Source organism: Anomaloglossus baeobatrachus, chromosome 4 (assembly GCF_048569485.1).
Source record: "Anomaloglossus baeobatrachus isolate aAnoBae1 chromosome 4, aAnoBae1.hap1, whole genome shotgun sequence".
NCBI classification, from domain to species: Eukaryota; Metazoa; Chordata; class Amphibia; order Anura; family Aromobatidae; genus Anomaloglossus; species Anomaloglossus baeobatrachus.
In genome coordinates this window covers 302,285,697-302,429,875 of record NC_134356.1, presented here as the reverse complement: position 1 = coordinate 302,429,875, position 144,179 = coordinate 302,285,697, and the positions used below count along the sequence as shown (strand labels likewise).

Sequence of the window (144,179 nt, the reverse complement as noted above, 5' to 3'; positions counted from 1 at the left end):
TTCCTGTTGTCCCACCCCCTGACTCCGAATAGTGTTTAGCGTGTGCTCCAGCATGTAAATGACTGTAATCGTCATGCTGATAATGGCATTGTCAGCGCTAAACATATTCGTCGCCATGTCGAAACTGTGCAGAACGGTGCATAGGTCCTTGATCTGAGATCACTCCATCAGGGTGATCTGCCCCACTTCTGCATCTCGTTGGCCCAGGCTATACATCATGACGTATTGCACCAGGGCTCGCCGGTGCTGCCACAGTCGCTGTAACATGTGGAGAGTTGAATTCCAGCGTGTCGCCACATCGCATTTCAGGCGATGAACCGGCAGGCCGAAAGACTTCTGGAGCGATGCAAGTCGCTCAGCTGCGGCGGTTGAACGGCGGAAGTGAGCACTGCAGACAGTTTACGTGCCCTGGTCAGAAGGCCATCTAGGCCGGGATAGTGTGTTAAAAATTGCTGGACAACAAGGTTCAACACGTGAGCCATACAAGGCACGTGTGTCACCTTGCCCAGGCGAAGGGCCGCACCCAGGTTTGCAGCATTGTCGCACACGGCCTTACCAGGCTGCAGGTTGAGTGGAGACAACCATTTATTAAACTCGGACCGCAGAGCTGACCACAACTCCTCAGCTGTGTGACTCTTATTCCCAAGACATGTCAAGCTAAAGACCGCCTGATGCCGTTGCGCTCTGCTGCCAGCATAGTAATGAGGGGTGCGTGATTCCTTCTGCGCAGTGAGAACGCTGGTGGCCTGACCAGGCAGGCTTGGGGCGGAGGTGGAGGACCCAGATGAGGTGGAGGATGCAGAAGCAGTGGCGGAACTTGGACAGACAGAGGATTGACACACAAGTCGTGGGGACGGCAAGACTTGTGCAGCAGACCCTTCACCATCTATCAACATAGTTACCCAGTGCCCAGTCAGCGACATGTAACGTCCCTGTCCATGCTTACTGGTCCAAGTATCGGTGGTGAAATGCACCCGTTCACACACAGAGTTTCTCAAGGAAGCGGTGATGTTGTGTGCGACATGCTGGTGTAGCGCGGGCACACCTTTCTTAGAGAAGTAGTGGCGACTAGGCATCTGGTACTGGGGCACAGCGACAGACATAAGGTCTCTAAAATCCTGTGTGTCAACTAGGCGGCAAGGCAGCATTTCGGTAGCCAACAGCTTACAGAGGGATAGAGTCAACCTCTTAGCTTTGTCATGGGTCGGAGGAAGTGGCCTTTTATTTGACCACATCTGAGGGACAGAGATCTGGCTGCTGTGTGTAGACGGTGTTGAGTAGGGTGTCCCTGGAAAAATGCAGGTTTGTGAGGAAAGTGCAGGCGGAGACATGATGTTGCCTTCATCCAACGTAGGTGCTATCGATGTCTGAGAGAGCTGTACACACTCACTTGTTTCCCCTTCCAAACCAACTGACGACCTACCAAGCAAACTGCCTGTTGCGGTTACAGTGGTGGAAGTTTTGCGTGGAAAAACAGGTGTGACAGCTGTCCCCACAGTCCTAGAAGATGAAGAGCGCGCGGATGCACTGGAAGGGGCGGGCGGTGGATGGTTCGCTCCGCTAGGCCGCATTGCAGCACAGTGAGCTTCCCACCGGGACCTATGATATTTATTCATGTGACGATTCATGGAAGAAGTTGTCAAACTGCTGAGGTTTTGACCTCTACTAAGAGAATCATGACAAATTTTACATATCACATGATTTGGGCGATCTTTTTCTATGTCAAAAAAGGAACAGGCTAGGCAAGGCTTAGAGGCCATGCGACCTGTTGATGCACCCCGAATAATGCTCATAGGCAGAGTGGTGGCTGAGGATGCAGTTGTAGACGTGCTACCAGTGCTCCGACTCTGTCCAGGAAGGCGCAAGGTAATTTCGTCGTCGGTTGCATCCTCCTCCACCGCCTCTGTTGACCTCCTCGAGTGCCTGACTGGGGGTTGACAGTAGGTGGGATCTAGAACTTCATCATCAATTGTTGTGTTTGCACTCCCCTCCCCCTCAGACCGAGCCTCTTCTTGCCCTGACCGAATATTTAAGTTGTCATCCCAATCGGGTATCTGCGTCTCATCTTCATCAGTATGTTCCTCATTGCCTATAACCACAGTTGTTGGAAAGGCAGCATTTTGGTAGCCAACAGTTTGCATTTTATGAAAGTCAACCTCCAAGCCATGTCATGCCCTTCTAAAAGCATGTATAACACAGCGAGGGGACTCCAACCACAGTCTCCCTCGTTTCCACTCACTGGGCCACACACACCCCACTTGACTGGCATCGGTTGAGCTCCCTTTTGAAAAAGAAAAAGATGCTTTGCATGAAGCACTCTCAAAAATACGCGTGCCTTTCCCATCCCCTGGCTGACCCAGGGGAAGAAAAGTCCTCTGAGAGCCATGACTTGTTCATCTTGGTTCTTTTAGAGACACAGCGAGGGGACTCCAACCACAGTCTCCCTCGTTTCCACTCACTGGGCCACACACACCCCACTTGACTGGCATCGGTTGAGCTCCCTTTTGAAAAAGAAAAAGATGCTTTGCATGAAGCACTCTCAAAAATACGCGTGCCTTTCCCGTCCCCTGGCTGACCCAGGGGAAGAAAAGTCCTCTGAGAGCCATGACTTGTTCATCTTGGTTCTTTTAGAGACACAGCGAGGGGACTCCAACCACAGTCTCCCTCGTTGCCACTCACTGGGCCACACACACCCCACTTGACTGGCATCGGTTGAGCTCCCTTTTGAAAAAGAAAAAGATGCTTTGCATGAAGCACTCTCAAAAATACGCGTGCCTTTCCCGTCCCCTGGCTGACCCAGGGGAAGAAAAGTCCTCTGAGAGCCATGACTTGTTCATCTTGGTTCTTTTAGAGACACAGCGAGGGGACTCCAACCACAGTCTCCCTCGTTTCCACTCACTGGGCCACACACACCCCACTTGACTGGCATCGGTTGAGCTCCCTTTTGAAAAAGAAAAAGATGCTTTGCATGAAGCACTCTCAAAAATACGCGTTCCTTTCCCGTCCCCTGGCTGACCCAGGGGAAGAAAAGTCCTCTGAGAGCCATGACTTGTTCATCTTGGTTCTTTTAGAGACACAGCGAGGGGACTCCAACCACAGTCTCCCTCGTTTCCACTCACTGGGCCACACACACCCCACTTGACTGGCATCGGTTGAGCTCCCTTTTGAAAAAGAAAAAGATGCTTTGCATGAAGCACTCTCAAAAATACGCGTGCCTTTCCCGTCCCCTGGCTGACCCAGGGGAAGAAAAGTCCTCTGAGAGCCATGACTTGTTCATCTTGGTTCTTTTAGAGACACAGCGAGGGGACTCCAACCACAGTCTCCCTCGTTGCCACTCACTGGGCCACACACACCCCACTTGACTGGCATCGGTTGAGCTCCCTTTTGAAAAAGAAAAAGATGCTTTGCATGAAGCACTCTCAAAAATACGCGTGCCTTTCCCGTCCCCTGGCTGACCCAGGGGAAGAAAAGTCCTCTGAGAGCCATGACTTGTTCATCTTGGTTCTTTTAGAGACACAGCGAGGGGACTCCAACCACAGTCTCCCTCGTTTCCACTCACTGGGCCACACACACCCCACTTGACTGGCATCGGTTGAGCCCCCTTTTGAAAAAGAAAAAGATGCTTTGCATGAAGCACTCTCAAAAATACGCGTGCCTTTCCCGTCCCCTGGCTGACCCAGGGGAAGAAAAGTCCTCTGAGAGCCATGACTTGTTCATCTTGGTTCTTTTAGAGACACAGCGAGGGGACTCCAACCACAGTCTCCCTCGTTTCCACTCACTGGGCCACACACACCCCACTTGACTGGCATCGGTTGAGCTCCCTTTTGAAAAAGAAAAAGATGCTTTGCATGAAGCACTCTCAAAAATACGCGTGCCTTTCCCGTCCCCTGGCTGACCCAGGGGAAGAAAAGTCCTCTGAGAGCCATGACTTGTTCATCTTGGTTCTTTTAGAGACACAGCGAGGGGACTCCAACCACAGTCTCCCTCGTTGCCACTCACTGGGCCACACACACCCCACTTGACTGGCATCGGTTGAGCTCCCTTTTGAAAAAGAAAAAGATGCTTTGCATGAAGCACTCTCAAAAATACGCGTGCCTTTCCCGTCCCCTGGCTGACCCAGGGGAAGAAAAGTCCTCTGAGAGCCATGTCCACATTGTCAGTGGACAGACACGTGTGCTTATCTGCCAGCAGACCCACAGCAGCACTGAAGACAGGTTCCGAGAGAACGCTGGCTGCAGGACACGACAAGATCCCCAAGACGTACGTGGCGAGCTCAGGCAATTTATCAAGATTGGAAGCCAAGAATGAGCAGGGCTCAAGTTGCACATTAATGGAATCGATGTTTCCTTGCATATACTCATATATCTGTGTGTCCTCCTCTTTTTCCTTGTCCAGCTCTTTTGTTTTCGCATGAGTATATGTCCTTGTCACTTTCCCATGTGTTGTGAGTTGTTTGTGACCTTTTGGACACCTTTGAGGGTGTTTTCTAGGTGTTTTTCTGTGTTTGTGATTGCCTGCCATTGTTTCCTATGCAGTTCGAGTTCGGTTCGTCGAACGTTCGACGAACCGAACTCGAACGGGAGGTCCGTTCGGCGAACCAACCTCGAGCCGAACCGCGACCGGTTCGCTCATCTCTACTTGCCACTTTCCTTCCTCTCACTTTCTCCTCCCAAACTGATCTGTTCTGTCTACTTTTCCCGCCTCCAGGACTGTGAACTCCTCGGTGGGCGGGGCCAACCGCCTGGCCCACCCCCTGGTGTGGACATCAGCCCCTGGAGGAAGGCAACAAGGGTTTTGTCTGACTTAGGTGTGCCTGACCGGGAGTGTGGTGGGTGTGTGTTGGTGTTGTTCTCTGTGGCCCCTGGCTTGTCCAGGGCGCCACATCTTCTTCTGGGATATTCTTGTAGAGGCCCTTGAAGTAGCTGTGCCAGATGTTGCCATTTTGAATGTGGAGGGTGCTTTGCTTGGGATTTGTACCGATATGGCTCCATGTCTCCCAGAATGAGTTGTCCTGGAGGGAGTCTTCGAGCTGCTGCAGTTTGTGGGAGATGTGCTTTTGTTTTTTCTCCTTGAGGGTTCGCTTGTATTGCCTCTGTAGGGTGTCATGGACCACTCTTAGCTCCTTGTTTGTCCGGGTCTCTGTGTTTTTGATTTGAGGCTATCCTTAGGGAGTTGCGCAGTGCCTTGCATTCTTTGTCAAACCATTTTTGGCCTTGTTTATTTGTAGGTCTCTTGGAGTTGGTCCTTCTAAGGTCTGCTAGCTCTGCCATGGTATATAGGATGTTATTGAAGTTGTTTACTGCCAGGTTGACCCCTTGCTGGTTTGATGTATAGGATTTTATGTGAAAGTTTACAAGCAGCTCTTTAATCTCTGTTCTGTTGGTCATGTTGGTGTATTCAATGGCTAACTGGGCCACTTGAAGGATGGTGGCAAGTTGTGGAGACAGCTCGAGTGGGACTTTTGTGTGGGTGACTTGTCCGTGGATCTCAAGTACAGCAGTGTCTAGTTGTGGTCTGACATGTGGGTGTCGGGGGTGACAATGAAGGCATTTATGTTTGCTGGGTCTATGTCTGTTATGGCATAGTCCACTACACTGCTGCCCATGTGGGAGTTTAGTGTAAATCTCCCTAATGAATCCCCCCTGGTGCGCCCGTTCATTATATGCAGCCCCAAGCTCCGGCACAGGTTCAGCAGTGTTCTGCCGCTTTTATTCACCACTCTACCATAGCTGTTTCTTGTTGTCTGTACTGAGTCTTTGTAGAAGGGCTCATCTCCCAGGACGTATGTGTTTCCGTCAGGTGACAGGTAGTCCTTCTCTGTACCTGTCCTGGCCTCCACAGATGAGCACCTTACCTTTGGACTGGAATTGGGCAGCCTCCCTCTGAAGTTCCTCGTAGATGTCCAACTTAAAGTATGGGGATTCTGATGGAGGGATGTAGGCTGCGCAGAGGTAGATGTCCTGCTGAGAGGTAAGGATGGAGCTACTTATCCTCATCCAGATATGGCTTTCTCCTCTTTTTATTACCTTGATATGTTCTTGGATCTCCTCCTTGTACCATATTAGTATGCCCCCTGAGCAGCGGCCCTGTTTGGTGTTCTTGTTTTTCTGGGCGAAGACAGAAAATTCCTTGTATCCCATGGGTGTGAGAGAATCCTCCTCTGCCCGAGCCCATGTCTCCAGGAGGATCTGGATGTCAATGTTCTTTAGCCTTTGTTTGAAGTCTGGGTCATTTGTCTTGGACCCAAAAGCTGAGGCATTCAATCCTTGAATGTTCCAGCTGCTGATAACTAAGGATGTCATATTTAGTTGAAACACCTTATAATGAGGAAGGATAGATTTTCATAGGACATAACCGAATTTAGTGGTGGGTTTGGGTGTCATATTTTAGTAGTGTCCCAAGAGTTTGCTGCACAATGTGTTGAGCAATGTCCTTATTTCTGCCATGTTGTTGCCCTCTGTTGCTTTGTATTGCCATTGTGGGGCATGTGGTCTTGTGTATTTCTGCCATCTCTGTGGACTCTCTCCGGGGGTCTCTGTGGGCTGCCATCTGTTTGGTGGGTGTCTTTCTTGTGGTCTTGGAGGTCTGTTTAGAACCATGTCCTTTAGCTCTTTTGCTAGATGTCTGACTCCTTGTTTATTGAGGTGTTTGTCATCATAGAGGTGATGGAGCGTTATTTCAGGGTGTCTTGCCAGCTGTATGTTTGGTGCTGAGGTAATACTGGCGGCCAGCTCTGAGTTGATTTGCTGGGTTATTTGTTGGTGTATATCTTTCCTTGGAAGCAGGGCAGATAGGATTATTTTGGTTCTGGGGAATTTTTTCTGGGCTGCTATTGCGAGTTTTGATAGGTCCTTTGTGACTGTCTCTTGGTGGATATCATTTGTGCCAGTGTGTAGTATGAGGTGTGTGGGCTCTGTGAAATATAGATTACTGATCACCTCCTCTGCTTGTGGGATCGTTGAGCAGTGAACTTTTTTGGCCCGAGCCCTCGGAAACAGTCTCTGAGTGTCCAGGTATTTCCCGTTTGAGTCTATTATTAGGACTATATCAGGATCCAGTGTTTTATTTGGGCCATTTGTTTTCTGTGTGTTGGGTCTTTGCATGTTGGTTGGCCCTTGTTTGTTGTGATGATGCATTTTCATTGCTGGGGTTGATGGTAGGGGTTTCCTTTGTGTTGTTGGGTCCAGAGGTGTTGGACACCCTGATTTGCTGTGCTGGTGGGGCTGTATTGTTATTGCTGGGGTTATGTGTAGAGTCTGTCTGGCTGAGGTTGTCGCAGGTCTGTGATATATCTGGCACAAGGGTAGTTGGCGCAGGCATTTGTTTTGGGGGAGTGCTTATACTTTGAGGTGCCCTCTCTAGTTTTTGTTGTAGGATTGAGGATTTTAGCTGGCATATTTCTTCTTTGAGGTATGCGTTTTCTTTTTGCAGCCCTTGAAGTGACCTTTGCAATTCCCACAGGTCTGTTTTCACCCTTGATATTTCTCCCCTCAGTTGGTCATTTGCATTTTTCTCACCTTGACTTCTTTGAAATTCTTCTTTGAATTGAATAAACTTGCTTTCTAATTGGGACACGCAGTCTCTGAGTATATCCCTGGGGGGTTGTGATGATTGGGATGTAGATGGGGCTGGGGGGTGGATGGAGATTCTGTCTGCTATGGTCTGGTCACTTGTGAATATGCTTCCTTCCTTCATTAGGGTTTTCACTTGGTTTTTAATGTGCTGGAATTGTTGATGAAATTCCTCCATTTTTGGTTCCGTTCCTTGGACCATAATAGTTCCATTGCTATAAATATTTATGAAGAGATTAAAGGTCTCAGGGTCCTCCTCATCCAGTACTCTAATTTGTTTGCTCCTGCTAATGCCCCGTTTTTTGATGTTCTTGTAATGTTTGCTGAGAGTCTGGTCCCAGGCTTCATGTTGCCTTGAGTAGAATAACAGATTTGTTTTTTCCCCCTGTTCATTAAAGTCTATTAGTAGTGTCTCTGGGTTTTTCTTGATAGTGTCCCGTTTTATGGCTTTCCTAGCTTCCTTGGATCTGGCATTCTAAGGGCTGGTTCACACTAAGCGACAGCGACAACGAGGTCGCTGTTACGTCACCATTTTCTGTGACGTAACAGCGACCTTGTAAGTCGCTGTTATGATCGCTGCTTAGCTGTCAAACACAGCAGCCGAAGCAGCGATCATAACCGCGAGAGCAGGGAGCCGCGCACACTGCTTTGCGCTGGCTCCTTGCTTTCCTAGCTACAGTACACATCGGGTTAATTAACCCGATGTGTACTGCAGCTACATGTGCAGAGAGCAGGGAGCCGCACACACTGCTTAGCGCTGGCTCCTTGCTCTCCTAGCTACAGTACACATCGGGTTAATTAACAACCTTGGTTACCCAATGTTTACCCTGGTTACAGCTTACCGCAGGCTGCCAGATGCCGGCTCCTGCTCCCTGCTCGCTTCATTTTGTCACTCTCTCGCTGTCACATACAGCGATCTGTGTGTCACAGCGGGAGAGCGCCTTTGAAGAAAACGAACCAGGGCTGTGTGTAACGAGCAGCGATCTCGCAGCAGGGGCCAGATCGCTGCTCAGTGTCACACACAGCGAGATCGCTAATGAGGTCACTCTTGCGTCACCAAAACCGTGCCGTAGCAGCGATTTCGGTAGCGATCTTGCTGTGTGTGAAGCACCCCTAAGGGAAGGTTATCACTAATGTGTCAGACCCCCTGCTAGCTCCAGTTGTCTTCTCCAGGTCTCCTGCATTGACTACAGTGCAATCCCCATGTTGTTTCATTTTAAAGGTCTTTCTTTTATATTTTCTAATGCGTAATATATGATCAATTCTTATTTTAGCAGTGTATTGGCATGGAGCCCTTACCTTGGGGATGCGCTGTGCTGGTAGGGTTTGATGGAGGTCTGTTTGCTGGGTTTCCACTGGGCAATCTTGTCCTGCTTTTCCATCTGTGTATTAATTTTTCTTGTGATTTTTCTTGTCATTGCTTAAAATCCTTAAAATGTTTGTCCGGTGTGCTTAGTATTCCGTCATATCTGTAGATTTCCGTATTATGTCCTCCAATCTGCTCATTATAAGGTATAAACTCTGGTTGAATCAGGAGCTCATCTTACAGTGACCTGCTCCTTCAGTGTCCAGTGTCTCTCTCTTTCTCTCTCTCTCTCTCTCTTTTTTTCTCTCTCTCTCTATTTTTCTCTCTCTCTCTTTTTCTCTCTCCCTCTTATTCTCTCCTTTTCTCTTTCTCTCTTTCTCAGTTTCTCTTCCCCCCCTCTCTCTTTCTTTCTCTTTTTCTCTCTTTCTCTCTCTCTTTTTCTCAGTCTCTCTTTTTCTCTCCCCCCTCTCTTCTCTCTCTCTCCCTCTCTCTCTCTCTTTCTCTCTCTCTTTTTCTCTCTCTCTTTTTCCCTCTTTCTCTCTCTCTTTTTCTTTCTCTCTTTTCCTCAGTCTCTCTTTTTCTCTTTCCCCCTCTCTCTCTCTTCTCTCTCTCTTATTCTCTCTCTTTCTCTCTCTCTCTTTCTCTCTCTCTCCTCTCTCTCCCCCCTCTCTCTCTCCTCTCTCTCTTTTTCTCTCTCTCCTCTCTTCCTCTCCCTCCTCTCTCTCTCTTTTTCTCTTTCGCTCTCTCTTTTTCTCTCTCTCTTTTTTCTCTCTGTTTCTCAGTCTCTTTTTCTCTTTTTCGCGCTCTCTCTTTCTCTCTTCTCTCTCTCCCTCTCTCTTTTTCTCTCTCTCTTACTCTCTCTCTTTTTCTCTGTCTTTTTTTCTCTCTCTCTTTTCTCTCTTTTTCTCAGTCTCTCTTTTTCCCCTCTCTCTCTCTATCTCTCTCTCCGCTCTCTTCTCTTTCTCTCTCTGTCCCTCTTTTTTTCTCTCTTCCTCTCTCTTTCTTTCTCTCTTTCTCTCTCTCTCCTTCTCTCTTTCTCTCTCTCTCCCTCTCTCTTTCCTCTCTTTTTCTCTCTTTCCTCTCTCTCTTTTTCTCTCTTTCTTTTTCTCAGTATCTCTTTTTCCCTTTCTCTCTCTTTCTCTCTCTTCTCTCTCTCTCTCTCTCGCTCTCCTTCTCTCTCTCTCTCTTTTTCTCTCTCTCTCAAATTCAAATTCAAATATGCTTTATTGGCAGGACCAAAATACAATTAGTGTTGCCAAAGCAAGAGAAATACAGTAAGTGTGGTTGGAGGGGATCAGGGTTATGGGGAGTTGGGGCACAATTTGGGCTCTGAAAGTCCATTTAGGGGCCTTATGTTCCCCTCAGCTTATGACACGTGGTGACATATTGGGCGGCGATCTCCACCATTGAGTCCTCTTCCCCCAGTAGGAAGCGGAATTTCATGTCCTTGTCCATGGATGGAAAGTCCGGGATATGGGTGGTAAATTTCTGGAAGTGGGAGGCCCTCACTGCTATATGTCACAGTGCAGCAGGAAGTGCGCCTCGTCCTCTCCAGAGCCCCCTGCTGGCAGTGCTGGCACAGTCTGTTCTCTCGCGGCTTGTATGTCTGTCGGTGCCGCCCTGTTTCCACCTCTAGGCTGTGGGCACTCAGTCTGTACAGGCTCAGGGTCCGCCTGTCTTTGGGGTGGCGTAGCCTCTCGAGATATGGGGCCAGAGTGTAGTCCCTCCGCAGTGACCGGTAGATGGTGAGTTTCTGGGAGTTCTCTAATTCACTCTTCCAGTTTTTTCTATGTATTGCATCTTGCGGCTCTCTGAGATCTCTTTTATTTGGGCTTTTGTCAGGGTGTGTTGCTGACTTTGGCTGGAATGGCTGCCGCAGTTCCTGGCTTGCTCTGGCTCAGCAGGGCTTTATGATGGTAGGAGCTGGGTTTGCTGTTCTGTATGTGCGCCTGGTGTGATAGCGCCCTCTTGTGTATACTGAACCATAAGGGGGATCGGCCCAGCTCTGCCCGACAGGCTATGTTTGAAGTGCTGCGATGGACTTGGAGGAGATATTTACAGAACTCCATGTGGAAGACTTCGGTTGGGCTGAAGTCCCACTTTGTGTGGTCTGGGTAGGTCACTGGGCCCCATACCTCGCTGCCATATAGCAGTATAGGGGTGATGACGCTGTCAAATATCTTGAGCCAGACTCTCACAGGTGGTTTGAGGTGGTACAGTTGTCTTCTGATGGCGTAGAAGGTTCTGCATGCTTTTCCTTTCAGGGCTTCTGCTGCTTGCTTGAGGCTCCCGTTATTGCTTAGCTCCAGACCGAGGTAAGTATAGCTGCTGGTTTTCTCCAGTGTGGTGCCATTTAATGTGAAGGAGGGAGAGTTTATTTTATTCTGGTTCCTCTTCTGAAACACCATGACTTTGGTCTCTCTCTTTTTCTCTCTCTCTCTTTTGCTCAGTCTCTCTCTCTCTGTCTCTTCTCTCTCTTCTCTCTCTCTCCTCTCTCTCTTCTCTCTGTTCTGTCTCTCCTCTCTCTCTTCTCTCTCTCCTCTCTCCCTTCTCTCTCCCCCCTCTCTCCCCCTCGCTCTCTTCTCTTTTCTCTATCTTCTCTCTCTTCTTTTTCTCTCTCTCTCTCAGACCTGGTGATTATCAGCTGATGCGGTCACCTGACAAGATCAGCTGACACTAGAAGTCGAGTGGTGAGGTCGTTTTTTTACCGCCCTCACCGCTTTTTACTATCAGCTGATGCTGTCGGACAGGAGTCTGCACAGAAGTGTGTAGTTTTTTTTTTTTCGCATTAGCTGATTGTATAGAAACCATTTATACAATCAGCTGCTGTGTCATGTGATTCAGGCCCTTGAACCTGACACATCATCTGATTGCTTTGCCTTCCAGCAAACCGGTCGGATGATATTGGATCTGGATTGGATGGCGCGGGACCCTTGACCCAGGATTACTGCGGAGGGGGGTTCTTTATTTCAATAACGATAGAGTCACTAATTGTGTTGTGTTTTATTTCTAATAAAAATATTTTTCTGTGTTGTGTTTTTTTTTATCTGTACTAGAAATTCATGATCGCCATGTCTAATATTGGCGTGACATCATGAATTTCGGGCTTAGGGCCAGTTGAATATATACAGCTAGCCCTAACCCCATTATTACACAGCGAGCCACCCGTCACCAGGGCAGCTGGAAGAGTTGGATACTGCGCTAGAAGATGGCGCTTCTATGAAAGTGCCATTTTGTAGGGCGGCTGCGGACTGCAATTCGCAGTGGGGGTGCCCAGAAAGCTTGGGCACCCTGAGCTGTGGATTCCAATCCCCAGCTGCCTAGTTGTACCTGGCTGGACACAAAAATGGGGTGAAGCCCACATCATTTTTTTTTTTTTTAATTATTTCATGAAATTCATGAAATGATTTAAAAAAAAAAAAGGGCTTCCCTATATTTTTGGTTCCCAGCCGGGTACAAATAGGCAGCTGGGGGTTGGGGGCAGCCCGTAGCTGCCTGCTGTACCTGGCTAGTATACAAAAACATGGCGAAGCCCACATAATTTTTTGGGGGCAAAAAACTCCTGCATACAGTCCTGGATGGAGTATGCTGAGCCTTGTAGTTCTGCAGCTGCTGTCTGTCTGTATGGAGGAGAGCAGACAGCAGCTGCAGAACTACGAGGCTCAGCATGCTCCATTCACTAGTGTATGCAGGAGAGCAGACAGCAGCTGCAGAACTACAAGGCTCAGCATACTCCTTCCAGGACTGTATGCAGGAGTTTTTTGCCCCCAAAAAAATTGTGGGCTTCGCCTTCGCTGCGTTTTTGCTCGATGCGTTTTTTATCAGTGAACATTGCCATTAAAGATTGTTGAAAAAAAAAAAAAGAAAAAAGGGCTGATGTCATTTTCTTTCTTCAATATGTTCTTCATTCTCCACTAGTGTATGCAGGAGAGCAGACAGCTGCAGAACTACAAGGCTCAGCATACTCCATCCACTAGTGGATGCAGGAGAGCAGACAGCAGCTGCAGAACTACAAGATTCAGCATCCTCCTTCCAGGACTGTATGCAGGAGTTTTTTGCCCCCCCACCCCCCAAAAAAAATGACATGGGCTTCACCATATTTTTGTTTGCTAGCCAGGTACAGCAGGCAGGTACGGCTGCCCCCAACCCCCCCAGCTGCCTATTTAGTTCCCGCCTGGGAACTAAAAAAATAGGGAAGCCTTTTTTTTAATTATTTCATGAAATAAATAAAAAAAAAAAAACCGACATAGGCTTAGCCCCATTTTTGTGTCCAGCCAGGTACAACTAGGCAGCTGGGGACTGTAATCCGCAGCACAGGTTGGCCCGAGCTTTCTGGGCCCCTCTGCTGCGAATTGCAGTCTGCAGCCGCCCCAGAAAATGGCGCTTTCATAGAAGCGCCATCATCTGGCGCTGTATCCAACTCTTCAGCTGTCCTGGTGACGGGTGGGTCGCTGGGTAATAATGGGTTAATACTAGCTTTGTTTTACTAGCTAATATTATGCCAGAGATTCTTAATGTCAGGCAAGTTTGACCCGGCCATTAAGAATCTCCAATAAAGGGTTAGAAAAAAAAGACACCACACAGAGAAAAAATACTTTAATAGAATTAAATACACAGACACACTTAGAGACTCCATGTTTATTACTCCCTGTCAGCCCTCCACGATCCTGCTCTTCTTTCTCCTTCAACCCATGCAGCTCTGGTACATCAGACAGCACTGCATGGTAGGAATACGCTGCTGCTCCCGGGCAGTCTAATCACTCAGTGAGTGAGCAGAGGCTGCGAGCTGTAACTGGTGACGTCACCGCTGCCACCGTTACTATATCAATGGAGCTCCGATCACGTGATTCCCGATGCCGCTATTTACCGGCTGTGACAGCGAGTCCCTGCATGTGGGCTGACTCTGTAAAAAGCGCCCACATGCATGGCCGACCATGTGCCAGAGCATTTTGCCGGTACATTGAGATGCTGGAACGATCACCGTGTACCGGAGAGATGCACTGACAGGACCTAGCATGACATCTAGCCATGTGACCAGTCTGTAGCCAATGAGATAATAGACACGTGACTGGTCACATGCTTTTTTTTTTTGACGTCACTGAAGGTCCTATCATCAGTGCTGGTTACCGTGAAGACGCAGCGATTATCGGAAGGAAAAGCGACAGGAGATAGAGTGCAGGACGCAACGCGGGGACCTGTAAGTGTAATGGCAATGTTTATTAACTGTATGTGTACATGTATAATGTGTTTTAATGTTTGTCTCCCATTGCTTTCAATGGGGTTCGAATGGTTTGTCGAACGGAGCCTCCGTTCGACGAACCGAACCAAACTCGAACGCTAGGGGGGTGGCTCATCTCTAGTCACCATGTCCCCTCCCTTACCTCCAGCCATGCTCCCTTCTGCCCCCCTAAGGCTGCTTTCACACTACGTCTTTTTAACATGCGTGCTTTACGTTTTTTTAACGCAAAAACGGATCCAGTGCAAATATGTTTTCATTTCAATGCATTTGCAATGGACTCGCGTTAACATGCGTTCACCTGCGTTTGCGTGCGTTATAGTGAGGATCCAGCGAGTTGCAGTTTTTTAACATCTTTCAAAAACGCTACTTGTAGCGTTTTTGAGCTGCGTCCAAATACTGCAAATTGCTGGACCCTGACTATACTGCGCGCAAGCGCAGGTGAACGCTGGCATGCTGATAGACAGGATCCTGCTTGCTCTACTGAGCATGCCCAGAAACCAGCCCCATGATCAGTCTGTCTCTCTCCTCCCTCTCTGTCTCTCTCCTCCCTCTCCCCCTCCCTCTCTCTCTCCGCCTCTCACCCACCCTCTCCTCCACCTGAGAGCTGTGGACACTCGTAACCAAGGTAAATATCGGGTAACCACTTATCTTAGTTACCCGATGTTTACGTTGGCAACGTGTGCAGGGAGCCCGGCCCCTAGCAGCTGCAGACGCCTGTAACCAAAGTAAATATCGGGTATCCAAGCAAGTATACCCGATGTTTACCTTGGTTACGAACCTCCGCAGTTGTAAGAAGCCGGCTCCCAGTCTGGCACGTGTAGTTCCCATCACTCCCGATCACATGACTCCAATGCCCACCCCTAAACATCCAGTGACAGGATCCTGCAAAGTAACACATGCGTTTGCATGCGTTTTTTTTGCTGTAAAAGCAGGATCCGCTTTTGCAGCAAAAAAACGTTCAGGACGCATGTTAAAAAGACGTAGTGTGAAAGCAGCCTTAGGCTGCTTTCACACTACGTCTTTTTATCATGCGTCCTGAACGTTTTTTTAACGCAGAAACGGATCCAGTGCAAATGCGTTTTCATTTCAATGCATTTGCAATGGACTCGCGTTAACATGCGTTCACCTGCGTTTGCGTGCGTTATAGTGAGGATCCAGCGACTTGCAGTTTTTTAACATCTTTCAAAAACGCTACTTGTAGCGTTTTTGAGCTGCGTCCAACTTCTGCAAATTGCTGGATCCTGACTAAACAGCACGCAAACGCATGTGAACGCTGGCTGGTTGGACTCTAAGGTGGTCGGCACGTCACGCATGGCCAGTGCGTCTTTGACGAACCCTGCCAGACCCTCCCAGAACACAGGGACCAGGACTTTATCTGGCCAGTCCAGCTCTGCGTCGAGTGTCCTGAATTGTACTGCAAAGTCCCCGACTGAAGTGGACCTTTGCCGAAGGCGTAGGAGCCGCAGCGCGGAGTCGTGGGTGACTTGAGGCCCGAGGAACACCTTTCTCATGGCCTCAAGATAAACTGAAAGGTGATTCACCACCCGATCTCCGCGCTCCCACAACGGGGTGGACCATTTTAGCGCTTTCCCTGTGAGCAGGGACTGTACGAAGGCTACCTTCACCTTCTCAGTAGCGTAATCAGTCGCGGACAACTCCAAGTAGGTGGTAACCTGGTTTATGAAACCACGGCACTCAGAGCTGTCCCCGCTGAAGCGCTCTGGGAGCGCAAGGCGAGGCGACCTTCCGCACAATTCCACAGCCTGAGTAGCCGCCTGGGTGGCGACTGTTGCTAGAACAGCCTTATCGGGGGAAGACCGCTCCACTGCTGCCAATCGTGACTCCAACTGCTGCACATAACGCAGCAACTGCTGCTGCTCTTCCGCCATAGCCAGACCTTTGGCGCGACCGTAATGTTACGAGGGGGACCCGGGGAAGCGTGCCAAGATGGGAAATGGACAGCTTCTGCCGGACAAGGTCCACTGTGCGGTGTAAGGGACCGCTGCTATGGTCAGGAAAGAGTGAGCGGGTTGCTGCTAGTGATCGTCTGGAACGTCACAGACGATCTATGTACACCGGTCCGCCCTAACCCGTGAGGGTTGTATGGCTCGGGGCTTCTCGTACGGTGTACCTGTTGCACGGGGACGCACAGAGGTGCCTACACACGTGTGCCAGCGGGAGTCACAGGAATATGGCACGGGGGTAGCACAGAGGTGCCCACGCACATGTGCTTCAGAAACCAAGTGAGTCCGACAGAGACTCGAGGAGCTCACCTGGGACAGGAACACAGCCTGCTAATCGGGATACTGCCGGAGAAGCAAGGCAGGGGCAAGACCTGCAAACTAGGTGCTGCCTGAGCAGCAAGGGCAAAGCCCACAAAAGACAATAGTGCCTGAGCAGTGGCGTGGCAGCACGCTGCCAGACATCCAAACATAGAAGGACGGTCGCACACCGCCATGATGGCAGGGGGAGCTTTTAAGGAGGTGTAACTCCACCCAAGGGCGGGCGCGAGACGGGCGTGACCCAATCAGGATTCATGACGTCCTGGCCCAGCCAGTCAGGATTCAGCACATCACCAGCCTCGTCCTCGGGCCGTGTGATATCAGTGAGCGAATCAGAAGACGTCACGTGGAGCACATGCTCATCTTCCTGCCTCTGGGTCATAAAGGCAGGATCCCCGGTTTCACAATGTGCAGAGACATGGGAAGTCTTGCTGCTTCCCTGAGCATCTATTCTTTGCACACTGCGCAACCTCCCAGAGCCTCTGTGATGCTGAGCAGGAGAGCTTGTGGCAGGCAAGGGATGGGAGACCGCTCCATTCCTTGCAAGGGGAGAACCACTAGGTGTCACCCTTCTGCTGTGTCTCTGAGAAGGCAACTACTGCAGTCTCCCAGACCTTTGGCGCTGCTGAGCAGGAGGGCTCGTGGCAGACAAGGAATGGGGGACCACCTCATTCCTTGCAATAAGAGAGCCACGACGTGTAACACAAACGCATGTGTTACTTTGCAGGATCCTGTCACTGGAAGTTTAGGGGCGGGCATTGGAGTCATGTGATCGGGAGTGAGGGGAACTAAACGTGCCAGACTGTGAGCCGGCATCTGACAGCTGCGAGGCTCGTAACCAAGGTAAACCTTGGGTATACTTGCTTGGATACCCGATATTTACTTTGGTTACAAGCGTCTGCAGCTGCTAGGGGCCGGGCTCCCTGCACACGTTACCAACGTAAACATCGGGTAACTAAGATAAGTGGTTACCCGATGTTTACCTTGGTTACGAGTGTCTGCAGCTCTCAGGTGGGAGAGAGGGAGGAGAGAGAGGGACTGATCACGGAGGCTGGCTTCTGGGCATGCTCAGTAGAGCAAGCAGGATCCTGCCTATCAGCACGACTGCGTTCACATGCGTTTGCGTACTGTTTAGTCAGGATCCAGCAATTTGCAGAAGTTGGACGCAGCTCAAAAACGCTACAAGTAGCGTTTTTGAAAGATGTTAAAAAACTGCAAGTCGCTGGATCCTTACTATAATGCACGCAAACGCAGGTAAACGCATGTTAACGCGAGTCCATTGCAAATGCATTGAAATGAAAACGCATTTGCACTGGATCCATTTCTGCGTTAAAAAACGTTCAGGACGCATGTTAAAAAGACGTAGTGTGAAAGCAGCCATTTGAGTCAGCAGCCAGAGCAGACACGACCTCACCCAGCAGCAGAGCCTGTGTGTGCTCGGTTCTGGCTGCTTTCTCCGAGTCCCTATGGGCCTGCTTCTCACTGCGCTGCCTTCCCAGAGGAGGAGACCCAGGCGCTGGTTCGCCACTCGTCTCCTCTTTTGTGGACACACAGCACGTAGCCAGTAATAATGCAGATAGAAGCATCAGGCAATAGCTAGTGATCACATGATCATGAGCCTGGCAGAGCAGAGGTGCTGAGTCCGCTGCACATTCACCGTTCAGCTCTGTTAGTGACTTTTCCCTGTAACTGCAGCTGCTAGCAGGGTCGGACATAACATTGGGACAACGTGAGCGGTCGCAGAGGTGCTTATGAGGTAAGGAGGCACGTCTACCTCCAAAGCAGGGGGAGTTGTGCACTATAAAGAGGTGATGGCTGCAAAGTGACCTTATATTACGATGCTGAAGTTGGTTTCTTATTCGTCCAGTTTCTTATTCGGGGCTGAAGTTGGTTTCTTATTCGTCCAGTTTCTTATTCGGGGCTGAAGTTGGTTTCCTATTCGTCAGTTTCTTATTCGGCAATTTAGTTTTTTCAGTTTTTTATGCATTTAACAACAAAAATAACACATGACAATAATAAAATACAATGCACTGATGTGCCCTAATATAAATACACTCAAAATCAGCTGCAAAAATTATAAAACTGGCAAAAAAATGGGCATCAAAGTGGGCACCAAAGAATGTTAGTGAAAGGGTTAAATGGCTTTGGGCCACTGATCTAACACCAGAATTGCATATCTAGTGATGCCTCTAATCAAACTGAAGTAACTCCCGCCTGGCCCAAAGGGGTTCTGGGCATCAGAACTGGCATCAAAGTGGGCACACAGCCAATTTTCACAGATTTGAATAAGTAACTGGTGTTTTTGAGGGGTTAAATGGCTTTGGGCCACTGATCTCACACTACATTTACATACCTAGTGATGCCACACATCAAATTCAGATCACTACAGCCTGACCCAAACAGGTTCTGGGCATCAGAACTGGCATCAAATTGGGCAAAAACCCAGTTTTACAGATTTGAATAAGTAACTGGTGTTTTTGAGGGGTTCAATGGCTTTGGGCCACTGATCTCACACCACATTTACATACCTAGTGATGCCACACATCAAATTCAGATCACTCCAGCCTGGCCCAAACAGGTTCTGGGCATCAGAACTGGCATCAAAGTGGGCAAAACCAAAGTTTTACAGATTTGAATAAGTAACTGGTGTTTTTGAGGGGTTAAATGGCTTTGGGCCACTGATCTCACACCACATTTACATACCTAGTGATGCCACACATCAAATTCAGATCACTGCAGCCTGGCCCAAACAGGTTCTGGGCATCAGAACTGGCATCAAAGTGGGTAAAACCCCAGTTTTCACAGATTTGAGTAAGTAACTGGTGTTTTTTACAGGATTACATTACCTTTTGCCACTGGTCTTATCGCACTAGCACAGTCAAGATACAACACATAGGTGCAGGGAAATGACAGCCACCATCATCCCATTCAGGGAGAACACCGCAGCCGGCTGCGGGCCCCGTCCATCCAGCCGTTTGGTTTACCAGAGACTCTGTCAATCTGAGTGAGTACACCAGTGCCATCCGGCACCCCACCGCACTGCACCGCAACACTGCACCCTGCAAACACCTGCTACGGAACTCTCCCTCTCTCTCCCTCTCTCACCGGGCCCCGGGACCCACCGCCCCTACCCACGGAGGGGTTAACACCTAGCTGCTCCCCGCCATCGCTCCCGGGAGACCCGTCACCTGCAGCGGTGGTGCCCACCATCACCACAACCCGTGGGTGGCGTCACGAAGTCTATACACATCCACCCCACAAACCAAACTCCCCTTTTCACTCGTTGGCGAGGAGCGCTGCTCGGGTCCGGCCCGCTCAAGCCACCGAGGAGAAGACACTGGATCCGAGCGCGATCTCCCCGAGCAGCCCCCATGACGGGGAACCACCCCCCGCCCCCGACACAACATATCAATTATTTCTGCATTTTTGCCAGTGTTTTTCACCCATGCAATGCATTAAAAAAAAGCAGGAACAAAATCGCTGCAAAAAACGCATGTGTTTTTTTTACCACGGGAGCGTTTTTAGTGGCCAAAATTGCACAAACATCAGTTACTTATTCAAATCTGTGAAAATTGGCTGTGTGCCCACTTTGATGCCAGTTCTGATGCCCAGAACCTGTTTGGGCCAGGCTGGAGTGATCTGAATTTGATGTGTGGCATCACTAGGTATGTAAATGTGGTGTGAGATCAGTGGCCCAAAGCCATTTAACCCCTCAAAAACACCAGTTACTTATTCAAATCTGTAAAACTGGGGTTTTGCACACTTTGATGCCAGTTCTGATGCCCAGAACCTGTTTGGGCCAGGCTGGAGTGATCTGAATTTGATGCGTGGCATCACTAGGTATGTAAGTGTGGTGTGAGATCAGTGGCCCAAAGCCATTTAACCCCTCAAAAACACCAGTTACTTATTCAAATCTGTGAAAATTGGCTGTGTGCCCACTTTGATGCCAGTTCTGATGCCCAGAACCTGTTTGGGCCAGGCTGGAGTGATCTGAATTTGATGTATGGCATCACTAGGTATGTAAATGTGGTGTGAGATTAGTGGCCCAAAGCCATTTAACCCCTCAAAAACACCAGTTACTTATTCAAATCTGTAAAACTGGGGTTTTGCACACTTTGATGCCAGTTCTGATGCCCAGAACCTGTTTGGGCCAGGCTGGAGTGATCTGAATTTGATGTTTGTCATCACTAGGTATGTAAATGTGGTGTGAGATCAGTGGCCCAAAGCCAATTAACCCCTTCAAAAACACCAGTTACTTATTCAAATCTGTGCAAATTGGCTGTGTGCCCACTTTGATGCCAGTTCTGATGCCCAGAACCTGTTTGGGCCAGGCTGCAGTGATCTGAATTTGATGTGTGGCATCACTAGGTATGTAAATGTGGTGTGAGATCAGTGGCCCAAAGCCATTTAACCCCTCAAAAACACCAGTTACTTATTCAAATCTGTAAAACTGGGGTTTTGCACACTTTGATGCCAGTTCTGATGCCCAGAACCTGTTTGGGCCAGGCTGGAGTGATCTGAATTTGATGTGTGGCATCACTAGGTATGTAAATGTGGTGTGAGATCAGTGGCCCAAAGCCATTTAACCCCTCAAAAACACCAGTTACTTATTCAAATATGTAAAACTGGGGTTTTGCCCACTTTGATGCCAGTTCTGATGCCCAGAACCTGTTTGGGCCAGGCTGGAGTGATCTGAATTTGATGTGCGGCATCACTAGATATGTAAATGTGGTGTGAGATCAGTGGCCCATAGCCATTTAACCCCTCAAAAACACCAGTTACTTATTCAAATCTGTGAAAATTGGCTGTGTGCCCAATTTGATGCCAGTTCTGATGCCCAGAACCTGTTTGGGCCAGGCTGGAGTGATCTAAATTTGATGTGTGGCATCACTAGGTATGTAACTGTGGTGTGAGATCAGTGGCCCAAAGCCATTTAACCCCTCAATAACACCAGTTACTTATTCAAATATGTAAAACTGGGGTTTTGCCCACTTTGATGCCAGTTCTGATGCCCAGAACCTGTTTGGGCCAGGCTGGAGTGACCTAGTGATGCCACACATCAAATTCAGATATGTAAGTGTGGTGTGAGATCAGTGGCCCAAAGCCATTTAACCCCTCAAAAACACCAGTTACTTTTTCAAATCTGTGAAAATTGGCTGTGTGCCCACTTTGATGCCAGTTCTGATGCCCAGAACCCCTTTGGGCCAGGCTGGAGTCACTTCAGTTTGATTAGAGGCATCACTAGATATGCAATTCTGGTGTGAGATCAGTGGCCCAAAGCCATTTAACCCTTTCACTAACATACTTTGGTGCCCACTTTGATGCCCATTTTTATGCCAGTTTTATAATTTTTGCAGCTGATTTTGAGTGTATTTATATTAGGGCACATCAGTGCATTGTATTTTATTATTGTGATGTGTTATTTTTGTTGTTAAATGCATAAAAAACTGAAAAAACTAAATTGCCGAATAAGAAACTGACGAATAAGAAACCAACTTCAGCCCCGAATAAGAAACCAACTTCAGCATCGTCCTTATATTGTTCTGGCACAGGGACCCTCTTCTGTCTGTGCCCACCAGTAGCTCCTAGGGAGACTCAGCTACAGGGCACGGTGGAAAATATGCAAAACAATTAAAGATCATTTTGTGTTAACTTTCCAGTGACAAATCCAGTGAAAAATATATGTGTGTATAAGTAAGTAATACAATGTTGTGCCGAAGTTACCACTCTGCCATGGCAGTGACAAAAAAAAAGTACGGGTTTGTGATGCCAGGGTGTACTTACTTAACCTCTGCTTCTTGGTGATTTGATTTATTGGGGGGCACCTTAATTAATCCAGGGCACAGGTTCAATTGCACCAATGTACTTGTGAAACAATACAGGTACATCTATCTTAAGGCTATGTGCACACAGTGCATTTTTCGCGGTGATTTTGCACGTTTTTTGGGTGCGTTTTTGCTCAGAAAACTGCATGACTTTGCTTCCTCAGCAAAGTCTATGGCTAAGTTTACACACTGACGCTGCGTTTTTGTGCATTTTTTGCCGCAAAAAACGCACAAAAACGCACCTGCGGCAAAAACACGCGGCAAAAACAAATGCATTTTTACCGCTTTTTTTGCTGCGTTTTTTTGCTGCGTTTTGCTGCGTTTTTGCTCGATGCGTTTTTATGCGTTTTTTATCAGTGAACATTGCCATTAAAGATTGTTGAAAAAAAAAAAGAAAAAAGGGCTGATGTAATTTTCTTTCTTCAATATGTTCTTCATTCTCCACTAGTGTATGCAGAAGAACAGACAGCTGCAGAACTACAAGGCTCAGCATACTCCATCCACTAATGGATGCAGGAGAGCAGACAGCAGCTGCAGAACTACAAGATTCAGCATGCTCCATCGAATAGTGTATGCAGGAGAGCAGACAGCAGCTGCCGAACTACAAGGCTCAGCATCCTCCTTCCAGGACTGTATGCAGGATTTCTTTGCCCCCACCCCCAAAAAAAATGACGTGGGTTTCGCCATATTTTTGTATGCTAGTCGGGTACAGCAGGCAGGTACGGGCTGACCCCAACCCCCAGCTGCCTATTTGTACCCGGCTGGGAACCAAAAATATAGGGAAGCCCTTTTTTTCTTTTAATTATTTCATGAATTTCATGAAATATTTAAAAAAAAAAATGATGTGGGCTTTGCCCAATTTTTGAGTCCACCCAGGTACAACTAGGCAGCTGGGGATTGGAATCCGCAGTGCAGTGTGCCCGAGCTTTCTGGGCACCCCCGCTGCGAATTGCAGTCCGCAGCCACCCCAGAAAATGCCGCTTTCATAGAAGCGCCATCTTCTGGAGCTGTATCCTACTCTTCCAGCTGCCCTGATGCCGGGTGGCTCGCTGAGTAATAATGGGGTTAGGGCTAGCTGTGTATTATCAACTGGCCCCAAGCCCGAAATTCATGGTGTCACGCCAATATTAGACATGGCCACCATAGTAAAGATAAAAAAAAAAATAACACACAGAAAAATATTTTTATTAGAAATATAACACAACACAATTAGTGACTCCATCTTTATTGAAATAAAGAACCCCCATCCGCAGTAATCCTGGGTCAAGGGTCCTGCACCCTCCAATCCGGATCCAATATCATCTGATCGGTTTGCAGGAAGGCAAAGCGATCAGATGATGTGTCAGGTTCAAGGGCCTGAATCGGATCACACAGCAGCTGATTGTATAAAAGCTGTTTATACAATCAGCTGATGCATCAGTGCAAAAAAAAAAAAACAACCAAAAAAACCCCACACACTTCTGTGCAGCGTTGGACTGGCTACCGGAGGAATCTCCAGTAATGCCAGGCCTGGATTCAGGTACCTGCACTGCACTCCGGAGCTCTCACCTGAGCTCCAGCGTGCAGCCGAGACTGTACAGCGAGCGCCGAGTGATTGATTCCCCGGCACTTGTGGTTCAGTTCATGACAGCTGCAGACAGGCCGGGGTGATCGCTGGTGCTCTCATCTGAACTCCGGAGATCACCCCGGCCTGTCTGCAGCTGTCATGAACTGACTGCAAGCACCGGGGAATCAGTCACTCGGCGCTCACTCGCTGTACAGTCTAGGCTGATGCATCAGTGCAAAAAAAAAAAAACAATTACACACGTCCGTGCTGACTCCCGTCCGACCGCTGCAGGAGCTGCCGGTAATCAGCTGATGAAGCCTCCTGACGGCATCAGCTGATAGCCGGTCGGGCGGTAAAAAGCCGGCGTCACCGCGAGACTTACGATCAGCTGATGCGTCAGGTGACAGCATCGGGTGATCACCGCCAGGTCCTGCAGCTATCGTACGTGCCTGAGAGCCGGCACACAGCCAGAGCGGGGGTGGCGGTACTAGGAAGAGGAAGAGGAGCAGGGAGCGGACATCGCACCGGGAGTCTAAAGACAGGTGAGTATGACATTTTTCTACTGTTCACTTTTGATTTAGCAGCCGCTTCCACCTCCCGCATGGGAGCGGACATGGCACCGGGCGGGAAATTGAAGCAGTGGTGGCAGTACCGGGAGGATTCACGCTTTTGTGTTTACTGACAGAAGGAATCCTCTTCCTGTACATGTCACTTTTCTACCCAACCCCTTGCGTTTATAGCTGCGTTTTTAGTCATAAAAATGCACTAAAACTCAGCTATATTTGCAATTTGCTGTTTCATTGCGTTTTTGAACATGTCGTTGACCTCAATGGATGGAAAACGCAGTGAAAAACGCAAAAATAATTGACATGCTGCGTTTTTGTGGGCACCACAAAAACACAGCTAAAAAAAAAAAACCGCTGTGTGCAGACAGCAAAAATGAAAACTCATAGACTTTGCTGGGGAAGCAAAGTCATGCAGTTTTCTGAGCAAAAACGCACCCGAAAAACGCGCAAAAGCGCCGCGAAAAACGTACTGTGTGAACTTACCCTATGAGTTTTCATTTTTGCTGTCTGCACACTGCGGTTTTTTTTTTAGCTGCGTTTTTGTGGTGCCCACAAAAACGCAGCATGTCAATTATTTTTGCGTTTTTCACTGCATTTTCCACCTATTGAGTTCAATGAGATGTTCAAAAATGCAATGAAAAACGCAAATTGCAAATATAGCTGCGTTTTAGTGCGTTTCTATGACTAAAAACGCAGCTATAAAAGCAAGAGGTGGGTAGTGCAGTGACATGTACAGGAAGAGGATTTCTTCTGTTGGTAAACACAGAAGCGTGAATCCTCCCGGTACCGCCACCGCTGCCTCCACCTCCTGTCCGGTGCCATGTCCGCTCCCATGCGGCGCCATGTCCGGACGGGAGGTGGAAGCAGCTGCGAAATCAAAAGTGAACAGTAGAAAAAAAAATCTCATACTCACCTGTCTGCAGACTCCCAGGACACGTCCGCTCCCAGCTCCTCTCCCGGTACCGCCACCCCTGCTCTGGCTGTGTGCAGACACCCAGACACGTCCGATGGCTGCAGGACCTGCCGCTGATCAGCTGATGCGGTCACCTGACGGAATCAGCTGACAGTATAAGTGCAGCGGTGAGGCCGACTTTTTACAGCCCGGCCGGCTTAAACTATCAGCTGATGCCGTCAGGAGACAGCATCAGCTGATTACCGCCGGGTCCTGCAGTGATCGGACGGGAGTCTGCACAGTAGTGAGTAGTTTGTTTTGTTTTGTTTTTTTTTGCACTGATGCATCAGCTGATTGTATAAACGGCGTTTATACAATCAGCCTGATGTGTGATGTGATTCACATCCTTGAACCTGACACATCATCTGATCGATTTTCCTTCCAGCAAACCAATCAGATGACATTGGATCTGGATTGGACGACGCGGGACCCTTGACCCAGGATTACTGCGGAGGGGGGGTTCTTTATTTCAATAAAGATGGAGTCACTAATTGTGTTGTGTTTTATTTCTAATAAAAATATTTTTCTGTGTGTTGTGTTTTTTTTTTATCTTACTAGAAGTTCATGGTGGCCATGTCTAATATTGGCGTGGCACCATGAATTTCGGGCTTAGGGTCAGTTGATAATATACAGCTAGCCCTACCCCCATTATTACCCAGCGAGCCACACTACATCAGTTCAGCTGGAAGAGTTGGATACAGCGCCAGAAGATGGCGCTTCTATGAAAGCGCCATTTTCTGGGGCGGCTGCGGACTGCAATTCGCAGCGGGGGTGCCCAGAAAGCTTAGGCACCCTGCACTGCGGATTCCAATCCCCAGCTGCCTAGTTGTACCTGGCTGGACTCAAAAATTGGGCGAAGCCCACGTCATGTTTTTTTAATTATTTTATGAAATTCATGAAATAATTAAAAGAGCTTCCCTATATTTTTATATACTAGTGGATGGAGCATGCTGAGCCCTGTAGTTCTGCAGCTGCTGTCTGCTCTCCTGCATACAGTCCTGGGTGTAACATGCTGAGTCTTGTAGTTTTGCCGCTGCTGTCTGCACTCCTGCATACACTAGTGGATGGAGTATGCTCCCCCTGCCTCTCCCTCCAGCATACAGTCCTGGATTGATCATGCTGAGCCTTGTAGTTCTGCAGTTGTCTGCTCTCCTGCATACACTAGTGGAGAATGAAGAACATATTGAAGAAGGAAATGACATCAGACCTTTTTTTTTTAACAATCTTTAATGACATTGTTCAAAAAACACATAAAAACGCAGTGAGCAAAAACGCAGCAAAATGCGGTAAAAACGCATGCGTATTTTTGCCGCGGGTGCATTTTTGTGTTTTTTTTGCGGAAAAAAAAACCGTACACCTACGTCCCAAGACCGCCAACCCGCCTTTTAGATCGGAGTGACCGCAGGGGCCCCCGGGTCCGGAGACGCTCGAGCCACCCACCAGCGAGCCCGGATCCGAGCGGCTCGGTTGCAGCCGAGCACGGGGCGGCACACAAACATGGCAAAAATGCACTGAAAAAACTGGAGCGTTTTCCTTAGGGCTGTGGAGTTGGAGTCGGTAAATGGATCAACTCTGGCTCTTAAAATATATAATAAATTGGGTACGGCGGTTAAAGTCAATATGTGATGAATATTTTTTCATAAGAATTTCGAAAAGTTTTGAAATGCCCTATTAATGTCTGTCTAATGAATCTATTTGCATGTAGCAGAGCCGTGTATGTCTATGGGCATATAGCGGAGCTGTGTGTATTATATACACTGCAGAAAGACACTAACAATAGATTTATTACCTCCCTATTATACCCTAGTACATTAAAATTAGTGATAATTAACCCCTACCTTACACCGCCAGGAAAGCTTTAATTAATAGGAAAAATGTTCTATAATGTGTGTGTATATATATATATATATATATATATATATATATATCAGTATCCCCTCTATTATACTGTATCTACCCAGCCAACGGCCTGTGTCCTCTATGTTATATATACAGAGCCATATATATATGTGTATATATGTTACAGTGGAACCTTGGATTAAGAGTAACTTGGTTTGAGAGCATTTTGCAAGACAAGCAAAGCTTTTTAAAAAATTGTAACTTGGTTTAAAAGCAATGATTTGCAATAAGAGCAAATTTCCATTGTGCACACTTACGGTTCTGTCCTTTCACCGTGGTCTGACCCACTCTGGCGGTAACTTTCTGTCCATATGTACTGCTTACTGTATACAGTATACCATAGCACACATATACAGTACCGTATTTTTCGGACTACAACATGCACCGGACCATAAGACGCTCCCTGGTTTTACAGGAGGAAAATAGGAAAATAAAATTTAAAGCAAAAAATGTGGTCATGACACACTGTTATGGGGCGAGGATTGCTGCTGACACTGTTATGGGGGTAATGTCCCCAAATTCTCTGCTAATGTACCCCATCCTGGTATATGCCCCTATTTTGCTATATACTGCCATCCTGGAATATGCCCTCATCCTGCTATATACTGCCATCCTGGAATATGCCCTCATCCTGCTATATACTGCCATCCTGGAATATGCCCTCATCCTGCTATATACTGCCTTCCTGGAATATGCCCCCATGCTGCTATATACCCCCATGCTGCTATATACCCTCATCCTGCTATATACCCTCATCCTGCTATATGGTATGTATCCTGTATCACACAAAAAACAATAAACGTTTATACTCACCTTTCCTCGCTCCATGCAGCATCGCTCCTCCTCCTGTCTGTGGTGGCAGCAGCACCGCTGATCTGTGTGGAGCTATCACCGGTCACTTCCCTGAAGCATCGCGATGTCCTCCAGTCTGCGGGTCAGCTGACTTACGTGGAGACTAGTGACATGCACAGCAATGATGTCATCGCTGTGCTCACCGCTCTCTACACAGGTCAGCTGACCGGCAGACAGGAGGAGATCGCGATGCTGTATGGAAGTGGCCGGTGAGTGTACCGGACTTATTCACTGCCCCCCCGCGCTGGGGCAGTCAATACAGCCGCACATGATCACTCCAGGCTGTAGTTGCCAGGGGTGATCACGGCCGGCTGTTAATTATTCGCGCACCCCTCGCCCATCATCCCGCCCACCTGTCAGCACCGGCTTCAGTGCTGAGGGATGATGGGCGGGAGGATGGGCGTGCATATGTAATGAGCGGGACCATGTGGTCACAGCAGGCGCTGCTACAGCCTGCTCGTGTCCCTGATGGCCCACTCCACCACAGCACCCTCATTCCTGGCTGAGGCCTATATTCAGACCATAAGACGCACCCCCAACTTTCCCCCAACATTTGGGGGGAAAAAAGTGCGTCTTAGGTGGGCTTTGCACATTGCGACAAGGCAAGCCGATGCTGCGATGTCGCACGCGATAGTCCCCGCCCCCGTTGCAAGTACGATATCTTGTGATAGCTGGCGTAGCGAAAATTATCGCTACGCCAGCTTCACATGCACTCACCTGCTCTGCGACCGTCGCTCTGGCCGGCGACCCGCCTCCTTCCTAAGGGGGCAGGTCGTGCGGCGTCATAGCGGCGTCACACGGCAGGCGGCCAATATCGGCGTAGGGGCGGAGATGAGCAGGATGTAAACATCCCGCCCACCTCCTTCCTTCCGCATACCCGCCGGCAGCAGGTAAGCTGATGTTCCTCGCTCCTGCGGCGTTATACACAGCGATGTGTGCAGCCGCAGGATCGAGGAACTACATCGTACCTGTCACTGCAGCATAATTATGAAAAAGTCGGAGCATGCAACGATGATACGATAACGACGCTTTTGTGCTCGTTAATCGTATCATCTAGCATTTACACACTACGATCTCGAAAGTGACGCCGGATGTGCGTCACTTTCAATTTGACCCCACCAACATCGCATGTGCGATGTTGCAACGTGCAAAGCCGCCCTTATAGTCCGAAAAATATGGTATATAGCGTGTCTATCAATTTGCATTTGTGGATACAGTATTGTACTTTTTTACTGCTAACCAGTACAGTGCAGTTCTTGTATTGTACCCCCCATTCACCAACGATTCTGTTGTAAGCAAAAGTGCAGTTTAATTTGCTTTATGTTTTTTACTGTACTGGATTTTGTATTAGTATACTGTAATAACATTATATGAATACAGTACATTATTTTGTATTACTATAATAAATTTGTATAAATACTGTAAACATTTTTGGGTTGTGGAACGAATTTTCTGTGTATCAATTATTTCCTATGGGAAAATGTGCTTTGATATAAAAGTAACGTGGTTTAAGAGCACACTCCCGAAATGGATAATGCTCGTAATCCAAGGTTCCACTGTATGTATATATGTGTGTATATATATATATATATATATATATATATATATATATATATATATATAATATATTTATACACACATACATACACACACAGTAAGTGGCCTGTATCCTCAATAACATTACACATATATGATATATGCAGCCAGCAGCCTTTGTCGTCTATATTATATATACTCACGTGGTCAAAATTGTTGGTACCCCTCGTTTAGTGACAGAAAAACCCAGAATGGTCACAGAAATAACTTGAATCTGACAAAAGTAATAATAAATAAAAAATCTATGAAAATGAACAAATGAAAGTCAGACATTGCTTTTCAATCATGCTTCCAGAGAATTTAAAAAAGAATAAAACTCATGAAACAGGCCTGGACAGAATTGATGGTACCCCCTGAAAATAATGCAGCAAACGGGACATGTTAAATCAAGGTATGTCCACTAATTAGCATCACAGGTGTCTACAATCTTGTAATCAGTCAGTGGGCATGTATATATGGCTACAGATACTCACTGTGCTGTTTGGTGACATGTTGTGTACCACACTCAACATGGACCATAGGAAGCAAAGGAAAGAGTTGTCTCAGGAGATTAGAAAGAAAATTTTAGACAAGCATGTTAAAGGTAAAGGTTATGAGACCATTTCCAAGCAGCTTGATGTTCCTGTGACTACAGTTGCACATATTATTCAGAAATTTAAGATCCATGGGATTGTAGACAACCTCCCTGGACGTGGCTGCAGGAGATAAATCGATGACAAATTAAAGAGATGGATAATACGAATGGTAACAAAAGTGCCCAGAAAAACTTCTAAAGAGATTAAAGGTGAACTTCAATGTCAAGGAACATCGGTGTCAGATTGCACCATCCGTCTTTGTTTGAATCAAAGTGGTCTTCATGGGAGACAACCAAGGAGGACACCATTGTTGAAAAAAACTCATAAAAAAGCCAGACTAGAATTTGCCAAACCACATATTGAGAAGCCACAAAGCTTCTGGGAAAGTGTCCTATGGACAGTTAAGACAAAAATTGAACTTTTTAGCAAGGCACATCAGCTCTATGTTTACAGACGGAGAAATTAAGCATATCAAGAAAAGAACATGGTCCCTACTGTGAAACATGGAGGAGGCTCTGTTATGTTTTGGGCCTGCTTTGCTGCATCTGGCACAGGGTGTCTTGAATCTGTGCAGGGTACAATTAAATTTCAAGACTATCAAGGGATTATAGAGAGAAATGTGCTGCTCAGTGTCAGAAAGCTTGGTTTCAGTCACATGTCATGGGTCTTGCAACAGGATAATGACCCAAAACACACAGCTAAAAACGTCCAAGAATGGCTAAGAGGAAAACATTCGACTATTCTGAAGTGGCCTTCTATTATCCCTGACCTAAATCCTACTGAGCCTCTTTGGAAAAAGCTGTGCCGTCTTGAAAAGGCAGCCTTCAAACACAAGACAACTGGAGCAGTTTTCTCTTGAGGAGTGAGCCAAAATACCTATCGAGAGGTGCAGAACTCTCATTGACAGTTACAGGAATCGTTTGATTGCAGTGATTGCCTCAGAAGGTTGTGCAACCAAATATTAAGTTAAGCTAACCATCATTTCTGCCCGGCCTATTTCGTGAGTTTTTTATTTTTTAAAAAAATTCCGTGGAAGCATGGTTGAAAAGCAATGCTGACTTTCATTTGTTCATTTTCATAGATTTTTTATTTATTACGTTTGTCAGATTTAAGTTATTTCTGTGACCATTGTGGGTTTTTCTTTCATTAAACGAGGGGTACCAACAATTTTGACCACGTGTGTATACTCAGCCAGCAGCCTGTATCTTCAATATGATATATATGCACCCAGCAGTCTGTATCCTCTATAATATATATATATATATATATATATATATATATATATATATATATATATGTAAATATACTCAGTCAGCAGCCTGTATCCTCGATATGATATATATGCACTCAGCTTTTTTTGGGCTGTCAAAATGACGACTGTGCTGCTTAGCAGAGCCGAACACCAGTTGATGTTTTATTGGTGAGTGTGACGCCCCTGGACCAGTCAGGTCGTTGCAGGGTACTGCATGCTCTTTACTCTTAGTGCAGGACTCAACCCCCCATGGTTCTGGGTTCCCAACTTATAGTACTGCCTCCATCAGCATCCAAATCCTAAACACACCTCACACCACACCCTGTCAGACACAAAAACACTGGATTTCTGCTGATCAGAGCTGTGCAGCTGTAATCAAGTAGAAATGCACAAGCAATCAGACTGTTGATCCATAAAGTCTCCTAGGGGAGACTAGTAAAATATATAAAAAATGTAAAAAATAGTTTTTAAAAATATGAGTAAATAAAAAAAACCTAAAACTTCAAATCATTCCCCATTCACCCCATTGAAAATAAAACAGTTAAAAAAATACACATATTTGGTATCGCCGCATTAAGAAATGTCCAATCTATTAAAACATAAAATCAATTAATCTGATCTCTACATGGTGTGGTGAGGAAATTTTTTCCAAATGTCAAAATTATGTTTTTTGGTCGCCAAATGTTTTTTTTTTAAAATGCAATAACAGGTGATCCATACATCGCAACTGCACAAAAAATATATAATTAAAAACGTCAGCTCCAGATGCAAAAAATAACCCGTCACTGAGCCCCAGATCCCGAACACTACAGGGTCTCAGAAAATGGTGACAAAAGCGCTACTTTTCTTTTGGACAAACTTTTGTTTGTTTTTTTTAACCTTCTAACTCATACCGACCTGAGACATCATACTGACATGTTAGTTTTACCATATAGTGAACAGTGAATAAAATATCCCAAAAACAATCATACAGTTGCACTTTTTTTGCAGCTTCACCGCACTTGGAATTTTTTTTCCATTTTTCCAGTACGCTATATGGTAAAACTAATGGTTTCATCCAAAAGTACAACTCGTCCCTCAAAAAATAAGCCCTCATATGGCGATATTCAGGGAAAAATAAAAAAATTATAGCTCTCGGAAGAAGGGGAGCAAAAAACGGAAAATCGCCTGGGAGTGAAGGGGTTAAGCTCTAAGTTTGCAAGAGATAAGAAGGTCCAGGTACAGCAGTTTTCTTCCTCAGCTTCATGCCATCACAACATGTGTGCCCAGCATCTTCTCTCAGAATCCACTGTCTCTACCCTCCAAGGGCTCATGCCCATGATTAGCGTTTTTGATGCTGCGTATGTTCGCTGTGTTGTACAGTAAAAGCCAAGTGAAAGGCTCTTCAATGCTGCTTAAACTGACGTGCGGCTCGGATTTCCAAGCCACAGCATGTCAATTTATACTTGCGGAGATGCGAGGATTATGGGTGGGAGAACACAGCAAAAACACACGCTACATTCAGAAAATTGGCACTCCTGATCATGAGCACGTACCCTTAAGGGCCAGTGTAAGGCTGTGTGCGTACTTTGCGTCGAGGTAGTTGCAGTTCTAACTGCATCCTCTGGCATAAATTGTCTTTGTCAAATTTTGTTTTGACCACAAAAACGCTATAAATACGCTTGCGTTTTTACCGCAATTTACAAGCTTTTTCACTGCTTAAAATCAGATGCGTTTTGACTATAAATACACTACTAAAAAAAGTTTAAACATACAAACACTAAAAAAAAGGAAAAAAAATGTTAACAAATATCAAGATTAAAATCATACATAAAATGGCTTATTTTATTAAAATGATAACTGTGTGCTAATATTTATGCATAAAATTACATTTATTTATTGATTTTCATAAATGTATTTGTCGGACTATGTGTGTGTGTAAAGGGGCATATCATGCCATTAATATTTTATCAAAAACGCATGCATTTAATTTGTCCAAAAAGCATGATTTCTGCATCAAAAAGCATGTAAAATGCTGAGATTTGGATTTAGAATGCGTTTTGCAACTTCTCATTGACTTCAATGTTAGCAAAACGCTGCCAAAATGGCAAAAACATAGTGCGCACAAGAAAGCCCTATTTCCCATAGACTTTCCTTGGAAAACAAAACACATGCATTTTGGCATTAAAAAGCTGCAGTTGAAAATGCTGCGGAACGCATGAAAAAACACAAAGTGCGCACATAGCCTAAATGTGATGAGCTGATATGTTTTCATATGCAGCTTGTTTCTAGAAGTCTCTGTTACAAGCCGTATAGGATATCTGCATCCTGATACATAAACTGCCCCATGTATTACACACTGCAATAACTGGTCATTACAGATATTATACTGTATATTATTATAGTATTATATTATATGTACAGATGTGCTAACAATAACCATTCCATTGTACCCTGCTTTGGAGTACCATAAATATATTTTTTTTTTCCATAATTTGAATTCAATTTACAAAATGGGTTGTCCAGGTTTGAATTCTCTCTGTCACTGCAAACTATTGATACCTTTGCACACTGTGAGGATTCTCTGGTGCATTAATGGACATCATGTGACTGCAAGTATACAATTTACATACTTCCGACCACATTCTGACTAGATGGGTCAACTCTTTTACTCAATTCACTTCTGTTGATCAACGTTGTGCACATCTATTTGGCACTTGCAAATTATAAACTTATGGTCACATGACTACCCAGCATGGGAGAATCCTCACAGTGTGCAGTGCACACATTTTACGGATTCAAAAGTCTGATTATAAGGCTGGGGACACATGGGCATTTTTGCGAGTCAGTCGTACGACACTCAGCTCCCTCTCTGCTGGACTGTCACGCCACTGTGGTGCGATCCTACGATCACAGCACAGCGGGCGCTGCGGAGTAGAGGGAGGGATTAATCTCCCCATCTCCTCCATTGTCAGCTGATGCGACTATCGCTCTGCACTCGCATTATACCAGTGTAATGCGAGTGCAATGCAATATTTCTCTCGCACACATAGACTTGTATGGGTGCGAGTGAAAACTAATAGGATCCACTTGCAGCATGCTGCTATTGTTTTCTCAGTCCAATTAGAGCTAAGAAACTCGCTCATGGGAGCGGCCCCATAGAGTAACATTGGTCCAAGTGGAATTTTTCTTTTATTGCATTCCACTGCTCCGTTTTTATTTCTGTGTGTGTTCAGCCTAACGTTAGGCCTGGGCAACACCTTTAAAATGTAACCATCATTTTAATTTTTATTTCATAAATCAATAGCACACTAGAAAAGGTGGGAGAGGCTGACTATAAAATACACCGACCAGGGAAAAGGAAGTTCTTCCCGATGAAGTGACCTCGGGTAAGGCCGCGGCTGAGTTCCCATAATCTGCGCCAACAAAATCCCCACGCTCGGATTTTATGAAAGGGTACATTTCTTTACTGGTAAACATCTCAATGACACACGCCGCTCGCTTCAGGTTTAGGTCATGGACCCCTTTTCCTCGGTGGCCAAAGAGAAGGGTGCATGGAGTAAAGCCCGTCACGGAGTGGACTTGATTGTTGTAGGCCCACACTAGATCTGGGAGGAATTGGGGCCATTGGTCTTTCTTGTCAAAGGCTAAGGTGCGGATCAACTGGAGTAGAGTCCGGTTAAAGCGCTCACACGCACCATTCCCCTGTGGGTGGTAAGGGGTGGTTCTGGACTTCTGGATCCCATACATCCGATGCAGCTCCTCGATAATTTGACCTTCAAGACAAGCCCCCTGATCAGAGTGCAACCTCTCCGGACACCCATAGACCTGGATGAACTGTCGACAGATGGCCCGCGCAGCTGACTCGGCAGTCTGATCTTTGGTAGCAACAGCAACTGCGAATTTTGTGAAATGGTCTACCATAACCAGTCAGTATTGGTAGCCACCACTCGCCGTCCCAATCGACAGGTGGTCCACCATCAACAGCTCAAGGGGCCGGGATGTCTCAACTGTTTGGACAGGTGCATGCTGCTCAGCGGACTTGTAAAGTTCACAGGTGCGACAGGCTTGGCAGACATCTTCAACCAGCTTGCAGAGTCCCGGACAGTAGATGGACTGTTGGATCCACCAGAAGGTCTTGTCTATCCCAAAGTGACCGTTCCTCTTGTGTGCTTCTCTTACCATCTCACGGGCAATTTGGGCCGGCACTACAACCTGTAGGCACTCCTCCAGCATGTGGGATAGGAAGATCCTCCGGTATAGCACTCCTCAGAATCAGATGATCCCATTGGCTGAGCAGGGTCAGGGTACTGGTGGACAGTTGTGACCGCGTGTCAGAGGACGGCTTCTTCTGCTGCTTCACCCACTGTTTGAGTAGGGCACATTCAGCATTCCGGTCCTGGATTCTGCACCATTCCTGTGGGGACAATGGGGACCCTACTGTAGTGCCAGCCTCATCCACAGCATACTGGCGACAATCCATCATCTGCCGGGCTAGTCTTGCAAAGTCGGGCATCTCGTCTTCTTCCAGCTCCTCGTCCCGGTCCTCAGTGGGCTAGGGGGATGTCCTTCTGGACAGGCTGTCCGCATTCTGATTTTCAGCCCCAGCTCTATATTTAATCTTGTAGTTAAACTTGGAGAGCCGAGCCATCCATCGCTGCTCCATAGCCCCAAGTTTTGCATTTTCTAAGTGGGCTAAAGGGTTGTTATCCGTCAGGACTAGTACTTCTGTCCCCGTCAGATATCCGGCAATTTTCTCAGTCATTGCCCACATCAAGGCCAACAGCTCCAGCCAGAATGAACTGTAATTGGTGGGATTCTTTTCGCCTTCATGTAGGGACCTACTGGCATAGGCTACAACACGTTCCTTGCCTTCTTGTACCTGTGAGAGTACTGCCCCCAGACCCTGTAGGCTGGCGTCAGTATGTAATTGAAAGGGCAGGGTGTAATCTGCATATGCCAGGATGGGGGACGACGTCAAGGCACCCTTTAGAGCTTGGAAGAACTCTTCTTGGGTAGGTCCCCAATTGACGAGTCGTCCCCTAGGACTGTTGGCGGTTCCTCGAAGCAGGTCGTGAAGTGGTGCGGCAAGCCGGGCGAAGTTCTTGACGAACCGGCGGTAGTAGCCTGCCAGTCCCAGGAAAGCCCTGACCTCCTTGACAGTTGTGGGCTGTGGCCAGTCCCGTACGGCGGCTATTTTCCCAGCGATGGTTGTACACCTTCGGCCGAGATCCTGTGGCCCAGGTAATCGATCTCCTGCTGTAGAAGACGGCACTTGCTGGGTTTCAACTTCAAGCCATGTTCCCTTAGCCTCTGGAACACGCGGCCCAGCTTCTGTAGATGTTCTTCGAACGTGGCTGAATAGACCACAATGTCATCAAGTTAGATAAGGGTGAAGTCGAAATTGAAGTCTCCCAAGCAGCGCTCCATCAGCCTCTGGAAAGTTCCCGGCGCGTTGTTCAGGCCGAAGGGCATCCTGTCAAACTTGTACAGACCCATGGGTAGGATGAAAGCGGTCTTTTCTCTGTCCTTTTCGCTCATGGGTACCTGCCAATAGCCGCTGGCCAGATCCAGGGAGGAAAAGTACTTGGCTTTCTTCAGAGCCGTCAGGGTTTCTTCGATCCTTGGCAAAGTGAATGAGTCCCGGATGGTGCAAGCATTCAGGCGGCGGTAGTCCACACAGAACCTCAGGGATCCATCTTTCTTTTTAACTATTACCACCGGTGCAGCCCAGGGGCTCTGGCTCTCTTGTACCATTCCGGCATGGAGCATGGCGTTCAGGAGGTTTTTCACTTCTTGATATCTGCCGGTATCTCTCGCGGATAGGAGAAGCGTTACCTGTAGGGATCTCGTGTTGGATACTGGTGGTGCATCCAAAGTCGGTGTCATGCCGGGCAAAGGACGCCTGGTGTTCCTGCAGTAGTTTTTCCACCTGGGGCACTTCCTGTTTAGAGTATTGGGATGTATCCAGCTGACACTTCTCTAGCAGCTCCTTTCCAGCTTCAGTGTCATCTGTGGCGGTGGCCATGGTGGAGACAGTCACTGTCCAGTCTCCCTCTGCCGATGGGGCAAACTGGAGGGGGCCCCTGGGATTCACCTCTGTAGGTAGGGCGTAGACTCTGGCGAGATGTGTCCCCGCTTCTAGGTCGATGCCTACACTAGCCGTATTGCTCAGACGGACAGGGATCCTTCCCCTCACGACAGCCAGAGTGCGAGAGACTAATAGGTTCAGTTTTCCCTCCCTCGGGGTTTGCGGCTCAATCAGTACCTCCACGCCTTAAAGCGGTCTTGTGGTGCTAAGGGGTAGCGAGATAATTGTCTCCTTTTCAGCCGGTAAGGTGGTCCTAGTGTGGCGAGGCACGGTGATAGTGACTATGGGCCGTTGTTCCTCTGCCATTTGCTGTAGGCTGCAGGCCCGAACCACTCTTTGGAATGCTCGGCGGGTGGCCCCGTGTGTGGTAACTTCCTGCCAGTACTTGGGTCCCCGCTTGGTAAACAATACCAGGTCTCGGTCTTTCAGGATGTTCATCCCAATAATCATGGGCGTTTCCGAACCGAAGCCTTCTTTTACCACAATTATCCCCCTCTTCCCGAGCTCCTGTCCACACATTTCGGTGCTCATCCAAGCTACTCCCGTTACTGGAATGGGTAGATTATTGGCCGCTTTGATCTTGATGACGGTATTCAGGTCATAAGCAGCCCGTGGTTGTAGATATTTCTCGTAAAACTGCTCTGAGATGGTGGACACCTGGGATCCAATATCCATTAGTCCTTGCACGGCAACCCCCTCTAGCATTACTTTCAGTGGAGGGCTGTTTGATGCAGGCTGGCTCCTTTGTTGGTTCCTTTTCTCTTTGGCCTTCCCAGTCGAGTGAGCCTCCTCAGCCGGGATGTCTAGTTTAAAGGTGCCCGCTGTTGAGAGGCACGGCTTGGCGGTTCTAGTGAATAGGCCTGGGGCTCCATCCGCTGTTTCGAGTGAAACTCCGCCTGCTGGGGTGTTTGAGAGTCCATTCGATGGAACGGCTGCGGGTCGGGTTGAAGGAGTTCTGGGGGCAACGGTTTGCTCTGTGACGGGGGTCACCACATGTCCAGCACTTTCCCATAGGCCGGCTAGGTTGCCGTCTCACTTGCCTATCCGCCTGTCGGTCTAATGTGAGCTGCAGCACCTGCTTCTGTAAATCCGCCACCATCTGCTTCAGTTCCTCAGTGTCGCTGTTCGGAGTATTTGTACTGTACATGGATCTGCAAGTAGCGGTATAAGTCTCTGTTCCCGTAACAGGTCCCCTAGAACGTTCTATGGCTTCTTGTTTAACCTCAGCAAATGTAAGGGCTGGATTTATCCAAAGTCAGTCCTGCAATGAGCGGTTGAGATACGGATCTCTCAGTCCTATTACGAATTGGTCCCTCAGCACCAGGTTGCGGGAGGATGTAGCAGCTAGATTTTCTCCATTTTTGCAGGCTTGTTCCAGCAGTACTTGGAGGGCGTTCGCATATCGGGGAATGTCCTCCCACTCGAGCTGTGTACGCTGGAAGAACATGTAGCGCAGTGTTCCCAAGTATCTGGTCGGCCCATAGGTGTTCTCTAGCACCCGCACCAAGTCATCTAATGTACGCTGGCCCCTAACCGTCTCCAGTCTGACCGTCATCCATGCCTCCCCCTCTAACATCAGCATAGCCATTTCCGCTAATTCTTGGGATCAACATTATACATTTACCCCACTATCCTAAGTTGTTCCGCCCATTCAGGTACAGGGTAATTCCGTCCGTTAAACTTTCTCACTTGATTTACAATACACGCCGGAGGAGCTGTCTTACTATAAGCTACCACCGGGAGGGGATTTTGCTGGTCACAGATCCTGCCGACTACGCCAGATGAAGTGACCTCGGGTAAGGCCGCGGCTGAGTTCCCATAATCTGCGTCAACAAAATCCCCACGCTCGGATTTTATGTAAGGGTACATTTCTTTACTGTTAAACATCTCAATGACACACACCGCTGGCTTAGCAGCACACATAACCAGGGTTTGCTATCCGGGTCTTTAACTTAATAAACAAGAATTCTGTCCCTGACTTGCCCTATAGGTTATATTACCAGTCCAAAGCACAAGGAGGGAGGGCTCCCACTTAGCAGGCCTGGACTCCGGGTAACCGGCGGCGACTCCAAGGGAGAGAAGTGGGAAGATCTTCAGCCCTCCCTCTCAACAGAGGACTAGCTTACAGTCTCTTGGTACGGAGGAAGGAGACAGTCCGGAGGTCCCTTGAGTCCAGTATCCCGTCTGCAGCAGTTCTGGCAATCACTGACACTTCAGCGATGAGGGCAGTCCGAGGCAGGTCTGCTCAGGTCCAGCTCCAGTAGCTCAGTGTTCTTTTCCTGCACTTTTACTTCCTGTACAACAAGTGCCTGAGGGAGGGGATCAGATTTTACAGCGTCCACCTCTCGAGCAGTTTCAGCACTTATCCACAAGGTGGCAGCACCATCCTGTGTAATGTTAGTCTCCATGTCCATTATAATCACAAAACAGTCAGAGCTGCTCGCCTCGTTACACAGTGACAAGCTCCAACTACTTGAATAACATGATTAATCCAGTCATTGTGCCTCTGTATGAGCAACAAAGGCCTAATTTCATCTTCATGGACAATAGTGTTCCAGCTCATTGAGGTCACATCATTAGGGAGCGGTTGCTGAAGACTGGGGTACCTTAAATGGAGTGGCCTGTACTTTCTCTAGACCTCAATCCCATAGAAAGCCTATGGGATCAGCTGAGTCGCTGTGTAGAGGCTTGTAATTCTGTAACCCAGAACATCAATGACCTGAGGGACTCCCTTCTAAAAGAGTGGGATGCCATGCCTCAGGAAACAATAACTTGCGAACAGCATGAAATGTCATTGTCAAGCTGTAAGTGATGCTCAAGGCCACATGACAAGTTATTGAGACATTGTCATTTTTTTGGGTGGTATACCCAACCACTGTTGTTGGCTTTTTCTTCAATAAAATGTTTGAGATGAGAAAATCACCATTGCATGTTTCTACTGAAATGCCCTACATTCATGATAAAATATCACTGTGGCGTGAATTTTTTAAGTTTTACACAAATTTTACCCAAAGGCAAAATATCCCTTTTTCTGAGTAGTGTATATACACATTTATAAGATCAAAGTCACAAGCAGAAACAATTCAGCACCAAGCACTGCACACACAACCTTGGCAATAAACCTTTTCTCTGTACCCTCAGAAACATATTTCACCATATATGGTTTAGTATATACTTTGTCAGTTAAGCTGGGTTCAAGGGTTCACATTTTCTCCTATGGTCATTTACTCCGTGGCAACTTATGTCCAAATCTCTCGCAGATTGGACGTATGCACTGACGGGGCTAATAATAATAATAATAATCATAATAATATTTTTTATTTATATAGGGCCAACATATTCTGCAGCACTTTACAATTCAATTAACTATAAAGATATAGAAAGAGTCACAGTCTGATGTGTCATGTATCATTTTCAGGCATTTACGCATGTTGGAGGTGGGCATCAGATATAGTTGACCATATCTTACTGCTCGGCTCTAATAGGTGTGTATGGCTGAAGATGATGCGACACAAAGCAGACTGTGCCTTTGTCTGGATCATTATGGCCAATGGCCATTGTGACATCTCAGCGTTTTGCCACTTGTGTGGGGGTGAACTGTTCTTAATTAGGCCAGACATATGGGTCCTATGTTAAATCAAGAGAATGTGTATTCCCTCAGCCTTTCTGACTACATAGTAGAGGAAAATTATGCACTTGGATTGAACCAGTGAGAAAGCAGCCATTTCCAACCAATCCTGTAAAACCCAATACCCTGACTTTAGACCTAAGAGCTATAAAAAGGCCTTGCTCCTGTCACCAGTAGAAGGATTGTACATTATCTCAGCCGAGCCGTGGTGCTGAACTGGGATACATGGCCCTTGAAGCCCTGAAGTCACGAAGAGTTTAGTCACTGACAGGCCAGCGGAAGGCTGAGACTCTGTTGCTTGTACCATACCATCTTGTGTTCTTGCTGAGAATGTTCAATATGTTTTTGCCTATTGGTGAGCCAATAAAGTCTTTCCAATTTGTGGTTCACTCACCCTATGTGGTCTCAGTAGTGTTTTGCCAACTGGGAAGGAGTTTGAGAGTTCAGTGGGATGAGCCATGGACCAGCCATGCAGTCTTTATAAAGAAAGCCAGGCCAGCGGATGAAAGCACCGACTGACCCTCGTGTCTCCACAGCCATGTCAGCACATATACCCGAATCCTGGTCTGCAGGGGGTTCAGACATAAACTCCTACAAAGTAACTAATCATAGGAGAAAACACTAAGTAAGCACAGCCTTGCTTCCCCTTCACACATGCGTATAAATCACGTACGTGAAAAAACGGTACCATGTCATCAATGTTTTCCATCAGTGTGTCATCAGTGTGTCATCCATGTTCTCATGTTCTTTTGGTATGGCTAAAGAAATAAAGATATTATCATTAGAGAGGGCAAATTTGCAGTTGTTTGGGTTCAAAGTGACTAGCCGAACTTTTAAAAAAAAGTCTGGTTCGGGATCGGACTTGAATCTGAACTTGAGCCTAGACTCTGAACCCCATATATTATTTTATGGGGACCCGAACTTGTGCTGTATAATGGTGGTAGTAGGGCTAAGAATTGTAAAATGAACAAAAAAAGGTATTAGAGTCTTTCGCGTGCCTGTCACACTGCTTCCAGGTCCGATAATTAACTCTCATGCATATTTACTGCTTCCCCCGCCCACCCTGTCTGTGATTGGTTGTGGCGTGTAAAAATACATTAATAACTGGAAAAAAATACATTGTCCCCTGTATAGTAATATCCAGCACAGATAAAGCAGACGGCTACAGGCTGCAGCCCCCCGCTTTCTGCGTTATCTTAGCTGTGTATTAAAATACGAGGTATCTCATTTCAATAAATAATTTTTAAAAATCGCATGCAGTCCCCCCAATTTTGATACCCAGACAAGATAAAGCTGGGAGCTCGTATTCTCAGGCTGGGGTGCCAATGGTTATTGCAGCCCCCAGCCTAAAAATAGCAGCTCGCAGCTGCCTCAGATGCAATAATTTTGGTGCTTACCTAGTTCATCCAGACTACCCTGGAGTCTTGGCAATCGGCATAATTTAGGGGGTTAATGACAGCTGTAATTTGTCAAAAATCACAGCTGTCATCAAGCCTGAGGTTAGTAATGGGAAGGGCTCTATGAGACCTCTCATTACTAACCCTGTAAGTCACAAGAAATAAAAATAAAATACAGAGAAAAATGATTTATTTGAAAATAAAACAAAAAACACCCTCTTTGCCCAATTTATTAACTCCCAAAACACCCCTGCAGGTCCAAAGTAATCCAACGACGATCCCAGCTCTTCTACAACTGAGGTGACAGTGTGCGGTCACATTAAAATATGCATTTGAGCACTGCAGCATCAAGGACACACTGATGGAGCCGCAGCTGTGAGTGGTGACATCACTGAGAGATGACACAGATGGCGGTTCCCACGGTACACCAGCTGTGACCTCAGGTGAACTGACCTGAGGTGAACTCATTCAACTCAGTGACCTCACCTCAGATGTCATTGAAGTCAATGCCGGGCTACCCAATGTGTGCACATTTATTATTTGGGTACATAATTACAAAGATTCTCCTATACTTTCAATCTTAAACATGTACAGCAGATGGATGCCATCTGTGTGTTATACGTGTTTTTAACCCATAGTAAAAACACGGATATGTGAGCAGCACCAAAAGGCTGGGTTGCCATCTGTCCAGAAATTCCAGGATGGTCCATAAAAATAGGACACTTTTTTGTTCTTTCTTTGTAAAAAAAAAAAGTTGCCAACCTTGACTATAGGTTATAATAGGTACGTCTGGTATCTGTAAAGAAAACAGACACCACACGTACCTAAAATACGGACATGTGAAGGGGGCCTTAGGGAAACAGATAAAAGCTTTATTGCCATGGTTGTGCAGTGCTGGTGCTGTTTGAGGTTGTGACGCCGATGTGACCTCTTTCTGTAGTATGTGATCAGATTGTCACTAGAAATAGGAAGCTGCAGTATGAAGATACAGGTGGGATTTGGGTGAGTTTCAAGTGGATGGCAAAGGTGCAAGGCAAAGCATGAAAATATCAGCGCTGCGGCCAGCAAAGAGGACGTGCTGCTAAATGCATGCTAAAATAAGATTATAGATGTAATTAAAGGCACTTACTAGCAAGAGTAATTGAAAAAAGCAGGCTAGTGGTTAACCTCTTTAACAACACATGAACACTAACATAACGTAGGAACTTGTCAAAAACATTATTGTTATGTCATATACCGTCTTGCTCACTCTTACAAATAGCAGAATACATTACTCTTTCCTGAAACAGGATTTTTTTTTTATTTATTTCGAATATTCTCTATAAGATTTGAACGGCAAATAAAGATCAACAGTGAAACTGCCAAACAGAACAAGTTATCAAAACTAGTAAGGCGATGAAACAAGATCTGACACCCCATTACTAGGCCAACGGGCATTCTGGATATTCTTAGAACTATGTTGACTTCAATAGTCATAGTCATAATTTGGTAAAAATAAGTAAACTATGTTCCATATATTATATTGTCTTTTTTATTACACGTTCACACTCGTCCGCACTTGTTGACCTTGTCTTTACTGAGTTTCTGTTGATACAATTTTACTGGCTATTAAAGGGAACCTGCCAGGTACAATATGCACCCAGAACCATGAGCAGTTCTGGGAGCCTATTGCTAATCCCTGCCTAACTGTCCCTGTATCTAGTAGTATAGATAAAGGGATCTTTAGAAAAAGTATTTCTAAAGATTTTATCATATGCTAATGAGCACTGGGTCTAGTCCCCTAGGGTTGCTTTCCTTGCTAGTCGAACCATTACCATGTTAGTCCACTCCTGTGGGTGTACTATCATGCTAATGAATGTGCAACATCAGAGGATGGTCTCACTCACCTCTCCGCCGCCATCACCGCCCGACGCTGGATTTCGGCTCAGTACGCATCCCGGCTTCAAGCTGAAATAGTGCGCATGACCGGAAGTCTGGGGTCCTGCGCACTGAGCCGAAATCCAGCGTTGGGTGTTGATGGCAGCGGAGAGGTGAGTGAGATCATCCTCTGATGCTGCACATTCATTAGCATGTTAGTATGCCCACAGGAGCATGTTAACATGCTAATGGGGTCGACTAGCAAGGGAAGCAACGCCCAGGGGACTAGTCTCCTCGCTCATTAGCATACGGTAAAAGATCTTCATAAATACTTTTTGTAAAGATCTCTTTATCTATGCTACTCAATACAGGGACAATTAGGCAGGGATTAGGAATATGCACCCAGAACTGCTCGTAGTTCTGGATGTGTGACGCCCTGGCAAAACCAAGTAGTCACAGATAACTGTACCCCCACCAAGGGTACAGGAATCGCCTCCTCCTTGGGATTTAACATCACATCCCACACACAGGAATACCAGCCATAAAGCCTAGTCGCCCCCCCATGACAACCAGGACACACCAGTGGGCAGGACCAGGCGGATGGGAACGCCCACCTAGGGGTCTTGGGGTGACAGGGGGAGTGAACACAGTAGTCAGTCTGTAGTCAGCAGTCAGTGAGTGAGTTGTTGAGGAGTGGAGCTGAGTGGTCAAGGGTCGGAGCCCTTGAACCACGGGAGAACCGACTAGGTGGCAGACGGCAGGGTCGGGCCACAGGTGACGGAGATTCGGTCACGGGAGACCCGAAGTGGACCGGGGCAGGGTTGTAGCCCGCCGGTACCGACAGTGGGAATCTGGTCCGGAGGCCTTGCACAGGCGGGGTACCTGGACCCTAGGACGAGGCAAGCTTCAAGCCCCTTGTTAATTGACCAGCGGGACAAGGTTCCAGGCCTTGTTTCTAGAGAGAAGCCCGGAGAGCAAAACAGCAGCCCAATGCAGGGGATATGGTGTCGCCAGAACCCACTAAAATCCCAAGGGTCAGATTTTGCGGGCACGGCTCCTTCTGTACACAAACCACAGGGGAGTGAATTTCTCCCATTCCAAGCGAGTTAAATCAACACACAGCAAAACACAAGTGCAGAAGGAAGGGTCCCTAACTTGCTAACCCGTGTGCGCGACCAGCACACCTCTCCAAGGGCAACCGGCATGCGGCCTTGGTTTACAGTACAGACTCTGTGTGGATTATTCCTAATTGTGAGTCCACTGGTGTCATCCGGTCCAACCTGCCGACGGCGCCCCAGCACTGCTCCCCACCTTCACCTGGGCCCCGGGACTACACCTCCCCTACCCGTGGAGGGGATACCATCTTGCTGCCCCACACCATTGGTCTGGCGGCACTGGCACCAGAGGCAGCGGCGGTGCCACCATCTCATCACCGCAACCCACGGGTGGCATCACAGACAAAAACTATCTCCCCTGTAAATACCCCTTTTCACTGTTGTGAGGACGGGCGGTTGCTCGAGCCCCAGACACGATCCCGGATCCGAGCGCCCCGCGCTGCCCCTCTGCTGTGGAGCGACACCCGTCCGCAACAGATGCATATTGCACCTGACAGGTTCCTTTTAAGGTTTTGCTTGCATATAGCTCGTGCATGCGCGGTCACATAAACTAATTGCCAACAGAATGACAGCTGATTCAGCTCAGAAATCCAGCAGATTCCTGTACATATACATATTGTGCCCTAGTACAGGATTCCCAGCTGTAATACTTATTACGGATGTATATTGTCCTCTACACTGCTGTTTTGTGAGATAAGACTAGGAGACTGCAATATATGCTTGCATCATACTGTCTCCACCCCTCTAGAGCTCGGCTGACAGTTACCACCAACCTATACATAGGGAATCTCCCACTAAGCCTTAACCATACATTGCCTTGAAATCCCCCGTATATCTGCCCAAATCAGCTGCTGTCACCTTAAACCACAGTGGATCTTTAAACTTGTCTTTTGGAAGAGAAAGTAACTCGGTCCTACTACTTCCTTATTATACAGAAAAGCAGTGGGGTGTGCGTGCCTAGATGTCAGCACTGTAAACAGCTGGGAATTTCATCTGGACCCACAAGAACGGTGCTCTAACTTCTAGCAATCCATGAAGATTGCCTCCAAGAAAACATGAACTTCTAGCACGGTGGTCTGGTGAGTGTTATAGGATAATAATAAACTATATGCAGAGTACAGGGCAGTGGGAGTCGATTTCGTAAGTCAGGCTGCCAAACTACACAGCAAACAAAGGTGCAACAATGAAATCCACATAGAAAGAAATATTGCTCTACAACACAAGCCAGCAGATGCCAACAACTGATCTGTGCATACTGTGTTTGAGCTCACCTTAATATGTGCCATAAAGCCACAACACAGACAGAGGCAGAGCAAGACTGTGTACAGCACATGTCTGCGGAAAACTGAATCTATGAGGGGCACAGCCCAGGGGGGCAACCATACCCCTATATGTACTGAGTACAGGTAAAGCAGAAACAAAGGCCAGCACACATGTTAGTATTCGGGTAATGTTGTATAGGTGCACATATGGTATATACTGGATCCATTAACAAACAAATGTAACCTATAATAAAAACACTGCATAGAAACACTGCAGTAAGCAAATTAATTGTAACAGGTAAAAAAACTTAAGGTATTTAGTTCACATATTTTCCATTAAAAAAAGAGTAAAAGCCATCCCACCATGACAAGGTGTACCCAGTCACTATGAACCCTAAGGCTGTGTGCCCACGGTCAGTGTTTGCAGCATTTTGGATGCAGCATGGTTCAGCTGTGTCTGAAACGCTGCGTTGTACAATAAAAGCACAGTGGATGGGATTTATAGAGATCCCATGCATACTGTGTGTACAGCCCACAGCGTAAACTGACCTGCGGTGTGGCTTTCTGAGCTGCAAGCATGTCAATTCTTTGTTATGCAGTAGTAAGCGTCCTCCATCTCGAATACAAGCGAGAGACCACGGAGCTCCTAACCCTGATCGTGGGCATGGGCCACTGCAGTCTCCTGCGTTCTTCTGCGGGGTTGACTCATGGCCCCTCAGGTCAGGAACCGCCGCATCTAGGAACAGCGGGTTCTGATCGTGGGCACATACCCTAACTCTAGTACCTCGCCTCACTATATCCCAAGCAGGCCTCAAATGGACAGGACCGTGCAGGACCAGTTTCTGATTCTGAAATCTGCACTGGTCCTGCTCTGAGCCGACAGCTCCAAGGAGGATACATTAAATTTTCTCCTGAGATCTTCGCTCTCTTTAAGGCACCCTTCTAACGCTATTAACCTGCAAATTATTATTTTTTTTATTAACCTACAAATTTGTGTACGTACAGTATTTGTCTGCAATATAATAACATCTAACTTGGCATTTTCTCTTTTATCATTATACATTCTGCCCACTTAACATTAATTCTAATACAGTTGGCTTAAGACATTACTACAAACACACTATCCTCCTTTGAAAATAATTCTAATACACTGTGCCCATCTAAAGTGAATTGAAACCAACTGTGCTTTATAACATTAATTTTAATACATTGTACCCCTGATTTGAATATTAAACTGTTCCCCATGACATTATTTCTCGTGCACTGTGCCCCCACAATACTTCTGCGCTAGTGCAGGAGCCAAAGTGGCCTGTAGCCCAGTGGCAGTTCACTGAATGGTGTCCCATGGAGCCCAGAATCCTTTGCATGTCATCATCACTTGATTGTTCAGTTGTATATTTATCCTAGTGGTATGGATAAGATTGAGCACAGGGAGGACCAGTTCACTAGTTTCCATTTTTCCCAATTCGCTGAATAGATGTTTTGAGCAAAGTCATCATTGCAGATAAATGAAGACCAGATTAACAATGAATGGAAGACCACCACAACCTGCCTTGGTAAAATTTTTATAAATGTGGAGATGGCTGTAAGCTAAGATAACAAACAAAAACTAGCTTATTTTGTCCATATTATGTGGAGTCATTGGTTAGAGAAACATGTCATGCTTGGATCGGTCAGAGGCAGAAGACGAGGATGACCAAGCACCCTCTAGATCGACACCATCATTATAGACAATAGAACAACTATTGTCGAACTGAAAGAAGTAATGTGGGTCAGATCTGCCAGGCAAGCGATGATCCATAAATTGACCGAGAGTCCGTACTCAATTGACCGGTAGAAGAGGAGTAGATTAAGCTCGGCTCGTATACTTTGTTACTCTGGTATGTGTAGTGATGGTTTCAGATAGGGAACTTATTACTTTTTTAATGGTTCTATTGATTTTTTATGCAGTATGGATATGTATTATAATTATGGGGTGTTTAATAGGTATCGTTGTAATTTACTTATTTGTGACCATTTTAACATTTTTGTTTAAAATCGTTTATATCAATATTTAGAATCTGCGGTGTATCTCCCTTAAATTATAGTTGTATTTAAAACAAAGTGAGTTCACTGTGAACTCAATCACATGTTGCTATCGTGACGCCCCTGAGGCTTCAGTCGCCACAGGGTACTGCACCTCGCTTAAGGTGCGTTACTTATCCTGGATCCAGGGGTGGTCAGTACTGGTTCCAGCACACACAAACTCCTCATACATACAACCAGGTTGCCCTCCCTATGGTCAGGTTTTAAGACAGTCACCAAACATGGGGGGCCACCACCCACTAGTGACAGGGAACCAAGGAAGGAGCAGCCACTGGGGGGAGTGAGGAGCCGATACGACAGTTAGAGTTCTCCAGCAGGAGAGTAAAGGAGCAGACGGGTTTTACCGGTGGCTCTGGTGGGACGAAGGAGTCAATACAGTCGCCAAGGGAAGAGCTTCATTGCTCCCTCGGGACCGCCGCAGTGCAGGGTGCAAAATCCTTGGGTGAAACATACTTCAAGTTGGATCACCAGAATCTGCAGGACAGGGGGATTGTATGTCCCTCTGGCCACCAAAGATCCTGGAGCACAGTGCCATATAGGGTCCGGAGTCGAGATCTATGTCAAGCCACACCTCGGACCCGTGGCACCTGCATACAAGACGGGAGACAAGTCAAGAACCGGGTTCCCCAAGTAACTTCAGGCCACAAGGATCCATATCTAAAGGCGCAAGCAAGAAGGGCCCACCGCCCATCGTACCGGGTCTGATCTCCATCGGATCCGGGATCGACTGGGGCCCATCATGGCGGTGACCAGTATCTTCCAGGCAATCAAAAGAACTGTGAGTAAAACGCCTGGAACCACAGCAGCTGACTCAGCCTTTTAATTGTTTGCGCCGCTACTCCCCTCATCATCCTCCCCGGGGCCTGCTCTACCTGTGGGGAGCAGAACCATGCTTGCTGCTATGACCATCCGCCCCGGAGGACAGCGACAGCAGCGGCAGCTAATTCACTGGCCGCGTACTGCAGGTGGCATCACAAGACAATCATCCTCCTCACCCTCATCCACTACTACCCTCATCCTCTCCATTCCCTCAGCCATCCATTTTATTGTACACCTCGGGGCCATGAAACCGGACAGGGCCAGCCGTGACATCCCAGACCCGACATCACCGGCCCAGCGACGGGTATTTAACCCCTGCCCCGTAGGTACTACACTAGCCTTTCTGGCTTTACTCTGGCCTCTTACATAATGAAGTGTCATTCATGAGTAAAGTGTCCGCCCAGCACCTGCTAAATTTCAGTGTTTTTTGTTTTTACTTACAGATCCATCAGGGCAGATATTAAACCAGGATGTGTATACTTGTGGAACTTTTGCTGATTGTTTCCTTCCTTGTATCAGGTAAACAAAATGACACAAGTTTTGTTTTCAACCCCTTAAATTGACTCTGTCACTTTCAATACACCAATCAAACCACATATATAATCAGATAGTGGACTCAGTACCTATAAAAAAAACATACCCATAGTATAGACTTCACTACTTTCATTTTACATAAAGTTTTATTACATATGCAGATCAGGGGTCCTTTATGCACCCTTGCAATGTCCAACCACTCGGTGTACCGTTCTATTCCCTAAATTAAAGGGAACCTGTCAAGTCCAATATGCACCCAGAACCACGAACAATTCTGGGTGCCTATTGCTAATCCCTGCCTAATGGTCCTTGTATCTAGTAGCATAGATAAAGAGATCTTTAGAAAAAGTATTTTTAAAGCTATTTTACCGTATGCTAATGAGCGAGGGGCCTAGTCCCCTTGGCGTTAGTTCCCCTTGCCAGTCGCCCCTATTAGCATGTTAGTACGCCCCTGTGGGCGTGCTATCATATTAATGAATGCGCAGCATCACAGGATAATCTCACCTCTCTGCCGCCATCGCGTCCGACCGGGGATTTCGGCTCAGTGCGCATGACCCCGAAGTTTGGGTCATGCACACTACTTCAGTTTGAAGCCAGGATGCATACACCTGGCTTCATAGTGCGCATGACCCAAACTCCGGGGTCATGTGCACTGTGCCGAAATCCCGACTCGGACGCGATGGCGGCAGAGAGGTGAGAGAGACGCTGCGTTTTCATTAGCATGATAGCACTCCCACAGGGGCATACTAACATGCTAATGGGGGCGACTAGCAAGGGGTACTAACTCCCAGGGGACTAGTCCCCTCGCTCATTAGCATACGGTAAAAGATCTTTAGAAATAATACACTATGCTAGTGTATACAGGGATGGTTAGGCAGGGATTAGCAATATGCACCCAGAGGAGATCAGGCCTCCTGGCCCTTGGGACTGAACCACACCAATAATTGGAAAGGAAGAAAACTTAGTGTCTCTATCTGGAAACTGGGAATGAAATGATGTTCATATCTGGGGGTACTTAAAAAAGTTGGAATGTGGCAATTCAAATGTTGTTTGCAGCTGAGCAAAAGAGTGGAACACGTTATTATACCCCAAATCCCACACAGTAGCTATCCCTCTACTCTCCCTATCCCGAAATCCACCAAGTCCCACAAAGTGAGGTAAACTCGACTTGTGCCAAATCAGTGTCTCCATAGGGATGTCTACATGACCAAAAATTTGTTTAGCTTCTTTCCATATTTTAACAGCTAACACTGGTAACAGCTTACTATTAAGAGCGAGCTTCGGATCCTCCAATAAAGGCCACAGCAGTTTCAGGTTTAGAGCCTCCGCCAGACAGGATTCCGAGGGGCTGTTGGCCCCAGCCTGCAGGCAAGGGCCTAGATATTTAAGTTGGCCAGCTAGTAGTTAGATACAGGTCTGGGAGGACCTCCCAGGTTTTTCGGTCTCTGTAGCTTAGCAAGTTGCAATTTAGATCTGGATGGTCCCCAGATGAAAGAGATCAACATGGATTCTAGAGATCTAAAAAAGGATTGAGGGATCCAAACAAAGGCTATGTGCCCACGTAGCGTATTTTCATGCAGTTACGCTGTGTTCTGCACCACAGTGTAACTGCATGCGTCCTTCGTCCCCACCATAATCTATGAAGATTGTGCATAATCCATGCCCACGTTGCGTATTAGAATGCAGCGCTTCGGCTGCTGCCAAAGCGCTGCATTCTAAAAAGCAACATGTCACTTCTTTCATGCGCTTTGGATGCAGGTCCCGCTCTGTCTATGGGAGAGACTGCATCCAGAGCACATTAAATCGGCTTTTCATTACCGACTGTTTCTGCAGCCATTTGAAGCGCACATGTGCTGTTCAAATTGCTGCAGAAATTTCTGCAGGGACAGAATGCAACGTGGGCACATAGCCTAATACATGCTGGGTTATGGGTTACCTTTGATTTGTAAATATTTGTTTGGTGGTGAGAATAATCAGTTCTGCAAATGTGTTTTTTTTGTCTTTCAACAATGGACAGCACTCAGTATAGCAGGTGCAGAGGTGCCAGTAAGGAGAATACTTTTATAAAAACAGCACTTTCTAATTTAGCATCCTTGGTAATTAAGAGAATTTTATTGGCAAGACCACACATAATAAATTGTTTTTTCAATGGTTATTGTGGCATATCGAGATGTTTCAGCTCCTTTTGAGCCATGATCTCACTATCAAAGATAAAGAAGAAAAACTATGGTTCCTAAATTGCATTCACGCCATTTCTAGCTACCTTTTTGCCAGAAAAAAATGCACTCTGCATTCTACGACAGTGAGATCAAGGCTCAGGAGGAACGTAAACTTAAAAATATGTCACAGTAGACGGTGATTATTATTTGTTGTCTTGGAAGTAAAAACCTCTTCATTACCAAGAATGCTGAATTGGAGCGAGCTGTTTTCCAAAAGTATTCTTAGGCTTTATTCAGACATGAGTTATTTTGACGTGTGAGAATAACAGACCAAGTTTCATCAGTGCGGTCGGAGTGCGCGGTCAGAGTGCGCGGTCAGAGTGCGCGGTCAAAGTGCAGTTTTTCTATAATGAGGAAAACAATATTTCTCCACTTTCTCCTATCAATTTGTGAAAAACGGATGGTATCCTGGTGCTGTCTGATTTTTTTTTCCACAGCCCCATAGACTTACATTGCGGAGGTTGAACAGATACTTAAATCAACATTGGACATGTCTATTTCTGACGTTTTGTAAGAAATGATGTCCAATTTGCCTTTTTTTTTCAGTTTTGTTTTGTGTTGTTGCTACACACACACAAAGGAAATAAGAGTGTGTAAGAAAACATGTAATTGCATTAATTTTCTGGGAGAAATACTTCATTTTCTGGAACAAATTTAAACATGCCAACACTTTCGGCCATGACTGTGTAGTCTGATGTTACGAATCGGCGCCGCCATAGCCGCAAGCAGCCTGCTGCGGTTCCTGTTGCGCCCAGGCGCCAGCTGCCGTTTTTGGCCGTGCCTCGGGTCGTCCAGCTGGCTGCTTCTTCCTCCACATCTAAGTATGGAGAGGTGGCTAGTGCGCATGCGCGCCCCGATTTACCCCAGCCAGAGCCTAAGTCCACTGTTTCGCCTAGTGAGCATGCTCAGCCTAATAGTGCCATTTCTGAGGCTAAGTCCTCGGTTCAGGCTACTGAGCATGCTCCTACACTTAGTGCGAAAAGCCTCTTTGCACAGGTACTTGGACATCGTGCCGTGTCTATGTCCTGTGTTGTGCCTACTAAGCATGCTCAGGCAGATAGTCTGATTTCCGAGACTGTTGTTCAGGCTACTGAGCATGCTCAAGCACTTAGTGCATCAGAGGCTAGGTCCAGTAAGGACCTCACTGGGCATGTCCGGGAGGTGGTAGGCTCTGATAGGCCGACACACATCAGGTGTCCTGATGATTTGGCCACTCCGAACTGTCTCGCAGAGGCCCGCCCCTATGACACGACACCTCACCATTGGTCGTTAGACGATGACTGGTGAAGTGTTTGGAGCGTGGCTGCCATGAGGTCATCAATGACGTGGCGGTTCCGGATAGGCCGCTAGTGACGTCGCTGATGACATGGAACTCTGCTGTTGGACCCTGGAGGTGCCATTGCGGTCCACCCTGGGTTTGGGGCGGACCCAGGTTATAAAAGGGGCTGGAGACAACATGGAAGTGCGCAGTCTTTACATTTGCTCAGACAGAGCATACCTCCATGTTAGAGCCTTATTGCGGCATAAGCCTGTGTTTGGAAGCGGTAGGTAGGGTTAGGCGTCCGACACCCGTGGCTCAGGCGCCGGGCTTACACCTCCTACCGTCCAGTCCTGCTTGTGCAGCCCAGTGAAGTTAACTGGGCTGCTGCTGCTGCGCCTCCTGTCCGATTGTGCCCCCTACGCACACGGACAATGCACCTGCTGCGCCACCTGTCTGGTTGTGCCTCCTACGCGCATGGACAGCGTACCCCAGGACCCCTGTGGAGTTAACAGGGTGTTCCTGGATTAGGTGTGTGAATCTATTATCCTCCTTGGCTTCCCAGTCAACGCTACTGGTATGATCTCTTGGCCTGATGTGTTCTCTACACACGTGGCCATTCGCGTAGTGACCAGAAACGCTAATCGGAGGACCGCTCGGCCTGTCGTGTCTGACACACATGGCCGACAGGGCGCTGTCGCAGCGGTCTTCTTGGTCAACGCTACCTGGTCACCATCCGACCTGACGTGTTCCCTGCACACGTGGTCAGGATTGCGCCAATTCCACCAAAACGCTAACTGGGTTGTCGTCCGGTCTGACGTGTTCCTACACACGTGACCGGTTCCCAGGTTCCCTGGGTTATCTCAGAGTCATTCCGCTCTATAGTCTCAGGTACCAGCAGCTCCTTTGTCATCTGGAGCATGGTGGGCCCCGACTGGCGATTAGGATATATACTCCCTGGTCCTAATATGCCGGTTCCCACGTAACATCTCAAGAGCTGTATACTTTTATTTGCTTGTTTCTATTTGCGTATTTTGATGTTAATGATTCTCTCCCTAATAGCCATTGTTTTATCACTATTGACCTTAGTGAGTTTAGTCTGTCAGCAATCTGTTACTATGCCATTAAAATTGGGTCAACGCCTTCCTGGTTGAATCTGTCTAGTGCCTTGTATTGTATAACTAATGTAAGTAAATGTCAACTAAATATTACAATATTTCAATAAGGAATTTGTAAACATTTGGTACAATTTTTATGTTTTAGGGCCTTTAATTCTGAGCACATGGGTGAGGGTCTGGGTCCTGAGATCCCACCAATTTCTAAGCATACAGGTGGGAGTCTGGGTCATGAGAGTCCATCGATCACTCAAAAGACCTCTTAAGGCCCAGTCACACACAACGACTTACCAACGATTTCGAAAATGATGCAACCTGATAGGGATCGCAGGTAAGTCGCTGGGAGGTCGCAGGTGAGATGTCACAGTCAGATCTTACCAGCGATGCAGGAACAATACAGGTCGCAGTAGCGACCTGTATAATGATCTCAGCAGTCACTGTGACCCTGTCACACAGTGTCAAACACAGCGATGTGTCCTGCCTAGCAGGACATCGCCTTTGAAGAAAATGGCCTGGACCATTCTGCAACGACTAGAGATCTCACAGCAGGGGCCTGATCGCTGGTAGGTGTCACACATAACAAGATCGCTAACGGGATCGCTACTGCGTCACAGAAACCGTGACTCAGCTGCGATCTCGCTAGCGATTTCGTTATGTGTAACGGTACCTTTAGAAATGCACAGGTCAGGAGCGCACAGTGGCATATGTGATGCCCCTGCACTAGTCAGGTTGTCATAGGGAACTGCACTCCTGTCCTTTATAGTGCAGAACCCACCCTCCTTGGTTCCAGGTGCCACCTAATGATATTGCTAAGATCAGCATACAAATCCCAGTCACACATACACCAGTGGGTAGGTCTAGTGTAGAAAGGGCCGCCCACCTAAGAGTCAAGCAGACTGGTGGGAGGTGACAGGGCAGTCGGCTTCAGGGGAGCAAGGAGAGAGGAGTGAAGTAGTAGCTCTCAGGGGGAGAGAAAGCTGTGCAGTTGGAGTTCCAAGGACAGCCAAGCAGCAGCCCTCATGGTGTGAGGGGCTGAGGAGTAGAAGCTCTCGGAAGGTCGGACTATACTGAAACACAGCAAAGCAATATCATTGGGAGCGGACACCTGGACGGGCTCCCCTCCTGAGTGGCAGCGATACTCCAGGACTTTTAGTTTAACTACAGTCTGTATGTGTAATGACCTTCCAAAACAGCACCAACCTCATCCAGCACCACGACTACTAACCGTGAGTGTAATATTGCAGTGTATAGTGTAAGAAGTCAGACAATTGCAGGCTCAATTTCCCTGAAAGAGCCAACAATAGTGATACATGGGAAAAAAAAGTTTTTAAGAATGTAAAAAATATAAAACTTTAAATCTATTTTCCCCATGAATAAAATAGAGCAATAAAATAAAAATATATTTGGTTATGACTCATCCCTAAAAGTCAATTCTAGCAAAATATAAAATTAATCAACCAATATGGTAAAAGCCATAATGAGAAAAAATTATCAAAAAAACAAAAATGCACATTTTTTTTGTCGTCACCACTCTTCCCCAAAAAAGGAATAAAAACAAATTAAAACATCAAATATAACCCATAATAATATCAGTAAAATTGTCAGCTCACCATGCCATAAACAAGCCCGAACACAATTTAATCAATGGATCTAAAAACATTATGCGTCTCTGGAAATGGCAACAAAAGCCCAATATTACTTTTTTTTTTTTTTTACAGACTTCTGAATTTGTTTCACAACATTAAATAAAAAAATTCTATGTAAGTTTGGTACTGCTATAAAGATATGATGTTTTTACCACATAACCACAGAATAAACTCTGTAAAACCATAACCATGAAAATATGGTGGATTTGCATTTTTTCAGCATTTCATTCGACTTGGAATTTGCGTCCATTTTTCAGTACATTATGTGGAATAGGAACATTCTCTTTCAATAATACAACTCATCCAGAAAAGATACAAGCCTTCATATAGCTATGTGGACCGAAAAATAGAAAAGCTGATTCTTGGAAGAAGGGAATGGTAAAATTGAAATTGGCTGTCCTTAAAGAACATGAGACATTCCTTTTAACCCCTTCATGACATCTGTCAGGAGAGGTGCGCTCTCTCAAACGGTCTTACAGCGGTATGATCGCTCGAGCTCACATTCGGCACCAGCGATATTATCAGTGGGTGTCATCTATGTATCATACAGCCACTCGGGAACCCTGTTAATGTGGAACTATTACTGTGCTGCTGAAGATACAACACAATCTAGAAGAGGTATAATGCAAGGTGATTTAATTCAACGCATTTCGAAGTGTTACTCCATTTCTTCATCAGGAAATCCACCAGTTTCATAGCTGAAACCCTGCTGTAATGCTTTTGATTAGCGCTAGCACTGATTGCGGGCATTTAACCCCTCTGATGCCACTTTTCATAGTGACAGTGACATCAATTGGCATATCAATTGGCATAGTATAGAGTGGGGGCTCCCTTTTTGGTCTGATCGGTACAACGCAGTTGCAATTACGTTGAGGTCATGGTCTTCCTGGTGACTCCGGGCCGAAAAATGGCCTCTGGGGTCACCCAGTTATGAAGGCTTTTAAGGTCCTTCCTTGAGCAGGACCTGACACTAAAGATGAGCTAACCCATTGAAGTTTGGTTTGGTGGCGTCAGCCAAACTTTAAATTAAGTTCAGTTTGGGACCTGAACTCGATCTGAGCCCCAATGGAAGTCAGTAATTGGACAGTTTGGGGCTCCGCCCACATGAAGCCAGCCATAAAGGATCACTTCCAGGGGCGGGTGGGCTAGTTTTTCCATTTTTTTTTTGTGCACACTACATCCGATCACACTGTTGTTACCCTGAGTTTGAGCCATTCAAACACTGCAAGCGGATTGCACTGGGCTGAGCACCGAGCGTACCCAAGCACAGCGATGATCGCACAAGTGATGTTCAAACATAAAGCACATGAACTCAGTTTTTCAGTCCAAACACCAAACTTTGATTTTACTCATCTATACCTGACACGCCTCCAGCCTGTTTGCCAGTCACTGCAGATGATGTCCTGCAATATAAAAGCCATTGCTTAGCATTAGATCAGTGATCACGGTAGGGAAAGTTGATGTCCGATAACAGTGGCCAAACATAAATAAAACTATATAAATTTGGTATCGATGTAATTGCACCAACCCAAATAAAGCACTTATACCACTGGGTGAATGGTGTAAGAAATGAATAAAAGTAATCCTTGACCTGTTGTTCATTTATTTATTCTTCCTCCCATAGATCACAGTAAGGTTCGGCTTTCATTTATCCTATGATTTACACTGAGCGCTTACATCGGTTTTCCATGTAAATCTCTGAAATACGTGATTCAGGTGAAACCACTGAAGGAACATTCCTATAATGTGGCAGATGGAGTTACCTAGCACTCAGTCTGATCCAGCGGTGTCTGTCTCTTCAGTGGTACATAAAAGCCTGGTCAACCTCCGTTTTGTGCACTTCTGAAAAGGACAACTCTAAACAGAGGCCAGGCATAGTCCAGACTAATACTGAAACTTCATTATAGTAAATGGAGAATTAGATGGAAACCCTAATAAAAGTTCTCAGTGTGGAGCCCAATAAAATCTTCAAGTCAAGTCCCCACTCTGGTTTGTCATCTGTAAATGGAAACACAAGGGGCTTTCACATTACTGGTATCACAAAGGCTCTAGAAAAGCACTATTACTCCCCATCCAAAAAGAAATCCAGTAAACTCGTTGTGCCCAAATCCAAATGCCCCACAGTGTTTCTAAAGCACATATCGCATCCACATATTTTACATTTCTGTAGTGAGGAAGCCCGCTTAATTTACAGAGTTCATGTATCCAGAAGAATGAGCTTGGCACAATGTATGGGAACTACAAAGTACTGGGCACTAGAAAATACTGGACACACCAACATACTGGACACTACAATGGCAGATTTGCAATTTTTTCTCGCCATCCATTGCTGCTTGTTTCTGGAAAACACACATGGAGTCAAAATCATCGCTACACCTATACAGTGAGGAAAATAAGAATTTGATGCAATACTGATTTTGCAAGTTTTCCCACCTACAAAGAATGGAAAGGTCTGTAATTTTTAATGTAGTTGCACTTCAAATGTGACAGAATCCCCCAAAAATCTAGAAAATCACATTGTATGATTTTGAAATAATTAATTTGCATTTTATTGCATTAAATAATTATCTGATCACCTAACAACCAGCAAGAATTCTCTTTCTCAAAGACCATTTATGTTTTCTTTAAAAAGCCCTCCTTCTCTACACTCATTACCTGTATTAATTGCTCCTGTTTGAACCTGTTACCTGTATAAAAGACACCTGTCCACACACTCAATCAATCATACTCCAACCTCTCCACCATTGCCAGGATCAAAGAGCTGATTAAGGACACTAGTAACAAAATTGTAGATGAGCTACAGGACAATAGAGTTGAGCTAAGGATGAGCTACAGGACAATTGCAAGCAGGTTGGTGAGAAGGCAACAACTGTTGGCACAATTAGAATACTAAGAGAGCTAGGAGGGAATGAATGACCAGTATCATAAGTTTGAAAGGAGTCAATTCAAACGAGGACAGTTCAAGTATAACAATACAATCTTTATTAGATATAAAAAGCAGGTATTAAAAGGACTTGAACAATAATCCAAAGTTGTAGATTTATAAATAGAGACAGGAGTTAGAGGAAAAGTTCAGAGCAAAAGGCTGTTCAGGTCTGAACCATCACCATGGGGGATAGAAAGTAAAGGCTCAATCCCGGCATATACAAATTTGGTATTATAATCCTAGTGGAGGAAAATATGCCAGTTAATAAGAGAAGCATAATTACTTACCCATGGTGAAGTCAGACCAACAGCCACCTGGGGTGCGGTGGCTGTTGGTCTGACTTCACCATGGGTAAGTAATTATGCTTCTCTTATTAACCGGCATATTTTCCTCCACTAGGATTATAATACCAAATTTGTATATGCCGGGATTGAGCCTTTACTTTCTATCCCCCATGGTGATGGTTCAGACCTGAACAGCCTTTTGCTCTGAACTTTTCCTCTAACTCCTGTCTCTATTTATAAATCTACAACTTTGGATTATTGTTCAAGTCCTTTTAATACCTGCTTTTTATATCTAATAAAGATTGTATTGTTATACTTGAACTGTCCTCGTTTGAATTGACTCCTTTCAAACTTATGATACTGGTCATTCATTCCCTCCTAGCTCTCTTAGTATTCTATATTGTCCCTTGAGGGTGACCATATGTTTTTCTATCATGCTTAAAGTGGTCCTGGGTGTCCTATCTTGTTTCCTGTTGGCACAATTATTAGAAAATGGAAGAAACACAAGACGACTGTCAATATTCCTCAGTCTGGGGCTCCAGGCAAGATCTCGCTTCGTGGGGTAAGGATGATTCTCAGAAAGGTTAGGAATCAGCCCAGAACTATACTTGAATGACCTGGATAGACCTGGGACCACAGTCTCAAAGATTACAGTTAGTAACACATTCCGCTGTTGTGGATTAAAAAATTCTGCAGGGCATACAAGGTCCCCCTGTTCACGCCAGCATATGTCCAGGCCCGTTTGAAGTTCCCCAATGACCATCTGGATAATGCACAGGAGGCATGTGAGAAGATCATGTCAACTCCACTCACTGCGTTTGGAGGAAGAAAATGGATGAGTACAACCCCAAAAACACTGTCTTAAACATGAAGCATGGGGATGGAAACATCATAATTTTTTTATGCTTTTCTGCAGAGGGGACAGGATGACTTCACTGTATTGAAGAAAAGATGGATGGATAGGATCATGTATTGTGAGATTTTGGCCAACAACCTTCTTCCCTAAAGCCTGCTTTACACTCTGTAATTAATCGTGCGATCGCATTTGCGATTGCACCCGCCCCCATCATTTGTACGGCACAAGCAATTTCTTGCCTGTGTCGCACAATGTTGTAACCCCCCATCACACATACTTACCATCCAAACGACCTCGCTGTGGGCGGAGAACATCCACTTCCTGAAGGGGGAGAGACGTTCGGAGTCACAGTGACGTCACACAGCGGCCGGCCAATAGAAGTGGAGGGGTAGGAGATGAGCGGGACGTAAACATCCCGCTCACCTCCTTCCTTCAGCATTGCTGGCGGGTCGCAGGTAAGCTGCAGTTCATCGTTCCCGGGGTGTCACACGGAGCGACGTGTGCTGCCTCGGGAACGATGAACAATCGGAGCACAGAAGGACATTAGATATTTTTAAAATGAGCGACGTGTCAACGAGCAACGATAAAGTGAGTATTTTTGCTCGTTCACAGTAGCTCGTAGCTGTTACACGCTATGATATATCAAACAATGCCGGATGTGCGTCACTAACGACGTGACCCGGACGACATATCGTATTATATATCGTAGCGTGTAAAGCCCGCTTAAAGGGTACTTTACACGCTGCGATATCAGTACTGATATCGCTAGCGAGCGTACCCGCCCCCATTGGTTGTGCGATACGGGCAAATCGCTGCCCGTGGTGCACAACCTTGCTAACACCCGTCACACGAACTTACCTGCCCTGCAATGTCGCTGTGTCCGGTGATCCGCCTTTGTTCTAAGGGGGCGGTTCGTGCGGCGTCACAGCGACGTCACACGGCAGCCGTCCAATAGCAGAGGAGAGGTGGAGATGAGCGGCTGGAACATGCCGCCCACCTCCTTCCTTCCTCATTGCCGGTGGACGGAGGTAAGGAGATGTTCGTCGCTCCTGCGGTGTCACACATAGCGATGTGTGGTGCCGCAGGACCAACGAACAACATCACTACTGACCAGACAACGATTTTTGGTAATTAAACGACCTCTCAGAGACAAACGATTTTTGCCTCTTTTGCAGTCGTTTAAGGTCGCTCCAGCCTGTCACACACTGAAATGATGCTAACAACGCCGGATGTGCGTTACAAACACCGTGACCCCAACGATATATCGTTAGCAATGTCGCAGCGTATAAATGGCCCTTTAGTAAGACCATTGAAGATTGGTCGTGGTTCTGGATCTTCCAGTATGACAATGACCTAAAACACACAGCCAGGGCAACGGAGAAGTGGCTCAGTAAGAAGCATTTCAAGGTCCTGAAGTAGCCTACCCAGTCTTTAGACCTGAACTCAAAGAAAATCTTTGGAGGGAGCTAAAACTCGATGTTGCCCAGTGTCAGCCCCTAAATGTGAATGATCTGGAGAAGATCTGTATAGAGGAGTGAACAAAAATCCTTGCTGCTGTGTATGCAAACTTGGTCAAAAACTACAAGAAACGTCTGGCATCTGTAATTGTAAACAAAGAGTTCTGTACCAAATATTAAGTTCTGTTTTTCTATTGTAGCAAAAATTTATTTTATGCAATAAAATGCAAATTAATTATTTAGAAATCATACAATGTGATTTTCTGGATTTTTTGGGGTAATCTGGTGGCACAGGTGACGTGTATCTACAATAAAAATTCCATACCTCTCTATTCTTGTAGGTGGGAAAACTTGCAAAATTGTCAGTGTACCAAATACTTATTTTCCTCACTGTAGATAAATTCCCAGATGGGTGCGTTACGCGCCGAGGTGCTGTCGTGCCTCGGTCGCCTCCTGCTAGGACCACAGTCCCTCCCGTCACCCCTGATCCTCCTCGACAGCGTTCTAGTCATCTTGCCGCTCCACATTCTGTGGGTTGGACTTTTTGAAGTTCAGAGACTAAAGGCCCCGTCACACGTGTCTATATGTCGTGCGATCGCATGAGCGATCGCACCCGCCCCCGTCGTTTGTGTGTCACGGGCAATTAGTTGCCCGTGGCGCACAATGTCGTTAACCCCTGTCACACGTACTTACCTCCCTAACGACAACGCTGTGGGCGGCGAACATCCTTTTCCTGAAGGGGGAGGGACATTTGGCGTCACAGCGACGTCACACAGCAGCCGCCCAATAGAAGCAGAGGGGCGGAGATGAGCGGGACGTAACATCCTGCCCACTTCCTTCCTTCCGCATTGCCGGCGGGACGCAGGTAAGCTGTGTTCGTCGTTCCTGGGGTGTCACACGGAGCGATGTGTGCTGCTTCGGGAACGACGAACAACCAGCGCGCAGAAGGAGGATTGACATTATGAAAATGAATGACGTGTCAACGAGCAACGATAAGGTGAGTATTTTTACTCGTTAACAGTCGTTCGGAGGTGTCACACGCTACGACATCTCTAACGATGCCAGATGTGCGTCACAAATTCCGTGACCCCGACGACATCGTTAGATATATCGTAGCGTGTGACGAGGCCTTTAGTCTCGTTTTTCTCCTACTGCACAGGTGCAGACTCCAGTATCTCTTCCTGAGACTAAGTCCAAAAAAAGTCTTAGTGCGCATGAGCAAGGGATCAGCACTGTTTCCATTCTAAGTGCAAGGAATGCTATAGTGCGCAGACGTGTCACGAAGCAGCATCCTATTGGTAGCGGGTGATGTCACCAATGAAGCGCTATCATCCTATTGGTGGCGGGTGACATCACCAGTGACGCTCTTTAGCGCTATTGGTTGCGACTGACGTCAATCCCATGTAGTTTCCCATTGTCCAAGGGCTCTGGTTGGCTAGCATGCCATCATCTTAAGGGTGGAGAATACTTTATAGAAACCCCTGTAGCCCGCAATTTGCGCTCAGTCATCTTGGTCCAAGCATACTGTAGTTGCCGATGCATGTGTTCTCTTCCTGATTAGTGTTAGGCTTAGGCGCCGTGGTCTGGGTACATCTGCCAGTGTCTTGCAGTACAGCGAACTGTTACCTTGTACCGGATTGGGATATAGTTAGCCGGTTAGGCAGTGTAATACTCTCCTCTGGGCAGCCATATTCCTACCACGTGGTACTGTGCGGTTAGCAATTTCTTTTATATACAGTGTGTGTGTTTCCTATTGGTCTCTGTGAGTTAACAGTGGCCTATTACTTTACTTATTATATTATTTCAGTAGTTCCTATAAGTTAACAGCGATCTGATAATATGCATATAGTTTAATTTAAGTGGTTTCTGTGAGTTAACAGAGACTTACGTGTACCATCACTTCGCCACGGCAAGTACTACTTCTGTGGTACAGTACTGGTGTGGTGTTTAACACCGTCGCTGTACACCACTTCTGTGTCCAATTGCTGGATCTTTTGTGTTCTGCTTACTTCCAGCTGCAGTCTGTCAACAGTGCACAGTGAACCCTGACTGTCTATATAATTTCCATCTTAGTCAAAATATACAGCTACACCGCAACAGGATGTAATTTCCAAAATCGGGTCACTTGAGCGGGATTCTGCTTTTGAGACAATTAGAGACTTTGAAGTCTGCAAACTATTGTACTAAAATTTGTACTTCAAGAGTTAAATAGCACTCCTTCCTTCCCGAATCTCACTGTGTGGCTAAGCAGTACTGTACCGACATATGTGGGGTATTGCCATGTTCAGCAAAAATGGTGTGACGACCTTTGGTGACATTTTTACCAATTTCTCTGTGTGAAAATGTAAAATCTGGGGCTAAAACAACATTTTTGTGGTAAAAATATAAATATTTTTCCTCATTGTCAAATGGTATAACATTAGGTGACACACCTGTGGTGTCAATATGATCACTGCACCCCTAATTTAATTCATTGAGGGTTGTAGTTTGTAAGATTGGGTCACTTATGGGGGGGGTTCTGCTGTTCTTGTACCTCACAGCAGGGTGTGTGTAGGACTTCTCTATTGGTGAGTTCCTGGTCTTTCAATGTTAATTATAGGATAATAATGCCATTAGATTCCGTAATTGTAGCGCCCCTGAAGCCATCAGGCAGCTACAAGGTACTGCATCCCCACCAGGATGCAGAGCCTACCCCCTATCGACCCAGTACACTAGTGCCGGTAACAACCAAAAACTCCAGATAATCCCTCTTTTCCCCCATTATCCCCCATAGAATGGTACCAGGCTAGGGTCGGACCAATGGATGGCCGCCTAGAGGTGGAGCTAGTCCAGTCCACTAGACGACCAGGTGGGAGGGGCGGACAGTGGAGAGAGACAGTGGACAGAGAGACAGAGCAGGGAGAAGAGTCGAGAGGTGACAGTGAAAGAGAACCAACAAACTGCCAAGAATGTAACAGTGACCTGAGGGCCCAGACGGTTAGTTGCCGGTGGAGTATGGTGGAGTACTCCTGGAACTACGCACCAACGGGGTACAGAATCCTAGGTCAGACAAACGCTTCAGGCAGACCTGATAAAATCTGCACAGTGAGGGGACCATCAAGGACCTCACTGACCTTGAAGTTTAAGACAAAGTAGCAACGGGAGAACCGGGGACAGGACCAGAGACTCCATCCCCACAGGGTTCACGCTATCGTCATACGGACTGCTGTAGAAGACAACCAGGAGGGGAACCCCAGCCACTCCAAGCCACTGGGACCCACCAACCAAAGACAGGTGCAGTGGAAAGAAGCCACCAGGTCACTAAACCGGCACTGGAACTAAGGGGACCTGTGGTTGAGACCAGCCGGCCTCTGGTGACCAGTTACCAGCTTGAAGTGAGTAAAAGAACCAGTTACACTGAAACCTCTTGTGTGGTCTACTTTCTTTCAACACCCTTCTACTTCACCTATGCTCTGGGGCCTGGCCCTGCTTGTGGAGGGCCTAACATGCCAGCTGCCACTAACACCAGCCCAGGTAGTGAAAACTGTGCAGCAGTGGCTTCATCAACATAGCCGCAAACCGCAAGTGGCGTCACGTGTAAGCTTTATTCAACAATCCCCTGTAAATATCCCCTTTTTCAAAAAGCAGCTAGGGCACAGAACTGGGCAACGGCACCAAAGTGACATTCCCCAGTTATACACTGCCCGGGACCGAGTACCCCATAACACCGGGCGACACAAACAACAGCACACACATAGATAAGAGAAGTACAGTTGTTTTCTTTTTTTAACTCTAACAACATGTTGTCCTCAGCTTACATAGCAAATTCCTGCTGAAAGGTTCCCTTTAACCACTTCACCCCAGAGTGATTTTATACTTTTTTAGTTTTGTAATATCATCCCCTTCTTCCGAGAGCCAAAACATTTTTATTTTTCCGTCAATATAGCCATATGAGGGCTTGTTTTTTGTTATACTTTTGAATGACACCATCAATGCTGCTCCATATTGTACTGAAAAATGGGAAAAAATTCTAAGTGCAGTGAAATTGCAAAAAATGTGCAATTGCACAATTTTTTTTTTTTTTTTTTTTTTTTTATTTACCATGATCACTATATGGTAAAGCTGACCTGCCATTATGATTCCCCAGGTTAGTACGAGTTTGTAGATACCAAACATAATACCAAACATGTATAGTTTTACCTTTATCTAAGTGGTGAAAAAAAAACCCAGACATTTGTCCAAAAAAAGAATTGCGCTTTTGTCACCCCATAGTGTTCTCATTTTTGAGATCTGGGGCTCTGTGACTGCTTATTTTTTTCATCTTGAGCTGACATTTTTAATTATACTATTTTTTGATTTTGATCACCTGTTATTGCATTTTAAAGCAATGTTACAGCGACCAAAAAACGTAATGTTGTTGTTGGAATTTTTTTCTTGCCACGCCGTGTACCGATCAGATTAACTGATGTTATATTTTGATTGGGCATTTCTGAACACGGCATTACCAAATACATTGGAACCTTGGTTTAAGAGTAACTTGGTTTGAGAGCGTTTTGCAAGACAAGCAAAGCTTTTTACAAATTTGTAACTTGGTTTAAGGCTATGCGCGCACTTTGCGTCGAAGTAGTTGCAGTTCAAAAAGCATCCTCTGGCGGAAAGGACAATGCTTTTGGCTTTAAAAATGCATGAAAAACGCAAAGAAAGTAGCCTATGCGCACCTTGCGGTTTTCATGAGTTTTTAGTGCTTTTCCGATGCTTTTAGAAACGCTGCAGTTTTATATTAAATTGAATAGATGGGAAACGCAGCCAAAATGGCAAAAACAATTGACATGTTGCTTCATTAAACGCTGAGTTTTTGCCCAGATTTATGCAAATTAAACGCAGCGTTTTGAACAGCAAAGTGCGCACAAGAAAGCTCAATGTCCCATTGACTTTGCTTGAAAAGCATAACGCAAGCATTTTGGCATGAAAACGCTGCAGTTGACAATAAAAGCAGTGGAAAAGCAGGTAAAAAAGCAAAGTGCGCACATAGGAAGAGCAAATACTCACCAAGCACACGTCTGGTTCTGTCCTTTCACCACTCTCTGACCCACACTGGAGGTAACTTTCTGTACATACAGTATGTACTGTACACAGTATACCATTGTACTGTACAGTATATACTATACAGCATGTCTATTCATTTACATTTGTGGATATAGTATTGTACTTTCTTTCTGCTAACTAGTAAAGCACATTGCTTGTACTGTACCTCTCGCACACCAACAATTCTATTGTAAGCCAACGTGCAGTTTTATTTGCTTTATATGTTTTTTTACTGTACAGTATTTTGTATTAGTGTACTGTAATAATTTTATATGAATACAGTACAGTATTTTGTATTACTGTAATAAGTTTGTATAAATACAGTAAATATTTTTGGGTTGTGGAACGAATTGTCTGTGTTTCAATTATTTCCTATAGGAAAATTTGCTTTGATATAAGAGCAACTTGGCTTAAGAGCACACTCCGAGAACCAATTATGCTTGTAATCCCAGGTTCCACTGTATGTGTATTTTTTATTGCTTTATTTTCAGTGGGGCAAAAGGGAACTGATTTGAAATTTTAGTTTTTTTTTTTTTTTTGTTTTTTAATATATATTTTTCATTTTTTTTTTTTAATTTTACTAGTCACCCTATCAAAATCATTCTGATCAGCAGAAATGCTGATCTCCTGTGAGTGCTGACGCTCATCATCTGACCCTGTGCAGCCATGACGACCCATTGGTGCCACGTGATCATATCATAGAGCCGCCAATGGTGGTGGGGAACTGCACCGACGCTCATTAAATCTCACTGTCAGAGTTTGACATCGCGATTTAAGGGGTTAAAAGGCACTGATGGATCCCATGCCTGTTAGCCTCACATGTCAGTGATGTGCAGGGACTACCACGGGCTCGCTGCAAGAGCCCATGGCAACCAGGGGGACACGATCAAGAATGTACCAGTACGTCCTTGGTCGTGAAGGAGTTAAGGAGCCTTAGAACACCTCAATCATACTCTTAAAGCATATAACTGTTACTGATAAATGAATAGTGGTTCACACACAAAAGCTTGAAGGAGTTCCCTGGAGAAAATTTTAAAATGTTAACAGTTAGTAAAATGTAAGTAGTTATTTACCTTATATGTACAACCTCGTTAGATGACCTCTTACATGTGCAATTTTTTTACTTTCGTTATCTGGTTGTGTTTCCTTTCACAGTAATAAACAGGCGATGTATCATTAGTTTGTGGAAAGTGCACAGACACAGACTGACCAAAGAAAAGGATCAATACTAAATTACTCAGTACCCATAGGCTGCCACAGGATGAGGCACTGTCGAGAACGATGATATTTTTTTCTGTTTCATATAAGGTCATTTCACCAGCTGATCATTAATCGATTGGCAGCCGGTTTACAAAACAAAATAATTGTGAAACGATTATTTTAACAATGGTCTTTCACGAAAAATTTGCAGCGTAAATACCCCTTAAAAGGAATTTGTCAGCAGGTTTTTTCTATGTAAGCTGAAGCCAGCATTGTGCAAGGGCTAACACAGATAATTCAGGGCTGCCTGTCTTCTCACAGTCTGTTTTTTATTTGCTATGTTTGTTTAAGCAGCAGAACCCTTGTCATTGCTTGGACTAGAAAGGCACATGCAGGGCAGTCCAGCCTGTCCCCTCCTCTGATTGACAATACACTGTCAATAAATAATCTTAATAGAGAACGTGGTGGGAGTGGGGAAGCTCTCTCAACGCTGCTACATGGCTAAATCTAAAAATTCTGATTGTAAACTGAAGACAAAAGAGCGCAAATAGAGTCTTATCAGGTTATTAAAGTGCAAAGTGCACGATATTCCACTCAACTATTAGGGTTGTAATAGTCACAACCCTATGAAGATTTGTAAAGTAATGGCGGCTGCCGCAGCCGCACGTGGGTTAATCTTCATTGCTGGAGAGGAGAAATGGGGTTAATGCTGTGCTGCTGCTGAATGAAAATACTGTTAATTATTAATAAAACTTCTTTTATTTCATAGGTCTACACGTTTCAGGGATCCAGTCCCCTTCTTCAGGACAAAGGAAGAAAACTCAACAATATAACTTAAAAATTGCAAGTTTTCTCATTTTTATTTTTAGTTGATAGCTTTATTGAGAAGTAAAGGTCCAGCAATTAAGACCTGCACTGAATGGCTTGTTTCATAAAAGGAACATGTGTATCTGCTGATTCAGTCTGTTGCGCTCATCTAATTAACTCAAACCAGTGAAGTATAAGTTCAGCGGCCAACAATATTGTTGATTTTTCTTTCTTGTCCTGAAGAAGGGGACTGGATCCCTACAACACGTAGACCTATGAAAGAAAATTATTTTATTAATAATCAACAGTATTTTCATTCGGCAGCAGCGCGGCATTAACCCAGTTTCTCCTCTCCAGCCCTGAAGTAAAATTCTGATTGTGTCAGACTCAGAACCGCTGCACCTAGTAATCTAATGCCTGCTTTACACGAGATGATGTATTGTGCGATAGATCGTCAGGGTCACGGTTTTTGTGATGCACATCCGGCATCGCTTGCGACGTCGGCCTGTGTGACACCTCCTAGCGACGCAGTATCGCTCACAAATCGTGAGTCGTGTACTCGTCACTAGGTTTCATAATATCGTTTATGAAACATGGCGCCGGTTGTTCATCGTTTCCATAACATCACACGTTGCTCCGTGTGACACCACGGGAACGATGAACATCGCTTACCTACATCCCGCAGCTCCCGCCGGCTATGTGGAAGGAAGGAGGTGGGTGGGATGTTTACATCCCCCTCATCTCCGCTCCTCCGCCTCTATTGGCCGGCAGCCGTGTGACGTCGCTGTGATGCCGAACGTCCCTCCCACTCCAGGAAGTGGATGTTTGCCGCCCACAGCGACATCGCATGGGAGGTAAGGACGTGTGACGGGAGGTTAACGACTTTGTGCGCCACGGGCAATTAATTGCCCATGACGCACAAACTACGGGGGCGGGTATGATCGATCGTGAAATCGCACGATCGATCGTACCGTGTGAAGCAGGCTTAAGTGATGCAACATTGGATTTAGGAATCAGATCTCTTTGCCTACACCATGCTGCTCTCAGACGAGATAGCAAAAACCTGCTGACTAGAGATGAGCGAACCGGTCCCGGTTCGGCTCGAGGTCGGTTCGCCGAACGGAGGTCCCGTTCGAGTTCGGCTCGTCGAACGTTCGACGAACCGAACTCGAACTGCATAGGAAACAATGGCAGGCAATCACAAACACAGAAAAACACCTAGAAAACACCCTCAAAGGTGTCCAAAAGGTGACAAACAACTGAAACACATGGGAAAGTGACAAGGACATATACTCATGCGAAAACAAAACAGCTGGACAAGGAAAAAGAGGAGGACACACAGATATAGGTATGGCACGCCCTTCTAAAATCATGTAAAACACCGCAAGGTGACTCCAAGCGTAGTCTCCCTTTTTTTCCAAAAATTGGGCCCCACACACACCCACCCATTCAGTGGCAGCAGTTGGGCCCCAGTTGTACAATTCACAGCTACATTTGCATCAAGCACATTCAAAAATACGCCATAATTAACCGTCCCCAGGATGACACCGGGGTAGGTAGCAAAGTCTTTCCTGATCCCAGCTCTGTTCATCTTGGCTTCTTTTAAAAACAATGTAAGCAAGGGTTACTCCAAGCGGAGTCTCCCTTTTTTCCAAAAATTGGGCCACACAGACACCCACCCCTTCAGTGGCAGCAGTTGGGCCCTAGTTGCAAACAGGATGTTTTGATTTGCATCAAGCACATTCAAAAATACGCCATAATTAACCGTCCCCAGCGTGACACCGGGGTAGGTAGATAAAGTCTTTGCTGACCCATGACTTCTTCATGTTGGCTTCTTTTAAAAACAATGTAAGCAAGCGTTACTCCAAGCGGAGTCTCCCTTTTTTCCAAAAATTGGGCCCCACACACACCCACCCCTTCAGTGGCAGCAGTTGTGCCCCAGTTGTACACTTCACAGCTACATTTGCATCAAGCACATTCAAAAATACGCCATAATTAACCGTCCCCAGGATGACACCGGGGTAGGTAGCAAAGTCTTTCCTGATCCCAGCTCTGTTCATCTTGGCTTCTTTTAAAAACACAGCAAGCAAGGGTTACTCCAAGCGGAGTCTCCCTTTTTTCCAAAAATTGGGCCACACAGACACTTACCCCATCAGTGGCAGCACTTGGGCCCTAGTTGCAAACAGGATGTTTTGATTTGCATCAAGCACATTCCAAATCAACAAGCATTTACTCTCCCCAGGATGACACAGGGGTAGTAAATTCCTTGTGGATCCATGACTTGTTCATTTTGATGAACGTCAGTCTGTCCACATTGTCACTGGACAGACGCGTGCGCTTATCTGTCAGCACACACCCAGCAGCACTGAAGACACGTTCAGAGACAACGCTGGCAGCTGGACACGACAAAATCTCCAAGGCGTAAGTTGCGAGCTCTGGCCATTTTTCTAGGTTTGAAGCCCAAAAGGAGCAAGGCTCCAGTTGCACAGTCATGGCATCGATGTTCATTTGGAGATACTCCTGTATCATCCTCTCCATCCGTTGACTATGTGTCAGACTTGATGTCTCTGGTGGCCTTGCAAAAGAGGGTCTAAAAAAATTATGAAAAGATTCCATAAAATTGCTGTTACCAGCACCAGATACGGTCCTACTGGTACGGGTAGACTGTTGAAGATGACGAGACCGTCCCATGTTTGTCAAGTTACAACTGGGAGATTCCCTCCCTGCACTGGCACGGTTGTTTGGTGGAAAAGCCGAGCTAAGATCGAGTAACAGCTTCTGCTGATACTCCTGCATACGTGCGTCCCTTTCTATGGCTGGAATTATGTCACAAAATTTGGACTTGTACCGGGGATCTAATAGTGTGGCAATCCAGTAGTCATCATCACTTCTAATTTTGACAATACGACTGTCATGTTGGAGGTAGTGCAACAAAAAGGCACTCATGTGTCTTGCGCAGCCATGCGGACCAAGTCCACGCTGTGTTTGTGGCATAGAGGTGCTACCCGTTCTTTCTTCCTCTGACATCTCCCCCCAATCTCTTTCAACTGAAATTTGACCAAGGTCTCCCTCATCCGCTGAGTCTTCCATGTCCATGGACAGTTCGTCCTCCATTTCTTCATGTTCTCCTGCACCTTGCTCAACATTTCGCCTGCTACTATGCGCCCTTGTCGATCCCTGTCCCCCATGGTCCCATGCCTGCTGCGTTGGTGATGATGAACGTCTGGACCTTGGTGATGTTGTTGTCCCTTGCGCATATGAATCCTCCTGTAGTTCCCCCCCTTCATGTTGTCCCACCCCCTGACTCCGAATAGTGTTTAGCGTGTGCTCCAGCATGTAAATGACTGGAATCGTCATGCTGATAATGGCATTGTCAGAGCTAAACATATTCGTCGCCATGTCGAAATTGTGCAGAAGGGTGCATAGGTCCTTGATCTGAGACCACTCCATCAGGGTGATCTGCCCCACCTCTGCATCTCGTTGGCCCAGGCTATACGTCATGACGTATTGCACCAGGGCTCTGCGGTGCTGCCACAGTCGCTGTAACATGTGGAGAGTTGAATTCCAGCGTGTCGCCACATCGCATTTCAGGCGATGAACCGGCAGGCCGAAAGACTTCTGGAGCGATGCAAGTCGCTCTGCTGCGGCGCTTGAACGGCGGAAGTGAGCAGACAGTTTTCGTGCCCTGTTCAGAAGGCCATCTAGGCCGGGATAGTGTGTTAAAAATTGCTGGACGACAAGGTTCAACACGTGAGCCATACAAGGTACGTGTGTCACCTTGCCCAGGCGAAGGGCCGCACCCAGGTTTGCAGCATTGTCGCACACGGCCTTACCAGGCTGCAGGTTGAGTGGAGACAACCATTTATTAAACTCGGACCGCAGAGCTGACCACAACTCCTCAGCTGTGTGACTCTTATTCCCAAGACATGTCAAGCTAAAGACCGCCTGATGCCGTTGCGCTCTGCTGCCAGCATAGTAATGAGGGGTGCGTGATTCCTTCTGCGCAGTGAGAACGCTGGTGGCCTGACCAGGCAGGCTTGGGGCGGAGGTGGAGGACCCAGATGAGGTGGAGGATGCAGAAGCAGTGGCGGAACTTGGACAGACAGAGGATTGACACACAAGTCGTGGGGACGGCAAGACTTGTGCAACAGACCCTTCACCATCTATCACCATAGTTACCCAGTGCCCAGTCAGCGACATGTAACGTCCCTGTCCATGCTTACTGGTCCAAGTATCGGTGGTGAAATGCACCCGTTCACACACAGAGTTTCTCAAGGAAGCGGTGATGTTGTGTGCGACATGCTGGTGTAGCGCGGGCACACCTTAGAGAAGTAGTGGCGACTAGGCATCTGGTACTGGGGCACAGCGACAGACATAAGGTCTCTAAAATCCTGTGTGTCCACTAGGCGGAAAGGCAGCATTTCGGTAGCCAACAGCTTACAGAGGGATAGAGTCAACCTCTTAGCTTTGTCATGGGTCGCAGGAAGTGGCCTTTTATTTGACCACATCTGAGGGACAGAGATCTGGCTGCTGTGTGTAGACGGTGTTGAGTAGGGTGTCCCTGGAAAAATGCAGGTTTGTGAGGAAAGTGCAGGCGGAGACATGATGTTGCCTTCATCCAATGTTGGTGCTATCGATGTCTGAGAGAGCTGTACACACTCACTTGTTTCCCCTTCCAAATCAACTGACGACCTACCAAGCAAACTGCCTGTTGCGGTTACAGTGGTGGAAGTTGTGCGTGGAAAAACAGGTGTGACAGCTGTCCCCACAGTCCTAGAAGATGAAGAGCGTGCGGATGCACTGGAAGGGGCAGGCGGTGGATGGTTCGCTCCGCTAGGCCGCATTGCAGCACGGTGAGCTTCCCACCGGGACCTATGATATTTATTCATGTGACGATTCATGGAAGAAGTTGTCAAACTGCTGAGGTTTTGACCTCTACTAAGAGAATCATGACAAAGTTTACATATCACATAATTTGGGCGATCTTTTTCTATGTCAAAAAAGGACCAGGCTAGGCAAGGCTTAGAGGCCATGCGACCTGTTGATCCACCACGAATAATGCTCAGAGGCAGAGTGGTGGCTGAGGATCCAGTTGTAGACGTGCTACCAGTGCTCCGACTCTGTCCAGGAAGGCGCAAGGTAACTTCGTCGTCGGTTGCATCCTCCTCCACCGCCTCTGTTGACCTCCTCGAGTGCCTGACTGGGGGTTGACAGTAGGTGGGATCTAGAACTTCATCATCAATTGTTGTGTTTGCACTCCCCTCCCCCTCAGACCGAGCCTCTTCTTGCCCTGACCGAATATTTAAGTTGTCATCCCAATCGGGTATCTGCGTCTAATCTTCATCAGAATGTTCCTCATTGTCTATAACCACAGGTGTTACAGTTTGTGACAAAGGGTCAACATTATGCTCAGAAACTTGTTCCTCACGGCCTGAATCCGAGTCACAAAGGTTCTGGGCATCACTGCAGACCATTTCCTGTTCTGTACTCACTGTAGCTTGGGAGCAGACCTCTGATTCCCAGGCTATAGTGTGACTGAACAGCTCTGCAGACTCAGCCATCTCAGTTCCACCATACTGTGCAGGGCTGATGGAGACTTCAGAGCTGGGAGAAATCAAGTGTGATTTGGATGACAACTCAGAGGACTGGTGTTTTTTGGATGCGGTACTTGAAGTGGCTGAGAGGGCACTTGTTGGACCACTTGAGATCCATTCAAGCATTTTCCTTTTTTGCCCATCATCTACCTTTCTTCCTGTTGTTCGTGTCCGTAAAAAAGGGAGCACATCGGATTGTCCATGGTAAGTAGTAGACATCTTACTTTTGCTGGTAGAGGGTCTATCTTCAGCAGATGATAATGGAGCTTTGCCACCTTCCCCACGGACAAAACCTTTTTTGCCTTTTCCACCACGCCTCTTCCCCTTTCCACCAGCATCTGTCATTTTGCCACTCATGTTGATTGCGACAAGATTGTGGACTGAAAATGTGGTAGTAAAAATTGAGAGGTGGTGTAGATTGCAGTGGTGGTCTAGCTTTATTAACAGCAGAATAATAAAGAATAAATATCCCTGACAATGCAACTACGGCCCTTAAACTGGCAGCAAAAATTGCTAGTATAATGGCTTAGTTATAATGAGTTGGAGTGTGCAATGCAGGCAGACGCGCTCTGCAAATGTCTTTGCACTAGTGGGACTATAGCAAAGTCCAATAGCCACAGATAGGATGCCACTAGGTACACAGAGTGTTTGCTAGTATAATGGCTTAGTTATAATGAGTTGGAGTGTGCAACGCAGGCAGATGCGCTCTGCAAATGTCTTTGCACTAGTGGGACTATAGCAAAGTCCAATAGCCACGTATAGGATGCCACTAGGTACACTGAGTGTTTGCTAGTATAATGGCTTAGTTATAATGAGTTGGAGTGTGCAACGCAGGCAGATGCGCTCTGCAAATGTCTTTGCACTATTGGGACTATAGCAAAGTCCAATAGCCACAGATAGGATGCCACTAGGTACACTGAGTGTTTGCTAGTATAATGGCTTAGTTATAATGAGTTGGAGTGTGCAACGCAGGCAGATGCGCTCTGCAAATGTCTTTGCACTAGTGGGACTATAGCAAAGTCCAATAGCCACAGATAGGATGCCACTAGGTACACAGAGTGTTTGCTAGTATAATGGCTTAGTTATAATGAGTTGGAGTGTGCAATGCAGGCAGATGCGCTCTGCAAATGTCTTTGCACTAGTGGGACTATAGCAAAGTCCAATAGCCACGTATAGGATGCCACTAGGTACATTGAGTGTTTGCTAGTATAATGGCTTAGTTATAATGAGTTGGAGTGTGCAACGCAGGCAGATGCGCTCTGCAAATGTCTTTGCACTAGTGGGACTATAGCAAAGTCCAATAGCCACGTATAGGATGCCACTAGGTACACTGAGTGTTTGCTAGTATAATGGCTTAGTTATAATGAGTTGGAGTGTGCAACGCAGGCAGATGCGCTCTGCAAATGTCTTTGCACTAGTGGGACTATAGCAAAGTCCAATAGCCACAGATAGGATGCCACTAGGTACACAGAGTGTTTGCTAGTATAATGGCTTAGTTATAATGAGTTGGAGTGTGCAACGCAGGCAGATGCGCTCTGCAAATGTCTTTGCACTAGTGGGACTATAGCAAAGTCCAATAGCCACGTATAGGATGCCACTAGGTACACTGAGTGTTTGCTTGTATAATGGCTTAGTTATAATGAGTTGGAGTGTGCAACGCAGGCAGATGCGCTCTGCAAATGTCTTTGCACTAGTGGGACTATAGCAAAGTCCAATAGCCACGTATAGGATGCCACTAGGTACACAGAGTGTTTGCTAGTATAATGGCTTAGTTATAATGAGTTGGAGTGTGCAACGCAGGCAGATGCGCTCTGCAAATGTCTTTGCACTAGTGGGACTATAGCAAAGTCCAATAGCCACGTATAGGATGCCACTATGTACACTGAGTGTTTGCTAGTATAATGGCTTAGTTATAATGAGTTGGAGTGTGCAACGCAGGCAGACGTGCTATGCAAATGTCTTTGCACTAGTGGGACTATAGCAAAGTCCAATAGCCATGTATAGGATGCCACTAGGTACACTGAGTGTTTGCTAGTATAATGGCTTAGTTATAATGAGTTGGAGTGTGCAACGCAGGCAGATGTGCTCTGCAAATGTCTTTGCACTAGTGGGACTATAGCAAAGTCTAATAGCCACGTATAGGATGCCACTAGGTACACTGAGTGTTTGCTAGTATAATGGCTTAGTTATAATGAGTTGGAGTGTGCAACGCAGGCAGATGCGCTCTGCAAATGTCTTTGCACTAGTGGGACTATAGCAAAGTCCAATAGCCACGTATAGGATGCCACTAGGTACACTGAGTGTTTGCTAGTATAATGGCTTAGTTATAATGAGTTGGAGTGTGCAACGCAGGCAGATGCGCTCTGCAAATGTCTTTGCACTAGTGGGACTATAGCAAAGTCCAATAGCCACAGATAGGATGCCACTAGGTACACAGAGTGTTTGCTAGTATAATGGCTTAGTTATAATGAGTTGGAGTGTGCAATGCAGGCAGATGCGCTCTGCAAATGTCTTTGCACTAGTGGGACTATAGCAAAGTCCAATAGCCACGTATAGGATGCCACTAGGTACACTGAGTGTTTGCTAGTATAATGGCTTAGTTATAATGAGTTGGAGTGTGCAACGCAGGCAGATGCGCTCTGCAAATGTCTTTGCACTAGTGGGACTATAGCAAAGTCCAATAGCCACAGATAGGATGCCACTAGGTACACAGAGTGTTTGCTAGTATAATGGCTTAGTTATAATGAGTTGGAGTGTGCAACGCAGGCAGATGCGCTCTGCAAATGTCTTTGCACTAGTGGGACTATAGCAAAGTCCAATAGCCACGTATAGGATGCCACTAGGTACACTGAGTGTTTGCTTGTATAATGGCTTAGTTATAATGAGTTGGAGTGTGCAATGCAGGCAGATGCGCTCTGCAAATGTCTTTGCACTAGTGGGACTATAGCAAAGTCCAATAGCCACGTATAGGATGCCACTAGGTACACAGAGTGTTTGCTAGTATAATGGCTTAGTTATAATGAGTTGGAGTGTGCAACGCAGGCAGATGCGCTCTGCAAATGTCTTTGCACTAGTGGGACTATAGCAAAGTCCAGTAGCCACAGATAGGATGCCACTAGGTACACAGAGTGTTTGCTAGTATAATGGCTTAGTTATAATGAGTTGGAGTGTGCAACGCAGGCAGATGCGCTCTGCAAATGTCTTTGCACTAGTGGGACTATAGCAAAGTCCAATAGCCACGTATAGGATGCCACTAGGTACACTGAGTGTTTGCTAGTATAATGACTTAGTTATAATGAGTTGGAGTGTGCAACGCAGGCAGATGCGCTCTGCAAATGTCTTTGCACTAGTGGGACTATAGCAAAGTCCAATAGCCACGTATAGGATGCCACTAGGTACACTGAGTGTTTGCTAGTATAATGGCTTAGTTATAATGAGTTGGAGTGTGCAACGCAGGCAGATGCGCTCTGCAAATGTCTTTGCACTAGTGGGACTATAGCAAAGTCCAATAGCCACAGATAGGATGCCACTAGGTACACAGAGTGTTTGCTAGTAGAATGGCTTAGTTATAATGAGTTGGAGTGTGCAACGCAGGCAGATGCGCTCTGCAAATGTCTTTGCACTAGTGGGACTATAGCAAAGTCCAATAGCCACAGATAGGATGCCACTAGGTACACTGAGTGTTTGCTAGTGTAATGGCTTAGTTATAATGAGTTGGAGTGTGCAACGCAGGCAGATGCGCTCTGCAAATGTCTTTGCACTAGTGGGACTATAGCAAAGTCCAATAGCCACAGATAGGATGCCACTAGGTACACAGAGTGTTTGCTAGTATAATGGCTTAGTTATAATGAGTTGGAGTGTGCAATGCAGGCAGATGCGCTCTGCAAATGTCTTTGCACTAGTGGGGCTATAGCAAAGTCCAATAGCCACGTATAGGATGCCACTAGGTACACTGAGTGTTTGCTAGTATAATGGCTTAGTTATAATGAGTTGGAGTGTGCAACGCAGGCAGATGCGCTCTGCAAATGTCTTTGCACTAGTGGGACTATAGCAAAGTCCAATAGCCACGTATAGTTTGCCACTAGGTACACTGAGTGTTTGCTAGTATAATGGCTTAGTTATAATGAGTTGGAGTGTGCAACGCAGGCAGATGCGCTCTGCAAATGTCTTTGCACTAGTGGGACTATAGCAAAGTCCAATAGCCACAGATAGGATGCCACTAGGTACACAGAGTGTTTGCTAGTATAATGGCTCAGTTATAATGAGTTGGAGTGTGCAACGCAGGCAGATGCGCTCTGCAAATGTCTTTGCACTAGTGGGACTATAGCAAAGTCCAATAGCCACGTATAGGATGCCACTAGGTACACTGAGTGTTTGCTAGTATAATGGCTTAGTTATAATGAGTTGGAGTGTGCAACGCAGGCAGATGCGCTCTGCAAATGTCTTTGCACTAGTGGGACTATAGCAAAGTCCAATAGCCACAGATAGGATGCCACTAGGTACACAGAGTGTTTGCTAGTATAATGGCTTAGTTATAATGAGTTGGAGTGTGCAACGCAGGCAGATGCGCTCTGCAAATGTCTTTGCACTAGTGGGACTATAGCAAAGTCCAATAGCCACGTATAGGATGCCACTAGGTACACTGAGTGTTTGCTAGTATAATGGCTTAGTTATAATGAGTTGGAGTGTGCAACGCAGGCAGATGCGCTCTGCAAATGTCTTTGCACTAGTGGGACTATAGCAAAGTCCAATAGCCACAGATAGGATGCCACTAGGTACACAGAGTGTTTGCTAGTATAATGGCTTAGTTATAATGAGTTGGAGTGTGCAATGCAGGCAGATGCGCTCTGCAAATGTCTTTGCACTAGTGGGACTATAGCAAAGTCCAATAGCCACGTATAGGATGCCACTAGGTACACTGAGTGTTTGCTAGTATAATGGCTTAGTTATAATGAGTTGGAGTGTGCAACGCAGGCAGATGCGCTCTGCAAATGTCTTTGCACTAGTGGGACTATAGCAAAGTCCAATAGCCACGTATAGGATGCCACTAGGTACACTGAGTGTTTGCTAGTATAATGGCTTAGTTATAATGAGTTGGAGTGTGCAACGCAGGCAGATGCGCTCTGCAAATGTCTTTGCACTAGTGGGACTATAGCAAAGTCCAATAGCCACAGATAGGATGCCACTAGGTACACAGAGTGTTTGCTAGTATAATGGCTTAGTTATAATGAGTTGGAGTGTGCAACGCAGGCAGATGCGCTCTGCAAATGTCTTTGCACTAGTGGGACTATAGCAAAGTCCAATAGCCACGTATAGGATGCCACTAGGTACACTGAGTGTTTGCTAGTATAATGGCTTAGTTATAATGAGTTGGAGTGTGCAACGCAGGCAGATGCGCTCTGCAAATGTCTTTGCACTAGTGGGACTATAGCAAAGTCCAATAGCCACAGATAGGATGCCACTAGGTACACAGAGTGTTTGCTAGTATAATGGCTTAGTTATAATGAGTTGGAGTGTGCAACGCAGGCAGATGCGCTCTGCAAATGTCTTTGCACTAGTGGGACTATAGCAAAGTCCAATAGCCACGTATAGGATGCCACTAGGTACACTGAGTGTTTGCTAGTATAATGGCTTAGTTATAATGAGTTGGAGTGTGCAACGCAGGCAGATGCGCTCTGCAAATGTCTTTGCACTAGTGGGACTATAGCAAAGTCCAATAGCCACAGATAGGATGCCACTAGGTACACAGAGTGTTTGCTAGTATAATGGCTTAGTTATAATGAGTTGGAGTGTGCAACGCAGGCAGATGCGCTCTGCAAATGTCTTTGCACTAGTGGGACTATAGCAAAGTCCAATAGCCACGTATAGGATGCCACTAGGTACACTGAGTGTTTGCTAGTATAATGGCTTAGTTATAATGAGTTGGAGTATGCAGAGGACACGAGGGTACAGTGCCAGGATTTTGGGGCTCTGGGTAGAGGAATGGAAGCCTGCCTTTCTATCCCTCCTAATAGGGAAATGCAGGGAGGAAATCCCTGACCTTGGCTACACAGACGCTGGCGCTGTTTTCAGGACCTGTCACCTTAACTCTGACCCTGCCGGTTTGAGCCCTTAAAAGGACTGCTATAAAGTGCTCTCCCTAAGCTGTCTAACGCTGTGTATGGAGCGCATACAGCTGTATCGGCTATAGGACTCAGGATGACGGAGCTGCGACAGTGATGTCTGACACCAAAGACGCAGAAGGCAGATAATGGCGTCCGTGAAGAAAATGTCCGGTTTTATAATGCAGGGACATGTGACATGCAGATCCTATCACACATGCCGTTGCTTCTCTGGCTCAAAGTCCACTTAGCTGTGTGTGTGTCTGTGATTGGCTGACATGCTGGCCCGCCCCACAAGACGCGCGCGCTTAGGGAAGGAAGACAAGAAAAAAAAAAAAAATGCCGATCGCCATTATAGAAACAGCAGTGATCTGAAGGCGCTGTTCACGCACACTATACACTGAAATGTCATAATAGTGTGATTCACAGAGTGACTTACACTATTACAGCAGAAACCAAGCTAGGATTTAGCTGGTTTTTTGCTGCTAGAACCGTTCTCGAACGTTTCTAGAACTATCGAGCTTTTGCAAAAAGCTCGAGTTCTAGTTCGATCTAGAACAGGCCCCAAAATCACTCGAGCCTAGAACTGGAGAACCACGAACCACGAACCGCGCTCAACTCTACTGCTGACAGAATCTCTTTAATAAACTCCATAAATTAAGGAAATCAGTTTGCTTGCTTAACTTCTTAAGTCCTTGAACACACATGTTAATGAATGTTTTCTTTTTTTCAGGTTACAGCGACACAATTGTTTCTGGGATTGTAGGTGAAAATGTGATTCTACCTTGCACTGTGAAATACAATGAAAAATTTTCATATGACGCACTGAACATTAGGTGGAAAACTGAACAAAAATACGTGAAACTTTTCTTTTATGGTAACTTTCAAGATGAGCGCCAGAATGAGATATTTAAAGGAAGAACACAATTATTTTATGACGAGTTTCCTAAAGGAAATTTATCTCTGGTGCTAAACAATATACAGGCATCTGATGCTGGAATATACGAGTGTCTAGTATTTAACTCAAAAGAAAGGTATACAACAAAAACAGAGCTTGTGGTACAAGGTAATAAAATACAAGATAAAGAGATACCTATAATTACACATTCTGCATAAGATCTATATGTATAGAATGTATTATTTTATTAAGATGTGGGCATGACACACTATTTTGTCTTGCGTATATAGCGGGTGAAATAAGTATTGAACATGTCAGCAATTTTATTTCTAAGGCCAGAATCACACTTGTGAGAGACTCACACTAGTCTCGCATTGCATCACCCGGCATGGCCGCACACTCTCCAGACAGGAGCGGGATGGCAGCATGTATTTCTATGCAGCTGAGAAGCTCATGTCCGGAGAGCATCAGGCCGTGCCGGGTGATGCGATGCGATGCGAGACTCGCGCAAGTGTGACTCCAGCCTAAAGGTGTTATTGAAATTAATTTCTCACCAAATGTCGGTAACAACCCATCCAATCCACACAGGCAAAGTGCACAAACCATAGATATCCATAAATATAGTGATGTTTAATAATGAGAAATGACACAGGGAAAGAGTATTGAACACAATGAAATTTATTTAACCCCTTTCCGACCAAGTACGGACCGATACATGCTATTTTTAGGTGACTTAATGACCAAGGATGTACCGGTACGTCCTGGTAAACGCGGGGGCACCAGGCGCTGCCAGGTACTCTACTTACCCGACAGGCGAGCCCCTGCCCCCACAAGCCCGAGCCCCTGCTTGCACCGTCCCTGGCTGTTTAATCCCCTGAATGCCGTGATCGATATCGAGGGGAGTCGTCCTCCGATCAGGACCCCTGCGATGTAATCGCGAGGGTCCGAGCGCTGTCATGGTGACCTGAGGTCGTCATGACACTCTCCGGGTTACATGCCTGTGTGATCATGCCTGCAGCATTATAACACAGGCCTTCACTGTGCAGCTCTGAGAGCTGTGACGTCCTGCAGAACATTGTAGCTGCAATCAGATGCCTGTGGGGTAATGTCCCATAAAAGAACTAAGTGAAAGAAGAATAAAAATATTTAAAAAAAAAATCAGAAAATAAAGAACAATAAATAAAATAAATATTCCAATAAAGTTATTTTTGTATGTGAAAAAAAAAAGTACACATATTTGGTATTGCCTCGTCCGTAACAAGCCAAGCTATAAAACTGTCAGATTAGTTAACCCCTTCAGTGAACACAATAAAAATTAAAATTAAAAAATGTAGCCAAACTATGTCTTTTCATCGTATACCTGACAAAAAAGTGGAATAAAACGCTATCAGAAAGTCATATATAAATAAAAATGGTACAGCTGGAAATGTCATCTTGTCCCACAAAAAACAAGCTGCCAACAGCTCCATCAGCAGAAAAATAAAAACAGCGTAAAAAACCCCTATTCCTGAGTTGCTGTTTCTTCTTGATTCTGCCTCACAAAAAGTGGTATAGAAAGCAATTGAAGACTATTATGTGGCCAAAAATGGTACCAATAAAAACTCCAACTTAACCCACAAAAACAATCCCTCTCATTACTCTGTCGGGGGAAAAATAAAAAAACTATAGCCTTCATAATTCAGTGATGCAAAAAACCTTTATTTTTTTTAAAGAGCATTTTTAGTGGGATGGTCCCTGAACCATAAAAAACTATATAAATATGGTATCACTGTAATCGTATTGATGCGAGGAATAAAGCCGCTGAATCACTTATACCTCAGGGTGGACGGCATAAAAAAAATCTAATAAATAAAGCTGTATGTATGTATGTATGTATAATCAAAAACAAGCAGAAATCAGTGTATTGTATCAAATATTTATTTTTTATTTTGCAAAAATATTTTTTTAAAATATTCATTTAACCAACACCATTAAAAACACCAAGAAAAAAATCACTTGAAAAAGGAAACATAGGGGAATTTTTGACCATATTGATAAGATAGGTGGAGGGATATTATACTCAAATTGTAAGATTATAAGATATATCAAAAGCTGTATGAATCGAGCAACTCCCCAATATTTACATATATTGCACTGAGGAAACCGATATATATATATAAGACCACTGTATAAATTTATTAAGTCCCCAAATATTCAATTACTATATAAATCTACTCCACCATTCAAAAATTAAAAAATAAATATCCAATTTCATAAATATAAATATCTCTTCTGAATTATTTTAGCAGTAATATATGAGGGAATAAATATGCAAACAGAAATTGATTACTATAAATTTATAGGCGACTCAGCCGGTTAATATATATAGTGACTATTTAAACAATTGGAGTGAATACCCTATAGATGTAAAGTAGATAAAACAAGTATGCCTATTAAGCCTAGATGTGCACTCAAACAGTGCCTATTTTCAATAGGAACCGACTCCCTATAAACAGAGGTTTAAGGCTGTGTGCGCACGTTGCATTTTTTCTTGCATTTCTGCAGCGTTTTGAGCTGCAGCGTTTTAATGCGAAATTGCATGCATTTTGATTTCCATGCAAAGTCTATGGAAAATAGGGCTTTCTTGTGCGCATGATGCTTTTCCAAATGCAGCGTTTTAGTTGCTTAAAATTTGTCAAAAACTCTGCGTTTGAAGAAGCAACATGTCAATTGTTTTTGCCATTTTGGCAGCATTTTAATAACATTGAAGTCAATGTTAAATGTCAAAACGCATATTTTTCTAGGAAGAATGCGTTTCACTTGCTTTTTACTAGCGATCTGCATGTGTTTTTGACATGATAAACGCAGGTCTTTCGGTCTCTCTCTCTCTGTCGATCGGTCTGTCGGTCGGTCTCTCTCTCTCTGTCTCTGTCTCTATCTCTCTCTCTGTCGCCAGTGGGCGTGTCTATATCGAGCAGTAAAAAAAATAAATAACTAATTGAAAAAAAACGACGTGCGGTCCCCCCCAATTTGGATACCAGCCAGGGTAAAGTCACATAGCTGAAGGCTGATATTCTCAGGATGGGGAGCTGCACGCTATGGGGAGGCCCCCAGCCTAACAATATCAGCCAGCAGCCGCCCGGAGTTGCCGCATGCATTAGATGCGACAGTCTCGGGACTTTACCCGGCTCATCCCGAATTACCCTGGTGAGGCGGCAAACGGGGTAATAAGGAGTTAATGGCAGCAGCCAATAGCTGCCACTAAGTCCTAGGTTAATCATGGCAGGCGTCTCCCCGAGATACCTTCCATGATTAACCTGTAAGTTAAAGAAAATAAACACAAACATCCAAAAAATGCTTTATTTGGAATGAAAGACAAAAAAACCACCCTCTTTCACCCCTTTATTAACCCCTCAAAAACACCTCCAGGTCCGACATAATACACGCAAGGTCCCACAATGCTTCCAGCCTGCTAAATCGGAAGCTGACAGGAGCGGCAGTAGGACACCCCCGCTCCTGTGAGTTCCGTGCAACAACTGAAGTGAGTCGCGCGATCAGCTGTGCTGTCACTGAGGTTACTCACGGCCACCGCTCTCAGGTGGAGGACTGCAGCTGTGGCCGCGGGTAACCTGAGTGAAAGCACAGCTGATCGCGTGGCTCACTGCAGTCCCTCAGGGGATTTGCGATCACAGGTGAGTCCTTCACATGTGACCGCAAATCAAGCTGCGGCACACGCACACAGCCGCGCGATCACAATGAAGTCGGTTGAAGTTCATCCGAGTTCATTCTGATTGCGCGGCACTGTCTCGCAGCCAGCCATGCTCTTTTTGACAGTGCGGTCCCACTCGGCTCTGCTGCAAATCTATGGGGATGCAGCAGAGCCAAGTGGGACCGCACTGTCAAAAATGTGCGTTCTGGATGCTTTTCCCACTCTGTCTATGGCAGAGAAAGCATCCAGAACGCATGAATTCTCCAGGAATGTGCGCATGTTGCGTTCTGCCGAATGTGGTTCAGAACGCAGCTTTTTCGGCTGCGTTCTGAGACGCACAGGCAGTGATTTACACGCTGCGGAATATAACGCAACGTGCGCACATAGCCTAAATTTCCCATGTATAAATCAATCCGAGCACTACTCATCACAATACCATAACCTTGTATTATGTGAGTATTGCACGGATTGATTTATACATGGGAGATTTGAACCTCTGTTTATAGGGAGTCGGTTCATGTTGAAAATAGGCGCTGTTTGAGTGCACATCTAGCCTTAATAGGCATACTTGTTTTACCTACTTTACATCTATAGGGTATTCACTCCAATTGTTTAAATAGTCACTATATATATTAACCGACTGAGTCGCCTATACATTTATAGTAATCAATTTCTGTTTGAATATTTATTCCCTCATATATTACTGCTAGAATAATTCAGAAGAGATATTTATATTTATATTTAGGAAATTGGATATTTATTTTTGAATGGTGGAGTAGATTTATATAGTAATTGAATATTTGGGGACTTAGTACATTTATACAGTGGTCTTATATTTATATCGGTTTCCTCAGTGCAATATACTTAAATATTGGGGAGGGTGTTAGGGTGTTGCTCGATTTATCAGGTTTTGATATATTTTATAATCTTACAATTTGAGTATAATATCCCTCCACCTATCTTATCAATATGGTCAAAAATTCCCCCTATGCTTGTTTTTTCAAGTGATTATTATATTTTGCAAAATAAAAAAATAAATATTTGATACCCTATACTCTGATTTCTGCTTGTTTTTGATTATATATTTATTGAGTTAACGTATCAAAAATATTATCGTGGAGAACATATATGAATCTGTTGATATGTATTATGTATGTATGTATGCTAAAGGAATTTGCACCGTAGCATGTACAATCACAAAATTTTGCACAGACACTCAATTTGACTGTTAACTTCGTAGACTATGTTTTGAGGGGAAATGTTAACCCTGCGCTTTACAGTTATTCGCCAAAAAAAACCTGCTAAAAAGATATAGAGAGAGACAGACAGACAGAGGGGGAGACATACAGAAACTGGGAGAAAAACCGAGAGACAGTTACTATCCCGGGCAACGTCAGGTGCTACAGCTAGTAAATAAATAAAGCCAATTCTTCAACCAGTATTGATTTATTCATTCTACCTCTAAAGCAGGGGAAAGGAACCTTTTTGGCTGAGAGAGCCATGAACTCCACATATTTTAAAATGTAATTCTGTTAAAGCCATACTCACCAGGGGGGAGCGGCAGTGGTGGAGCAGCTCAGAAGGTCCCAGGTGGCAGGGTAGGCACGGAGGAGGGGGTGTCGCGGTTCAAGAGGGTCAGTGTGTGGAGGGTCGGCGATACTGTTGCAGGTTCATGGGGTGTCACAGCAGCGGGCACCATTGATCTGCCAAAGAACTTGCCTGGCTTGACAAAGAACGCAGGTAGCGTTCAAAACGCGTTGCTGCACATGGGCTCCCTATTTTGTCCTTGTAATGATATATATTTTTTACGTACTTTAAAATAAAGCTTGCATAAGATTTTATATTATTCCGGAAACTGGATTATCTTTTTTCTTCTATTGGATCCCTGCACTACCAGAGTGTTATCCCTGCATGCCGGACCTTGCCACAGCTGAGCTGGATCACCTTTTTCACCATTGATCTGCCGGCTGGCTGCTTTGAATCTCACACAGCTGACGAGATCAACTTCAAGAAAATGGCCACGGCGCGTGTACAGATCGACGCTATGGACTTCAAGAAAATGGCCACGGAGTCCTATCTGCACACACGTCGCCTCCTCTGCCATTTTCTTGAATTCGATCTCGTCAACTGCGGGAGACTCAAAGCAGTCCGCAGTTCACCGGCAGATCAATAGTGCTTGCCGCCGCGACACCCCATGAGCCCGCAGTATCACCGGCCCTGCGCCACCACTGCCGCCCCAGTAAGCCATATGCGGTTTGTAAGACGCACTCCCATTTTCCTCCCAGTTTTGGAAAATATGGTATTTTATTTATTAAAGATTTGTCTGTGAGCCAGATGCAGAAATCAAAAGAACCACATCTGGCTCGCGGATCCCGGTTTCCCACATCCGGCTATTCGCCGTTTTGGAGAATGCGGCGCACTTCAGTACAGAGTATACAGTACAGTATCAGCGCAACAAGCGCCGCTCACATGCTGTCATGTGACCGAAGCATGTGACCCGGAAGTTGCGGCGCTGCTACTGTACTGTATCGTACTGTACTGGAGTGCACCGCATCCGCCAAACCGGCGAAAAGCCGGATGTGTGAAACTGGGCGGACATGCTGGAAATCTAATTGGAAAAGTGAGGAAGTTGGTTATTGCCGCCAGAACCCCTAAAATTGATTCCATCTTGAAGAGACGTGCTGGGAAAGGGGCAATTGTTGATCAAACCACTCGGTGAGGCAGCACTTATTTAATGACTGAGCGATTGCTTGAACTAAAATCGTTTCTTATAGATATGGTGAACCCTCAAGTAACATTAAATGAAGGTCAATGGACACAGGTAGCTGAATTGAAGGAATTGCTTAATCACCCATTTACCGTGACTAAAAAATTACAAGCTGAGGATTTAACTCCTGGCATTTTCATAAGGGAGTGGAAGAACTTGCTATTTTGCCTGTCTCAAAGAGGAGGTTTAATCGCAGATGGCATTTTTGCTTCAATGAAATGGAGAGAGACACAGCTATTGGAAAATAAGAATTCTTCTGGCAGCTGTTTATGTTGTCCCAAGTCATCGTATACTGCTTGATGATCAACAGCTTACTAAAGGAAAAGAAGCTCTGACTGAGGTAGCAGTTAGGATGAGCGGCTACAGGACTGCCAGGTGCAAGAGGACTTGGGGCCTGACAGTGCTACTGCTGTCATATCTTCATCCTCATCAGATGAGGAGTTTAACTTTGACAAGTATTTGGATGACATGGAGCAGGCAAAGCGTTGCTGCAAGGAAAAAGATTTCACTCCATCTCCTATAGCAGCAGATTGACCAGATTTCAGTAAAATTTTTCACTTGTTCTCAAAGAAATAGAAAAATTCAACCATTCATCAAAACTGACTGTGCATGAGGAAATTTCTTTATACCCGGAAATTGTTAGAGATGTTGCCCATGTGGTTCCGACTTTGCTTCCAACCCAAGTTACTGTAGAGAGGTTGTTCTCTAGCCTTAACATTATTAGGTCAGATTTGAGGTCATCTGCGAAGGAGGATCTGATGGAGGCAATTCTATTTCTTAGAACAAATTCATGGACTGCACAAATGTTATTTAGTATGCTTTTGTTGAAAACTGTATTTCTTCATCGTTCCTTATGGGAGACCCAGACCATGGGTGTATAGCTTCTGCCTCCGGAGGACACACAAAGTACTACACTAAAAAGTGTAGCTCCTCCCTCCTAGCATATACACCCCCTGGATAACCAAATATAGCCAGTTCAATGCTTTGTGTTCAGGAGGCATACATCCACACATGCATCCTCATCTGTTTTTGATTTTTGAAAAGAGTTTGAAGAAAAGCGGGTCCAAGCCTGGACTCCCGGCATGTCCCTTCTCACCCCACTGTGTCGGCGGTGCTGTTAAGGTTGATTTCAGGGCTGGAGCCCTTCATGCCGCGCTCCTTCACCATCCCCTCGGGCTCTGGCTTGAAGTGGGAGCCAGCACAGTTCTCACTGCCTTGCAGGAAACCGGTCTCCATCCGCAGCCCCTTTTGGATCCCGCCGGACAAAGCACTCATCCCTCAGGGACCTGGCCCTGCGTCTCACAAGCTAAGTATCTGAGACGTGGTTATCAGGGGGTCCCTTGTACTTTATTGTTGGGGAGAGTGTGCTGTGTAACTATGCTGACTTTCCGGCCGGTTCTCTGGTTTTCACCGGAGAACCGCGCCGATGGTGCCTGCGCGCCGGCCGCATTGTTAAATTTAGGCCCTGGCTTCGCCTGAGGCCTACTTTCGTTTTCACTGTCCCTGCATGCCAATCATGCAGAGGGACAGTGCGGCTCCGCCCAGCGGCTGTTCAGCACAGGGAAGGGACACTCCTCTCTGAGGAAAGATTCCCTCCCCTGTATACCTCCTTTGCCCTCCGGATCCCGCTCTTTGAGATAGGCCCCGCCCCCTCTCCTCGCTCCGGCGCCATTTTATCAGCGTTCTCACACTGATTGGAGCTGCCTGCAGCATCTCTCTGGGGGTCCGGTCTGTGGGATCTGGAGGGCACACAAACGGTCGGGTAAGCCACAACCTCCGGTTGTGGACCTAGTTATATACTCTCTGGGGGCCATTCTACTCAGAACCCCCACTTCAGCAGCATGTCTCACACAAGGAGCAAGGCTGCAAGGCTGTACTCAATATGCACTGCATGTAAGCTCGTACTGCCTGAACCGAGCACATATCCACATTGTGATGCCTGCTCTAACATGGTGGTGCCTCAGCCTGGAGTCTCACTCCCAGTGGTCCCTCCGGCTGCTTCGGCTCCGGTGGCTGAACCCCCGGCTTGGGTAGAATCATTCTCTAAGTCTATCTCCCAGTCCTTTGCCGACTCCATGGGACAGTTGTCCCGGACTCTGCTGAGCATACATCAGCCCCCTTCTCAGGGCGCCTCTGCTGCTACGGCTCGCTCAGCAGAGCTGACAGAGCTCAGACCCCGTCCTCCTAAACGGAGACACAGGGGCTCCTCTCCTTCCTTGTCCCGCGGCTCTGATTCACGAGCTGAATCACAGGACGAGGAGGATGCCTTTACTGTGGGCTCGGACGCTACCTCCATGTGCCCCATTGATCTGACCGAAGGTGATGCAGATGTTAGTGATTTGATTGCGTCCATTAATTCTGTACTGGACCTCAATCCACCAGTATCGGAGAAACAACCCTCTCTGGTAGAAAAGCACCAGTTTACATCAACTAAGAGAGCAAGGAGTGTGTTATTTAACCACTCCAGTTTTCAGGACACTGTGACCAAGCCCAGGGCCTGTCCTGACAAACGCTTCCCAAAGCGTAGTTCTGATGACCGTTTTCCCTTTCCACCAGAGGTGGTCAAGGAGTGGGCTCATTCACCGAAGGTAGACCCTCCGGTGTCTAGAATCTCAGCCCGGACAGTTGTATCTGTGGCTGATGGCACCTCACTTAAGGATTCCACTGACCGCCAGGTTGACCTTCTGATAGTCAGCAAAGCAAAGGTACTAAACAATTGTGGTCACAATTAAAATGTAACTTTTAATATTGAAATTTTAAAAGAATTTTTCTTATACCACACAACATAAATGGTTGTAAAACCAACCAACTAATTGGAGCTAGTATTTAGGCTCCTATCATTACCCAGTTAAGGACACTGATCCCACCAAAATAACAATATTAGAGACCAAAGTGTTACTGTCTCCTAAATAGTATACACAATCTATAATCCACAGCGATAAATAACCATAGTACGGTCTCACTGTAAAGAATGAAGCAAAAACTTGTTTTTAGTTGTCCAGTAACAGGGGGGGGGCGCCAATCAGCCTCACAATACCCCTTAGCTGGCAACAATCTGACCTGATATTTTCTTAGACCTCCCGACGCGTTTCTTAATTTATCTTAATCCTCAGGGGACTGTGGTCAAGAAATTACAGCTGCAAAAATAAACAGTATAATCAGACTAAAACAATGCAAGGATTTACCAGAAAGTTCACAAAGCATTCTCAAATAGATCTCCTACCTACCTTCCTTAAGAAGACGGACATCCACCATACTGTGTCCAGGCTGGTATAAAGCACTAGGCTTTCAAACTTGCCGCCCCTTAAATATCCTGTGGGCGGAACGCCCCAGTTATCATAATTGCCACCCCCAAACCGAGAGCAGCGTCCCTCTACTAAGACTGATCGGCCGTAGGCCAATGAACAGAAAGGTGTGACGCCCACCGTGGTGTCTAACCACAACAAGTGGTGGACGTCACACAAGCCTCGCCCTTAGGGACCAATCAGCGCCACAGACGGAGAACCGTCCCCCAGTGACGTCCCCGCATATGGCGATCATGTGATCACTGACATCACGCCAGCACCGCCCATCACATCCTTGCTCGTAGTGCCATGTGACCGGAACTACACAGAGTTTAGCAAGCGCACAAAGCGGTCATGTGAACCGCCCATGTGACAACCGTCCATGTGACAGCAGGCCGACGTCACCCAATCTGTCTTTAACCATAACGCCACGTGACCGGAACCGCGCGGAATCATTCGGCGTACATCCGGGCGCCTGACAGCATGCTGGCAACGCCAGTCTCATTAATACTCGTAGTGCCGTGTGACCGGAACTACATAGAATTTCCCGGCACACATAGCGGTCACGTGATCCGCCCATGTGACAACAAGCTGGCGTCACCCAAGCAACCGGAAGTGCGCGGAATTACCCAGCGCACATCCGGGCGCACGACACAGCAACGAATCAAAACGTCACCAGGGCACCGCCCATCTCCGAATCACATGACCGGTCACCAGGACCGCCGTCACAGTGTACATAGAACGCCCATAGTTATAATGGAACCGGAGACGCATAAGCAGTTTACGTCCCCCCAACCATCATCTGGGCTAAAAACTTGTCACATAAAAAACACTATAATGAGAAGGTGCTATGATGTTTAACAAGGGGGCATGGCATGTGGAGTAAGCTTGGCAGGGGGGGGGTGGGGGGTTGATTGATATGTATGATGTAGGGAGGGGTTGAGAATACTAAAACTGTCCTAAATAACACAAGGACACACAAATTGGATTAAGGCAGGCACCCACAATAGACACAATCGACACGGACACGAGGCAAGTGGCAAATGAAATACCCAAATATGGATTTAAACAGGGGAGGGAGGAATTTTGAGCGAGATGTTCATATAGGGGCCCCCTGTAGCAGTCCCTACTCAGCCCTATCAATCCCCTGCCTACCAACGGAGTGTAACAACACCTTAAAGTACCGGGTGCCCCCGCTCCACGGTGGCTGTCCCTCAGGGTCCCTAACATGGCCCTAGGAACTACAGGAAGCACCCAAAGGTAAGTGTCTCATTAAGACCCCACGGTGTCTGGGTCTTCAATGTGTAAATCCATTTACACTCCCGTTGGAGGATCAACCGATCCCAACCCCCCCCTCGGGTCGGGTAGTTTATGAGATCGATTCCCATGAAAGTTAACCCTGAGATGTCACTATTATGCATAACTTCCATGTGTTTCGCTAGGGGGGTATCCCTCTTATTGGCTATATCTCTAAGGTGTTCCCCCACCCTTCTCCTGAACTCCCTTCTCGTCTTGCCTACATATTCCAGTCCACAGCTAGATCTCGCTTTGTAGATAACGCCCTTCGAGCGACAATTTATGAAATTCCTGATGTCAAAGGAGCGACCAGTAACCGAGCTAGAGAAGGTCCTTCCGGTCTCGATGTGCGGACATGCCACGCACCCCTTGCATCTAAAACACCCCTTAAGCTCAGTTTGTAGCCAAGTGTTCTCTTTTGGGCGAATGAAGTGGCTGTGGACTACCCTATCACCGATAGAACGACCCCTCTTATAAGTACATTTTGGATGGCTACCTACCACATCACCAATGTCCACGTCCATCTTAAGGATTGGCCAATGCCGTTCCAGGATCTTTCGTATTTCGGCGGACCCATTGGTGAAGGTAGAGATAAAACGGAATTTACCATCCATTGTCTCATTCTTTTTGTGCGAGGGGACTAATAAGCTAGATCTTTCCCTAGATTGTGCCGCTTGATAGGCTTTAGAAAGGACATGATCAGGATATCCCCTTTCCCTAAACCGATTGCGTAGATCCTCCGCTTGTCGGGAAAAGTTTAAGGGGGTAGAACAGTTCCGTTGTGCCCACAGATACTGTCCCTTGGGGATGCCTGCCCTAAGAGGTAGGAGGGTGATTGCTCTCCCAGCGTAGAAGTGCATTGGAGGAAGTGGGTTTGCGGAATGTGTTAGTCGTTAAGGTTCCATCAACATTTTTTGTCACTAGAATGTCCAAAAAAGATAGCTCTCTCTCATCACATTGGGCTGTGAAGCCCAACCCGAGAGGATTGTGATTAATCTCGGAGACAAATTGTAAAAACGTCTCCTTGGTACCCCGCCATAGCACGAACACGTCGTCTATGTAGCGGGTCCATAACACAATCCTGTCCAAATCATAGGGGGAATCCTCCCCAAAAATAGCGTGGTAGAGGAGGGAGAGGAAGGGGTAGGGGGTTCCATAACGAAAACTCAGGAGTGCGTTTTTTAGATCAGGGGTATTACCTGAGAAGCCAATCGCGCCCGTCCAATCAGACAGACAACCACAGGTCCTGAATTTGTCTTCACGTGTTCTGACTGCCGAGGAGATGTGCGTGTTGAGCAGAGGTCTTTCCTTTGTTCCCACTTCAGACTTCCAATTATTTGATAGTATTAAAGACCTACATTTATTTGCTAGGAAGCTGAAGTGGCACAAACATTTTGTTAAGGAAGAAAAACGCACGAGCAAAGAATTGGGGGTTCCTGTGGCCCTTTTGGGAGACATACGACTGCTTTATCATTTGTCAGACGTAGACCCAAACCTTGGTGGCGAAGGTCCGTTTACCTCTCTCAAGAACAAAAGTCGTCGTATGCCTCCTAATTTGTTTGATCAGTCTACGATAGATGTTTTTGTTGAGCAAGTCTCAATGGATTTTGAAAATTTGGCCCGTCAGAAAAAACGCAAAATGTTTAATTTGACTAGATCAGAAGTGATGGCCTTGCAGACCCTGGAACGAGACCGCTCGATCATAATAAAAAGTTCAGACAAAGGGGGCAACATAGTGGTACAGGACTTGGAGGACTATAGGAATATGTGTTTGACTATTCTTGATAACACCAGTAACTATAAGAGATTGAAATACAACCCTCTTAATGAATTTAAAGCAGAACTTAAAGTACTTCTATCAGAAGGTTTGGAAGCCAAACTCATAGATAAAAATGAATATGATTTCCTTTTTCCTCCGCATCCTACATTGGCCACTTTCTATTGTCTCCCCAAGGTTCACAAAGGCCTCGCACCCCTTAAAGGCAGACCAATTGTGTCTGGGGTGGGAGGCCTTTGTCAGAACATTGGCACCTATCTTGATCATATCCTCAAACCGTTTGTGAGTGCTTTGAATTCATTCACTTTGGATTCGACGGATTTTTTGAGGAAGATTGAAGATGTGGTGCTAGATGATGACACCATCTTGTGCTCGGTTGATGTAGAGGCTTTGTACTCCTCGATCGTGCACGAGGATGGATTGAGAGCGGTGGAATATTTCTTGAAGGGGCGGGGCTGTCACTTCACGAGACATAATGCGTGGTTAATCAGATTGCTCTCTTTTTGTCTCATGAAATTTTTTTTTCTTTTTGACGGGTTCTTCTTCCACCAACTCAGGGGCACGGCCATGGGTTGTCCATGTGCACCATCTTACGCCAACTTGCTCCTGGGTTGGTGGGAAGAGAACCTTATTTTTGGGGAGGATTCCCCCTATGATTTGGACAGGATTGTGTTATGGACCCGCTACATAGACGACATGTTCGTGCTATGGCGGGGTACCAAGGAGACGTTTTTACAATTTGTCTCCGAGATTAATCACAATCCTCTCGGGTTGGGCTTCACAGCCCAATGTGATGAGAGAGAGCTATCTTTTTTGGACATTCTAGTGACAAAAAATGTTGATGGAACCTTAACGACTAACACATTCCGCAAACCCACTTCCTCCAATGCACTTCTACGCTGGGAGAGCAATCACCCTCTACCTCTTAGGGCAGGCATCCCCAAGGGACAGTATCTGCGGGCACGACGGAACTGTTCTACCCCCTTAAACTTTTCCCGACAAGCGGAGGATCTACGCAATCGGTTTAGGGAAAGGGGATATCCTGATCATGTCCTTTCTAAAGCCTATCAAGCTGCACAATCTAGGGAAAGATCTAGCTTATTAGTCCCCTCGCACAAAAAGAATGAGACAATGGATGGTAAATTCCGTTTTATCTCTACCTTCACCAATGGGTCCGCCGAAATACGAAAGATCCTGGAACGGCATTGGCCAATCCTTAAGATGGACGTGGACATTGGTGATGTGGTAGGTAGCCATCCAAAATGTACTTATAAGAGGGGTCGCTCTATCGGTGATAGGGTAGTCCACAGCCACTTCATTCGCCCAAAAGAGAACACTTGGCTACGAACTGAGCTTAAGGGGTGTTTTAGATGCAAGGGGTGCGTGGCATGTCCGCACATCGAGACCGGAAGGACCTTCTCTAGCTCGGTTACTGGTCGCTCCTTTGACATCAGGAATTTCATAAATTGTCGCTCGAAGGGCGTTATCTACAAAGCGAGATGTAGCTGTGGACTGGAATATGTAGGCAAGACGAGAAGGGAGTTCAGGAGAAGGGTGGGGGAACACCTTAGAGATATAGCCAATAAGAGGGATACCCCCCTAGCGAAACACATGGAAGTTATGCATAATAGTGACATCTCAGGGTTAACTTTCATGGGAATCGATCTCATAAACTACCCGACCCGAGGGGGGGATTGGGATCGGTTGATCCTCCAACGGGAGTGTAAATGGATTTACACATTGAAGACCCAGACACCGTGGGGTCTTAATGAGACACTTACCTTTGGGTGCTTCCTGTAGTTCCTAGGGCCGTGTTAGGGACCCTGAGGGACAGCCACCGTGGAGCGGGGGCACCCGGTTCTTTAAGGTGTTGTTACACTCCGTTGGTAGGCAGGGGATTGATAGGGCTGAGTAGGGACTGCTACAGGGGGCCCCTATATGAACATCTCGCTCAAAATTCCTCCCTCCCCTTTTTAAATCCATATTTGGGTATTTCCTTTGCCACTTGCCTGGTGTCCGTGTCGATTGTGTCTATTGTGGGTGCCTGCCTTAATCCAATTTGTGTGTCCTTGTGTTATTTAGGACAGTTTTAGTATTCTCAACCCCTCCCTACATCATACATATCAATCAACCCCCCACCCCCCCTGCCAAGCTTACTCCACATGCCATGCCCCCTTGTTAAACATCATAGCACCTTCTCATTATAGTATTTTTTATGTGACAAGTTTTTAGCCCAGATGATGGTTGGGGGGACGCAAACTGCTTATGCGTCTCCGGTTCCATTATAACTATGGGCGTTCTATGTACACTGTGACGGCGGTCCTGGTGACCGGTCATGTGATTCGGAGATGGGCGGTGCCCTGGTGACGTTTTGATTCGTTGCTGTGTCGTGCGCCCGGATGTGCGCTGGGTAATTCCGCGCACTTCCGGTTGCTTGGGTGACGCCAGCTTGTTGTCACATGGGCGGATCACGTGACCGCTATGTGTGCCGGGAAATTCTATGTAGTTCCGGTCACACGGCACTACGAGTATTAATGAGACTGGCGTTGCCAGCATGCTGTCAGGCGCCCGGATGTACGCCGAATGATTCCGCGCGGTTCCGGTCACGTGGCGTTATGGTTAAAGACAGATTGGGTGACGCCGGCCTGCTGTCACATGGACGGTTGTCACATGGGCGGTTCACATGACCGCTTTGTGCGCTTGCTAAACTCTGTGTAGTTCCGGTCACATGGCACTACGAGCAAGGATGTGATGGGCGGTGCTGGCGTGATGTCAGTGATCACATGATCGCCATATGCGGGGACGTCACTGGGGGACGGTTCTCCGTCTGTGGCGCTGATTGGTCCCTAAGGGCGAGGCTTGTGTGACGTCCACCACTTGTTGTGGTTAGACACCATGGTGGGCGTCACACCTTTCTGTTCATTGGCCTACGGCCGATCAGTCTTAGTAGAGGGACGCTGCTCTCGGTTTGGGGGTGGAAATTATGATAAGTGGGGCGTTCCGCCCACAGGATATTTAAGGGCGGCAAGTTTGAAAGCCTAGTACTTTATACCAGCCCGGACACAGTATGGTGGATGTCCGTCTTCTTAAGGAAGGTAGGTAGGAGATCTATTTGAGAATGCTTTGTGAACTTTCTGGTAAATCCTTGCATTGTTTTAGTCTGATTATACTGTTTATTTTTGCAGCTGTAATTTCTTGACCACAGTCCCCTGAGGATTAAGATAAATTAAGAAACGCGTCGGGAGGTCTAAGAAAATATCAGGTCAGATTGTTGCCAGCTAAGGGGTATTGTGAGGCTGATTGGCGCCCCCCCTGTTACTGGACAACTAAAAACAAGTTTTTGCTTCATTCTTTACAGTGAGACCTTACTATGGTTATTTATCGCTGTGGATTATAGATTGTGTATACTATTTAGGAGACAGTAACACTTTGGTCTCTAATATTGTTATTTTGGTGGGATCACTCCTGCTGAATGTTTTTTCATGCTGTGGATTACTAATCTATACATCACATATGGGACAACGTTTTCTTTTGTCTCAACGGGTGTTATTCCGGTAGGACTACTACTACCGGTTATACAGTGTCCTTAACTGGGTAATGATAGGAGCCTAAATACTAGCTCCAATTAGTTGGTTGGTTTTACAACCATTTATGTTGTGTGGTATAAGAAAAATTCTTTTAAAATTTCAATATTAAAAGTTACATTTTAATTGTGACCACAATTGTTTAGTACCTTTGCTTTGCTGACTATCTGATTAATTGGTAAGCAACGACACATCCTTATTCCAGGTTGACCTTCTGGCCAAATCTGTATATGAAGCTGCAGGGGCCTCGTTCTCCCCGTCTTTTTCAGCAGTATGGGCTCTTAAAGCCGTCTCTGCCTCTCTGGAGGAGATGCATTCCCTTACCAGGGACTCTATGCCCGAAATGGTTGCCTTAACTTCCCAGGCTTCAGCCTTTTCATCCTATGCCATGTCTGCCATTCTGGAGGCTTCTCACCGCACGGCGGTGGCTTCGGCTAATTCCCTCGCTATACGCAGGATCTTGTGGCTGCGAGAGTGGAAAGCAGACGCTTCTTCCAAGAAGTACCTTGCTGGGCTCCCATTTGCTGGGTCCAGGCTGTTCGGCGAACAACTGGATGAAATCATTAAGGAAGCTACTGGCGGGAAGAGTACTTCCTTGCCACAAACTAAAACCAGGAAACCTGTCCAGGGCAGGAACCAGTCGAGGTTTCGTTCCTTTCGTTCCTCTAACTGGTCATCCTCTAAGCCCTCAGCCTCATCCACTAACTCAGCCAAGGACCGAAAACCCAGCTGACGCACGAAGCCTCGTCCTCAGAAGTCCGCAGGAGCCGCTGCCACTAAGGCAGCCTCCTCTTGACTATCTGGCCGCGCCAGCAATGTCCTTGGTCGGTGGCAGGCTCTCCCACTTTGGCGACGTGTGGTTTCAACACGTCTCCGATCAGTGGGTGCGGGATATCATCTCCCACGGCTACAGGATAGAATTCTCTTCCAGCCCGCCAAACAGATTTTTTCTGTCCACTCCCCCCTGCTCCAAGGCCGCCGCCTTCTCGCAGGCCGTGGCATCCTTGCAGGCCAATGGAGTAATTGTACCGGTTCCCGCCCGGGAACGGTTCAGAGGTTTCTACTCAAACCTCTTCCTAGTCCCCAAAAAGGACGGTTCCTTCCGGCCCATCCTGGATCTCAAGCTTCTCAACAAGCATGTTCAGGTGCGGCATTTTCGCATGGAGTCTCTGCGATCAGTCATTGCCTCAATGACCCAAGGAGATTTCCTAGCATCCATCGACATCAGAGATGCCTATCTGCATGTGCCAATTGCAGTTTCACACCAGCGTTGGCTACGTTTTGCAATCGGAGAGGAACATTTCCAATTCGTGGCTCTCCCCTTCGGGTTAGCCACTGCCCCTCGAGTATTCACCAAGGTCATGGCAGCAGTGGTTGCGGTTCTGCACCTCCAGGGGTTGGCAGTGATTCCTTACTTGGACGACCTTCTAGTCAAGGCTTCATCCAGTGCAGACTGTCAGCGGAGTGTCTCGCTCACTCTCGCCACTCTAGTCCAGTTCGGGTGGCTTGTCAATCTACCCAAGTCCACTCTGACTCCGACCCAGAGTCTCACGTACCTAGGGATGCAGTTCGAGACTTTGCCGGCACTTGTAAAGCTGCCCTTAGTCAAACAGCAGTCCCTCCATCTGGCGGTGCGCTCTTTACTGAGGTCTCGCCGTCACTCCATCAGGCACCTAATGCAGGTGCTGGGTCAGATGGTGGCGTCAATGGAAGCGGTTCCCTTTGCCCAGTTCCATCTGCGTCCCCTGCAGCTGGACATTCTCCGCTGTTGGGACAAGCGGATTTACTCCTTGCACAGGTTGGTGGCTCTGTCGCCACAGACCAGGGGCTCCCTTCAGTGGTGGCTTCGGCCCCTCTCTCTGTCTCAGGGACGTTCCTTCCTGGCCCCGTCCTGGATGATCCTCATCACGGATGCCAGTCTAATCGGCTGGGGAGCAGTATATCTCCACCACAGAGCGCAGGGCACTTGGACTCAGTCCGAATCAGCCCTCTCGATCAATGTACTGGAAATCAGAGCTGTGCTTCTAGCTCTCTTAGCCTTTCACCATCTGTTGGCGGGCAAGCACATTCGAGTCCAGTCAAACAACGCGACAGCGGTTGCCTACATCAATCACCAGGGCGGGACACGCAGCCGCCTGGCAATGTTGGAGGTTCAACGCATCCTTCAGTGGACGGAGGATTCCAAGTCCACCATATCCGCAGTCCACATCCCAGGCGTGGAAAACTGGGAGGCAGATTATCTCAGCCGTCAGACCGTGGACAGCGGCGAGTGGGCTCTGCATCCGGCAGTGTTTCGGACAATCTGCCGCAAGTGGGGCACTCCGGAAGTGGATCTAATGGCATCCCGGCACAACAACAAGGTTCCGGTTTACGTGGCTCGCTCCCACGATCCTCAGGCCTTTGCAGCGGACGCGCTGGTTCAGGATTGGTCCCAGTTTCGTCTGGCTTACGTGTTTCCCCCTCTAGCTCTCTTGCCCAGAGTCCTGCGCAAGATCAGAATGGAGGGCCGTCAGGTCATCTTCATTGCTCCAGACTGGCCCAGGCGAGCTTGGTATCCAGACCTGCTCCACCTGTCCGTAGAGGTGCCGTGGCATCTTCCGGACCGTCCAGACCTTCTCTCACAAGGTCCGTTTTTCCGCCAGAATTCTGCGGCTCTCAGATTGACGGCGTGGCTCTTGAGTCCTGGATCTTGACGACTTCTGGTATCCCTCCTGAAGTCATCTCCACTATGACTCGGGCTCGGAAGTCTTCCTCGGCCAAGATATATCACAGGACCTGGAGAATCTTCCTGTCCTGGTGTCGTTCTTCCGGCCATGCTCCTTGGCCTTTTTCCCTGCCGACCCTTCTGTCCTTTTTACAGTCCGGTCTGCAGCTAGGACTATCCCTCCCTTCCCTCAAGGGTCAGGTCTCGGCTCTGTCAGTATTGTTCCAGCGGCGTATCGCCCGACTGGCTCAGGTGCGCACCTTCATGCAGGGCGCATCTCACATCATTCCGCCTTACCGGCGGCCTTTGGATCCCTGGGACCTTAATCTGGTCCTCACGGCCTTGCAGAAACCCCCTTTTGAGCCACTTAGGGAGGTTTCTTTGTCTCGTCTTTCACAGAAAGTGGTCTTTCTAGTGCCCATAACCTCCCTCAGGAGAGTCTCTGATTTGGCTGCTCTCTCTTCGGAGTCTTTTGGTTTTTCATCAGGACAAGGTGGTTCTCCGTCCGACTCCGGACTTTCTTCCTAAGGTGTTATCTCCTTTCCACCTTAACCAGGATATTTCCCTGCCTTCCTTTTGTCCGGCTCCTGTTCATCGCTTTGAAAAAGCGTTGCATACTCTGGATCTGGTGCGGGCGCTCCGGATCTATGTGTCTCGCACCGCTGCTCTTAGGCGGTGCACCTCTCTTTTTGTGCTGACCTCAGGTCGGCGCAAGGGCCTCTCGGCTTCTAAGCCGACCCTAGCTCGTTGGATTAGGTCGGCCATTTCCGATGCCTACCAGTGTTCTCAGGTGCCTCCCCCGCCGGGGATCAAGTCACACTCGACCAGAGCTGTCGGTGCCTCTTGGGCTTTCCGGCACCAGGCTACGGCTCAGCAGGTTTGTCAGGCTGCTACTTGGTCTAGTCTGCATACCTTTTCGAAGCACTACCAAGTGCATGCTCATGCTTCGGCAGAGGCGAGCTTGGGCAGACGCATCCTTCAGGCGGCTGTCGCCCATTTGTGAAGTTAGGTTTCGCCTACTTCTCAGTTTTCTGTTTATTCCCACCCATGGACTGCTTTGAGACGTCCCATGGTCTGGGTCTCCCATAAGGAATGATGACGAAAAAGAGAATTTTGTTTACTTACCGTAAATTCTTTTTCTTATAGTTCCGTAATGGGAGACCCAGCACCCTCCCTGTTGCCTGTTGGCAGTTTTCTTGTCCGTGTGTTTTCACCGGCTGTTGTTGTAGACAGAGGCTCCAGGTGTTCCGTTTTTTTGCTCTGTCTCTACTTGTGGGTGGCTGTCCTCCATCAGCTTTTGCACTAAACTGGCTATATTTGGTTATCCAGGGGGTGTATATGCTAGGAGGGAGGAGCTACACTTTTTAGTGTAGTACTTTGTGTGTCCTCCGGAGGCAGAAGCTATACACCCATGGTCTGGGTCTCCCATTACGGAACTATAAGAAAAAGAATTTACGGTAAGTAAACAAAATTCTCTTTTTTGCCACTTACATAGTGTATTACATAGTGCATTACATAGTGTTATATATAACACTATGTAAGTGCAAAAAACAGTTTTCAACAAAAACATACTAAATAATAACATTTAGTATAATGGTTATATTTAAGTGAAAAATGTATTGTAGTACAATGTGGACATCAGACATTTAATTATTGTTATGATACAATAATCAAGATATTTAGATAGAACATAAAATATATTTATTGGAATACAACTTTAGAACACAAAAAACTAATAAATTGTAAATATGTAATACAATATGTAATATATATATATATATATATATATATATATATATATATATATATATGCAAACACGTTATATATGTAATCTCTATATTACATAGTGTATTACATATTTACAATTTATTACAGTTTTTTGTGTTCTAAAGTTCTAATCCAATAAATGTATTTTATGTTCTATCCAAATATCTTGATTATTGTATCATAAAAATTATTAAATGTCTGATGTTCACATACACGTGTTAATGTACTACAATAAATTTTTCACCTAACTATAAGCAATATATGTAGGAGTCGGAGTCGTGGAGTTGGAGTCGGAGTCGGTGCAAGGGAAATTGAGGAGTCGGAGTCGAAGGTTTGGCTTACCGACTCCACAGTAGCACACACAAACATCGCATCACACACACACATCAGATCGCACACATACCACATCCAGAGACACTGATCTCTTCTCACCGGCAGAATCCTGAGAGGCTGTGCGATGGAGCGCAAGGACCTACCGCAACAGGACCTGCGGATACACGTGACTTCCTCCCATCATTCCCTGCGTCCGGAAGCGCTGGATGTGATATAACGTGATGTGTGTGTGTGTGTGTATGCGTGTGTGTGTGTGATCTGCGATCTGCTGTGTGTGTGTGTCAGCAAGCAGCAGGGGAGAACGGCATGCAGCACCCACCGGAGATCACAGGAGGACATGGGAGCCATGCAGACGTCCGGGTCTGGTAAGTATGAGTCTCCTGGGAAGTGGGGGGGTCTGCTTTTTTGGGGGGTAAACTTACCCCCAACCGTGTTTCTCCAAGAAGAAGACCTCCTCCAAAAATAAGCCCTAGTGCTTTTTGGGGGGGGGCAAAAAAAAAAATATAAGACAGTGTCTTATTTTTGGAAAAACACAGTAATGGGTGCAGGTTTGCAGAAGCCTGTGCTGGGCACAATGTATGGGTACTACAATGTACTAAGCACAATAAAGACTTATTTGCAATATTTAATTCTGCAATATTCACTATGTTTGACACCATTGGTGTTTTCCAGAAACTAAATCATCACTACACCCATAGATGAATTCCCAGAGGCGTGTAATTTCCAAAATCCGGTTACTTGAGTGGGATTCCTCTGTTCTGGCACTTTGAGGCTCTGCAAATGGAGTCTGCTAGTTATTCTAGGAAAATCTGTGCTCCAAAAATCAAATGGTGCTCCTTCCACTCCAAGCCTTGTGTTCCAGCCAAACAGTACTGCACAGTCACATGTGAGGTATTTCCACGTTCAGGAGAAATTGTGTAACAGATTATGGTGCCTTTTTTACCTATTCCCCTTGTGAAATTAAAAATCTTGTGTTAAAACAACATTTTAGAGGTAAAATTGTAAATATGTTTTGTTCACCGCCTAATAGTATACAATTTTGTGACAAACCCATAGTGTCAATATGCTCACTGCTCCCCTTGATGAATTATTTGAAGGGTGCAGTTTTTAAAATGGCATTGTTGCTTGGGTGGGGGGGGGTTCTGCTGTTCTGTCACTTCAGGGGCTCTGCCAATGTGCAATGTGACATTGCACCCGCAAAGTATTCCAACTAAATTTGTACTCCAGAAATAGCGTTCCTTCCCTTCTTCCCTTTCTACTGTGCCTCAAAAGTAGTTTTTGACCACATATGGCGTACTCAGGAGAAATTGCACAACAAATTGTAAGGTTCATTATCTCCTGTTACGCTAGTGAATTTGAAAAAATTGACGTTAATGTAACATTTTTGTGGTTAAAAATGTATGTTTTTTATTTTCATGGTTCAACGTTATAAACGTCTGTAAAACTCCCGGGGGTTCAAAGTGCTCCCCAAACATCTAGATAAATTCCTTGAGGGGTCTAGTTTCCAAAATGGGCTCACTTGTGATGAAGCTCCACTGTTTAGGCACCTCAGGGGGGTCTCCCATTTTTCAGAGTTAGATACAGAAAACACATCAGCAAAATCCCTGAATGCATGAGGTATGAGGACAGGTTCAGCTCTAGTCAAGATAATAGCTCTAGTCAAGCTCTAGTCAATAGATAAAGACATACATGTCTCCTGACACTCAGGGCTCCAGTGCACAATCTCACCCTGGTTCCTGTTTATGACCGGGTTATGTTTGCACAGCCATGGCATGCCAATACCACTGCCGATGTCAGATTCTCAAGAACAAAAAATGATACAGATGCTACATGCAGAGCTCCAACAAGCATGGAAATCTCTGGGGTTACAAAATTAACCACACCCTGGGTGAGAGGAGGATTATCAATGGCAGAGATTCGAATAGGAGAGTTTAGTTTCAACAAAGGCAAACCCAGCTGTTTTGCTACATCAGAGTTTATGAAATTGCCTGCAGAACCACAATCAACAATAGCCTGCAGGCTGCAGCCTCACTCCCTGGTGAGTCAAAGAGACAGATAACATTAACTTTATAGGGTCCACAGGGAGTACCTGGGCGCCTGAGGGGGTTTCCTGGGGCCCACTCAGGTGCTGTAGTTGCTCTTGAAGCGATTGCCTGTGAGATACAGGCTCTCCACAATGGGATCCAGAATGTGATTTGCTCCCTTGAAGTCGACGGGACTCTGAACACAATGAGGGATGTGCTGCAGGAGGTTGAACTTGGGCAGTTTCAAGAGTTTGTATTTGCTTTGCAAGTCCTTGAACAAGGCCAGTCAGAGTTTTTACCTGGTCTATCACTATTTGGAGGGAATCCATATTTTTTTTTGTTGGGCCACAGATAATGTAACGCCTGCCTCAGACTCAGACTGGCTGTAATGGACAGGCTAGAGGAAAGCCGCTCACAAAGAGGACCCCGATAACCCTTAAACCTCTTAACCCCTATACAAGGATTTGGAAGTACACAGGGCTCCCGGAGATCACTACCTGTGGTAGGCTGCAGTCCAATGACAGTAGTAGTCAGGCAGGGTCGAACCGGGAAATGCAAAAAAGGGACAAAATCAGGCAGGCAAGGACATAGTCAGAAAACCAGGCAGAGATCAAATCCAGATCAGGTAGTGAGGTACAAAAACGGTAGGCAGGAGGATAGTCAGAGAACAAGCAGAAGTCAAAACACATGAATCACAAAACAGAATGGGAAGCAGGAATTCAGAACTATCTCTGGCAGTAACAACCAATAAATTGCCAAAATCATATAGTAGCTAACTCTAAAATAAGAACAAAAACCTATAAAGAACAGATATGTATACCGGATCCGTGAAAAAAAAAGGATCCGGCGCATCCGTTTTTGTATATTCTGCGCTGGATCCGTTGTATCAGGCACACGCCGGATTGTGCCTGATGCCAAAAAACTGATGTATGAACATAGCCTTAGTGGATGAGCGGAGCTTGTGTCCACCAAAGCCATTGGCACCAACTCCTCTCCTATCACCAGCACTATCCACAGCGGCAACACAGCGCCGCCTGGTGATCAAAGCAGAAGTCGCAGGAGCAGACTCTGGTGGGGACGTGACACCCATTCATCCTTCCTTCAATTATATGAAGTTTGCCAGTGCCGCATTTTTTAAAAACAGCCCCAAACGATGATATTCCCACCTCCTAACTTCACTGTTTATGTTGTGTTATAGACCCCCAAACATGGTGTGTATTATGGCATCCAAAGAATTAAATTTTAATCTTATCTGTCTAGACCAGGGGTCTCAAACTCAGCTGGGTGTATTGAGAGGGGCCGCATTGTTTTAAAATTAGCAGCTTCATATACTGTAGTAATCTTAGCTAACATCTTCTAGTAATGTCACCATGTTGTAGTATTGTGCCCATCCTTGTGCCCAGTAGCATTGTGCTCATCCTTGTTCTCTGTAGTATTGTGCTCATCCTTGTGCAATGTAGTACTGTGCTCATCCTTGGGGTATTGTGCCCATCCTTATGCCCTGTAGTATTGTACTCATCCTTGGGGTATTGTGCCCATCCTTGTGCCCTGTAGTAATGTGCTCATCTTTGTGCCCTGTAGCATTGTGCTCATCCTTGTGCCCTGTAGTATTGTGCCCATTCATGTGCCCAGTAGTATTGCGATCATTGTTGTGCCCTGTAGCGTTGTACCAATCCGTGTGCCCTGTAGCGTTATGTCCTGTAGTATTGTGCCTATCCTTGTGCGCTGTAGTATTGTGTTCATCCTTGTGCTCTGTAGCACTGTGCTCATCCTTGTGCCCTGTAACATTGTGCTCATCCTTGTTGTCTGTAGCATTGTGCTCATCAATGTGCCCTGTAGTATTGTGCCCATCCATGTGCCCTGTAGTATTGTGCCCATCCTTGTGCCCAGTAGTATTGTGCCCAGTAGTATTGTGCTCATTGTTGTACCCTGTAGTGTTGTACCAATCCATGTGCCCTATAACGTTGTGCCCTCTAGTATTGTGCCCATCCATGTGCCCTGTAGTATTGTTCTCATCCATGTGCCCTGTAGTATTGTGCCCATCCTTGTAGTATTGTGCCCATCCATGTGCCCTGTAGTATTGTGCCCATTCTTGTAGTCGTGTGCCCATCCTTGTGCCCAGTAGTATTCTGCTCATCCTTTAGTAATACTCAAAAAAAAATTCTCCTCACCTTTCCTCCGTTCCCTGTGTGCCTATGATCAGTGTTTGCAGAGTTTTGGAGGCAGCATGTTTCAACTGCGTCCAAAAGCTGCAATGTGCAGTACAAGCAGAGTGGATGGGATTTCTAGAAATTCCATGCCACTGTGCGTGTGCGGCTCTCAGCAAACACTGACCTGTGGTGCGGCTTTCAGAGGCCGCAGCATGTGAGTTTTTTGCTGTGGATTCGCAAGCATCCTAGGCAGGGAGAACACAGCGAGGAGACCACAGCGCACTAAACCCTGACTGTGGGCACGGGCCGCTGTGGTCTCCTGTGATCTCCTGCAGAGGAGACTTGTGGCCCCGCTGCGTCCAGTACACAGTGAGTCCTGATCGTGGGCACGTATCTTGCCTGCTTGTTGCAGCCCGCAGACCCCATGACGATCGTGGACCTATGCCGGGGATCAGCGCCAGCAAGGCTTTACTACTGTTGAGTTGAATCATTTGCAGTGCCGCGCAACGGAGCATCTGCACTACACCAATGGCTACTCTCCACCAATCAGATGAAAGGAAGTGACGTCATACAGCGACGTCACCTTCTTGCATCTGATTGGCAGGCGGCAGACATTGGAATAGTGCAGAAAGCTCCTATGCGTGGCACTGCAAATGATTCAACTGTGCTCTGCTGGCGCCAACCTCCAGCATAGGGCCGCAATCGTCAGGGGGTCTGCGGGCCTCAACAAGCAGCCTGAGGGGCCGCATGCGGCCAGCGGTCCGCGTGTTTGAGACCTCTGGACTAGACTGTATTATCTCAGTATTTTACAGGCTTGTCTAAATGTTGTTCAACAAACTTTAAACGCACTTGAACGTTCAAGTGCATTGGGTTCAACAATGGAGTCTTGCGTGGTAAGCGTCCATACAGGCAATGGAAGTTAAGTGCCTTACTTGTTTTTTTCTTTTAAACAATTGTACCTGCTGATTCCATGTCTTTCTGTAGCTCTCCAAGGTGGTGCTTGGCTCCAGAACAACTTTTCTGATAATTATTTTCACTCCCCATACTGCTCACTGCAGCCTTCAGTAGTTTATAAATTCTTCTGTATGCAATGCCATCAGTTTGTTTTGCAACAATAAGGTTGCAAAGATTTTGAGACATCTCACTGGTTTTACCCATCATGAGATATTTCTTGTTTGGCACCTTGGTAATGAGACTTCTTTTTAATGGCCATCAGTTGAACCAGCTGTGTTGTGAATATGTTTTCTAGTTTGGGGCTCCCTCTTGTGGTCAGTGCTGTCGGTGCAGTTGATTTGTGGAATGAAATCCATACACCTGTAGAGGACTGGCAATCAGGGTCAGATTGGGACTATATAACTGAGTAGTTTTCTCTTGTTACTTGCCGGTGCTCAATGGTCTCCTGTGTGTTAAGGACATTCTGTAACTAGACCTGCTCACTACCAGAACTTCTCTCAGATAAGTGGTCTTTGTACCTCTGCTGTTTGTTTTCCACTTTCTTGTTGTTTTTTTCTGCTTTGATACTAATGATTGATTCCTATTTTCTCTGTGTGGAGTTCTTGGTGGAATGGGATCATTCCCTGCTGGGAGTGTCTGTATACTTAGCATGCATGATTCTGCAAGGTATTGTGTTTGTTATGCTTGGTATTAATTCAGTCCCTCATCTGTATTAGTGTTTTTGGATCCCAGTAACATTTGAGTACTGATAAAGTGGGGGAGAGGTTGTGTGACCTCAGGATTTTTCCATCTCAGAAGTGCTGGTATTCATTAGGGTATTTTACGGTTGCAGACAGTGCTCCTTCTTATCCTTTCCTATAAAGATAGTTTGGGCCTCACCTTTGCTGATTTTTTTCTGGCTTTGTGTTGTGTTTTTCTATATCACTATATGCTTTGCATGTGTGGGGCTATCTATCTATCTTTAGGGACTTCTCCGAGGCAGATTAGCTTTCTTATATCTCTATCTGTGAGAATATTTACTTCTCCGGCTGTGTGGAGACAATTAGGTCATTGTAGGCTCGTTCCATGGCTACTTCTAGTTGTGTGTCAGGATTAGGTCTGCAATCTATTAAGGTTCCAGCCACTCTGTTACCATTTGGGATTCCGCATTTTTTGATCCTCCTCGGTCCCTGAATCATAACACAGCTGATATTATTTGCCCTTAAGTGGCAGGATTGATTTCTAATTACTGATAGATTTCAGCTGGTGTCATTACTTTCCATTGCTTTTTTGACCTCTCTTTCTTCATGTGTTCAATACTTTTTTCCTGTGCCATTTCTCATTATTAACCAGGGAGAAAAAAAGCTCATGCATAGGAGACGCGCAGACCCAAAAATAAATATATATATATATATATATATCACAGGGATCCTCAAAATGGTAAAGATTGATATAGAATTTTATTGAAACAATCAAGGTGACACAAGACATACAATTAAAATCACTTAAAATACATATAAATAGAGAACCCCCACATCTCCAAGATGTAAATTATGGGGTACCGCCCTGTGTACATATGCAACAATGTATAAATCTGATCCCTAGAAAAACATATACTGGATCAATCCATAAATGTAATAACTCTTAACCATTAAGTCTATAACATAGGGACCACACCTGTGAGCTATACTGGTAGTGAGTCCAATGGGATAGCAGCTATCAATATATGACAGAACAAGAGCATGCAAATCATACAGTAATTACAATAACCAGGCATGAATCATGCAAAAAAGAAAGGAAAATCATAAAAACCCTTGTCCAGAGATCCCAAAGATGGCTCACAATCAGGTGCCCAAGTGAAAAGCTACATCAAGCTCCCAACCAGTGAAGGGCGCTACAGAAACAAGGAGGTACCCACAATAGGGAGGGATGTGGGGGACCCCACGCGTATCGCTGTGAACAGCTTCGTCAGGGGAGAGTGTATCCCTGATTGCAATTAGAACGGGTATTTATAGAGGATCACAGTCTTAATTAATTGTAAAGTAACAACTTAATTACATACCATGAGTGGTGTGCGTATTTGAGCGTGGCAGCCGGCTGTAAACATGGAAACCGGAAGTGGGAGAGGGGGTGGTTTTAAGACCCGGACCCAGCGTTATAGCTAGAAATATGTACCATGTATCTAGCCATATAATCATATAGTCATATAGTCATCCATGCTATATATCATATGTATAGAAAGCCGGTTTTCGCAGGAGAAAAATAACAGATAAATAAATACTTAAGGATCCCATGTCGGCTCCGCTGTGACCGGAAATGATGTTCCTCCTTTAGGTTACCATGGATGCAGAGAATGCTAAGGTCACCACGCATGTCAGAGCACCCGGCGCTCCAGCAAAGCTGGATGTCAGATGTTAAAGTGAAAACACCGGTCAGAGGAGAGATCTCCCATTAGTATCTGGTTACAAACAGCATCCAGGGAGGATGTGTCATACAGAAATCTGAAGACATGTAAAGTAGCAGATAAAATCCGCAGGATATATAAATAGGTCAACAAGAACTATATTATATTATAAGATAGATAAAACGGCGATAAGGAGGCATAGCTAAATGCTACACATATGCATGTACACATTTATGTTGAATGCCAGATTACAAAGAGAATATTTTTAACCCAATAGGGGTAAAGCACAGATGTACATAATATGCCCACCAAAAGGTGGCGAATCCCCATAAGATGGCCGCTATAGGTTAATTCCTGCTCAAAACATGTGTCACAAATATGAAAGTTCGAATCCCTCTTAAACCATCAAAACAGTTAGTACCACCCAGGTGGATTTATCCTGTATCAAAGTGCCCAAAGATTATTAGTCACAAATACATGCATGTAGAGCAAAAGAACACCCGCTGAGCTGAAAATAACTACTAGTACCACCAAAAGCGGATGTATCATGTACAATATCTGTACACCCAAGGTTGGGAAAAAAAAAAAAAAAAGAAAAAAAAAAAAACACAGGCATTATAAAAATATGGCTGTTGTGCACACCACTGAAAATTCGGCGGATTAACTATAAATTGGGGCGACTCAGTGGGTGCAATCATAAGTAGGAATTGGGGGTATGATGTTATATGACCACAAAGAGAAAGAAGAAATGAACCCATGAGAGGAACATAATCTGTATACAAAATGCAAACAAGATGCAAACAAAATGCTATCCGATTGGGAGCATGGAGAGATTTAGAGTAAATATTGAGTAGCACAAGAGGGCAACCAGATTGATGAGCCATCCTGGTATGGGATGAAACATATGTATACACACAATTATGTACAATTGGCCTCAAAAAAGTGACAGGCTATCCATATTGCTCCAAAATGGTGTATGTGGCACAAGGTCTCATTTGACCTAGCAAGAGCAAGAAATGAGTTTTAGGTTCCGGCCAAAGTGTTCCAAGACCCATATAGATTGTAACCCCACGGGACCAGCAGGGACATCTTCATCCAATAGTGTCCATGTAGGTACACAAGTAATTGGGCAGGATGTAGGTGCCGTCCGTATATCGTTTCCTTCAAGGTAGAGAGAATCATGCAGTGGTATAACCCCTCTCAGGTAAGATGACTTGGATGAGGTTCCAATGCTTTAAAGCCACAGATGAACGCCAAGGTTACCAACCACTTGTCTCTGTTTGTATCCGCCGATATAGCCAGAAAACCAAAGTGCAGGACACACACTCAATCCAGTCCAAAGGAAACAAGAGGGAGAGAACCATTCCTAGCATTGTAACTGCGGATATAACCAAAAAAGAGATGGAGGAGAGGGTAAGAATCAAATACGAGACTACGTATTAGCCAAGAAAACCGGTATACAGTAGCTCTTCATTGAGCCCCGATGGTGTGAGAGATTTCAGGTTAAAAATCCATCTTGCCTCAATTTGTAATAAAGGTTTCAGGAGAGACCCACCTCTTCCATTCGTAGTTATCCTCTGGAGACCTACAAAACGTAGCCCACGACAAGAACCCTGATGGTATTGAAGGAAGTGCGCAGCTACCGAAGTGAGTGTTCGTCCCTTTTTCTGATCAGACCTGGCCAAGTTGATGGTCGACATGTGTTTCTGTGCCCTTTTCCGCAGTTCTTGGGATGTTTGTCCCACATAGACCTTCTGACAAGGGCAGATAATCGCATAAATTACATTAGAGGTCTTACAATTAACATATCCATTTAGTCTGTGTGGGACAGCGTCAAGGGGATTCTGAAAAACATCTCTGACGGGTTGCATAAAGGGACACACATTACACTCACCGCATGGGTAAGATCCCCGTAGTGTAATGCCTCTGTTCAATTTCATCGTCGGTCTCCTAAAATGGCTCCTCGTCAATAGGTCTCTGAGTCTGGGCGCTCTCCTGGCTGTGACAAAGGGCACATCACTCACAAAGGATGCGGTCTGGCAGTCAGATCTAATGATCTTCCAATGTTCCCGCAGGATCCCTCTTACCTGTTGCCAGTGGCTGTTGTAGTCAGTTATCAATCGTAACGGTTGGTCCGCCACTGGTCCTTTTCGGATGAGCAGATCTTGTTGAGACTCATGCTTGGCCCTTTGAAAGGCTGAGGAGATAACTCCCCTGGGGTAACCCCTGTGTTTCAGCCGCTTAGTCAGATCGCAGGCCTGGCTCTGAAAATCTTCATCCGTGGAGCAGTTGCGGCGTACCCGTAAAAATTGTCCCACTGGTACTCCCCTTCTTGTGTGAAAAGGGTGGAAACTGTCATAGCGCAAGAGTCCGTTTGTGGCTGTCGGCTTGCGATATAAATTCGTGATGATGTGTCCATCTTCCAATCTAATGGTCAAATCCAAAAAGGATGCTGTGGAGGATGATAAATTAGAGGTCAAAAGGATGTTATGATTATTGATGTTAAGATCATTGAGGAAGTCGTGGCAACTTTCCTCTGTACCCGTCCACAAAAAGAATACATCATCGATGTACCTCCGCCAATGCAAAACATGCTCCCTGTAGTGGTGGGAAGGATACACGTAGGTATCCTCCCACCACCCCAAGAACAAGTTTGCATAAGCCGGCGCGCATCGCGCCCCCATCGCGACTCCTGCGACCTGTTTGAAAAAGACATTGTCGAATAGAAAATAGTTGTGTTCTAACACAAATTTACAAAGGTCAAGCAAAAAGGAGTCGTGCATCCTGTCTGAATTCGACTGTTTCCCCAAAAAATATGTCAAGGCCCCAATGCCATCCTCATGTTTAATGTTTGAATACAGTGATTCAACATCGCACGTAACTATTAAAGTCTGAGGGGGTATCGTGACACTGAGACAAAAACGGATAAAGTCAGAGGAATCCTGTATATAGGATGGTAGCTGTAATACTAGGGGCTGAAGAAAAAAGTCAATGTATGTGCCCGCCCTCTCACACAGACTTCCAACGCTTGACACAATGGGGCGGCCAGGTGGTTTAGAGGCATGCTTGTGCACCTTAGGAAGCATATAAAATGTGGGTATAACAGGATGCTCCACCCACATATATTTGCGCTCCTGGTTATTGATAATGCCAAGGCCACAAGCACCATCAAGCAGGGTTTTTAATTTTTTATGGAACACCATGGTGGGATCAGATGGCATCCTGGTATAACACTTAGCGTTGTTCAGTTGTCTAAGGGCCTCCTCTAGATATAATGAGGTAGGCCACAGAACAATGTTGCCACCCTTGTCCGCCTCCTTGATGATGAAGGAGTTGTTCTCCTTTAACTGGTGCAAGGCTGTTTTTTCGGCAGGACTTAGGTTATTCTCCGTAATGACCCTGGTAGGTAATCTCATGATATCAGTCCTGACGAGGTCGAAAAAGGTTTTAACCGCAGGTACTAGGGAGAGTGGCGGTGTGACCAGAGACTTACATCTGTGTGGAAAGGTCCTCCGACCTGTAGTACCCTCATTTTCTTGGAGCAGATCAAGAAGGTCCTGGAAAACCTGTCTGTCCGTGTCCTGCAGATGATCCAGCATATCTGGTTTCTTGTGGATCACTCTGAGAACCAGATGTCTGCAAAACAGATATAAGTCTTTAATCAACGTGAATTTGTCCAACCTGTGCGTGGGTACAAATGTGAGCCCTTTTTGAAGTACAGAAACCTCCCCTGGTGTCAAAACATGATCAGAGAGGTTAATAATCTGCAATTGATCACCCTTGTCAGGCTCACCTGTATCTGATGGTTCTTGTTGATTGGTTCGTACCCGATCCAGTGTGTCCGCCACATCCATTAATTGCGTTTGTGTCGTTTGTAATGCTGGTAATTCACGCGGGTTTTTGGCCTGGTGACCCGCTTGGTTGGATCTACATCTATGGTTGGATATTTTTTTGCCGGTGAGTTTGTATGAGTTGTTACAGACATCTGCTGAGAATTTCATGTCCATAGCACATATAGAAATATAGTTACAGTACTTAAAAAAATGTCATTACTTATTTCACCCCCTGTATATGTGTGTGTGTGTGTGTGTGTATGTGTGAGTATGTTATAACTAATTATTCAAAATTTACAGTTATTTAAATAACTGCAGTGTTTATATTGTATTACAGGAAAAGTGTATTAATATGGATTTACAAGTGGAACCACAATATCTAAAATTCATATTGGAATTCTATTTCTTTGTATTGTAACGGCAGCGACTGTAATTCTACGGAGGAGCAAGAGGAGCAGAGGCACAACAGGTTTGTAAAAAATCTCAGAATTGCTTTTTGTACAATAAATATGGGTACTGAACTATGAAAACTGCATATATTGAGAATCCAAAAAAAAACCCATATAAAGCTATATCTTTGCTAAAAAGAAAACAAAAATAATTTGGCCTTCACCTAGCATTCATTGATTGGTAGTTTTCTTATCAATATTGTTCATTTGGAGAAATCTAAGTCAGCAGCAAGGGCCGCCATCAGGACATTACAACCATGACTGGTGTATAGAGCCTAGTGAAAAAGGGGGCCCGGCCGGGCCCGGGGTAATTGCTTAGCTTTATTAAGCCCCGGGCCAGGCCCTCCTCTTCACCGAGCCCCATTGACAGCCGCAGCAGAAGGGCCCGGTTGTGTCGGTTCGGCACTTTAAATTAGAATAACTTCGGCACACTCATAAAAATGAAAACATGGTACAGTAAGTTTCCGTAGGTGATTTTATTGCAAGGCAAAATCTTAAACAAAAATAAACCGATGTCTCCGCTCGGAGAGCCTTTATCAAGGTTATGTATCTGTGTATAATACATAATGTAAATAAATAACAATTAGTTGTTGTATACACAAAGAAAGGTGAAATATATTCACAAATAATACAAAGTGCACAAATCATAATAATATACAAAATATAGAAGATTGCGTCATATACAAATGTTGACATCATGGAGCATATACATAATATGGTAATCAAGATAAGTGCAATCACTTGAGGCGTAGGATGAATACTGGAATGGAATCATCATTATCTTTGTTACCAATCTAAAATAAAAAATGACATAAAAAATGTAATGACAAAAGTATGTAAGAGGCTATGGACCAAAAAGAGTTTTTACCTTGAGAATAATACTAAACCTGGAAAACAGGATGACATGAATGAAGACTACAATAGGTGCCAATGGCGTAGCTAACAGTGCTGCCTGTAAGATGACAGTGCGTGCCTAGAGGGGCGTGGAATAATAGAAGTATATCAGATGATGTAAAGCATATGTAAGCAATAATAATTAGGTACATCCGTATACTATGTGTAATATTATAAGCAGTATACTTAGTATATCATGGGTCCAGATGAAATCCTAGTTAGTGGGTATATGTTCACAATTAGATTGCATAAAATACAATGACTAGGTTTCCATGAACTGCAGATTGAGTATCGGGACCTCACAATCAGATGATAGGATCAGTCTGCTTATGTGCTTTTGGATAGCCATTGGTGAGACCTGGGATGTTACAAGGGAAATAACAAATAATACGGAGGAGTCTGCTTACCCTATATAAGCTGCTGGATTGAAATCTTCATCTGGTGGGACCCGCTCGCGATTCAGGGAGGAAGCACTCCAAAAAACACGAAGATAAGAAGAGGGCAAATGCGGTGGTAATCTCCAAGTACCAGATTGTGTAGATAAAGTAAAACATGCAGTCTTTATTAAGGCAAATTTAAAAATCCAGCCATATTAACTGTGACATCCCGGAGGATCAACCAGAGAAAGTTTCGGCACACAAGCCTTCGTCCTGTCTGAAACACGCTACACTCCAAACTGGCATACTAATGGACCTCACCGTGATCATCATAATTAATTCTATTGTACAATTGATATAGGGTATATATCACCTCTCTTACGGGGGTTAATTAAAACCAAACAACAAAGGGAGCATGATAAAAAAACGAACTCTCAGTATTGTCACTAAACATGTATATAAGGAGAAACAAAATACATTTAAATATAAATAGATTTGATTAGAAAAACAAATCCAAAATGCGTAAATTAATAGTTCATACATATATATCAAAATAAAAAAATCTAAAAATAATAAATAACTTACACATATAAAATAAGCACATGATTAATATCAATAATTTATTGATTATTTAATTTAATATATTTCACTCCTGGGCACATTCTAGTATATATGTACTGTTGCTGCTACAAATGTCCCCATCCTAGGCCCTTGCTAGTATATATGTCCCTCTCCTTGTTTACTAGTCCCTTTCCTGGTGTATATATGTCCCTATCCTGGTTTATGTATCCCCATCCTGGTGTATTTGTCCCATCCTGGGGTCCTTATGGTGTATACAATATATATATCCCCCCCTGGACCCATCCTGATACATAAGTCCCCTTCCTGTGTCACTCCTTGTCATATATGTCTCTATCCTGCTTTATTTGTCCCCATCCTAGAAAATAAATATATCCCCCTCCTGGGCACATTCTAGCGTATATGTCCCATTCCTTGTATATATGTCCCTATCCTTCTTTATTTGTCCCTTTCCTGGTATATACGTCCCTTCCTGGGCCACTCCTGGTATATATGTCCTTATCCTGGTTTATCTGTCCCCATCCTGGTTTATTTGTTCCCTTCCTGGTTTATTTGTCCCATGCTGAGATCTTTGTGGTGAATATATATCCCCCTCCTGGGCACATTGTGGTATATACTGTATTGTGTGCCGCAAAAAAACCCCAAAACATTTTAATCACCCGCCCCCGACTCCCACGTCGCACAGCGTCCTCTCTGAGCCGCGATGCATTTCAGCTGGATGTGCACCTTCCAAAATGCATCCAACTGAAGCAAGGCAGAAACTGGTTGTCAGCCCCACCACCCCTGGCAGTCGTCTTCAGCTCAACAAGCACTTACATGTTCCCGCCAGCCAGCTGTCACGTCCTTGCCACCTCCGCTGCTCTGTTACTGCAGCAGTGTGCTGAGGTCCCAGAGTGCTGTTGCATGCTAGGCTGGGGGATGACACGCCGGTGCCCTGCTCTGCTTCACTGACTCTGCCTCCAGTCCAGAAACATGGCTAATTTGCATGTGCCGCCCCTTTGCAAACAATTTAGTCGTGTATAGTGTCGAACCTTCAGTTAGAATATCTTTTCTCGCATCGATGCACTGCGCATGGGTGGCAACTCTCCTGGCCACCTACCTCATTGCGCGGCGACAACTTGCGTTCCACAGCGTCACCTCTGTGTTCCATTCACAGGAAGAAGGAAATCGTGGGGAATGCCGGCACCTCATCGTCACTCACTCTGTTTCCTGCTACCTCTCGCTGTCCAAGGTAAGTGTCCAGCTCCCACACCAACGTGTATATAGCTATATATCCATATTTCTCTTTTTCCCTCTCTTCAGGCTTGCATACGCTCTCACTAGGAGGCCTCACTCTTAGGTATGTCACGGGGACCTGGCATTACATGCCATTGTATATCACGTGTGCTCACTCGTTGTAACTGTTATTTCCCTTGAAGGAAAGAAGAGGGCAAATCCGGCGGTAATCTCCAAGTACTAGATATTGTAGATAAAGTAAAACATGCAGTCTTTATTAAGGCAAATTTAAAAATCCAGCCATGGTAACAGTGACATCCCCGAGGATCAATCACACAAGCGTTCGTCCTGTCTGAATTACACTACACTCCAAACTGGCATACTAATAGACCTCACCGTGATTATCATAATTCATTCTATTATACAATTAATATAAGGTGTATATCACCAACCTTACGGGCGTTAATTAAAACCAAACAACAAAGGGAGCAATGATATAAAAACCGAATTCCCAGAATTGTCACTGAACATGTATATAAGGAGAAACAAAATACATTTAAATATAAATACATTTGATTAGAAAAACAATAAATCCAAAATGCATAAATGAATAGTTCAAACCAATTATATAAAAATAAAATATCTAGATATAATAAATTACTTACACATATAAAATAACCACATAATTAATCTAATAAATATCAAGAATTTATTCATTATTTATTTAATAACATGTGCTAAGGTCATATCTTAAATTTAACCCTTTAGGGAAGCGGGTCTCCAGTGTGAAAATTCACTTAGATTTTCTATTTTGTAACCGTTTATTTCTGTTTCCACCACAGATTGGTGTAATTACCTTCTCTATACCATAGAAAGTAAATCCATCCATGGTTCTATTATGCTGCTAGATGAAATGGTTGGAGGCAGCAGAGACTTTCAAACCATTTACATTTTTAATATCCGACAAATTTTTCCTTATACGTACTTTCAGTGTACAGGTGGTACAACCTATGTACTGTAAATTACATATACTGCAATGGATGCTTTATACAACAAAGTCCGAGTTACAATTAATGAAACTTTGAATATTAAAGGACTTGCTGTTTACAGTAGAGTGAAAAGTACTTTTTTTTTATTTACCGCATATCCACAACATCTGCAGATTTTGGCTCCACATTCAAAGAAGCCTTTTAGCTCCAGTCATGTTTTTGATCCTGTTTTTAAACCTTCATCAAAAAGACTTGGGGATAATAGACTACCAATAGATGGCGTTTTTTTTTTTAAATAAACATAATTTGATGTTTTTTTAAAATTTCTCTTACTTTATTTTCCTGTTTCAATATGGGGAGGTATTTTTTAATGATTTTACCAACTCACCATATTGCGGACTATATGTAGTCGTGAAAGTGATATTACTATTCTTCATAGGTTTTATTTGTTATTTTATCTTTGTTTAACAGGAGCTGTTCTCTTGAGGTTTGTTTTACAATGGCAGAAGCTCGCTGTAGACTTCAATTAGGATATTTTCCTGATTGTAATCTATCGCAAACTTTAAGTTCTTCCATAGAGTATATCTCAGGGCTAGAGCTATTTCTGTTAGGCATATTAGTTCCCCTACTGGTACATTCTTAACCACATGGGGCAGATGGCAAGATTCGACATGCAAGATGCTGTAGCGTTTTTTTTCCCGAAAGGCAACATATCAAGCTTTTTACCGCCATTATTGATTTTTAATGTGACGTCCAAAAAGTTTATTTCAGTCAGATTGGTGTAAAAAGAGGTTACACTGGACAAGGACTGCAAAGAAGCACAACAATTAGATTGTCCAGTCTCGAATTTATCCAGTTACATTATTTCTGAATCACAAATTTCAGTTCTAGCCAAAGGTTTGGGTTTTGCTCCAACAAATCATTTTAATGTTTTTCAAACCATTTTGGATATAAATTGTCTTGCCATTCTTAATCACATGGGGCGGATGGCAAGATTCAGCATGCAAGTTGCTGTTGATAGCGTTTTTTTCCTTAAAGGCAACGTATCAACCTTTTTACCGTCACTATTGATTTTTAATGTGACGTCCAAAAAGTTTATTTCAGTCGGATTGGTGTCATATGTAAATTTTAAGTTACAGTTGTTAGAATTAATGTATTCTATGAAAGGCAGAATTTCAGATAATGGACCCTGCCATACAAAAAGCAGGTCATCTATGAATCTACCCATCCATGCCAAATTGTTCTTGAAGGGGTTGTCCTCATTATACAGACAGGTTTCTTCCCACTTTGCCATAACAATATTGGCTGTGTATGGGGAGAATTTGGCCCCTATCGACACTCCATTCAACTGAAGGAAATATTTGGAGCAAAAATAAAAATAGTTATGAGTAAGAAGATATTCTACCGAATCAATAAGAATTTTTTTTATAGCTGGAGAATAATTACTGTAGATGTCTAAGTGGTGTGTGAACTAAAAAGATACAAAGAGTGCAAAATAGGGTTTTACTAGATAGACGGTGAGTAGGATAAATGAAACCTACTCACCTGGTAAGGTTGTGGAAGGCACAACTCCTCTTAGCAGCGTATAATAATAAAGAAAGGGTGGTTGCTGGAGCTCCACAGATTAGAACAATCAGTCGCTGGAGGGAAAATGGAATTATAGCCGCGCTACCAGCAATGCAGAATAATGTTGATTAATTTTTGTATTTTATTTTTATGGCCGCGCTACCAGCAATGCAGAATAATGTTGATTAATTTTTGTATTTCATTTTAACAGGTTGACGCGTTTCTAGGAACAATTCCCCTTCCTCAGGACCACATAAATCAACAATAGTATCTAGATACTATATATAATTGATATAATAGATACTATTGTTGATTTATGTGGTCCTGAGGAAGGGGACTTGTTCCCAGAAACGCGTCAATCTGTTAAAATAAAATACAAAAATTAATCAACATTATTCTGCATTGGTGGTAGCATGGCTATAATTCCATTTTCCCTCCAGCGCTTGATTGTAAGTGGTGTGTGAGACATTCTACAGCTGTGGTAAATTTTATAGATGGATAAAGACTCACAACATCACAGGACAACCAATGATAATTTTCTTCCCATGTGAATTGGTTAAAGATTGATACTACCGCTTTGGTATCTCTCAAATAACTAGGGATTTTTGTGACCAATGGTTGTAGATAAAAATCTACCCACTTACTCAGATGTTCCCCAAGAGATCCTATTCCTGCCACCATAGGTCTCATGGGAGGTGGAAAAACTGGATAGGGCGAGAAGCACGGGCGCCCATACCATGTGCATGCTGTATAGGTGACAGGCTTTCTGTAATTGGAACCTGTAATGGAATCACCACATTTTTTTGAACAAACCTGTTAAGTGCATGTTATATGAATGCAAGGTTCATGTTTTTGTGGGACCTGAGTTGCATTTATTACTCCCCTGAAGAGTTAATTGAAGCGCGTTGGGAGACAGTTCAGATCCTTGTGGGTTCCATCTTAATATAAATGAATGGACCCTATTAACTTCATTTGAAAGAATAACTGGTGAGACAAATCCGATTTCTATTTTTGCGGTGTATCCTTGGCCATTATACATATCCTCTGACTTAATAGGAGGGGCCGTTTCTTTTATTATATGTTTGGTTGTTTGTCTGTCTTGTAATTGTGATTCTGACCACATTTTAGAGAATTTTGAGTAAAAGTTAAATTTTAACGAATATAATTTTCTGTTGTGTTGATATGCTGCTCAAAAAATATTGCTGATAACGTCTTACTAATTAATAATAATCCAGTGGCTATTTATATATCTCAGCGCAGATAAAGCAGACAGCTACGGGTTGCCACACCATCTGCCTGGTGTTACCTTGGCTGGCAATCGAAATACAGGAAAGCCCATTAATTTGATCCAATGTGGAGGTCACCCCAGGCTCTTTTTTTATAATTATTTTATAAATAATAAAAATTACAAAAAAAAAGTAGGGTCCCCCCAAATTGGATCACCACCAAGGTAAAGCGGACAGCTGTGGTCTGGTATTCTCAGGGTGGGAAGGTCCATAGTTATTGGCCCTTCACAGCCTAAAAATAGCAGGCCGCAGGCGCCCCAGAAGTGGCGCATCCACTAGATGCGCCAATCCTGGCGCTTCACCCCAGCTCATCCCGTGCCCTGGTGCAGTGGCAAACGGAGTAATAAATGGGGTTGATACTAGCTGTAAGGTCACCTGACATCAAGCCCACCAGTTTGTGATGTCATGGCGTCTAGCAGATACCCGAAAGCACAAACTGTCAGTACTAACAAAAAAAAGGCAAAAAATTTGTATTTGAAAAAACACTCCCCAAAACATTCCCTCTTTCACCAATTTATTGTAAGGAAAAAAAAATAAGGGGGTCCCACGACGACTCTGGACCATCTAGAATATGGGGGGACATGCTCAGGGAGTGTATCCCCATTTTCTAGGAGTGCAGACCCTCCATGTGAGGAGTGTGGGTGCAATGAATCTGCACCCCCTCTCCTCGAGTCCAGAGCAGCAGAGTCCATGTCGTAACTGTTGTTACCAAAGCTGCAATGCCCTGCTCATGAGTTAAGGGCATGCCTAATCAAGAGAACTATTCTACATTTCCAAATATTGGTATTTGCTGATATTATTGCTATTCCACCTACTATATATTGGGGATAGGATCTTGGAGATGGAACAACAACAGAGCTCCCTATTTAGAAATGTTTTCTTGTGGCGTATAACGGACTCTCATGTTTGGTAGTTGTTCAGCAGGGCAACTATAAAATCAAATACCTCCATTTGGAAATGTAGTATAGCTCTCCTGATCAACTATGTTCCTTACCTCATGATCAGGGCATTGCAGTAGCTTACAGATGCATGGTTACCGCCACTCACTGTGTCTGAACACAGGAAGCTGAGCTGACAGCCGCTCTGTGCATGCGCAGCGTCTATTGTGAAGGAGGGGGCCGCGGGGGATCAACGCTGCACAGGTACTGTGGGACACCAGGGAACACCCATGGGGTTATAGAGGGTGACCTGGCATGACCTGGGGAGGAGTTTTCTGTCGCATGTGTCATGGCACATGCAACAGAAATCAGAGGAGTAGGGTGAATGCAGCCGGCGCGCTGCTGTGCGCACGGGCATCTTGGATTTCCGGGAGGGGTTTGGGGGGTGGGCACTTTGGCGACATCGGGTGACCAGATGGGAGGAGATTTATCTCCCATCTGACATGTTTGTTCATGCCAGATGGGAGATAAATAATTTTTTACTGGCGCTGTCATTTACTGTAACGTGATCATCGGTATATGGTGTATACCGGTGATCACGTGAGCGGGGACCGGAAAAACCGGCCTGAATCATGATCTCCAGGGTCTCAGCTACCCCCTGAATCCCCGGAGATTTTCTGATTCTGGGGGGCGCTATTCACTTATTTCTGCCTGCTGTTTATAAACGGCATATCAGAATAAGGCTACATTCACATGACTGATCCGTTTTTGCGGTTCGCACAAAACGGTCCGTTTTTTTCATGGATGCATCCGTGTGGCATCCGTTTCCGTTCCGTATATGATCCGTATGTCATCCATTTGTCATCAGTGTGCCTTCCATTTTTTTGCGTACTGCAAAAAAATGGAGGGAAAATACATAAATTTACCCAGGATCCATAGCTTCAACCTACATGAGGCGGTCACAAGTTCACTCCAGTGCCATTTTCTACTGCTTTTCACAGCGTAGAGCGCACTGGTGATTTTCTTGTGCTTGTACACTTCATATCAGTCTTTTCTGTCATTATAATGGCAGAAAGACACATAATGTCCCACTCTCCTGCATTTTGTAATTTTGCACCCTTTGGTGCCTTTCATGTGGCACTAAGGGGTGCTTAGCCTTGTATTTAGCCAAAAAAATAAATAAATTTTAAAAAAAAAGGACGTGGGGTTCCCCCTATTTTTGATAGCCAGCTACGGTAAAGCAGATGGCTGCAGCCTGCAGACCACAGCTGGCAGCTTAACCTTGGCTGGTAATCCAAAACTGAGGGCACCCCACGCTGTTATTTTAAATTAAATAAATAATTAAAAAAACACGTGGTGGTCCCCCAAAATTGGATCACCAGCCAAGGTAAAGAAGGCAGCTGGGGTCTCATATTCTCAGACTAGGGAGGTCCATGGTTATTGGACTCTCCCCAGCCTAAAAATAGCAGGCCGCAGCCGCGCTAGAAGTGGCGCATCCATTAGATGCGCCAATCCTGGTCCTTCGCTCAAGCTCATCCCGCTGAACTGATTCGGTGGAAAACTGGGTAATATATGGGGTTAATACCAGATGTGTAATGTCACCTGGCATCAAGCCCTGGGGTTTGTGATGTCAGGCGTCTATCAGATACCTGACATCACCAACCCAGGCAGTAATAAAAAAAAAATAGACGACAAACACATTTTTATCTGAAAAAACACTCCCCAAAACATTCTCTCTTTCACCAGTTTATTATAAAGAAAAACAAATCCAGGTCTGGTGTAATCCAAGGGGGTTCCATGACGATCCATACCATAGTCAATGTCCCAGTCAATGAAGAACAGAATTGTTGTGAATATCAGTTATGCTTTTGCTGCTGTGAGGCTCCCTCTTGTGGCCAGGAATCGGTAGGACAGAGACCAGGTGTGTTGAGCAATGGGCGTTACCATTGCTAACTCTCTGCCTATTTAAACCCTGGTCTGCTAGCAGGCTATGCCGGATGTCAGTTGTTCTTTGTTCACCAGCCTGCTTTATCCTGCTCCAGACCACATCTACCCCAGATAAGTGCTTGGCTCTTTATTTGTTGTTTGGTTCTTTTTGCTCTTATCTAAGTTTGTCATTTGCTGTGGTTGATTTCAGTTTATTTGCATGCAGGGATCTTCCCTCTCAGTTGCTTAGCTGGGAAGCTCCCTGCAGCTATGTTTGGAGTATTGCTCCTATAAGTCCATGTGTTTGTTGCTTCTTGAATTTGTAATGGTTCCTGATTTCTGTTCATTGGTATGACAAGAGCGCCTGGTATAGGACGAAGTTCAGATCTAGTGATCTGAGGGATTTTTGTACTATCAGGTTTTTGGAATTTTGTAGGGTTTTTCTCTGGCCACCATCAGTCCCTTTCCTATCCTGTCCTATTTAGTCAGTAGGGCCTCACCTTTTGCTAATCCTATTATCTATCTGTGTATTGTGTTTTCCTATATCACCGCAGTCTTTGAATGTTGGGGGGCTTGCTATTCTTTATCTATTTTCTGAGACAGAGAGTTATTCATCTTTCCTTCGTTTAGGATAGCTAGTTCTCCGGCTGGGTTCGCGGTGCACAGGATGTTAGTTCACCCCTTGGCTACTTCTAGTGTTGATGGTTAGTAAGGAGATGGCGGCCAGATTAGTTGCCAATGCTCTTGTCACCTTTTACCAATGATTTATGGTGGTCTTCCATGGTTCCGGATCATAACACAGAATGTTCCATATTGGCTGGGAGAGCAATGAAGTGACCTGAGCTAACATCAATAGGTCAGTCCAGGTCACTGCAGGGAATGACAAGTGCTGCTGTCAGGAGGATAGCGAGGTACATTACCTGCGGTGATCGCTGCACTCCTGATAGCAGAGCTGTCACTGAGTTCAATGACCGCTGCCTTCACAACCAAGTATTGCCGGTGCCTGTGACGTCACCGCTAGTGACAGTCTCGGGTCGGCAGCGAGAGGAGATGTGACAAGCGGCGACCAAGGAGGACAGTGGCAGCGCTGACCTCGGAAGGGCAGGACTTCATCACCGCAGGTAAGGAACTTCACTAACCTCCTGATGGCAGCGCTTGTCATCCCCGCGGCTGCTGTCACTGCAGTGTGGGCAGCTGCGGACACCGTACAGTGCGGGCAGCTGTGGACACTGCTGAGCGGGCAGCTGCAGACACACTACAGTGCAGGCATATGCTGACACTGCTATGTGGATAGCTGCGGACACTGTACAGTGCAGGCAGCTGCAGACACTGCTGAACGGGCAGCCGCGGGGCTGGAGCTGGAGCGGGACACAGACTGCAGCGGCATCCGACGGAAGTCACACGGAAGTGCTTCTGTGTGACTTTCAGGAATTTTTGCACACGTAGCCAGGGTAAATATCGGGTTACTAAGCAAAGCGCTTTGCTTGGATACCCGATATTTACCCTCGTTACCAGCTTACCGCAGGCTGCCAGCGATGGCTCCCTGCACACGTAGCTGTAAAAAGCCACGCTTTTGGTGATCGAACCGTTCTCGAACGTATCTCGAACTGCCGAACTTTTAGCAAATCGTTAGAGTTCGTCGAACGACTCCAACACCCCCCAAAATCACTCGAACATGAAATTGGCGAACCTCGAACATCGCTCATCTCTACTCAATAGAACAGCTCCTGTTAAACAAAGATAAAAAACAAATAAAACCTATGATGAATAGTAATACCGTGTTTCCCCGAAAGTAAGACAGTGTCTTACATTCTTTTTACCCCCAAAAGTCCCACTATGTCTTACTTTCGGGGTATGTCTTATATTGGAAAAAATCCCACAGCAATCGCAGCAAGTCTCCATGCAATGTACCGTATGGGGACTTGCCGCGATTGCGCCCTAAGTGTACCGCAAGTTAAGGAAACTTAACCACCGGCAGCTGCACATGAGGGCACTGAGGCTGCGTGATTTTGTATGTTGTCCATGGTCCTGATGGACCACGGACAACATTACTGCAACATTTCAACATTTCTCGGTAGCCGAGCGTTCAGCTGAGCGCCCGACCGCCGGCATGTGTCAGCTCTCAGCTGAGCGCTAAGCCACCGGCATGTCAGGACGCTCAGCTGAGCGCTCGGCCGCTGGCATGTCAGGGCACTCAGCTGAGCGCTCAGCCGCCGGCATGTCAGGGCGTTCAGCTGAGCGCCAGACCGCTGGCATGTGTCAGCTCTCAGCTGAGCGCTCAGCCGCCGGAATGTCAGGGCGTTCAGCTGAGCGCCAGACCGCCGGCATGTGTCAGCTCTCAGCTGAGCGCTAAGCCGCCGGCATGTGACAGCTCTCAGCTGAGCGCTCTGCCGCCGGCATGTCAGGGCGCTCAGCTGAGCGCTCGGCCGCTGTAACTGTACTGTAAAGAAAAGAAAAAAATTTTTTACTACGTCTTACTTTCGGGGTACGTCTTACATTAGCCGACCCCCCAAAACCCCCACTACGTCTTACTATCGGGGGTGTCTTACTATCGGGGAAACACGGTATCACTTTCACGACTACATATAGTCCGCAATATGGTGAGGTGGTACAAATCATTAAAAAATACCTCTCCATATTGGAACAGGACAATAAAGTAAGAGAAATTTAAAAAAACATCAAATTATGTTTATTTAAAAAAAAGCGCCATCTATTGGTAGTTTATTATCCCCAAGTCTTTTTGATGAAGGTTTAAAAACAGGATCAAAAACATGGCTGGAGCTAAAAGGCTTCTTTGAATGTGGAGCCAAAATCTGCAGATGTTGTGGATATGTGGTAAATAAAATAAAAGTACTTTTCACTCTACTGTAAACAACAAGTCCTCTAATGTTCAAAGTTTCATTAATTGTAACTCGGACTTTGTTGTATACTGCATCCATTGAGTATATGTAATTTACAGTACATAGGTTGTACCACCTGTACACTGAAAGTATGTATAAGTAAAGATTTGTCGGATATTACTAATGTAAATGATTTGAAAATCTGCTGCCTCCAACCACTTCATTCAGCAGCATAATAGAATCATGGATTTATTTACTTGCTATGGTATAGAGAAGGTAATTACACCAATCTGTGGTGGAAACAGAAATAAACGGTTACAAAATAGAAAATCTAAGTGAATTTTCACACTGGAGACCCGCTTCCCTAAAGGGTTAAATTTAAGATATGACCTTAGCACATGTTATTAAATAAATAATGAATAAATTCTTGATATTTATTAGATTAATTATGTGGTTATTTTATATGTGTAAGTAATTTATTATATTTAGATTTTTTATTTTGATATAATTGGTTTGAACTATTCATTTATGCATTTTGGATTTATTGTTTTTCTAATCAAATGTATTTTATATTTAAATGTATTTTGTTTCTCCTTATATACATGTTCAGTGACAATTCTGGGAGTTCGTTTTTTTATCATTGCTCCCTTTGTTGTTTGGTTTTAATTAACCCCTGTAAGGATGGTGATATACACTCTATATTAATTGTATAATAGAATTAATTATGATAATCAAGGTGAGGTCTATTAGTATGCCAGTTTGGAGTGTAGCGTAATTCAGACAGGACGAACGCTTGTGTGCCGAAACTAGTCTCTGATTGATCCTCGGGGATGTCACTGTTACTATGGCTGGATTTTTAAATTTACCTTAATAAAGACTGCATGTTTTACTTTATCTACAATGTATGGTACTTGGAGATTACTGCCGGATTTGCCCTCTTCTTTCCTTCAAGGGAAATAACAGTTACAGCGAGAGAGCACACATGATATACAATGGCATGCAATGCCAGAAACCCGTGACATACCTAAGAGTGAGGCCTCCTAGTGATAGCGTATGCAAGCCTGAAGAGAGGGAAAAAAAGAAATATGGATATATAGCCATTACACGTTGGTGTGGGAGCTGGACGCTTACCTTGGACACAAGAAGGTAGCAGGAAACAGAGTGAGCGACGGTGAGGTGCCGGCATTCTCCACGATTTCCTTCTTCCTTTCTATGGAATGCAGAAGTGATACTGTGGAACGCAATCTGCCGCTGCGCAATGAGGTAGATGGCCAGGAGAGTTGCCGCGCATGCGCAGTGCGTCGATGCCAGAAACGTAGGAGGGCGCACATCCAGCTGAAATGCATCGTGGCTCAGAGAGGACACTCTGCGACGTTGGAGCCGGGGTGGGTGAGTAAAATGTTTTGGGGTTTTTTTTTGCAGCACACAAATATGCCAGGAGGGGACAAGAAAGGTGATATACATAGCAGAAGGAGGACATATATATATATATATATATATATATATATATACCAGCAAGCAGTCAGAAACCAGGATGAGACATTGAGCATATACCAGAATGTGCCCAGGAGGGGGATATATATATACACACCACAAGGATCCCAGTATGGGACAAATAAACCATGATGGGAAAAAATAAACCAGGATGGGGACAGATAAACCAGGATAAGGACATATATACCAGGAGTGGCCCAGGAAAGGGACATATATACCAGGAAAGGTACAAATAAACAAGGATAGGGACATATATACCAGGAATGGGACATATATTCTAGAATGTGCCCAGGAGGGGAATATATATATTGTAGGATGGGCACAAATAAAGCAGGATGGAGACATATATAACAAGGAGTGACACAGGAGGGGGACATATATATCAGGATGGGTCCAGGAGGGGGATATATACTGTATACACCAGAAGGAATCCAGGATGGGACAATTAAACCAGGATGGGGATACATAAACCAGGATAGGGACATACTGTATATACCAGGAAAGGGACAAGTAAACAAGGAGAGGGACATATATACCAGCAAGGGCCTAGGATGGGGACATTTTGTAGCAGGAACAGTACATATATACTAGAATGAGAATATGCCCAGGAGGGGGATATATATATTCTAGGATGGGGACAAATAAACTAGGATGGGGACATACACTACAGCTCAAAAGTTTGGAGTCACTCAGACAATTTTGTCTTTTCCATGAAGAATCATAGTTTAAAAAATATAGTCCAGACATTGACTAGGTAAGAAATAGTGATTTTTACTTGAAATAATAATTTTCTTCTTCAAACTTTGCTTTCGTCAAAGAATGCTCCTTTTGTAGCAATTCCAGCTTTGCAGACCTTTGGCATTTTAGCTGTTAATTTGCGGAGGTAATCTGGAGATATTTCACCCCATGCTTCCAGAAGCCCCTCCCACAAGTTGGATTGGCTTGATGGGCACTTTTTGCGTACCATACGTTCAAGCTGCTCCCACAACAGCTCAATAGGGTTGAGATCTGGCGACTGGGCTGGCCACTCCATTACAGATAGAATACCAGCTGCCTGCTTTTTCCCTAAATAGTTTATGCATAATTTGGAGGTGTGCTTTGGGTCATTGTCCTGCTGTAGAATGAAATTGACTCCAATCAAGCGCTGTCCACAGGGTATGGCATTGCAAAATTGAGTGATAGCCTTCCTTATTCAAAATCTCTTTTACCTTGTACAAATCTCCATCTTTACCAGCACCAAAGCAACCCCAGACCATCACATTACCTCCACCATGCTTGACAGATGACATCAGGCACTCTTTCAGCATCTTTTCAGTAGTTCTGTGTTTCACAAATGTTGTTCTGTGTGATCCAAACACCTCAAACTTCGATTTGTCTGTCCAGAACACTTTTTTCCAATCTTTCTCTGTCCAATGTCTGTGTTCTTTTGCTCATATTAATCTTTTCCTTTTATTAGCCAGTCTCAGATATGGCTTTTTTTTGCCACTCTGCCCTGAAGGCCAGCATCCCGGGGTTGCCTCTTCACTGTAGATGTTGACACTGGCGTTTTGCGGGTACTACTTAAAGAAGCAGCCAGTTGAGGACCTGTGAGGCATCGATTACTCAAACTAGAGACTCTACTGTACTTGTCTTGTTGCTCAGTTGTGCAGTGGGGCCTCCCACTTGTCTTTCTACTTTGGTTAGAGCCTATTTGTGCTCTCCTCTGAAGGGAGTAGTACACACCGTTGCACAAAATTTTCAGTTTCTTGGCAATTTCTTGCATGGAATATCATTCATTTCTAAGAACAGGAATAGACTGTCGAGTTTCACATGAAAGTTCTCTTTTTCTGGTCATTTTGAAAGTTTAATGGAACCAACAAATTTAATGCTCCAGTTTCTCAATTAGCTCAAAGGAAGGTCAGTTTTTTAGCTTCTCTAATCAGCAAAACTGTTTTCAGCTGTGCTAACATACTTGCACAAGGGTTTTCAAGGGATTTCTAAACATCCATTAGCCTTTTAACACAGTTAGCAAACACAATGTACCATTAGAACACTGGAGTGGTGGTTGTTGGAAATGGGCCTCTATACACCTATGTCGATATTGCATTTAAAACCAGATGTTTGAAGCTAGAATAGTCATTTATCACATTAACAATGTATGGAGTGGATTTCTGTTTAATTTAATGTTCGCTTCATTGAAAAAAAATGTGCTTTTCTTTCAAAAATAAGGAAATATCTTGGTGTCCTTAAACTTTTGAACTGTAGTGTGTGTGTGCACTGTATATATATATATATATATATATATATATATATATATATATATATATAGCTACTTGTGTCAATGATACTGTGGAAGGTTTGAGTGATGAAGGCGGAGCTGGGGTGGAGTCTGGGCGGCGTCTCAAGGGGGCCTGAAAATTTTGCCAGTATGAGGTCCTGAAATTCCTAGTGGCAGCCCTGTCAGCAGCTATAGAGAAGGAATATTTAAAGCAAAACCTCAACTTATCGTAACATATTCTGCTGCTTTGTAACTATACAACCATCTTTCCTTCATTGCAACACACCCTCCAGGAATTTTGCCCAACATTTCCTGCTGTAGTGCATCTTTTAGTTATATCATAATCCACAGCTTTTTACAGGACATTATCATCACTGTGATTGTCAGCCAAAAGGGGTTCACTATCTAAATTCCTCATCAGTATGTGTTTGGGAGGAAACTAGAGTTTCGTTTGGTTTGATTGGAACCCAACCTCAGTGATGCAAAACAATAAACACTAACCACTGAGCCACAATGCTGCCCTCCAACTCATTTTTGCATATCTTCAACCCCTTGCAGCAAATCATGTCCTCCAAACAGCACAACATAGTGAATAAACTTCATTGTCATTCCATGTTATGCGTTAGTCAGATATCACTTTTTCTAGTATATGATTTTACAAGTAGAACAAATACTCATTATAGATTATGAAGCTGTACACATGTAAGGAATTTTTGTGTGGTCATAGCATCTTACAGGTAACTTTACAGTTAATACTTCCTGATCCACGGGCAGTATGTATCACACAATGGCTGCATGATCTCCGCCACGTACAGTGCCTACAAGTAGTATTCAACCCCCTGCAGATTTAGCAGGTTTGATAAGATGCAAATAAGTTAGAGCCTGCAAACTTCAAACAAGAGCAGAATTTATTAACAGATGCATAAATCTTACAAACCAACAAGTTATGTTGCTCAGTTAAATTTTAATACATTTTCAACATAAAAGTGTGGGTCAATTATTATTCAACCCCTAGGTTTAATATTTTGTGGAATAACCCTTGTTTGCAATTACAGCTAATAATCGTCTTTTATAAGACCAGATCAGGCCGCCACAGGTCTCTGGAGTTATCTTGGCCCACTCCTCCATGCAGATCTTCTCCAAGTTATCTAGGTTCTTTGGGTGTCTCATGTGGACATTAATCTTGAGCTCCTTCCACAAGTTTTCAATTGGGTTAAGGTCAGGAGACTGACTAGGCCACTGCAACACCTTGATTTTTTCCCTCTTGAACAAGGCCTTGGTTTTCTTGGCTGTGTGCTTTGAGTCGTTGTCTTGTTGGAAGATGAAATGATGACCCATCTTAAGATCCTTGATGGAGGAGCGGAGGTTCTTGGCCAAAATCTCCAGGTAGGCCATGCTATCCATCTTCCCATGGATGCGGACCAGATGGCCAGGCCCCTTGGCTGAGAAACAGGCCCACAGCATGATGCTGCCACCACCATGCTTGACTGTAGGGATGGTATTCTTGGGGTCGTATGCAGTGCCATCCAGTCTCCAAATGTCACGTGTGTGGTTGGCACCAAAGATCTCGATCTTGGTCTCATCAGACCAGAGAACCTTGAACCAGTCTGTCTCAGAGTCCTCCAAGTGATCATGAACAAATTGTAGATGAGCCTTGACATGACGCTTTGAAAGTAAAGGTACCTTACGGGCTCATCTGGAACAGAGACCATTGCGGTGGAGTACGTTACTTATGGTACTGACTGAAACCAATGTCCCCACTGCCATGAGATCTTCCCGGAGCTCCTTCCTTGTTGTCCTTGGGTTAGCCTTGACTCTTCGGACAAGCCTGGCCTCGGCATGGGTGGAAACTTTCAATGGCTGTCCAGGCCGTGGAAGGCTAACAATAGTTACATAAGCCTTCCACTTCCGGATGATGCTCCCAACAGTGGAGACAGGTAGGCCCAACTCCTTGGAAAGGGTTTTGTACCCCTTGCCAGCCTTGTGCCCTCCACGATCTTGTCTCTGATGGCCTTGGAATGCTCCTTTGTCTTTCCCATGTTGACCAAGTATGAGTGCTGTTCACAAGTTTGGGGAGGGTCTTAATTAGTCAGAAAAGGCTGGAAAAAGAGATAATTAATCCAAACATGTGAAGCTCATTGTTCTTTGTGCCTGAAATACTTTTTAACACTTTAGGGGAACCAAACAGAATTCTGGTGGTTTGAGGGGTTGAATAATAAATGACCCTCTGAATAAACTTTTCACAATTTAAAAAAAAAAAAAAAAGAAAAGAAATAACATTCTTTTTTGCTGCAGTGCATTTCACACTTCCAGGCTGATCTACAGTCCAAATGTCACAATGCCAAGTTAATTCCGAATGTGTAAACCTGCTAAATCTGCAGGGGGTTGAATACTACTTGTAGGCACTGTATGTTTAACTCTGAAACACTAAGGCATTTCAGAGAAAAACTTTATGAGCCACCAGGTACCGAGCTGTTCTGAAGACTGGTCAGATAGGCGGGTACTTGTCGACTTCTCCCCATCTACTCTACTGGAGTGACAGGTCTCTCCCTATACATGCATGCAGTGGGTGTGGAGAAGCCACTCGGAAATAATCTGTCTGGCTAGTCTCCCATGCCGCTAGATCCCCAATGGCTTCTAAAGTATGTTTTTCTCTGAAACGCCACACTGTGTATCAGCTGTCAGTTTATCTTTAAAATTAAAAAAGACGTTCGTTTTTTCTCAAAACCAGCCATACAACTTTATGGGTTCATGAAAATCACAGATAGGCCAATCATGACATCCGTGTACCATCCATGTGCTTTCAGATTCTTAAATTATTATGGCAATAGTTTTTTCTTAAGCATATGAAAATATTACTGATGATAACAATGGTCAGACTGACCAAACACTGAGGAAAATCGGATCAAGCACATTGGTGAAAATATCAGTCTTTTTTCATGTAGGTGAAGAATCACTGAAATCTGAATGAGGCTTTAGATTTGTAGCATGTCCAGATTACTGTGCTGTGCCTTCTCTGCCAGAGGTGAATGGTACCCAAAGGAGAAGTGATTCTGCCATCCGCTGGTAGGGCTCAATGGATAGGTTTACTTTATGTCATCTGACTGTACCAAATATTAAAGGATTATTCCAAAAGTGATAATGTGTCTTTACAAACCACATTATCGCATGACTATTGCCTAAGTAAAGTACAAGTTTATTTATTGTACTTTTGTTTCTTAGTGTTATAAAGCTCAACATGGTTTTTTTTTTATTGATTTGGATAAGGTGACCATAAGTGATAGTTTTGACTGTGTGTCACTATTTGGCCAAATATTCATTTATATATAGATCACATTTCATTGGTGGTTTATGGGAATCTTTAGAGCCTGGTCATGCTCTCCCCTGCATGCATAGAGTAGCTGAGCTGTGCTACCGCATGGCTGTCAAACGAAGGAGGATGCCATCAAAGAGTATATGTTGGATGTTTTATTAGACAAGGTCACTAGGTGATCTGACTATGCTCAGCATTATAACTACTGGAGGATTGATCCAGTGACAACCGAGGGTAAGGAAAGCCTTGATGGTGTCATCATTAGGGATTTATGGCTTGCAGATTTCTTTCTGTATGTGCAGAAAATTGAAACCAAATTATGAGTTTGGAAATAACCTTTTAATTGCACAAAATTTAGACAAATAATTATTGTCTTATTTTCAGGAATGTCATCTGGGAAAAAATCACAGAACACTACACAAGATGGAAAACAAAAAGAAGAATGTAAAAAAAAAGGTGAAGCATGTTTCATACAGATAATTGATTACAAACAGAATGGCAATAAGGTCACTTGAACAAACATCAAAGTTTAATTGCCAAAACAGATCTACAGTTTGCAATGCAAAAAGAACTCTTGAAACCATCTTGCAAGTCTGAAGCTGGACTGGCTGTAGATTTACATCTGTCTTTGGCAATAGAGTGGGTTCCCTTGAAATGTCTGCAAATATTGGACAATTCCACAGCAAGATATACAAGTTACATCTGTTTTCTGCTTCAAATTTACAATCGATTTATAAAACTTGATGCTGGATGTGGAAGTTCTTTTTTTGGATTTCCCCACTTTTTCCTCCTTCCCACATTCATAGACACGATTTGTTTTATACTTTTGCGTTAGCATCAAATCAAGGCAAAGTCTACAGAATAGTAAATATTTCTCAATGTTTTTTCTATTTTCTGTCTCTTGTTGCAAGTTGGCAATGTTGCGGGCTCAGAGGAGGGTGTGTTGCGGCTCAGGAAGGTCGGCGATACTGCGGACTCGGGTGTTGTGGTGGCAGCGGGTGCCTCTGGTCTGCCGACAGGCTGTGGGTGTGACGTGATGGCGAGTGCCATTGATCTGCCGACTGGCTGCGGGGGTGACACTGCAGAGAATCAACTTAGGAGGGTCACTGGATGGAGGGTCACAAGATGGGGTGTCTCGGCAGTGGGTGCCATTGATCTGACAGCAGGCGATTCAATTGAATAGCCCGCAGTTGACAAGATGGACTTCAAGAAAGTGGCCATGGATGCAGTGCGTGCGCAGATAGGACTCCACAGCCCTTTTCTTGAAGTTCATCACGTCAATCTGTGCACACGCTGCCTCCGCGGCCATTTTCTTGAACTCCATCGCATCATCCGCAGGCAATTCAATTGAGCCTGCAGTCAACTCAATGCACCCGCTACCGAGATACCATGTCATGTCATGTGTCCTTCCTGAGTCGCTCCACTGCAGTGACACCCCCGCTGCCAGCCGGCAGATCAATGGCACCCACCGTGACACCCATGCAGATCAATGGCACCCGCTGCGACACCCCTGAGTTGGTCCTGTGATCCTGTCTCCTATGACCCTGCTTCACCACTGCCACCCCGGTAAGCCATATCCGTTTTATAAGACGCATCCCCATTTTACCCCCAGCTTTGGGGAAAAAAAGTGCGTCTTACAATCTGGAAAATACGGTAAGTGCTATTATCTTGAATGGAAGTCCTATACAACTGTGACTAAAAAGTTACTTTTGAAATGTAGCTGTTTTTGTATAGTAAAGTCATAGCTATAAAATAGTCAAGTGGCAGAAAGTCCACAAGTCCAATGTTTTTAGTTGTGCGACTTGTCTGAGAATTGATGTCCCACAGCACGTCGTTGTGTAGTCCCAGCATAGGAGATCTGACAAACTGTACTTTTCTGAGCAACATTTTTCTATACTGATATAGTGTATAATTCACAAAAACCGTTACTATGGGTGAATGTACAGTGCCTTGAAAAAAGTGTTCATACAGTTAGGTCCAGAAATATTTGGACAGTGACACAATTTTCGCGAGTTGGGCTCTGCATGCCACAACATTGGATTTGAAATGAAATCTCTACAACAGAATTCAAGTGCAGATTGTAACGTTTAATTTGAAGGTTTGAACAAAAATATCTGATAGAAATTGTAGGAATTGTACACATTTCTTTACAAACACTCCACATTTTAGGAGGTCAAAAGTAATTGGACAAATGAACCAAACCCAAACAAAATATTTTTATTTTCAATATTTTGTTGCGAATCCTTTGGAGGCAATCACTGCCTTAAGTCTGGAACCCATGGACATCACCAAACGCTGGGTTTCCTCCTTCTTAATGCTTTGCCAGGCCTTTACAGCCGCAGCTTTCAGGTCTTGCTTGTTTGTGGGTCTTTCCGTCTTAAGTCTGGATTTGAGCAAGTGAAATGCATGCTCAATTGGGTTAAGATCTGGTGATTGACTTGGCCATTGCAGAATGTTCCACTTTTTTGCACTCATGAACTCCTGGGTAGCTTTGGCTGTATGCTTGGGGTCATTGTCCATCTGTACTATGAAGCGCCGTCCGATCAACTTTGTGGCATTTGGCTGAATCTGGGCTGAAAGTATATCCCGGTACACTTCAGAATTCATCCGGCTACTCTTGTCTGCTGTTATGTCATCAATAATCACAAGTGACCCAGTGCCATTGAAAGCCATGCATGCCCATGCCATCACGTTGCATCCACCATGTTTTACAGAGGATGTGGTGTGCCTTGGATCATGTGCCGTTCCCTTTCTTCTCCAAACTTTTTTCTTCCCATCATTCTGGTACAGGTTGATCTTTGTCTCATCTGTCCATAGAATACTTTTCCAGAACTGAGCTGGCTTCATGAGTTGCTTTTCAGCAAATTTAATTCTGGCCTGTCTATTTTTGGAATTGATGAATGGTTTGCATCTAGATGTGAACCCTTTGTATTTACTTTCATGGAGTCTTCTCTTTACTGTTGACTTAGAGACAGATACACCTACTTCACTGAGAGTGTTCTGGACTTCAGTTGATGTTGTGAACGGGTTCTTCTTCACCAAAGAAAGTATGCGGCGATCATCCACCACTGTTGTCATCCGTGGACGCCCAGGCCTTTTTGAGTTCCCAAGCTCACCAGTCAATTCCTTTTTTTCTCAGAATGTACCCGACTGTTGATTTTGCTACTCCAAGCATGTCTGCTATCTCTCTGATGGATTTTTTCTTTTTTTTCAGCCTCAGGATGTTCTGCTTCACCTCAATTGAGAGTTCCTTAGACCGCATGTTGTCTGGTCACAGCAACAGCTTCCAAATGCAAAACCACACACCTGTAATCAACCCCAGACCTTTTAACTACTTCATTGATTACAGGTTAACGAGGGAGACGCCTTCAGAGTTAATTGCAGCCCTTAGAGTCCCTTGTCCAATTACTTTTGGTCCCTTGAAAAAGAGGAGGCTATGCATTACAGAGCTATGATTCCTAAACCCTTTCTCCGATTTGGATGTGAAAACTCTCATATTGCAGCTGGGAGTGTGCACTTTCAGCCCATATTATATATATAATTGTATTTCTGAACATGTTTTTGTAAACAGATAAAATAACAAAACTTGTGTCACTGTCCAAATATTTCTGGACCTAACTGTATACCCGCAAACTTTTCCACATTTTTTCATGTTACACCCACAAACAAAAATGTATTTTATTGTGATTTTATGTGATATATCAACACTTGTGAAGTGTAAAGGAAATGATTCATGATAATCTAAATATTTAAAAATCTAAATCTAAAAATTGTGACATGCATTTTTATTCAGCCCCTCTGAGTCAATATTTTGTAGGACCACCTTTAGAGCAATTACTGCTCTAAACCTTTTGGGGTATGTCTCTACCAACTTTGCACTTCTAGATTATGACATTGTTGCCAAATATTTTCTGCAAAATAGCTCTAGCTCAGTGAGATTGAATGGAGATGTTTGTGAAAAAAAATGCAATTTACAAGTCTTGTCACAGATTCTCAATAGGATTTAGGTCTGGACTGTGACTGGGCCATTCAAGCATATGAATATGCTTTGATCTGAACCATTCCATTGTAGCTCTGGCAGTATGTTTAGGGTCGTCTATGCCTAGTCTAAAGTCTTTTGCTTTGTCTAACAGGTATTCCTCTAGGATTGTCCTGTGTTTAGCTTTCCTGTCCCTGATGAAAAAAAGCATCCCCAGCATAATGCTGCCACCACCATGTTAGACGTTGGGGGTGATGTTTTCAGGGTGTTGTGCAGTGTTAGTTTTCCTCCACACATATAAAATGCTATGGAGCTAAAAAGTCCCACTTTGGTCTCATCTGACCAGACCAGCTTCTTCCACATTCTAGCAGAATCCCCTAGATAACGTTTTGCACACTACAAACAGGACTACTTATGGCTTGTTTGCTGCCCCCCTTATTCCCGGAGGTTGCAGACATTTCAGGGTGTTCAGTTTATATAGGTAGGATGGTTGTTCAGTGTTTATTGTACTTGGCTGCCATCTACTGGCCAAAGTTATAATATGTTGTTCATGTTGTATTTTCTCACCAGGCCTCTCTCTGTAACGTTTTCTATCCTGTTTACTCACATTCTTTCATTTTGGTTAGTGCCATCTTGGCAGTACGTATTTCAGGACTCAAGAGAGGATTCTCCTGTTACCTCTATCCTCCACCCTCTATTTTGTATCCCTCATCATTCCCTTCATGTTTTCTGACGTCTTACCTCTTCATATCAAGGAACAGTGAATAAAATACCTTAACCCCTTAATGGCGGAGCCAATTTTGATCTTAATGACCAGACCAAATTTTAGAAATCTGACCAGTGTCGCTTTGAGGTAATAACTCTGAAACGCTTCAATGCATCCCAGTGATTCTGAGATTGTTTTTAGTGACATATTGTATTTTATGTTAGTGGTAAATTTAGGACAATATATTTTGCAAATTTAGCTAAAATATAGAAAATTTCTCAATTTTCAAATATTACATTTTTATTCTCTTTAGGCTGGTTTCAGATTTCCATGTTTTAGGTACGTGTGACATCCGTTTTTAACACGGATGTCACACGTACCCATGTTACCCTATTGTGTAGTCACACGGCCGTGTTCTCACACCGTGTGGCCCCGCTATTCCCCGCGTGCTCACACGGAAACGTGCCCGTTTTTTCTCCGGCAGATGTAATCAGTGTGACATCAGTGTGACACGGACCGGAGAAAACACGGGGTTTAAATAATAAGATTTTCTATATTTACCTGTATCCAGCGATGCTGTCTCCGGCTCTGCTGCCTCCTGCTCCTGACCCTCGCTCATTATTTTCATTGATTATTCACTGCAGTGAGCAGCTGGAAGCAGGGGCATTGGGGTGACAGCGAAGGAGACAGCACCACCGAGGACAGCATCACTGGGGACATCGCTAGTGACAGGTGAGTATCCTGCCAGCATTGTGTGTGCAGGGACGTCCAGGAGGTCATCGGATTTCCCAATGAACTCTGATGACCTCCTCAAGACACCCCTGCAACAACTGCGCTACAGTGATTGTCACGATGGTGACTTCTAGGGGTTCATGAGAGTTCATTGGGAACTCCAATGACACCCTGGATGTCACTGCACAACCTGCTGTATACTCACCTGTCCCCGGCGATGTCCCCGGCGGTGCTGTACCCAGTCTGTCCTCGTGATGCTTCGGCTTCCAAATCCTCGGCCAGTGAATAATAAATGAAAATAATGAGCTGGGGTTAGAAGTGGGACGCAGCAGAGCAGAAGACAGCATCTCTGGATACAGGTAAATATAGAACAACTTTTCATTGCAGAGACACGTGTTTTACCCGGTATGTGTCACACATATGCAAATACGGATGTCACACGCGTGACATACGTGTAACACACGTATGATGCACGTATGACACACATGTGCCCATAACCATGCGTGTGACTGCTATCTGAGTAAACACGGACGTCTGAAACCGGCCTTAACCAGATAGTTATATCACACAAAATAACATTTCCCACATGTCTACTTTAACATGAGACTTTTCAGTGATTCACTGACTGTGCCTATATAATACCCTGCATATATTCTCCACAACTTTATCCCTGACCTGTCTGGTGTATTCCTTGGTATTTGTGATGCTGTTTTGATTTCTCATCCTCTCAAACAAACCTCTGAGACCTTCACAGAACAGGTGTAGTAATATGAAGAATATATTACACACAGGTGGACTCAATTCACTAACTGACTTCTGGAGGTAATTGGTCTCTCAGGATTTAATTTTGGGGTATCAGACTACAATTTTCAGATTTGTATTTTTTAAATATTTAAAAAAATGTATCATTTTCTTTACACTTCACAAATACTTCACAAATAATTTTGTGTTGGTATATCACACAAAATCCCAATAAAATACTTTTCAAGTTTGTGGATGTAACATGAAAAAATGTTGTAACATTCTCGTGGTATTGTGGCGCCCTGGACAAGCCAGGACATCACAGGTACTGCAACAACACAACCCACACCCCGGTTAGGAACATCAAAGTCAGACACAAATCCTTGTTGCCTCCCTCCAGGGGCTGATCTCCCACCAGGTGGGGTGGAGCCAGGCGGTTGACTCCACCCACCGAGGAGTTCACAGTCCTTGAGGCGGGAAAAGGGAAGAGAGTGAAGTGGAGTGAGGGAAAGTGGAAGGAGTAAGTGGTAGTAGAGGAGCAGACTGACCGTGTCCGGATACATGGCCCGGGCACCTGAGAGCAAGGTTGGCAGACGGTGGTGACCGTCTGCAGGAGAGGCCGATTGACGCACAACCATAAGGACCGGGGACGGGCGGTGGCCCGCCGGTACCGGATCGGGGAGCGTAGAGAAGCCAGCACCATCCGGCAGGGCCTACGGACCCCGACCAGGCTTGGAGTCGCCGTTAAACCGGTCAGATCCGTCAGCGATGGGAACCTCCGTGGTTTCCCAGCAGTAAAGACCCGACTGAAGGCAACCGCTCAACCGTGAAGGGAAATACAGCTACCGCCACAGCTAGAGTTCCCAGGGCCACCGCCTGCGGGCAAAAGGGGCTCCTCCGGCAAATATACCGCTGGGGAGCGGGTTACCGGTGGGAAGCCATCGGGGCCGAGAACATAACACCGGTGCAGGGAGAGACAGTTACCGCCAACCTACCGGGAGTGACCGTCGCAGCCGTCTGTGGTACTCGTCCATCCAGCCGTTTGTTTTACCAGAGACTCCGTGTACGTTACTGGCTGAGTAAGTACCACCTTGCCGTCTGGCACAGCCCTGCACCTGGCCAAGCCCCGCAACCCACCTTACAGACAACAACTCCGGGCCCCGGGACTACCAAAATTCCCCTACCCATGGAGGGGAGAGAAACATCCCAGCTGCTCCCTGTCATCGATCCCCGTACAGAGCAGCGGTAGTGCCCCAACCTCACCACACACCGCGGGTGGCGTCGCAAACCGACATCCCAAACACCAACAAACCACCCCTTTCACTCACGGGCGAGAAGCGCCGCTCGAGTCCCCGGATCCGGCCCACCGCTCGAGCCACCGAGCAGCAGCAGCGCCGGACCCGAGCGTGGTGAGCGCAGCGCCCCGCTGCCCGCGACAGTATGAATACTTTTTTCAAGGCACTGTTTATGTTTTTCTTCAGCAGGTTTCAGCTATATATAGTTGTCACCCTGCAGTAATTCCCACAATTGATGCTATGATCATTGGTGTTTAACCTCTGATGTTGTTGCTGCTGTCAACAGTGGCATCGATCTGCATACTATAAGGGAAGGGGTCTCTCTTTGCTCTGATCATCACAATGCAGTTGCGATCACGGTGTGCTGATGGTTTACCCATGCTGAATAATGGTTTTGAGATCACCCAGCTAAGGTTGCCTTGAGCAAGACCTGACATCCTTTCTGCCTGTGTGTGATTGACAGATCTATTACCCTGCAATGCAAAAGAGTATTAAACGGGCTTTACACGGGAGCGATATCGGTAACGATATTGCTATCGTGCGTACCCGCCCCCTGTTTTGTGCGACACGGGCATATAGCTGTCCGTCGCGCACAAAATCGCACTCCCCCGTCACACTACTTACCTGCCCTGCGACGTCGCTGTGACTGGTGATCCGCCTCCTTTCTAAGGGGGCGGTTCGTTCAGCGTCACAGCGACGTCACAGCAGCGTCACTGAACCGCTGCCCAATAGAAAAGGAGGGGAGGAGATGAGCGGCTGGAACCTCCAGCCCACCTCCTTCCTTCCTCCTTTTCTGGTGGAGGCAGGTAAGGAGATGTTTGTCGTTCCAGTGGTGTCACACACAGCGATGTGTGATGCCGCTGGAGCGACAAACAACATCGTACCGTCACTGCAGCGATATTATGGAAATTGGTGACGTGACAATGAGCTACGATATCGCACGTATTTGCGCTCGTTGATCGTCGCTCATTTGCATCACATGCTGCGATGTCGCTACCGGCGCCGGATATGCGTCACTACCGACGTGACCCCGATGATATATCAGTAGCGATGTCGCATCGTGTAAAGCCTTCTTTAGACCAGCTATCAGAGCTAGGTAAGTTGATGTCCCATATTGGGACTAAGTGAAAAAGTAAAATAAAGTTTGTAAAATGTGTAAAAAAAAAAGGGAAAGTAAAAAAAAGTAAAAAAAAAAATGGATAATTGTTTTCCATGTATAAACGCTGTTTTTCTGTAACAACAAAATTAAAGTAAAAAAAATGCACATATTTGGTATTGCCATACCTAGAACTAACCAGTCATATTATTTACCCCTTTGGTGAACACAGTAAAAAAAAAAAACAGATTTTTTTTTGTCCTCTGGTCACACAAAAAAACATTGAATGAAGAGTGATAAAAAAAAATCACATACAAATAAAATGGTATTAGTAAAAACGTCATCTGATCCCGCAAAAAACAAGCTCTGTCAACAAAAAACAAAAGTTACAGCTATCAGAATATCACAAAGAAAAAACAAATGATTGTTTGCAAAAAAAATTGTGTAAAAGTACCAAAACTTAAAAAACCTACATAAATTTGGTATCACTGCAATGGTACTGATCGGAAGAATAAGGCTTTGTGCCCACGCTATGGAAAATTCGCGGAATTCGCAGCGATTTTTTTCGCGGATTCCGCAGATTTTTCAAAAATCCGCAGTACAGAGAATCCCCAGCCATTTCTGTGGCATTTGGGGAGTGCTGTGCCCATACTGCGTTTTTTTCCGCAGCGGAAATAATGCAGATTTCCCTGCGGAAAAATCTGCAGCATATGAATTATTCCTGCGGATTTTTCCACAGGGTCCCATACTTACCTGCCTTGACAGCAGACACCAGAGTCACTTCCTCCGATGCAGAGGAGCGCAGTGGAGCCAGGAGAAGGAAGGAGATGGTGGGCGAGGCCTGCACGAGCCAGAGATAGTGCAGGCCCGCCCACTTTCTCCTGCAAAGTGCAGACAGACACGGCCGGAAAGTGAAGTACTGCATGATGGAGGTAAGTATGAACTCCCCGATCACTCAGCACTTGTTCTGCATTGAGGATGCAGTGCCGAAGCCATGGTACTGTATCCTCAATGCAGAATGACCGCAGGATATCCGCAGGACATTCCGCAGCACATCTGCAGCATGTAAACAAAGTTGTGCTGCGGATTTCTGGGAGCTCCTGTGGAATGTCCTGTGGATATATCCGCAGGACACTTTCCCCGTGGGCACATAGCCTAAGGCTGCCTGACCACTGTTACTGCTCTGAGAATGGCGTGAAAAAAACCATTGATATGAATCTCTGGTTTTTGTTCACTCTGCCACCCAAAAATCTAATAAAAAAAACCCAGCAATGTAAAATGTTACGTAGTCAAAAATGGTACGAATAAAAACTTCAATTCATTTCGCAGAAAACAAACCCCACACAGCTTGTTCAACGGAGAAATAAAA

General features: G+C 45.4%; 1 protein-coding gene and 1 long non-coding RNA gene across 2 annotated transcripts; one reads left to right on the top strand and one right to left on the bottom strand.

Moving 5' to 3' along the window:
• The first annotated feature begins 46,289 nt into the window (after positions 1–46,289).
• On the top strand, positions 46,290–135,679 carry LOC142301487 (V-set domain-containing T-cell activation inhibitor 1-like). Its single transcript, XM_075342485.1, has 5 exons — positions 46,290–46,607; positions 50,138–50,213; positions 81,489–81,821; positions 114,536–114,667; positions 134,646–135,679. The coding sequence occupies exons 2-4, from the start codon at positions 50,165–50,167 to the stop codon at positions 114,547–114,549; spliced, it is 396 nt and encodes a 131-aa protein (XP_075198600.1). The 5' UTR covers positions 46,290–46,607; positions 50,138–50,164; the 3' UTR covers positions 114,550–114,667; positions 134,646–135,679.
• Positions 112,306–113,883, bottom strand: LOC142301486 (uncharacterized). Its single transcript, XR_012752815.1, has 3 exons — positions 113,859–113,883; positions 112,453–112,817; positions 112,306–112,364 (listed from the first exon to the last, which is right to left on the bottom strand). It is a non-coding gene; the product is annotated as an uncharacterized LOC142301486 (long non-coding RNA).
• Positions 135,680–144,179: the final 8,500 nt, after the last annotated feature.

Bases quoted from the DNA above. Each gene is read 5' to 3' on its own strand.
- LOC142301487 (XM_075342485.1), top strand. From the start codon at position 50,165: ATGTGTATACTTGTGGAACTTTTGCTGATTGTTTCCTTCCTTGTATCA. The intron at 50,214-81,488 runs GTAAACAAAATG...TCTTTTTTTCAG, and splicing joins TGTTTCCTTCCTTGTATCAG to GTTACAGCGACACAATTGTT.